At 42.2% G+C, this 103,704-nt stretch overlaps 4 protein-coding genes across 22 annotated transcripts; 1 reads left to right on the top strand and 3 right to left on the bottom strand.

Moving 5' to 3' along the window:
- Nucleotides 1-560: 560 nt before the first annotated feature.
- Nucleotides 561-13,532, bottom strand: akap17a (A kinase (PRKA) anchor protein 17A). 3 transcript variants are annotated; one of them, XM_030081111.1, is made up of 7 exons: nt 13,410-13,532; nt 11,323-11,669; nt 10,513-10,731; nt 9,337-9,549; nt 6,409-6,557; nt 4,734-4,974; nt 561-3,490 (listed from the first exon to the last, which is right to left on the bottom strand). In XM_030081111.1, exons 2-7 carry the CDS (start codon nt 11,647-11,649, stop codon nt 2,627-2,629), a joined length of 2,013 nt encoding a protein of 670 aa, XP_029936971.1. In that variant the 5' UTR covers nt 11,650-11,669; nt 13,410-13,532; the 3' UTR covers nt 561-2,626. The 3 variants fall into 3 exon arrangements, with proteins under 3 accessions (XP_029936971.1, XP_029936969.1, XP_029936970.1); XM_030081109.1 differs by having other exon boundaries at nt 561-3,493; XM_030081110.1 differs by lacking the exon at nt 13,410-13,532 and having other exon boundaries at nt 561-3,493; nt 11,323-11,780.
- A 4,291-nt stretch (nt 13,533-17,823) lies between these two features.
- Nucleotides 17,824-40,757, bottom strand: ttf2 (transcription termination factor, RNA polymerase II). Its single transcript, XM_030081693.1, has 23 exons — nt 40,681-40,757; nt 40,408-40,513; nt 39,784-39,870; nt 38,943-39,012; nt 37,303-38,241; nt 36,300-36,420; nt 35,378-35,557; nt 34,545-34,702; nt 34,212-34,293; nt 33,795-33,926; nt 32,613-32,763; nt 31,493-31,598; nt 30,418-30,602; nt 28,355-28,508; nt 28,163-28,254; nt 26,995-27,080; nt 26,566-26,711; nt 25,514-25,693; nt 24,610-24,668; nt 23,627-23,780; nt 20,038-20,120; nt 19,829-19,903; nt 17,824-18,389 (listed from the first exon to the last, which is right to left on the bottom strand). The coding sequence occupies exons 1-23, from the start codon at nt 40,706-40,708 to the stop codon at nt 18,245-18,247; spliced, it is 3,519 nt and encodes a 1,172-aa protein (XP_029937553.1). The 5' UTR covers nt 40,709-40,757; the 3' UTR covers nt 17,824-18,244.
- A 464-nt stretch (nt 40,758-41,221) lies between these two features.
- cpap (centrosome assembly and centriole elongation protein) lies at nt 41,222-56,904 on the top strand. 4 transcript variants are annotated; one of them, XM_030081647.1, is made up of 19 exons: nt 41,222-41,359; nt 43,366-43,779; nt 45,286-45,412; nt 45,818-46,024; nt 46,164-46,311; nt 47,211-47,304; nt 48,061-48,822; nt 49,526-50,378; nt 50,906-51,038; nt 51,164-51,329; nt 51,453-51,584; nt 52,316-52,453; nt 52,624-52,699; nt 52,926-53,086; nt 53,354-53,437; nt 54,134-54,274; nt 54,653-54,737; nt 55,479-55,599; nt 56,408-56,904. In XM_030081647.1, exons 2-19 carry the CDS (start codon nt 43,405-43,407, stop codon nt 56,610-56,612), a joined length of 4,008 nt encoding a protein of 1,335 aa, XP_029937507.1. In that variant the 5' UTR covers nt 41,222-41,359; nt 43,366-43,404; the 3' UTR covers nt 56,613-56,904. The 4 variants fall into 4 exon arrangements, with proteins under 4 accessions (XP_029937507.1, XP_029937509.1, XP_029937510.1 ...); XM_030081649.1 differs by having other exon boundaries at nt 52,929-53,086; XM_030081650.1 differs by having other exon boundaries at nt 48,067-48,822.
- A 411-nt stretch (nt 56,905-57,315) lies between these two features.
- On the bottom strand, nt 57,316-91,860 carry rnf17 (ring finger protein 17). 14 transcript variants are annotated; one of them, XM_030081596.1, is made up of 40 exons: nt 91,735-91,860; nt 89,690-89,802; nt 88,410-88,507; nt 85,914-85,928; nt 85,260-85,341; nt 85,083-85,172; nt 84,532-84,635; nt 84,173-84,341; nt 83,921-83,997; nt 83,539-83,613; nt 82,349-82,617; nt 81,767-81,802; nt 81,200-81,304; nt 79,925-80,089; nt 79,260-79,431; nt 76,734-76,875; nt 75,800-75,987; nt 75,398-75,527; nt 74,915-75,080; nt 74,651-74,766; nt 74,210-74,327; nt 72,088-72,205; nt 71,223-71,489; nt 70,262-70,409; nt 68,931-69,043; nt 68,653-68,743; nt 68,380-68,501; nt 67,560-67,833; nt 66,402-66,513; nt 65,861-66,024; nt 64,405-64,524; nt 63,713-63,793; nt 62,746-62,868; nt 62,443-62,499; nt 61,495-61,605; nt 60,278-60,401; nt 59,300-59,478; nt 58,900-59,092; nt 58,216-58,335; nt 57,316-57,662 (listed from the first exon to the last, which is right to left on the bottom strand). In XM_030081596.1, the coding sequence occupies exons 1-40, from the start codon at nt 91,844-91,846 to the stop codon at nt 57,337-57,339; spliced, it is 5,385 nt and encodes a 1,794-aa protein (XP_029937456.1). In that variant the 5' UTR covers nt 91,847-91,860; the 3' UTR covers nt 57,316-57,336. The 14 variants fall into 14 exon arrangements, with proteins under 14 accessions (XP_029937456.1, XP_029937455.1, XP_029937457.1 ...); XM_030081595.1 differs by having other exon boundaries at nt 62,746-62,862; nt 64,405-64,533; XM_030081597.1 differs by having other exon boundaries at nt 57,316-57,647; nt 64,405-64,533.
- Between the last annotated feature and the right edge of the window lie 11,844 nt (nt 91,861-103,704).

Below are 103,704 nucleotides of genomic sequence, written 5' to 3' on the forward strand. Positions count from 1 at the left end.
GAACAAAGCTCAAGAAATGTTTTTTGCTTCACTTTGTCACTTAAAAAAAAAAAAAAAATAATCAGTTGAGACCAGGGTTGAACAGTCTATCAAAATAATATTAAAATCAGAGTATAGCTATATATCCAGACAGCAGGAACTGTGATTTTCTGATAAAGGTGTGTGTGAGAAGCATAAATGAAGCATTGTGGCATTATAGAGATGCTGTGAATTGTATTTCCCAGAAGTAAGACACCATGTTTCTGTAGTGAAGAAGAAAATTGCCCTACAAAATGACCACATCCACTAAAATCATAAACCATATTGCAAAATCAGAATAATTGTAATATTTTTTAACCTTATCATTCAGCAGAAATGTCATGATTATCTCAAAATGCCCACGTCCACCTCATGTGATTCCAAAGAAAGACGATAAATTATAATATTAAATTATCACAAAGCCCCTCGGCAGACTTTGAAAACATCAAACATTCCAGTTTTTTGATTTTGAGCACTTGTGGAAACCATTACAGCGTTAAGGAGATCACAGAGGACAGAAAAAAAAACAAACACACAAAACCTTCCTTCAAGCAGTTTTCAATTTTGAACTTTATTTTAAGAAATTCAGATCAGCTTGCTGTGTGTCTGAGCCGTTCTCCAGCTGATGGAGAGCCAATTCAGAACAAACTGGCTCCGCTCAGACCATCACCTGAAAACAAACAAACAAACAAACAAACAAACATCGGGGATGTGTCTTTAGGCACCAGAAAAAAAAAAAGAAAAAAAGAAAAAAACAACTAAAACTCCCTTAAAGCTCAAACTCTGACCAACTAACGGCACAAATCCCAGTAAGGCGTGGAAAACGTGTCCGACTCTAAAGGTGGTGTGTGTGCAGTCTCTCACACTCTGACTTGCATCCCATAAGCTGGTAATGAGTCAGCAATAACTACAATGAATAATCAATAAAAGAAACCGCTGAGGCCACGTTCAGAGAGAGAAAGCAGCAGAGATCTGATTTTTTTCCCTCACGTGTGACACACATCTGACTTTTTATGCCAAAAAACTCAATCTTTTTCAATTCTGATTGGAGCCCCTCTCTTACGTGGTGCTAAATCAGATGTGCATTGTTTTCCTGCTGATATGATGTGTGACGTGTACTGCAGTTCAAGCCCTCTTTTGTCTTTTTTACCCTTAATCTGGCCTGAACAGCGGACAGACTGCCACCACGCCACTGTTACCACGGAAACTATTCAAGAAATGAATGCTTGCACCAGTATTTTATGAATTATGATGACGGACTGTTGTGCCAGTGACATTTTCTTTTGTTTAGCGGCGTGCTTGTTGTAAACGAGTGCATGCTGGGTTCATGGCAGCAATGTGTACGGATAAACATACAGAGAGGAATAGGAACCGTTACAGGCAAAAAGATCAGATCTGAGAAAAAAAAAAAAAATCAGAATTGGGTCACTTTCAGCCGCAGTGTGAACAAACAAAGGCTGTGAGATGTGTTTGGACTCCTGTCTGGGATGCAAAACTCACATTATTAAGACGACTTGGGGGGGACAGGCTGCAAAATATCACATATGGAGGCTATTCTCTGAGGTGCATTCACACTTTGGAGCATAAACCGTTCACACAATTCATCTCAATCAAACTTGTGTTCTTGTTATGGAAACTTGAAGAAAAGAAAATGTTTTCTGTTCTAAACAAAATCATCCAAACAGATTCAACAGTTCAAACCCTGTCACCACCAGTGAGTCGCTTCTGCAGAGCTCGGTCTGGAACAGCTCACAGGGGAGACCGAGTCCGTCGTCCTGCTTGCTGTTGTGTGCGTCGCAGAAACATAAAAAGGTACGTTGCTCACAGTTGGCAAAGAATCTTCACATTTCAAAACGGAGCAGCAGTCTTTCATTTTTCAAGTAGTCCACGTAAGACAGCATGAAGGAGGAGTTCAGCTGCGTGTGTGCGTCTGGGGGCTTCGTGCTGATGACGTGTGAGGAGCAGATGCTCGCCTCGTCTTCTGTCATGAAGCTACAAGTGTGCAAAGGACCAGAAACTGTCGCCGGCTCGCCGCTAAATGACAGAAAGGCCCGTCTGTGTGCCTGCTCTCTGTGCTGTGTCACTGCTGTTCATGCATAGAGAGAAAAAACGCTCAGACAAAACCAAACCTGTGGCTTTTTGTTTGGAGGTGGGTTACACTGATACGTCTATCTGTCAATATACTGCACAGATATTTGCCTTTTATTCAAAATTTATCATCGACCAGTCAATGTTGTGTGTGTCTGACATGGTAGCTGAGCATGTAAATGATTAAAACTACTTCTAATGCAATATTTGAAATCGCATCACCTTTGTGGGATTCCACACAGGTATACATGAATATGTTTATAATATTTATCCTAGATTTTAAAGCAGAGTTTTAGTGCCGCGTGGCCTTCATGCTGTTTTCCACACAGCAGGACTAACATTCTGGGGCAAATGGCGGACCATGTTTGAAAATATTTTATTTTTCAGTCCAACAGGGAAACTGCATATTGGAACAAAGTGACTATCAATCAGCTGCAGTCCCTGAACACCTCACACCGGCTGAACCTTTGAACAGGACGAGCAACGTGCGTCAGTCAGTAAACTGATGACACTGAGGAGTTTAGTGTCGTCTGGAGCGACTCCTGTCTCTGCTGCTCCTCTTGGATCTTCTGTTGTGGCGGCTGTGACTCCGCCTGTCTCTGCTCCTGTCGCTGCTCCTGGAGCTGCTTCTGCTGTGACTGCGGCGGCCGCGCCTGTGGCTCCTCCCCCTGCTGTAGCTCCTCCCGCTGCTGCTCCTGCTCCTGTCCCAGCTGGAGCTCGTGCTGCTGTGGCGATGGCTGTGGCTCCGCCTCCTGCTTCCGCGGCGACTGTAGCTCCTCCTGTGGCGGCTGGAGCTCCGCCTCCTGCTGCGAGAGCGGGTGTGGCCCCTCCTCCCTCGGCTGTGGGAGCTCCTGCCCCTGTGAGAGTGGCCTCGCTCCCTGCTGCGCCGGCTGCTCCTCACCACTCCCTCTCTCCTCTCCTTGTCCTTCTTCCTGTCTTCGCCTCCTCCTCTCCTCGGCTCCGCGGCTCTCTTCTTCTCTGAAACCTGCGGGCGGGCTCCTGCTTTGTGCGTCTGCCTTTCTTTGCCCTCAGCTGTCTTCTCTCCGTTCAGCGGGGCAAGGACCCCCAGCACCACCTCGCTGCCGCCCAGAACGGAGGCCTCCCCCCTGGCCGCGGGGTCCGCCTGGCCCTGGGCGCCCACGGAGCTCGTGGCTCCTCCGCTGCTCTTCTTCAGCAGGTTGCCCAGCAGTCGCTCCCTCAGCTCCCTCTCTCGGCGCTGGAGCTCCAGCGCTCGCTCCTTCTCCATCTCCACCCTCCGCAGCTCCTCCTCCTGCTTACGCCGGCAGGCCTCCAGCTGCTGGAGCCGGGCCAGCTCCTCTTTCTGCCGGGCCTCCTCCTGTCTCTGGAGCTCCTCGCGCTCTGCCCTCTCTTTCTCCTGCTGCTGCTGCTTCAGAGCACGGGGAGGAGAGGGGGGGTGGTGGGCAAAGAGGGAAAAGATAAAACACAGTAAAATATGAGCACGATGAGGAATGCTGCATGTGAACTGGAAAAGTACACAAATTTCACTATTTGGCTACTTCACCAGTAAACTTACACAATTAACAAATAATTTTATCAGCATAAGTTTAATAAGTCTCTAAGATCTAATTTCCTGGCGCTGGGAAAACTGCACTGTATTAACTAGGGGTGTAACAAATAACCGATTTGAATCAGAAATGTGGTTTTGATTTGAAGGGGTTAGATTTAGGGTTAGGGTGCATCAGAACACGGACCCCAGGATCGGTCTAAACGTAGCACGAACCGGCCGATGGCACGATTACAAAATTGTAAATGGGTTTATGTTGCTGATGCAGCTGCTGACACCTGTGTTGTCCTTGTCTGCATCTCCCACTTTCCCTCTCTGACTCGCTCAGGCGGCATCAGATGGCATCACACCCCACTGAACTGAACCGAATCGTATCGTAATCTTACCGAATCGTATCAATCCGAATCGTTCCATTCTAAAATGTATTGTTCTTGAATCGAACTGCACCTCATGTATCAGCATACGTATTGGATCGTCTTATACTGGAGAGATGCACCCCCCCCTAGTATTAACAAAGTGTTTTTAAGAGGTAAACAGCTGATTCCAAATTTTACTTTTGTAAGTATCCACTGGCATCTCCATTAAAGTTGGTGTGTGTAACCAACAGGAGGTGTGTGTGTGTAATACTGCTGTCACTCTAACAGAAAATTCAGTGGTGTGTAATTACTGCTGGGAAAGTTTCAGTTTGACATTTTAGCAATGTTCAGTGCTCTGACCAAATGTGCTCTGCAAGCTGAGATGCCATTTCAACATAACTTCTGGCATTCAGCACAAAATTTAATGTCAAACACCCACCAAGCAGGCGTGTCAAACAGAACACCGAGTCTTAAACTGAACAAGTTGACAAAACTGGTTCCAGGAGAAATTTTTATACAGAACTGCATGGAGTTAGTTGTTCTCATAAGAGTTGAATATTTATGTGAAGCTACTTAAGTTATTGCTACCAATACTCAAATTATTCAAAGTATAATACAATTAAGTTCAGTGATTTTTGTGTGTATACACTCATTGTGTGTATACCCAGTGTGACACCACAGTTAGGAGTGTGTTCCTGTGTGTGTGTGTGTGTGTGTGTGTGTGTGTGTGTGTGCGCGCGGCTCACCTTGGCCCGGGCCAGCAGCTCGGCGATGAGCCGTATGGACTCCAGGTTGCGCTGGGCCAGCAGCAGCCTCCGCTCCTCCATGGCGATCTTCATCTGCAGCTTCTTCTGCTCCTCCTCCTGCCGTCGCTTCACCCTCTTCAGGTTCCTCCTCTCCTCTCTCTCACGCAGCTTCTGCTCCCGCTTCCGCAGCCGCTCCTCCTTCCTCCGCTCCTTCTCCTCCTCCTCCTGCTCCTTCTGCTTCCTGACAAAAACACCAGGTTCACGTTTATGCAGTTGTTGTCAGTATTACTGATCATGCTCTGACCTTGAAAGTGCTGTAGAAAAGCATTCAAGTGATACTGCTATTTAAAATGCCAAAAATAACTTAAAATAAAAATGTAAGCACTAATCCACAAAAAAACATTGATCATCCCTTAAAATATCACACTTAAGTCGAATTATCTATTGATCGTGATGTTCCCAGTGTGTCCAGATAATTTTTCTTACAGTTAGTCGTCCTCTCACAAAGCTAGTTTGGATGAGAAATGGAAGAAAAGTTGACTTTCTCTGGGTGACAGTATTGGCACTTTACTGATGATGAATGACAGAAAACTTTACTTTCTGTCATTATAAGGTTTCTCTTCAGTGGTGGGTGATATAACCTTTAAAAAAAAATCACGATATTTTATTCTAATTTGTAGTAATGAGGGTCCTAGAAAATGACAGCCACAAAACAGACATCTCCTCCCCAACTGGACACACTCACTTATTTTAATTATTCACTCCAGCATTACCTTTGTCACTTCACCTTAAACACAGCAGCTCATGATAGCTGACTTAATATTTTCTTCAGTCAGTTAGAGTGAGTATCGTGATGATACTGGCTTTCTCATCACATGGTTTTAAAATGCTATATAAATGAAACTATCAAAAAGTTGAACTTTACTAAAATTTGACTGAACATTCCTGCTGACTAGAGGATAAAATCTGGCAATTTTGGTGACCCCATAACCTTTCTTCCGGCGCCACCAGCAGGCCCAGCAGGGCACGTACTTTCAAAAATAAAGTGCTCATTGTGGTTAGAAAGTGCTCCCCTTTGCCCAAAAAGGAGTATGTTTTTCAAAACCAACACTTTCCATCCACTTAGCTGCTGCTCCACATAAAGTTTAGAGTCAATACAGCTTGAAATATAAGCAGAGTCGCATAAACAATGCACACTGCTGCAGGAAAACACAGTCCAGCATTGAACAGCGGGCCCTGATATCGACCCAATACCAAGCAAAAACAACGCTACTGCATCAAATCAATACCAGTTTTTCACACATTTTGCATCCAGCTCTACAAAAATACCACTGCTGTACTGTTATGGATTTTCTCAATGAAACAATGCAAGCATTACTCAATAACAATCCCAAAGTGCTGACATTAATTAATATTGTTTCCATGCTATAACCCATAAAGTCTGTGGTCAAATAAAGTGCAGATTGTGCATGCTGCTCATACTGGTATTGCACTTTTTCATGATACTGAGGCCTGTAAGTCAGAGCTGTAAAAGAGCTCGATGTAAATGTGAAGGCAGACGGGAGCAGCTCGAGCCGACTCAGCCTCACGCTGCTCCTACAGAGTAAAGAATGAAGGAGGACGTCTGCAGCCACACTGAAATAAGCTGCAGCTTCCTGCCGCCGTGGCGTCGTACCTCTCCTCCTCCTTGCGTCGCTCCTCCTCCTCTCTCTCCCGGCGTTTCTGCTCCTCCCTCTGCCTCTCCAGCTCCTGCAGCTTCAGCCTCTCCTGGTTCCTCCTCTTCAGCGCCATATCACTCAGGTGCTTGCTGGTGTCAAAGGTCACCTGGGAAACACAGAGAGAGAGAGACAGACCAGACAGTTGTGAGATTAATCAGTAATCCCATTTAAATCCATTAATCAATTTGAAGAATCAGTCGGTGTAGGTTGTGATAAATCGCCGTACGGCATACAGACTGTGCTTACGCCTGTCTTTTCAGAACAACCTGGTTCATCTGATCACACCAGCTCACGTTAATCATCAGTTGTGTGTGATTTCAGATCGGATCTTGGCTGCTTCTCAAAATACACACATCCTGAGCTGGCCCTGGCTCACGCTCCGATCAGACTCCAGTTGTGTGCGGACAAAATTGTGGCCGCAGCCTGGATACTGCCTCAATCGAGGATCAGCAGAGAAAAAACAAAGCGTGGAGTGCAGTGGAGAACGAGAGAAAAAGGTACTGCTAGAATCTGTTTCGTCCTACAAAAATTATTCAGTCATCCTGTGTCTTAGAGCAGTGGTACGGGTACCCCTAGGGGTACAGTGGAGTACTGCAGGAGGTATGTGAGATTAAAATAATAATAATCTAAAAAATATCACTCAAGCATAATTCCTAAAATAATCTGCCTCTGCTATAAGTTCAATTAAAAATGTAGATGTAAGTTTGATAAAACACATTTTCTATTCAGTTTCTGTTCTGGATTTCCTGAAAGTCTCAGATGTGTGTGTTAGTGGTTTAAATCTGTTGCCGTGGTCGTCGAGCGAGGACGTTTATTCACTCTGAGCGGGAAGACAAGACAAAAAAATAATCCAGAAAATGGATCAGTGGTTGAAACGTAGCAGCGATGCAGCTGGAAACAAGGAGGAAGAGGAGACAGAAACAACAAAACAGCCTCAGTAAAGGGCGCTGGGTTGGACCTCTTTATGTAGGCCATTTTTTCTACACTGGTCAAAGGGTACTTGGCTGAAAAAACATTTCAAATGGTTAACATTGAAAAAAAGGTTGAGAACCACTGGCTTTGAGGACCTCAGAGGCACGGACTTCCCAGCGGTGTCGGCTGCATTCTCAGGACTCTATTTCTCTCTCTGCAGGGACGGTAACCGTGTTGAATAATATGATTTCTGCATAAAGCATAAGCCTGTGCTGCACTCTGCTCAGCTGCCGGCTGCTTCGGCTGCTTGAGATGATAAATAAAATCAACAACAAAAGGAGAGCTTGACATGCAAACAGGGCCATGTTACTCTTATCTGACCACAGAGCTCGCATACAAATCAGACATCTGATCTCTGGAGTCACATTGAAAAGACAGGTGTGTCCACGGAGGAAACAGGAACAACACTCCACAAACATATAAAGAATATTAAAAACACAGAGAGCCACTGCTTATAAAGCAACACGGCCTATTACTCAATTTCAGATTATGCTGTCCTACATTTAAAAAACGGAATTATACATATAGTGTGTAAGTATGAGTCAATATAAGCCAAACAGATGAAGAACCCAGTGTTCTTCCAGCGTGAGACATCATTAAAATTTTATTTACACATGAAAGAGGAGGAGGATTGTGGGAGTTGTGTGAAAAATCACAGCTAACATGTGAGGATTTATCATTAATTTTTCACAACAACAAAACTTGTATGTCCTCTTATTATTAATTAGATGCTGCTCGATAAAGAACAGGCGTGACTGGCAGAAAATGTTTTTCAACGCGATGTAGCGGGACAGAGTTCAGGTTTAGGCGGGTGATGTGGTTTTTTAAAGTGGACTGAAGATTTGCCTCCCGATGACCAGAACAGACACACAAACCGCTGAAGTCGCCCCACGCTGGCTGTGTTATGTGGGTCAGCGGCTCCAGTCATTATCTGGGACAGGTAGCATGTCAAGGGAAAGCTTGGGAGAGATTACAGGATACTTCCTCCGACTTTGTGTGTCTATATAATTAAACAATAGAGCCAACTCATCTCCTTCCCCTCCTCCTCTCTTTCATTCACAGCCTCCTCCCTTCATTTACACTCCACAATGAGACTTTATTCTGTGGATTAAAGCTGGGCTCCCACCTCCCCTCATGATCCTGGGAATGATGATGCTGCAGCCTCGATTCTCATTCCACTAAAAGGTCTTAAAGCTGCAACGCTGTGCTAAAGAAGTCGACCTCAGCGTTAAAACCAGCGGGGCCAACATATGCTTTCTCCTGGCTCTCACACAGGCCAGCTACAGCGGATCATGTCAGGTTGTCAAATGAAGAAATAAGACGTTCATTTATGATTCTGTTAAAGCAGCTTTGCTTTCCCACAGTTTGCTCAGTGAAGGCTCCTCCCTTTAGCGCTCGGCGTCTCTAATTCTGAGAGAGTTACACAGCAATTAAAAATTACACAATTTCCTCTTTGTTGAAAGCGGCGTTAATCAGACTCTTGGTTCGCACAGAATTACACAGCCGAGGCCAAAAGAGAGCGATATGACATGGCCAGATGCTCTGAAAAGAGATTTGTGTCAGACTTTATTTGGACTGCATGAATGTGAATTTGTTACGCTTCTCAAATATTGTATAATGCCACCTCACTTTGCTTTCTGGTGGGAAACTATTTGGGAGAAATTTACACTCGAAAAGCTGCAGACCTCAATAAAGTTTGTGTCCCAGTTCGGCCACTGATTCCTTACAGCTGAAAAAATGTTTGACAAACTCTGAATTATGTAATTATTATGAATAATTTATTATTATTGTTCAGTGCGTTTGCATCCATTAATGTACCTAAAGAGACATTTTTTTGGTGCATTTATGTTCACAGAATCCTAGAAATCAAATAAAAGAATCAATGATGGAGAGCAGCAGGCAGCGTGCGGTACCTTGATGTTGCAGGCCACGGCCTTGCCGTCCTCGCCCTTCAGCATCAGCTTCATGCCCCGCAGAGTGTCCATGGCCTTGGTGAAGCCGCAGTACTCCTGGTACTGGACGTACGCCTCAAAGTTCAGGTGGCCCCCGAAGCTGAACGTGCTGAAGTTCTTGTCCATCATCTCCTCCCTGTAGGGGTCCAGCATGGGAATGTCCACGTTTCGCACCTGGAACCAAGCAAGCCTGAGGTTACCTTCCTGTTTTGTTTTTGGATTTTTAAAGATGGGACAGACATGCAAACCCAGGGATGAATTCTGGAACTAACTTTCGATGATATTAAATTTTTAAAAATCTAACCCAGAAATGATTTGTTGATTTCATATTTACTAGCACTTTGATATTTGATGGTGATCGTACATGAGTACTGCTAATATTTTATGTCTCTTCCCTCAAACTGACTGCACCTCCTCCTGCTGGAGGTAACAGGTGTGTCAGAGAGAAAACCACACAGGCAATGAAGAGAAATCCTGCACAATGTCTCAACCTGCAGCTGGAAATTGATTGTAGAAGACAATGTTTTGAGGCTCAGTGAGATCCAACCCAGACTGAGTCATTCTCTACTACAAAAAAACTATAGCTGCAAGTTGAGACATTGTGCAAGATTTTCTTAATTTACTTATGAATAAAGCTCCAAAATTAAATCAGATATACATACATACATCGATAAAATCCCTGCTTTTGGATCACTTTTGATTTTTGCTTTGTCTTGCTTAAATTTGACCAACTAAAACAAACAAAAAAAAAACATAAAGAAATAAAATGATAAACAAGGAAATACAGATATGAGAGGCATAGGTACAAATAAATCTAATCAATGTACTTTTCCTTACCAAGGCTTCAGAATGTGGACGTTAAATAGTGACCGAAACTTGTGGGGAAACAGTGAAGCCAAACAGAGACAAGGTTTTACTGAAATGTGACATGTTTAGTGAACCCTAACTTAGGGCTGATCTCAGCAAATGAAAAAAGGTTTTGAGTGATAATCAGTGAGGTACGTAACGTTTGCCGATTAACATGGTCACATTGCAGGGGCAGCTTCTTCGACTGAGTCAGGCACGAAAAGAGCCGACTGAGCGCCTGGCCAAGAACCAACACATATGAATTCCCGCTCCTTGTCCTGTTTGTCCCACCTTGCCAAAGCCCTGGAAGACGGTGGTGAGGACTTCCTCGGAGGGTCGGTCTGGGTACGGGCTGTCCTTCTGGCTGAACCAGCGGCAGGGAAGCCCCTCCAGGTGGATGGTGTCGGGTCTTTCCCCCGGCAGAGTCTCATTCATGTCCTTCGCGTCACGGAAGAAGGAATCCCAGTCGTGACGGGTGGGGAAATCCACCTTGTTCTCCACGGCACGAACCTGGAAAACCGAAGGAGGGAAGGAGGTGATCATTTACTGTCCAGAAACTAATAAACAGTTCCAAGTATTGGTTATGTGTTAGCTGATTTTTTAACTGTGATTTATCAAGTAAAAGAACAGCAAGAAAACTGGACATTAGCACTTGATTCCCTGATCAGCAGCAGGAGGACAAACTTCTTGAAGGGGAGGACAGGATGCAAATGCCAATTTTGGCTGTCGAATAATGTGACAACTAAATAATAATTACTGCTTGCTTTTGAAAAAAATCTTAATACTAAATAGTATTAACAGTAAAAATAATGGTATTAAATAGTAAAACCTTCCTCTTTGACTGGTAGTTATAGTTTAAATAGGCTACCAGACATTGTGCCTCTAAAATGTGTCTATTTTCTTTACACTGTCTAAAGTCTTTATTGTTCATAAAGCATTTAGCACAATATAGTCTACTAGCTTAGAGCTATGCTGTTGAAGGGAGACAACAAAAGAGAAGCATTTCATTCCCCAGTGCTTTCTCTTCTGCACACAGGATGAGCTTGAGACTCGGAGGGACATAAAACATGAGCGGTGAGTCCACGAGGAGAGCAGGTGTACCTTCAGGATGTCGGTGAAGCCGCTCAGTTTGATGCTCTTCCCGTCCAGGCGGCTCAGCAGGCTCTTCACCACGCCCTTGTTCTCCACCTCTCCCTCGAAGCGGATGAAGTCCATGGTGCTCTTGGAGATGCGCAGCGCTGAGAACTGCTCCGGGGCCACCATGGCCTTCACCCTCTCCATCACCTCCCAGTTGGAGATGCTCTTGCCGGGCATCTTGAGCTGGGGGAGCGCCACGCTGATGGTCATCTTGGCGATGGGCTTGAGGTACAGGTTGAACTCGCCGCAGAGGCACACGGCCTCCGTGGTGTCGTGGACTATGGTGGTCATCGCTCTGCAGGCCCAGAAAGCTGAACCAAGAGAACAGAGACGGCGTCATATATCACCAAGACGAGAACAGCGGCTCCCAGATTTCAAGTTAGATCAATCTGACTCCATTTAATGTTTAACATAACATTGTTTTTTTTCCTTCATATTTCATGGCTGCTCCTTATTTAATGAGGTAAGTGGGTGAATATAGAATTGACATGATATGTTTTCAATGTCCTGGACTCATTTTATAGTCATCTGCAGTTTTAGGTGGTAGAAGAATATCACATATATCATCATTTTACAAAAAATTGCTTTAGTTGTTTTGGATGACACTGTGTAACTATAACATGCGATTAATAATCTTCCCTCTGCTGTAAGGCCTGAAAGGACCAGAACAGAAGCACAGCTGTGGTCGTGTGAGAACCACTGATAGGTAAAGTGACATTTGGAGGGGGTTATAATTCATTTAAAGGAACACTTAGGTAGCCAAAAAGACACAAAGTACCTGACACATACATTTGGGTAACAATTTTTATTATAACCATTTTATGGAGGTTTAAATTGCTGGGCTCAAATCGACCCCAAGTGATAAAAAAAAGAAAAAAAAAAAGTTTTGCCATTCTGAAGGCAACAGGAGGATTAAGTAAAATAACTTGACTTTTTACATACTGTGATTTATTTTATTTGGCACAGCATGAGGCACTTTGATAACCTGTTAACACCATGTTTATTGGCCCAACAAAGTGTGTATAACCACATGAACAAGATATATATATATATATCTATATATATATATATAGATAGATATATATATATATGTGTGTGTGTGTGTGTGTATATATATACGTATGTAAATCTCTCTCTCTCTCTCTCTCTCTCTCTCTCTCTCTCTCTCTCTCTATATATATATAAGCTTGGTGAACGATCTGTTGGCCAAATTTCCAATTTTGACCAACACTAATGCTAACACTGTTTGTTTATTGATCATTTATGAACACACACACACACACACACACACAATGCATCACAATATTGATGTTAATAAACTAAATGAAAAGAAAGACACATAAATAAATGAGGTGTGGGGGTTTTATACACAATATATCATATATACAGTAATGTAGAATTAACCAGTCACTTCTTAAATCGAAGGTAGAGACAAAAAAAACAAAAAAGTATACAGGAGTAGAGACTTCACATAAGAGGCTTGAATCAAGATCACAAGAAACGGGACAAAGCTCCATTTTTTTTTCTTACTTTATGAGAAACAGTACATTTTTAGGTGGTAAGAAAAAAAAACTTGGAGTCATTTACAAAACAAGCAAAGGAAAACTTGCTATTCATCCATTTACTGTAATGAATGACATGTTCCCATAAGAGGAATGATATTAATCATTTATTCAGGTTAAACCATAAAGAAACATCTGAGTAAAGAATGTGACTGCCATGCTAACTGCTAGCATCACCATTCATCCTCTGCCTGTACATTCAAACTAACACAACCTTTAATCCTGATAAAGGCAAACACGCTGAGTTTATGGAGGCCGACTCCTCACATGTTTTGTAGATAAATCAGCAGCTTGACTGTTGATTTATCTGAAATCTGTTGGTGTTTATCAGCTAACAGCGGCTAGCTAGCGTTAGCACAGCTGCTAGGTCCTGGCTAGCAGCTGAGCTCCGAGCGTAACTCATCTTTACCGTAGCAGCTGGTTACCTGCGCCGGGCTTTCTAACAGGTAACATCATTAAAACGTCAACCATCGCCGTAACGTCACCTACCTAACGCCGGTTAGCCTCCCGTTCAAAGTAAACGAGCTGTGTCACATTGGTTTGTTTCAGTTAGCACAAACACCGCTGCGGAAACCAACCACCTGTACGTCCTGCGTGTGACGTCACTTCCCCAGACAACGAGCTCTGACGTAACACAAAAACAAACCGGCGCGTTCAACCTAGAGCGCCCCCGAGTGGATTATTTTTAATTTGAGGGCGCTTTATCGGCACCATCAGTAAAATACACTATATTACCAGAAGTATTCGCTCACCCATTCAAATGATCAGAATCAGGTGTCCTAATCACTTGGCCTGGCCACAGGTGTATAAAATCAAGCACTCAGGCATGCAGACTGTGAAACAAGACATTTGTGAAAGAATGGGCCGCTCTCAGGAGCTCAGTGAATTCCAGCGTGGAACTGTCATAGGATGCCACCTGTGCAACAAATCCAGTCGTGAAATTTCCTCGCTCCTAAATATTCCACAGTCAACTGTCAGCTCTATTATAACAAAATGGAAGCGTTTGGGAACAACAGCAACTCAGCCACGAAGTGGTAGGCCACGTAAAGTGACGGAGAGGGGTCAGCGGATGCTGAAGCGCATAGTGCAAAGAGGTCGCCGACTTTCTGCACAGTCAATTGCTACAGAGCTACAAACTTCATGTGACCTTCAGATTAGCCCAAGTACAGTACGCAGAGAGCTTCATGGAATGGGTTTCCATGGCCGAGCAGCTGCAGCCAAGCCACACATCACCAAGTGCAATGCAAAGCGTCGGATGCAATGGTGTAAAGCACGCCGCCACTGGCCTCTAGAGCAGTGGAGACGCGTTCTCTGGAGTGATGAATCACGCTTTTCCATCTGGCAATCTGATGGACGAGTCTGGGTTTGGAGGTTGCCAGGAGAACGGTACATTTCAGACTGCATTGTGCCGACTGTGAAATTTGGTGGAGGAGGAATTATGGTGTGGGGTTGTTTTTCAGGAGCTGGGCTTGGCCCCTTAGTTCCAGTGAAAGGAACTTTGAATGCTTCAGGATACCAAAACATTTTGGACAATTCCATGCTCCCAACCTTGTGGGAACAGTTTGGAGCGGGCCCCTTCCTCTTCCAACATGACTGTGCACCAGTGCACAAAGCAAGGTCCATAAAGACATGGATGACAGAGTCTGGTGTGGATGAACTTGACTGGCCTGCACAGAGTCCTGACCTGAACCCGATAGAACACCTTTGGGATGAATTAGAGCGGAGACTGAGAGCCAGGCCTTCTCGACCAACATCAGTGTGTGACCTCACCAATGCGCTTTTGGAAGAATGGTCAAAAATTCCTAGAAACACTCTCCTCAACCTTGTGGACAGTCTTCCCAGAAGAGTTGAAGCTGTAATAGCTGCAAAAGGTGGACCGACATCATATTGAACTCTATGGGTTAGGAATGGGATGGCACTTCAGTTCATAGTATGAGTAAAGGCAGGTGAGCGAATACTTTTGGTAATATAGTGTATATACATTAAAATAAAATCTATTAAAATACATAAATAAATGAATAACATCCGTATTAAATAAACAAACAAAAATTATAAATCAGTACCAACCAGCGTTATTATAGTTTTGTATTTTTCATAATTTTATTTTGCTTTTAAGTTTTCAATTTCAATTGAGTTTACTTTCAATTTAAGTTTCCACTGTGGAACTGTTAGCTGCAGTTTAGTTTTTATTGTTTTTTTTTTTTTGTTTGTTTGTTTGTTTTTTTTGTTTTTTTTTTTAAAGATAGCATATAATTATAAACAGAGAGTTTTTTATTCATTTATTTATTGTAAGATAATTTTTCGTATTTCTGCTTTATTTGACAGTCACAGTAGAGAGAGACAGATGAGGCAGGGGAGAGAGAGGACAACATGCAGCAAATGGCCTGAGGTTCGACTGAAACTCTTCTTGTCTAACTTGTGAAATTTGGATTTTGGACAGTGTGGATTTGGCTTCAACGCCTCCACAGGTGTTCTGTTCAAATTGTGGCTGCTGAGAATAATTTTTGGCTGGATCCATTTCTTGTTGTTCCTCCAACAGGACTGACAGACACGGGAAGCCCGTGGGTCCTGCAGCATCTGGCTGTGTGACAGCGCACAGTTTAGTATTTTGACCACAGTTTGGTGGGAGACAGAGGAAACACCTCTGTGTGCACAGACTGCACAATCAATCCAACAGCTACACCTGAGCAAGAAAAAAACATTGGCACACTTTCCTGAAAAAATGTCAAAGGAATTTACATAATAGGCATTTTCCCTTTCAGTGTGAATGTAGGTCAATAGCAGCAGTCAGGCAGTCTGTTCATCAGAGACCCTGCCTGTGAGCTTATTGTAAAAAAACAAAAACAAAAACAAAAAACAAGTTGATCTATTTAAGGATCTCTGTATATCCTTCTTGATTGAAGTATAATTAGCAATAACAGAGATCAGAATAACAGAATAACAGAACCATCGGCAAAAACATTCCTCGGACACATGACAGCTCTATCTAACCTTATAGCGACACAGAAAAGCTACTACAGCCAAATTATAGGAAAATTATAACCTAAGATGTTTCTCCGTAAACAAATGGGTCTATACTGTCTGTCACCAAATAGTGTATTGTTCCCTTGTGGGTTTATGGGTTTGTATGCTTGGCTACAGGGAAACTGCATTATCAACATAACAATATATACAGCCTATACTGAAAATGTGCCTTTACTTACTTTTAACTATTTTGTTGGAAATATAGTCCAATAATTCCATGGGTTTCACTCCTCCTCAGTGTAGTACCACCAAACAGTGCCTTCAATATTGTTCCTTTTGGCTTCAAATTTGACATATAGCCCACATGTATGGTTTCTGCAGTCCTAGAATAAACTAGATGCTCTATTGAATTTAATACTAAAGTATAGCTGCAATCAGCAATGTGGGGGCCTATCCTGGATAACCTCCTGAAGCCCTTAAAGTCTCAAATTTGGGTTTACTACATCTAAGCAAATCAGAGCAATATCTCACAATGATCTGTACTTGTAGGATATTTAACTTTGGGTATTTTTTATATAAAAAAAAAAAAATTCAATGAAAGTCAATAGCTCTGCCAATTTTCATCCCTGAGCCGTAATATTGCCTCCATGCATGAAGGGTCTCTCCATGGTCCTACTACAGCCATTACTTTCAGAAAATTTGACTTTGGCTATTTTTGGTGAATTTTTATATCCAATAAAACTCAATATCACATAATTACTTTCTGTTTGAAATGAATATGCAGTTATATAGGTATTAAAGGAACTCAACTGGATCTGGTAGATTTTTGGGTGTACAGCTATAAACAGTAGTGTATTCTCTCCAGTTAATTTCAGAATTCATAAATCATCTCGGTTTCTGCTTTATTTTGACTGTACCACTTTAATATTCACTTGATTTGGACTGTTCAATAACACTGGACAGTCCAAATAAAATGTGTGACCCTAATTTCCGTGAGAAGAACTGTGCATGTATACAATGAGCACTGAAATGAATAATCTGCATTTATTTTTTAACCACATACACAGCAAGAAACATAAGAGGCATGTACATTATGCAAATGAAGACACATGAAAACACAACAAGGCATTTAACACCCTGAGGGGGTGGGGTGTGAGGGATCAGTACAAATAAATTCAAGTAGCATAAATACCTTTCTTATTGCGTCGAAAATTATCATCGAATCATACGAAAATTACAAAATAACAACCGCCATCAAATAATAATAATAATAATAATGATAAATAAAAATAAAAAATGAAAAAAGGACTCAAATGAATGAAATAAAACCTTTCAGAATAAAAGCTCAGCCACTGTCCATGGGCTCCTGGGATTCAAAGGGTTAAAAGGAAAAACTTTGATTGTAGTTACTTCTACACAAACCCTTTAATTGGCTTTGTGTGTGTGTGTGTGTGTGTGTGATCCATGGTTTAGAGAAACCAGAGCAGGAAAAGTGCTGAGACACATAATTCAGAAAATGTAAAAAGTAAAAATACAAACACTACAACAGCACACCCTGATTATATGAAAACCTAATTACCTGTGTCACACACTGTGTGATGAAGAGTGAAGATGAGTTAGTTCTGCATGTATGAGCATCTGCGGTTGCAGTCGTGGGTTTAATAAATCCCACCGCATCTTTGGTGCAAAATTATTTTTAAAAAGTTGCACAGCAGATCCAGATCTGTTATTTGTTAAATGCGACAAAGTCTGGATTCAGGTGTAGTGTGCTGCAGCAGAAACACTGATTCTTTCATTAAGCCACTTCATGAGCCTCAAAAAAAAAAAAAAAAAAAAATCGGACTGAGCACTAGAAAAAAAGGTTGTGAGTAAATGACCTGAAAATTCCGGAAAAAAATGACAACAAAAAAATATGACGAAATTAGCCTAAATAAAGAAAATAGAATAGAAAATAGAATAGAATAAAATAGAATAAAATAAAATACAAAGAAATGAAGTGAATTCTGTACATAGTCAAATAAACCCTTTCAAAATAAAACACAGGTTCTCAGGTTTCAAAGCGTCAGTGTTTGTGACAGTTCTGACATTATGAACAGGCAGAATAACAAAAAAGAGCAACAGGAAGTGGCCTGTTAAGGCAGATGAAATGAAGGCCTGGTGTGTTTAGTTTTAATTTAACAGTGAAGATGTAGCTCAACTTCAAGTAAAAACATGGATCACAGACGCTTTGAGGTTTCCAGTCTGGATCCATGTCGTTTAAGTTTGGGCCACAAGCGGCAGCTCCCTCTGTGGGCGGAGCCTGTGTTTTGCAGGACGTGCTGTGTTTTGCGGCCCGGAGGCTCTTCTCCCGGCGCGTCGCCTCAGACGCCGAAGATGAGCCGCAGGTCGGCCAGAGACAGTTTGGTGAAGGAGCTTCCTGTTCCTGACAGCACCTTCTGCGCCAGCTCCTTCTTCTTCTGCTGCAGCGTGGAGATCTTCTCCTCCACCGTGCCCTCACACACAAACCTACACACACACACACACACACACACACACACACACACACACACACACACACACACACACATCTGTTTAGTAAGACACCAGGATGTCAACAGACACAATTAAATTTAATGGTTTCTGGATGTGAGTAACTGATCAATATTAACACCACTGCTACTAGTAATCTTTATTTATTGACCACTTTTCAAAATCAGTGATACCAAGTGCTTCAAAGGCAGCAAAATATAAAATATAAAAAAATATAAACTCAGAAACGAAAAAAATCGATCCATATCTATAATCTATATCTATCTATCTATGCATCTATATCTACATATACATATACATATATCTATATCTATTTCTATTTAGAAACCATTCATAAACTCATCAGGTAAAAAAAAAACAAAAAACAAAAACAATTAAAGGTATAAAAGACAATAAAAGACGGTTCAAAGAAAATTAAAACTCGAGTAACTAGAGCACTTTTCAAAATCAAGGTTACAAAGAGCCTCACAAACCAAAATTAGAATGAGATTTCTAACATATAACATAATACGAGAAATAAACGAATAAAACAAAAAATAAATAAAACCATTCATAAACTTATCAGGTTGAAAAATAAATAAATAAATGAATAAATAAAACAGTAAATTAAAACTCAAGTGACTCAGTGACTCACAGGGGCATGCCTGATTAGTTTTAAATTCACTGGCAGGCTTGCTCCCATTTTGGTGAGTTCATTCTGTGTTTTTTAAATATTAAAATGTTATTATTTATTCGACTTGCTGCTTTTTTATTCTTGCAGTGTTTCCTGGTACCTCCTGCGTACATGATCTGTGTTCTGATCTTGCCACGTTCAATAGTTGATGCCTTTGTGTAATTAAGAGGCTGTTTGTTTGTTGACATTTTGTTAATTGTGAATAAATTCTTTCTATCAAACGGTAGTAATTGTGTGTTTTGACTGAAAATAAGCGCTACGCATCAGATGTATTGCTGTGTATTGTTATTGTTGCTGCCATAAGATGCGCTCTAAAAATAAATCAAGTAATTCATTAGTCATAACATAACATGATATACAACAGATTTTTGGACAAATCGTCTTTCTTCTTTAAATCAGCTCTGATGGTCGGTGTAGAGGTTAAGTGCTGCAGATTTAACTAAGTTATGTTTTCAAAATAATCTGTCTCTGTCATAGGTGAAAATCCCGGGGTGGTCAGGGGGACAAGACCCCTCCATCCATAAAGCTGTAAAACAGTGTGTTTTTTTTGTGTGTGTTCAGACCACAGGAGGAGCAAATACTGAGTTTTTTATTCTTTCAACAAGTCTGTCAGGATATTAATGTCAGAAATAGTTCATATTTTACTGATATTTTGAGTTTGTCTCTAGATGGATATCTATTTCTTTTTTTAATTTAAAAGTAGGCTATTTGTATTTTGTGTATACTGAATGTGTTTGGTCACCTGTGGATGGTGACGTCTCTGTGCTGTCCGACTCTGTAGATGCGGTCGCATGCCTGGTCCTCCAGCGCCGGGTTCCTGCCACACACAAGCAGCCCAGGGGTCAAAGGTCAAAATGTCACTGTCCTGCTTTATGTGTGTGTGTGTGTGTGTATATGTGTGGGTGTGCGCGCGTGTGTGTGCGCGTGTGTGTGCGCGTGTGTGTGTCTCACCAGTGCATGTCCATGAGGAAGAGGTGGTTCCCGCCGATGAGGTTGAGCCCCACTCCTCCGGCACAGAGAGAAACCAGCATCACCTTTAGCAGAAAAACAAAAACTTGACATTTAGACTCACAATATGCAATAACCTCAACACTTTACAACAGTGTGCTTCAGATCCACCTGAGCACATTAACTTTGCCATAAAATGTACAGTGATAATTCTAAGTAATCATAATTAATTCTAACTAAGTCATTCTGAGCATATTAAAGAAATTTGCATGTGTGTATGTTTCGACAACACATTTCCACAGGTTAATACACAGATTCAGAGGTATGAGCTCACAGGAAAATGTTGCCTAATGCTGGTAAATTAATTTGCATATAAAAAACAAAATCTTCTTAAATCTTTGTATGGCAAATCATTAATTAATTAGTATGTCTTGCATATGTCTTATTGTTTTAATTTATTATTATTATCATTACTATTAACATTGGTAGTAGTAGTAGTAGTAGTAGTACTAGCGGTAGTAGTATTTATTATTTATGTTTCTTTGCTTGTCTGTAACTTTAAAACTCCTAAACTGACACACTGCTCATTTAATGAAACACGCGGAATTATGTGTACATTTAAAGGATTACCAAAAAAAAAAAAAAAAAAAAAAAAAAAAAAAAAATATATATATATATATATATATATATATATATATATATATATATATATATATATTGCTGTCACCTGTCTCCTCATACAATTATTATGCTACAAAGATGTTGTATGTCCATATGTGAAACTGTGGAGAACTCATAGACTTCCATTATTTATAAGTCAGCTTCTGTGCACAGTAGGAGCTCCATTCAAATTTTCAAATGCTCAGTATGACGTGCTGATGAAACGTGCACACTCTCATACTGATGACACGTATGGTTTATGAGTAATAAACACAACGGGAGTGGATGGGGCTTCATTGACTTCCATGTATTTCATAAGTCAGCAGCTGTACACAGTAGGAACTCTGTGCATCTTGCAAATGCTCAGTATGACCTGCTGATCAAATGTGCACACTAGGGTGCATCAAAAAATAAAATTTTTGAATTTTGATATGGCTGGGTGCTAAAAGTGTTCCAATATATGTTTTAACAACACATGCAAAATATTTTTCCAATACATGAAGGTTTAGGGGTGCCAGCTCACATGTGTTTCTGTGGATAAAGGGGCAACAGTGCTAACCGGTCACCATAGAGCTCTGATGTAAAAAAAAAAAAAAAAAAAAGACTGCACCTCAAGAAAACTGAGGAGATATTTATATTTTTGTGTTGGGTATGTATACACCTATTACATGTAATTACCATATCTGCAGTTGTTTCTTTGTATATTGAAATACTTTGAGTGAAATGTAGTCATATTTAGAGGTATTTGGTGCTCATTACATCTAAGGTTAACTTGCTAGCCACAGTTAGCTAGCTATGTTAGCTAAGCTATTAAGCTTATCATCAACAGTATTTTAGAGTAGGCAATATCCTATTCAGAGTACTGATGTCTCATCTTTATTGAGTGTAGCATTGCAGCTGTTCAATTAACATTTTAAAGAAAGGTTTATTTGAGTGCAGCTAGTCACTCTGGTAGTGATGTTACTGTAAGTTCTCATTGTAATGATGAAGTTAGACGATGCAGAGCTTAGATTTGAGGCTTATGCATGCATGGTACATCATAATTGAGTGATATTAGGTATGCTACGATATGATTGTAAACCCTATCCTTGTCCTTCCTATCCTTTTCATTCTCAGGCACTGTACAACACAACAAACCCCAGGATCAGCTAAGATGCTGTCCTCACCAACTGTAGGGTTGCCAACTTTCACGCAGAAAAGAAAAAAAAAAGTCTGTCCTAGTTTGCTCAGAGGTTAATACTGAAATGAGGCCATATCACACTTCTTTGGAAAATTACAAAATAAACAGGCTTCAATCACAAAATGTTAACAGTGATAATGCACTGACTGTAACACTGCAATTGTTCATTATTCGTTTAAGGGGCTTTCACACAGCACGCCGTTTGGGCCGCACGCTATTAATTATTATTCCCTCCTATTGGATGCACCGAGGTGTTGTCACTGGGTGCTGCGCCCAAGTTAAAATATTTTCAATTTGGGCGCTGGCACCAGCCTCGCGCTGCGCTCAGCCCGGCGCAGACTGGTGCGCCTTTGTCTCCTGCCTCCCAGGTACCTGCTGCTGTTGCTATGGGCAGGCACTTTGTAGCTTAGCAACACTGAGTGACAGCGCTTTCACCAATGAATGGAGTGCACACTCACTGACGTGTGTGAATGAGCTCCGCTCATTGGTCAAACAGCGGGAGAGGGGGCAGACTCTCAAAAATAAGGGACAAAGTACGTCCCTTATTGGTTTAATACGGGACGTGTGTTTTGGTTGCCAAATATGGGACGATTCCGTATTTCAAGGGACGGTTGGCAACCTTAACCAACTGGTCCCCGCCAGACTAGCTGGAGACATTTCGGGTGGGATGCTCCAGCTAGGTTCAAGGTTCCATTTCCATTCCCTCTCTCTCCCTGGTGATGTTGCTCAGTGGGGCGGACTCTGGCACAGACTGAGCATTTACGTTTTGTCAGTTCTTATCATTAGGTTGTGTGAGTTTCCACTAGGGTTTGTTCTTTTAAGTGTCTCACTATTGCCCCTTGTGTGTAACAGTAAAGTCAGTTAAACTTTATATTTGTGTCTGACGTCCATCTCTGCTGCACAAACATAAAGAAAAAGGTGAAGCATCATCCAACTTAGCACCCATAAAATTTTGTCTTGGATCTGACATGTCGGTCCTTGATCTCCAGTCATTGTTTGGACCAGAATTACACAACCTATAAAACAGATTTTGAACAAACTTGATACAGGTGTGAAGCATTGGCCAACCTAGAAACCCTAAAATGTTGGTGTGGATCCAACCCGCAAGGCAGGTCCACAGGCCACGCGAAGTTGTCCTATTGCCCTCCATTCATTTGTCTATAAACTGTTGTAAATGAAGAATCTTGAAAGGTGAATTCTAAGAAATTCCCAAAGTTATCCAAAGGGCAAACAAACTAATTTTGCTTGAGTTACCCTATAGAACATGTTTCTGTATAAAAGTTCACCTTATTTAACCTTTTTGGGTCAACCATTTGGCAAATAGACTAAAAAATGCACATTTTTTGACATTTCACAGAAGTTCACGTGTTAGCTGGTACCCCTAAATCTCAATGGATTTCCACAAAACTTTGCAAAAGTCATTTATACATGAATAGGAACAAAATGCAATGCCAGCCAAATTGATATTTTGGAATTAAAATTTCACCATGTTAATTTGATGCACCCTAGTGCACACTCTTATAATAATAACATGTACACTTTATGAGTTATGAAATACATGCAAGTCAATGAAGCCCCATCCACTCCCACTGTATTTATAGGTCAGCAGCTGTATACAGTAGAAACGCCATTCAAATTTCTGAATGCTCAGTATGACCTGCTGATGAAATGTGCACACTCTCATAATGATAAACACATAAATGCAAAACCAATCTAACCAGCGCTGGATGCGTTAGTGCCTTGCTCGGTTACCTGCGGTCCTTTGGGGTTGGTGTTGAACTCCTCCACCAGGTCCATGCGGCGTTTGGGGTTGACCGTCCCGTCGATGACGGCGTACCTCAGGCCCATCCGCTGCAGGTGGACCGCCACGATGTGGAGCATGCTGGTCCACTGGGACACGATCACACTGGAGACACGGTGACAACAACATGTTTATGAGGCGTGTGGCGACACTGGGTCACAGGTAGGTCACAGGTAGGTCACAGGTAGGTCACAGGTAGGTGACAGACGAGAACAGTGAGAGGAGGGACATGCTCAGTGTTAAAGGAGACGAGGTGCTGGACCTCTGTACGTCCAGTGGTTCGGTTCCTGTAGGTAGCATTTCCTGTTAGCTTAGCAAAAAGCAAAAAAGCATAAAATTCCAAAACATTTTTCAAATCCACGTGATCCGCTGTGAGCATCAGAGCTGCTGTAAGGTTTATTTTTTCAATCTGACGGAGCTGGGCTAATGACTCCCATAGAATTCAAGTCTTTATGCTAAGCTAAGATGAAATGCTACCCATTAGAACTGAACCACTGGACGTACAGAGGTGGACATGGTGTCCAACATCTGGTCTCAGTCTGGGAACAAAACGTTGGAGTATTCCTTTAAAAATAAATATTTTTCAGCTCACTACAAACGTCCCGTCAGCCTCAAAGAGGTCTTCCTGAGTTCACTGCAAAACCCCTCCATCTCTACGAGTCATTTAGTCTTGGCTTTAGCGTTAAAATCTTAAAATCTCCTCAAGCACTCAAGTGCACAATATGAGAGCGAGGAGAAGCGTGTTGCTGATTATTTAAAAGCCTTCATTTTAACACGGCTGCATTCCTCACTCAGACCGACCCCACTGGTCCGACCCAGTGACTGCTGGTGATGACGACCTGCACACCAGCTGAGTACTGGGATAAATTTCAGGCTGTCACTTGTTCGACTAAAATCTGAATTTTCACTGTGAGCTCAGAGTGACGCTTTTTACCTTTTCTGATTGTCGCTCGTCTCTCTGATCGCCTTCAGCTCGGACACAATGGCAGAAATCTGGACGGAAAGACCGAGACAGAAGAGCGGTTTCATTTTTACTTTGGAAAATAAGAACCTGATAAGACAGGAAAAGTAATTCTAACATGAGGAGATCGCCACTGAAACGCAGCATTTTAGAAAGAGAGCAACATTAAACATAAAACAACATTAAAACATTTGGATAGCCATTGTAAAAAAAATGATATACATTATTAAAAAAAAGTTGCTTAACAGAACGATATGCATTTCTCCGCAGCTCCACCAGCAGCAGACGGGGACGTTGCTGCTTATCAGATCTGCAAACTCTGACACCCACAAGTTTCCTTACAGCGGCTTTTTTTTTTTCTTTATTAATATTTATATTCCAGTAGGAGTTTTTGTGGCACATCAAACAATTTTTGCAAAACCTGGGAAGTGTTTCGAAATGCCAACGGGTGGGAAAGTCAGTTTTTAAATTTCTGCTGCTGCAGAAATCGCTGAGTCACTGGTTTTGATCTGCAACCCCACTGAGCCCCTAAAGATATTTTAGTTCATTTTGTCCTGTGGGCGCTAAAATCCTGACTTACTGCTCTACAGAGAAAACCCGTAAAACTTTGATATCACCAATGAAAAGTTTGTTATCCAAAAAAAGACTCACAAATCACAATTTTCTTTTTGTTTAACAATTTTTATATTCCCACGCTGCCCCAGAATCTAAACTTTGCTCTTATTTTAGACTCTTATTTTGTTATTTAAGTTGGAAAAAATGTTGCTGATTCGAATGTGGCAGATGGCGATGTGACCTGTTCAAACAAACTATAGTGTAAACAAAACTATCTTCATCTGTGATGAAGGTGTGATGCGGGGTGATTTGGGGGGCGCACCTTGGTGCTCTGGCTGGCCTCCTCGAAGATCCTGGAGGGGAAGCGGCTGCCGTTGAGGGCCACGGTGTCCGTGGGGTCGGGGCCGGACGGCGAGGGGCCGCCGGACAGCGACAGAGCGCTGAGCTGCTCCTCCAGCGACAGGACGATCCCGTCAGCCTGCAGCTCCACCTGGTCCAGCGTCTGAGGGGACAGGGGGACAGGTGAGGATGCACAGCTGGAGACAATCATCTCCACAATATCACACTGCAAAAACTCTAAATCTTACCAAGATTATTTGTCTTTTTTCAAGTCAAAAATGTCTTATTACTAGTCAAAATATCTCATTACACTTAAAATAAGACATGATCACCTCAGAAGTAAATTGTTTTTACACAATTGTCTCTTGTTTCAAGTGAAAATTTGCTTGTTTCATTGGTGATCATGTCTTATTTTAAGTGTAATGAGATATTTTGACTAGAAATAAGACATTTTTGACTTGAAATAAGACAAATAATCTTGGTAAGATTTTGCGTTTTTGCAGTGCAGTGACATGAGCTGTGCTTCAATGAAGAGAACGAGGTGTCTTTATCAGCTGGGTGAATCATGAGGCTTCCTGATCGTCAGAAAGTAAATCAAGAATTCATTAGAACAGGACAAGTTGTTCTTGTTCGTTAGTATCTCTCATGCAAAGAAGAAAACACAGAAATGTATTTGGCAGACAGTCATGACGAGGCCTTTTACACCGAGAGACGGGACATTTCTCAAAGTTCGATGTTTCCAAAGCCACTGTTCAGCTGCTGTGCATTTCAAATTCAAGACAAACCCCTTTTGCTGAGCCGGTCATAATATCAAACTTTGTGCTTCTTTATCTGACAAAAGTGTTTCTACCACCGTTTATCACACAAAATGTTTAGCAGAAACACAAATGTGCATCAAATTCTGCTTTTTCTCTGCAGGAAAAGCTCCTCCCATCGCTGAGCTTGTTGTTTGCCCGGTAAGAGTCCATTTGAGGTGGAGGCAGCCCTGTGTGTGTGTGTGTGTGTGTGTGTGTGTGTGTGTGTGTGTGTGTGTACCTTCCTGAGCAGAGACAGGTGGCAGCAGCACTGTCGCAGGCGCAGCAGCAGAGACAGGATGTGGACGGTGCTGGACGCCTGCTGGGGCTGCTGGGAGCTCGACACAGACACGGAGCTCGACTGGGACATGCCGAACTCCTGGGCCACTGGCAGGACACACACACACACACACACACACACACACACACACACACACAAAATTACACACTGAAGAGGTCAAGTCAAGAAAACGAGTTTTTTTTTTTTATTTAAATGAGGTTCTTTCAAGGAAATTCATTCATTTTCAGATACTTTCGAGACCCTATTTCATTTTCTGAAATCCACAAAAATTCAAGGTTTTTCAAGGCCAGTGGGACGCCTGTGCGAGACTTTACACTTTTAACGCGGGTCGTCCCAGCCGCATCGCATAAAACAAAATCACTCTCTCACCTTTGTCGAATGGATTGCCAGCGGAGGCGTTTCCCTTGTCCAGATCTTTTCCCTCGTGTCTCTTCAGGTAGTTCTGCAGCGTCGACCTGGAAAACAGCAGCGGATCACACCACTGTCACTTTTAATTTTCATCTGTTCATCGAGAGTTTTTCACAGCACTGTACCTCAAACTGTTTACGCTCACACACACACATCCTGTCCAACCCCAGCCTCTGCCTGACAGCCTGCAGTTTTTTTTTTTTTTACTCTGCAAACACGACGAGCCTGTCCTCACGCCTTCTCCGGGTTAATGAAGGTCTGAGCGTTTTCTTGAAATGAAGGTGACAGCGTGTGGAGGCCTTCTGTTTGTCCCGATAATGAACCATTTCTCAGAGGCAGCTGTCCCTTTGTGAGCGGGTGTAAAAGCCTTTCTGTCAGCCAGAAACACGCGTGATGCAGGAAACCAACCGGCTTCCAGCCTCAGTCTCAAAATGAACGTCTGCAGCTCACTGAGGCGCTCAAAGCAGAAAAACAGCTTTACTATTCACCTGCATACACATGTGGGGGGAAGTGAGGCGGGTGGAGTGCTTTTTTTTTTTTTTCTCCCTACATAAAAAAAATAAATAAACAGGTATATGACAAGAAGAAGAAATGAAGAAATGACACCCAGAATTAGTCATTTCACTTTATTTATTTTTAAAATTTTTGGGAGATGTTTTTGGTCGTTCTGGCTTTATGGTAATTCTCCTGGAATATAATTTGAAATATGGATTTAAAATAATTCTTGAATTAGTTTTTTTTTTTTTTTTAAACTACAAATTTTTAAGGAATGTTTTACAAATTTTCTGGTCTTTTTTGGGGGCTAATTTTCTGATAGTTGTTTCTGTACATTTTTTTTTTTAAACTGACTTTTTTTATTCATTTTTTGTAAGGTGTTTAACTAGTTTCTGGGTAGTTTTTGCTAATTTGCACATCACATATTTTCTCAGGGTTCAAAAGGTTAAATGCTTGCGAAAACTAATTTAACCCCAAAATAAAAGCTGACAAAAAAAAAAAAAAAAAAAACAGTAACGCAACATGTAGACAGCCTGATCTCCCCTTAAACACCTGTACCGCCGGCTCAGAGGGGCGTCTAGTGCTGTGTAAAGTGAAACGGGACGGGGCGGGACGGGACGGGGCGCCGTGTTACCTGGACTGGGCGAACACCACGTCGTACACGGCCTGCTCGTCCTCGGACAGTTTCAGCCGATGCACCTCACAGGTACGATCAGGAAGAGACACCTGGAACAGTCAACCTCAGTCAGTACCGGGAGTGTATTTTAGTGTATGAGATCTGTGTGTGTGTGTGTGTGTGTGTGTGTGTGTGTGTGTGTGTGTGTACCAGTGGTTTCCCTGTGGAGTCCAGCTGGTCTTTGGTGCGCCGCAGCAGCAGAGTCCTGGTCAGGATGTTGAGCCGCTCTCCTCCTCTTTTGGAGCCGTTATCCACCTGAGCTTTCCACAGCTTGAACTCATCGAACGGAGAGCAACGCAGGAACCTGAGAGAGCGAGAGAGAGAGAGAGAGAGAGAGAGAGAGAGAGAGAGAGAGAGAGAGAAGATAGTATTTCACTTTAAATGAACCTTAATTACTTCTCATTAGCAGTTAGAAAGCTAAAGATCTAATGAGGAACATCCATCATGTGTTGTTGTCACAGATCCAAACGCAGTGAAAATCGTGTCTTCTGGCCAGAGATGTGAAAGTTAAAGCGCGTGCCACGGCATATTAGTTGGCTTTTTTTTTTTTTTTTTTTTTTATTTCAAAGGTTAAAGATTCTGCTTTATCAGACAGTCACAGTGCAGAGAGACAGGAAGGACAGGGCAGGGAGACGGGACGACACGCGGCAAAGCGCCTGAGCCGGATTCAAACCCAGGCTGCTGCTGCCGCCGCGCCTCAGCCTCGGTGTCACCTGGTACACGCTTTAGATGGCGAGCACTTTTCTTGACACACACACACACACACACACACACACACACACACACACACACTGGACCCACAGCCCGTCCTCACTTCCTGTTCACCGGCCTCAGAATCTGCACTCTGCTAGTTTACTGTGAGCTGCCACAGCCAAGCGTCTTCTGTCAATCCTGCTTCCAGGGCTGCATCTAACAATCCTTTTCAATGTCAGTAAACCCTCTGGCGCATAGCGGTCACTACAGTGGTCATTTTCAGTGGTAACAGGGATGCAAACAGCAAGACCTCAAAAAAGAGAGAAGTTTCCGAACCTCCATATTTAACAATATGTTAAATTATTATTTGTTTTAAAAATGTAAATTACTTATCAAACAGACCTAACAATTCAGCTACCAATGAATGAGCAGTAGTATGCCTGTGATAACACAGATTGAATATGAAAAATAAGCCGAAGTGATACCTCTTCTCTGAATAGACAAGCTAAGCCAGTGTGCTGCTGTTAGCCAGTGAAAATACAGTGGAGTGGCACCTCTTCACTTTGTTTCACAATCTATGTCAGTGCGCTGCTGTAGCTGGAAAGTTTCTCTGCTTGTTGGCTAGTGCCGTGCCGGTGCAGTTGTTATTATGTCAAATTCCGCGTTAAAAATAGATTGTTTTATTTGGCTAATTCCGCGATTCCGTCCGCAATTCTGTGATCGATAAGTTGACCCCCCCTAAAAAAACTCATTGGTTCTGCACGATTCACACAAGTCACCCAAATGGCCACGAAAAAAGCGAGTTGCGCTTTTTGGCGCGCTGTTTGCATCCCTGTAGTAAAGTCATTTTCTCCTAAATGCAGTGGTTTCTATGGTGGAATTGCATATCAGCTGTTAGAGTGCTCTCTGCTGCTCCCCTCCATTGAGCTTCATGCAGAGACTGTCAGTTCTTGTTGCTGAAAACATATTAATACCAGTATCATGACATGGTAACACCAGTCCTGCATCCTTAAAGAAGTATGGAGACTCACAAAGGTGTTCATGCCCTAAGAAGAGTAAAAACACATGAAAAAAATCTGGAGTCAGGCTTTCATAATTCATGCATCAAAGGGTTAATCTCCTGAACATTTTCTAGCAAGTCAATTAATCATTTCTTCTGTAAAAACAATGATGAATGCCAATCAGACGTCAGGAGAGCCTGAAGCGATGTCTTTAAATTAATTTTATAATGACAGAAAAAAGAAAGCAAGATTTTGTGTTTGTGTTATTGTAACCAACAAGTGTTTGGTATTTTAATTTGATAAATGGCCAGAATAATTAATTCGCAAAATAAATTATGCCTGATTAATGTATCAGCGAATCACTTCAGCACTGATTGTGATGACAAATGACGCCGAGAGATGAAACACAGAAGAAGCATTTAGCAAACAGTGTCTACAAAATAGATTTATATGCAAATATTAAGTGACCCAGTTCTGGTTAAGGTGTGTGTGTGTGTGTGTGTGTGTGTGTTTTCTTACTTGAGCAGTGAGTACATGTCCAGCAGGTTGTTCTGGATGGGCGTGCCCGTCACGGCCCAGCGTGCACGCGCCCTCAGCCGACACACGGCCATGGACGTCTGCACCTTGGGGTTCTTGATGTTGTGGGCTTCATCCAGGACGATGCGGGCCCAGGCCACCCGCATCAGGGGGCCCGAGTCAGGAGGCTGAGGAAACACACACACACACACACACACACACACACACACACACACACACACACACACACACACACCTGGCTGAGTGAGTGTGTGTTAGTGCAGCTTTCTTCCCCTCAGCCACAAAATCTGACTTTCCATGACCCACATAACAAGGCAACATGAGTTTTTTTTTCCCTTTGACATTTTATTTTCCAACACACTTCGTATTTAAAAAGGTGTTATTAAAGTTCATCGCTTCATCAAGGCTCATTTTGATTCCCTGCATCCGGAACACGTTTTTACTGGTCCACCTGTCAGAAAATAATTGAAACATCTTCCACATCGATGGTGAGATTAGTTTTAGCTCATATGTTGACTGTTTTTACAGGGCAAACCTTCTGGATCAGTACATTTATTCTAGTGCAATAACTGCATTTATCCAAGTACAACATTATATTTTATCTTGTGCGATGATTAAATTTATTATAGTGCAGTAATTACATTCTGGCTTGTCCAAAAATTACATTTATTCAAGTTTTTTTTTTTGTTTGTTTGTTTTTAACTTTATTTATTATTTAAGAGCCTGTGTTGTTTGTTTACTGAGGTTGTTTTTTTGTTTGGTTTTGTTTCCCTTTGTCTTTTACTGCACCGATCAGAAGAGGTTCTCCTAATTTCATTGTGTTTATTACAATAGAAATAAGGGCAGCCATTTCTATTCTATTCTGTTCCATTCGATTTGTTCAGCTGTTTCACGGTGAGAGAGTGAAATTAACGCCTCTTAACTTTGCAGTGTCTGAAACGAGTCCGAGTTTTGTAGTGCAAGTTATTTAAAGTTATTTAAACACTGGAAATGCTGCCGGACTTTATTTGCTTTCTGTAAAAACAAGAAAGAAAGAAAAAAAAAAAAAGCTGCGTACCAAATCATCTTTATCCTTGCTGGGTTTCTCTGCCTCGTCCTTCTGCACAGGGATTTCCTTGGACACCAGACTGTACGTGGTCACCACCACGTCGTAGTCCGCCAGCCTGCAGGACGGACAGACGGCGGGTTATTCATCGTGTCGGTCACTTTTCCTCCGGCTTTGACTGAAATTTTGAGGCACCATGTAAATCTAGGCTGCCTTAAAGTGGAAATGTGTAGCCAGGGTATATGCAGGAATCTTGAAGTTAATTTTAATACCTTTTTAAGACTTTTTCAAGACCTTCTCAATATTTTTTAATACCTCACCGCCACTTCAAGCTGTAACCATTTTTTACATAAGTGACTTAACAGTTTTAGTTTGTGATAAAGACTAAAGACAAGCCTTCTCTTCCGTTTTCGTGGGACTTCATGTAACATTTCGGTGCGTTCGTAATATGCACTGGGAGCGCCAGAGCGTACTTTGTGCTTCTGAATTTCCAACCGCCCGCTCGCTCTGGCGCTCTCAGAGACAATTTACGAACGCACCCACAATAGCCTAGTTTTTTATGTACCTGCTCATCTTTGTTTTTTAATAAAAATGAATAAATTCATACACTTTCACGATGTTTTTGGGACTCAAACTCTTGGACAGCTAATTCAGAAATAAATACTTTCAAAATTTAAGACTTAATAAAGTCGTGATAAGACTTTAATACTTTTTAAGGGTCTTAATTTTCCCAAAACTGATTTATCACCTTTTAATACTTTTCAAGACCCCGCGGATACCCTGGTAGCATAAGATCGAATATGAAAAACGGCCCTGCGCTCATTTCACAGCCAGGATCAGTATTTATCATCTATCATTTGCTCTAACAGGCCCTCCCTACATCCTGCTGCATCATATCTGCTAATGTGAGGCCCAGTGAGTGTGAAGCTCAGGGTCCTGTTGGCCTGGTGGTGGCGCTGTGCCGGGTCAATCGGGTTTACATTCAAAATCATTTCATCCAAAACAGGCAGCAGAGGCTCAGATCAGTGCATCATCCCTTCAGCAGCGGGTCAGGGTGAAAGTAAGTACAGCTTAAAGTGTACTGAGGCAGTGTGTGTGTGTGTGTGTGTGTGTGTGTGTGTGTGCGCCTCACGCTCTGGCGCTCCTCTGGCGGTTGGGGCCGTGGTACAGGTACACACTCAGCCTGCCGCTCTTGACGTGACGCTCGATCTCCTTCTTCCAGTGGTGAACCAGGGAGGCGGGACAGATGATCAGAGTGCCTTTAGAGAGCACCAGGCTGGAGTCTGGAGGAGCAGGAGCATGGATCCACACACACACACACACACACACACACACACACACACACACACACACACACACACACACACACACACACACACACACACTGATTAAGCTTACGTTGATATCTCATCATGTTATTATACCCCTGTGTATTTAGGTATGCTTTTTACAAATGCTCAGTTTATTATTTCTGTATTTATTGTTGGAATTTTTGTGGGATCAGTGCACGTATTTATACATAATGCACATGCGTACTTTTTAAAACAAATTTCTAACGCACATATTTTTATATTTCTTATTTCTTTTTCTATTTCTTTATAATTACACTAATTGTGTAATAGAGCAATAATTGTGCTGCTTCTATGTTGCTTTTATTATGTATTTTTATATTTATATATTTATTATTATATTTTATTTTTGAGCTGCTGCATACCTGAATTTCCCTGTGGGATGAATAAAGTATCTTCTATTCTATTCTAATGCTTAGGATATATTCTTCTCTTGAGACTTTGAGGAACTGCAGCCGGCCCAATTCTCAGCCCTCTGGGGTCAATAAAGTATTTCTGATTCTGATTATAATAATGCAATATGTGTGGATATTTGCAATATTTTCTGCAACAGCGGTTTTGAATCATTTTCATGCTCAGAACCGCCAAGTTGACTTTCACTTAGCTGAAAGGCCCTCATTTGAAATTAAAATATTCCTCTTTTTGCTGCGAGGCCCCCTGGGAGCCCCTCAGCGACACCAGTTTTAAAACCACCAATCTACCACTTTGGTCCCCTGCATGACAATTAATTAATGTGCAATTAAATGTACAGTTTTAGAGGAATCATTTGAAATGAAATGCCACTATTTGACACCCAGGTTTCTGTGTGCTAACAAATGTAGAAAGTCAAGTGTGGGGTCAAATTTCCAACACCATTACCAATAACCCGACTAATTCAAATATAAACTGCATTAATATTAACAAGAATGTCTTGTTAAATGCTATTTGACAGGTTTAAAAAAAAAAGTGAAAAGAGCTCTGCCTACCGCTCTTGGAGATCCAGCTCTCCAGCTTCTTGTTTTCCTCCTTCTCCTTCTCCTCCTCCTCCTTCACCTTCCTCCTCATGGCCAGAATGAGAGCGATCATGGTCAGGGTTTTCCCCAGACCCATGTCGTCCGCTGAGTCCAGACAGGACAATGAGAACAATCATCAACGACAATGTGATGCTTCATCGATGCATCCCATAAAAATGCATGAAAACAGCTTTTTCAAATGAGGACTGAGGGTTTCATTTCCAAGATGCTGTATATCCATTTCCAGGTAGAAAAAATTGCAATATTTAAGCAACTTCACTTTCCAAACATCCTTATGAATAAAATTAAATACAATCAATTAATACAGGAGAAATCTATGTAAAAGAAATACTACAGAATATAAAGCAGAAGACACATGGGTGAACTTACCCAGAATTCCTCCACAGGGCTTCTGCGTTTCCCTCCAGAGCAGCCAGGCCAAAGCTCTCCTCTGATGGGGCAGCAGAGACACCTGACCGACCAATCACAGCAAGAGAGCATGATCGGGGGAACGGGACCGACCAATCACAAGAGGACAACACAAAAGACAGTTGTAAGAGAGCAAAAATAGCATAAAAAGAACAGAAATAAGTAAAAATGTCGTCTGTCAAGAATGATGGAATCGCCCTCTGAGCCTTATTTTTACTTCACTGTGGGGGATTAAAGTGAAAGAGAGAGAGTCTTCGTCTATTTGGGAAACTAGCCGGTGGCTGAGGGACCAACCTTGAGGCCCTTGGGGTCGGGGGTCTCGGTTTCGGGGCCGGGGCACGACTCCAGGGATCGGTGCAGGTGGTCGATGGCCTCGCTGGTGGCGTTCCTCACCGCCTGCTGACGGTCGTCGGTCATCCTGCCGCCGTAGAACCCCTGGGCCTGAGGGTTGGCTGAGCACACAAAGATCTATTTAGCTGCAGTTTACATGCAGAAATAATATAAAAAGATGACCTATCTACTGAAAACAGAGAAAAAAAGCAGGGTGCAGGATGGAGACAGTCCGATGGAGGTGAAAAAAGAAACTCAAGGTCAAAAGCAAACATGCAGATGACATCGAGAGTGGAAAAAGAGGAGAACAGTGCTAAAACAGTAAAGAACATTAGACGACCAAATGTTGCAGGACATTTGCTGCATTACCGAGCTATGAAAACCCATCTTGCATTCTTTGTGCAATTACAATTGTTTGCTACTTTCCAATTCAAATAGAGGAATAACAACAAAAGAGATGTTTAATTTCCTCAAAAATGGGTACTGTACTTCATTTTTTAATTTTGGGTGACATTAATCCGCTGTGTTTGTGTTTGTTAATGTGCTTAAAGTGTTATTTTGTAAGTGAAGGGAGAGATACAAATCCAGTACTGTGCATCAGCAGCTCAGGGCAGCACAGAGCAGCTAATGAGGATATTTAACCACACAGGGGACTAAACAACACAACTCTACAGCAAAGTGCAGGTTTGCTTTAAAGACTAAGGGTCAAATTTAGACGTGTCTTTTCCATTGCATTGTAACAGACCAAAATTCAAAACCACAAGACGTCATCCCACCTTCGGTTCGCTCTGACCTACCTGCGTACATCTGGCTGTATCCCTGGCTGAGCTGCAGGCCCAGAGAGCTGCCTGAGGCCTGCTGGGGGGCCGGGGGAGGCGCTGGCAGGAGGACTGTCCCCCCCGGCCGGCTGAACGGGTTCATCTGGGCCTGAGATGGCGCCGCACCGACATCACCGCTGCTACGCCCGGCCTGAGACTCTGAAAATGATGCAACACCGAAGGAAGTAAACCACACGGCTGACAGAAAACAGCTTTCTGAGGTGCTAACCTGTCAAATACTAGGAAGAGAGCACAAAGAGGCTCTGTGATATAACATTTCATTACATTGGTAATAACAGGAGTGGGCAATGTGCTGCCTCTGAATAACAGCTGACTGACAGAAATGAGATTTATGCTACATAACACCCAGTGCACATCTTGGGATTTGGGATTTTGGGGAAATAAAACAAACAAACAAAGGAGAATGGTTTCAGGAGAAGTTAAATAGTGGTGGATCTTCCTGTTCCTTTTATCCAATATAAGTCAGAAAAAGGGGGATTTTGCCCAAAATGCTGGAGTGTAATCCTTTAAAAAGCAGGCTGTGCTGTCTGGAGGCTGTAATGGATTTCCTGTTTCACTTTTACTTCACTTCTGAAGAGGAACTGGCACCAGCAGTTAGATATTTTAGGGTAAACACACAACAATGAAGCCATTGTAGCAGCCATTGTGGGTAAAGCTTCACGTTTAAATGCTTGCATAACACGCAGTGACGAACTACAAATGCTGAGTTCATCGCTGTTGGAAAACGTGAATGCTGATAACTGACTGAGAGACAGGATTTGTATTATGGACGACTTTAGTTCACAGTTCAGGTGAGCGACAGAGACTACAGGGTTAGGAGAGTCTTGGACTGGAGTCGCATCGTCTCATTTTAGTCGTGTAGGAACAAGAAGTGTGTTACCTGGCTGAGAGGCGGCAGTGAGGCTCAGAGACTCCAGCGCATCCTCCAGCTCTTTGACCTGAGTCCTCAGCCTCTGTCCCTTGTCAGGCAGAGCCGACACATTCACCACCGACAGCGTGGTCTGCAGGAGCCGAGGCAACAGACAGAGTCAGATATACCAAAGGATACCTCTTGTTTTCTTGCAGCCACTCGGGGAAGCCAAACTGCAAAGTCTTCTTATACAGCTTTAAAGCAAACTTGTTCACTGCTGTAGTGTTGTGTTGTCTAGTTCCTTAGGTGTGATTTGAGTCCAAATGGTGGTGAAATATCCTCATTAGTTGCTCCCCTGAGCTGCTAATGCACAACACTGGATTCTAGATTAAACATCTCTCTTGTAGTTGTTTTCCTATTTGAATTGGAAAGTAGATCTGGAAGGTAATGTCTGTTTCCTACCAGACCTGCTGGATTAACCGGGCTGGGTGACACGGGCAAAATCTTCTGTCACGTTAGAAATAATTTCTTATCCTGATAATGACATATATCACGATAACACAGTCATTACATTATGACTACTTTTTTGCTAATTCTGTGAACTAAATACAAATGAAAGGCATTTCATCTTTTCTCTGTTTTATTTGGGAATGACACCGAACAGGAACTGAGGTTTGCAATTCAAACTGGAAATGAAAAAAGGTAAAAGGGGTAGTGGGAAAACACTCATGATGCCGAGCAGGAGCAGTGAACTTCCTTCAGACCCCAGAAAATGGGTACCTGGGCTATATTGTCATAATGTTCATTGTTGAGTTTATGTGTGAAAAGTGGAAGTGAATGGAGAGATAGGAGTCCAGTGCATTAGCAGCTGCGGGGGAGAGAGGAGCGCCTAATGAGGATATTTCACCACCATGTGGATACTAGTTCCTTTTTTCCCCCACCCTTACTAAATGATTTACCAAATAATCAATAAGTAATTAACAGCTTAGTTGACGGTGAAAGTGATCAGAAGCAGCAGCTCCGGGCCGCTCACCTTTTTCTGTTTGAGCTGGGCGGAGAGCAAGCTGCGCAGCCCCTGGGGGTCGTCCTGCTGACCTTTGACCTGGGAGGCCGGCTGGAATCCTGGGAAGGAGGTCAGGGTCTTTTGGACGGCGGTCACAGGCGGCGTCTTCTGAGCGGCCGGCTTCGCTGACACAAACTGTACATCATCATCATCACCGCCGTCGTCACTAAACTCCCCAAACTGAGTGGTGACTTTAGACCCTTTAGACCCTTTAGCGTCTGTGTTCTGCGGCTTGTCGTGTCGGCTGTCAGGTCTCGGTTTGTCTTGTCGATCTTTGGCGGGAGCGGCGTCTGGCTGTGCTGGGGTTTGGGTGGCGGCGGTGTCTCTGGGAGTTTTCTTCATTTCAGCGTCGGCCTCTTTCCCAGAGTTTATTTCAGCAGCTTTGGAGGCAGCAGTGGACTGAAGGGTTGAATCCTTGTGAGGATCCTTTGAGGTTTCACGTGTTTCATCGGCTTGAGGAGACTTGACGCTCGAGGTAGAATGTTTTTCCTCCCCGTCTCTCTCAGCTTTACGGCTTTCTTTACTCTTATCTTGCGTCTCAACCTCTGTTTTGCTCTCTCTGTTTCTCTCCTCGTCTGAAACTCTCTTCTTGATCTTCATCCCCGGCGGCAGCGGTTTACCTGCATATGTGTGTGACGGATTCAACTTGGACTTCTCCTCCTTCTCCTCTCCTGCATTTCTGCTCTCCACATCTGATTTCTGATCGCTCTCTCCTCCTTCGACTTTGCGACTCGCCCGGCTGTCGTCGTCCTCCTCTCCTCTTCTCTCCTTGTCTCCTCCGCTCTGCACCCTCCTCCACTCTGAGTCCTTGTCCGTCTTGCCGGGGGCCTTGAAGGGGTTTCGGACCGGCGGCAGGCAGGAGGGCTGCAGCTGTCGGCTGGACAGAGGGTTCCTCTTCTCCTTGTCGGGCTGCAGGGACAGCAAAAGTGCAAAACTCAAGACTTCAGGGATGTGAGCAAGACAACAACATACAGAAAATACTTGCAGCTTAAAAAATATTTTTTTATCCTCATGAAGAGTTGCCTCATTCACAACACCCCTGTGTATGTATCGTGTATGTAGGTATACTCTTTATATTTTCAAAGTTTCTTATTTCTGTATTTATTTTTGTCAGATTAAAGCACATATTTCTACATAATGCACACACTTTTTTTAAATTATTATTTATTCATTTTACAAATTTCTAAGGCATATACAGTATCTTTATATTCCTTATTTCTTTTTCTATTTTTTCATAATTTCACCTATGCTCATAATATACTTTTTCTTTGGAGAATTTGAGCAACTGCAACTGATCCAATCAAAGGCTAATTTGCAACAACAAGCACTGGTGAAAAAATGACTTGATATATCCATTCGTTTATTAACAGAAAATCGATCAATAAAACTTTGGGTTTCTTCTGCTGCTGGTCATACTAAGGAAGCGATCTGAAAACATCGCGTCCCATGTGACTTTGGCATTATTTCAGATGTTTTATAGACTAAATGATTTAAAAACAGAGTGCTCTGTCAGGTCATGCTGCTCAGGCACTTTTACTGAGGAAGGAATTTATTTATTCAAAAATAGGATGAATACAGTGAAATGTGTAAACGTGTGGGGGATTTCTTACTGCGGTCCAAGGAACATTTCCACACCACCTCTGCCCGGCCTTCTTGCCCACAATGCACCGGTAGAACAATCTGAATGAGAGAGGCGAGCGGTGAGACAGATCAGCATCACAGGTTGAATTACGGCATCGGCCAATCAAATGTGCCCATCAAAACCAGTTTTCCTGTTGAGGTGAGCTCAGGCAGGACGCTGAAGAGTTACCTGCTCGCTCACTGTCAGCTGCTCTTAAAGAGGGACTCAACACCTGCAGGAAACCTGTGTTGCGCTGCCCTCTAGGGGCTCCAGCAGGTATTCAAGCAGCTTAAAATACCTGCTGCTACTGAGAGTGTCATCCCCTAGAGGGCAGCGCAGCACAAGTTTTCTAGCATGAGATTTTGTGTTGAAGGTTATTAAAGTTTATTATAGTCTCCAAAAAAAAAAATAGCCTACAAAATCCACTGTGTAAATAAGACAGCTTTGATGCTGCTTTAAGGTTTATTTTTTCACTTTGACAGAGCCAGGCTAATGACTCCCATAGACTTCAAGTCTTTCTGCTAAGCTAACACGAAGTGCTACCCATAGGAACTGAACCACTGGACGTCCAGAGGTGAGAATGGTGTCCAAGGTCTGGTCTCAGTCTGGGGAAGTCGGGAAAAGGATATTTCACCCAAAACATTGGAGCTTTCCTTATAATGTTACATGTAGCACTTTAATTTTTTTTTTTAAATATTATTTTTTAGCATTTGTCTTTTTCATGTTTTTGATACTGATCAAAACATTGATGAATTAAGTTAAGTTACTAAATTTCCCCCAAAATGCATGTACAAATTTTCGCACACACACACAAACACACACCCACCCACCTGTGGCTCTGCTGCTGTTGATTGTAGGTGAGAGCTTGCAGTTCCACCATCGCGTCTTCATGATGGAGGCAGTGGGACGGTGGGGCGCTGCAGATGATAAAGATGGTGATGATGATTTAAGTCAAAAACAGTAATAATCTCTTTTCCTCTGGCCATAGTGGCCGACAGATTCAACAATTCACCTGCCAGTTTGGGGTGATACATATTGGGCTCTATATGAAAATCATATCACAATATTTCAGGGTAACTTGCGGTAACGATATTCAAGACGATATAAGAATAAAAAATGATAATAGCTTGTGTCAGTATCTTATGAAACCACCAACATTCGTCACTATAATATCGTTATCGAGGTATTTGGTCAAAGATATCCCGATCTTGGATTTTGTCCATATCACCCAGCCCTAATATCATATATAATATCAATATAGTGCCCAATCAGAATGATATTTTCCTAGGATTTTACAGTAAAATCTGAATTTATACAGCACACACCAGGTCTGTCTTATCAAGTATCATCCTCTCATACTCATTTAACTATATATATAGATATAGATATAGATATAGATATATAGGTAAACAGGTAAAAATGGTTAATATGTCAAAAAGTCAGTCTTCATTTACCTTGCCACTTGGCTGAAATCACAACCTTGCTTGTCAATGCAGACGTAGAAGCTTTTCCCTTTATTTGGTCCATCTTTCACGCCTGTCTTCAGCATGCACGGGGTGCCTGGAGACGAGAGGAAAACAAAACTAGTCTGGGATTCCTCACATGTCCTGAAAATCAAACTGCGCCGTCATGTGCTCCTGAGAGTGTCGCACAATAAAACTCTACACGTGAATTCAAGACTGCTAATCGCATTTTTACATCTTAAGACAAATAATTTAACTCCTTACCGTGGACAGAACATAAAACCTTTTCCATTATCGACACAGGAGAGCCTGTCTGGTTGTGCAGTTTCTTTTTTGCCAATACGAAATTTGTATCGACCAATGACAAGTGTGAGGAATCACTTCCGTTCCGGTAACATCAGTGTAAATTCACACCAATATTTTATTCAGTATCAGCAATGGATTACAACTAAGCTGTGATGAAAAACAGCTAACACCTTGAATATAATTTGTATTACATGGAGATTGGCGAAGTCAAACGGAAAACAGTCGTCAAATATTACGATTAATTCTAAATTCACCGCTACGTGACTTTTATTGTGAAACACTTGCTGAGGCATCGCTCAACCGGAAGTTATTTGAAGAAACGTTATATATATATTTTTAGAACACATTACAAAACCTGCGAAGTGAAGATGGATAGTATATATAATTTCTAAATACTGTGAAAATGAAATCGATAAAAAAAAAAAAAAAAAAAAAAAACGGTTAAACTGAAGTTCTAAAAGTGCACTGTGAACTACATTTCCCATGATGCAGCGGTGCTTTTTGTGGTCGTTTCTTCCTCTCGCGGGCTTTGCTCTGATATGGCGGCAGGCTTCGAAACTCCGGCTCGGTTCTCCTGTTTTAAACTTTAAAAACTGGATATAACTCAAGGAAATTAAATGCGTCAACTCTGTCACAGGTAACGACTGCATTTTTACAGCTTGTAGTAACTTTAAAAGTCGCCGTTTTGGTCGAATTCATGTACAAAAGAACTTGTTAACGTTACAGTAGCTAACTTTATAACGTTACGGTCCGACCGGAGTACAAGCTTCTCAAAATAAGGGCGTTTTCCACATTATTTAAACTGTCATACATGCATTTAAATACGTTTAAAATGTGAATAAGTGGGTCATAACGTTACTTTTTAATTTGACGAACTGCTGTGGCTTTGTTTGTGGTTACTAACAACAAACAACAGTGGCTTTTAAACCCCGGTAACAGCGGCTCTGCTGGATATTAACACTTTAACATCATAATACGTGAAATTGCGGCCTATAAAACTTGATGTCTTCATTTCTGCTGTCTTTTTATATTACTTTTTTTTCTTTTTCCTTGTGTGTATTTTTTAAGAAAGCAACCGAAACTGCTGTCACCTGTTATTTATTTATTTATTTATTTATTTTAAAGATAGATAGATAGATATGCTTTATTCCAGACTCAAGGTCCATACAAAAAAAATTAAAAATAAAAATAAAACACACACAGAATAATAATAATAATAATAATAATAATAATAATAATAAAATAGTCTAATGACTCATTTTAAAGACATTTATACCAGTGCCCCCAGAAGTTAGATGTGCAGCGTGTGTCACTGAACATAATATATATTTAAAAATATAAATGATAAATCTATTATAAATCAAAGGAATCTCCCTTATTCACATTTCACATCAAGCCCTGTTTTTTTCTGTTTATACCTTCACACTTCAGCCATATAAATCTGTTATAAATAAGTCCAAGGAAATGCCAAATATGGTAACAAGTCTTGAATGTAGTATACAAATATAGTGTAGGTGAAGACACTGCAATTGTAAAAGCCCTATTTGTAGGCCGCTGTTATGCATTAAGAGAGACTGCACATCAAATGACACTTCTTATATCATTTGATGTGCAGGGTGTTTGTATGTGAATAAGCATCCTTTGTGTGCTTCAAGAAAAAGGGAAAAAAAAAAAACAAATAATCAAACAGTAAAACAAGAAAAAAAAGAAAGACCCAAACAAATACAAAAACTGAAACAACTGATACGACTTACTCTTAAAAAATCTTAAATGTCAGGAGAGAGACCTGGCTGGCACCCCTTAGACCATAATCAAAAATAAATTTAAAAATTCCCTACTCAAACTGCCACAAGCTGAAATAGTTGCTCAAATAACTTATTAATTGCTTTACAGAAAATACATAACTATAATGTACATTATTGATTAATCATTTTTAATTATTTATCAAGTGAAAATGCCAGTCATTTGCTGGTTATGGCTTCACCAGTGATGAGAATCTGGTGTTTCTCATTTTCATTGAAATCACTGCAAACTTAACTTCTGCACACACCTGAGTCGCCTTTCTGCAGGTGTTGAAACAAAAAAACAAAACAAAACAAAAAAAAATGACAAAATTGAGAAAGGAGGTCTTCTGCACACAGATTTATATTCTGGAACTTTCCAGTTTTATTCCCAAAAGAACTGCGGCACTTCTGTCACACCTTTGTTAGGTATTCATAAATAAGACTGGCACAGTGATGTATAAAACATGGCACACACAACCAATTCAAAAAAGAAAAAAAAAAAAAAACCCCGATATGACAATATGACATCATTTACCACATAAATGATCAACTGTTTTAACATCAACACTTGAATGAAAGCAGTAGGTTTAGTCATTCGTTTTAACATTTTGTAGATAAAATTATTAATTGATAATATATTGTTAGTTGCAGGCTAGCGTGTGACTATCCAGCGTCAAACAAACCTAATCTGAATCACATGAGCTGATGTAGGTAATTAAGTAATTTAACCTTATATCCGTGTAAACGAGCTGCTAAAATTAGGTTTCCGAGATCTGGACATCTTCTATAAATACTTTACAAGGTGATTACTGGTGTCTGACCCTTAACCTGTCACTATAATCTGTCCACCTAATCCCAGATTAGCTGGGTAGCCTTGTGGGGCTGAGACGCCGTGGTCATGTCATCTCCAGGCGGGCTGCAGTTCTCCCAGCTGGACTTCCTGGCCCGCTGGATGCCGAGCAGCTCCAGAGCCGGGGTGATCCTCAACCCTTCCCCTGACCTGGCCGGCTCCCTGCGGCGCGTCTCGACCGCGAGCTCGCCTCCCCGAGACCCGGACGACTCCTTCAGCTCGGACTTCGCCCCCCTGCCCGCCTCCCCCAGCAGCAGCTGCCTCAGTTTGGATGGAGCAGGAGGAGGTGGAGGAGGAGGAGGAGGCAGGACTGTGAGCACGCCGTACTCTGCAGCTCAGAGACGCTCAGCCGGTCACCTGGACGGTTTGGAGTCGATGGAAAGCACATCCCAGGATCTGAGCCTGATCATGAAGCTGGAACAGGTAACGGATTCATGATTTAAACATTTTTCAACTTGGGACCTTTTTTTGTTTTCGTTTCAAAATCTACTGTCACACCTCAGTGGGGCTGGGCAATATGGACAAAATCAAATATCACAATTTTGATCAAATACCTCAATATTGATATTGTGACAGTATTGTGGGGATGACTTTCACTAAATATTTACACATGATATTTTTTGATAAATAATCATCAATAATGCCTATTTAATAATTAATTGGGTAAAAGCAAATAATAGACTGCCTAGAAGTAGGGCTGGGTGATATGGACAAAATGAAATATCATGATATTTTTGATCCAATGCCTTGATATCGATGTTGAAGGCACAACTATACCTTTCACAAGATATATAAACAATGAATTTTTTGATAAAGTTAGATTTTAGCTGAATTTTTACCAATGAGATTTTTGATAAATAGACATAAAATGAAATTGTAGTTCACACAAGAAAGGCCATTTTACTGACATTCTTCATTAGATATTTCTCGTTTGCTCTCTGATGCCAACAGGTAGCAATGAAATTCATATCAGTTCAAAAGAAAACCTCATTATTTTAAAGATGATGCGCTATACAACACTCAACACGTAGTGCTTACTATGTGTTTGGTGTTGTATAGTGCAAACTTTTGACTCTTTTCAGTGTTTTTTCTCCCGGGAATGGCAAAAATACATAGAAAAAGAGAGAAAAGACTCCTCATTATCTGTAATTACTGGTTGAAAGTCCATTATCAGAACTATAACATAATTCAATTTTCTCATTAATTGGAGGATAATATAATAATGTTTAACGCTGCCAGAATAAATGTTTTGATTTTTTTAAAATGATATTAAGCGAGACAATCAGGCAGCTCTTATTGTTTATGAAGCTCCTAAATGCGTGTATTTTTTCTAAAAGGGATCAAAAAAGGACCAGGTTGTTATTGATTAATTTTCTGTGAGGTGACAACTGGTGTTTTGTGAGAAGACTGGGATACTGGAGTACATTAAAACATATATGTCTTACCATGTCAAGCCTAACAATAGCATGCTTGTGCTGCATGTTAATCTGATGTTGTGCCAAGTTTTTGAGCTGAGGAAAGAGTGCCAAGTGCTGTGTTGTGACAGATGAGCAGGATCAGTGAATACTTCTCCAGCAGTACAGCTTTACTGGCTGTGTGGCAGCCCCACAGTCAGAGTAAAGAAACAGGAATGTGATTAATTATGTTCAGTTATGTTATTGGGATTTCTGGGTTGATTACAACACTGCTTCTGGTTTTCCCAGTACCTCTTTCAGACGTCGCACACACACATGCACACCCCCATAAACAAATATACACAGTCTCTCCTCCTTACCGCTCTTATTTTTTCCCCACGTGCTATTTGTGGTCAGGTGTCAATCAGTGGTGTGCATGCAAAGCAATTAGTCTATTAACATGTTACTCTGACAGTGTGTGCGACTTGCCTCTTTGTGTGTGTGTGTGTGTGTGTGTGTGTGTGTGTGTGTTCAGTTGAAGCAGTGGCAGCAGCACATGCAGGAGCAGCTTAAGGCCCATCAGCTGGAGGAGCTGCTTCAGCTCCAGGAGGAGCAGCAGAGGCTGCTGGGAATGATGAACCCGTCCCCACAATGCAGAAGAGGTAAGAGGTTAGTTGACGTAGTTAGTGTAAAAACAATAAAAATTTAGAATAAAATAATAAATTGTGAGAATTTTGAAAAATACCAAGATTTAGTGAAACGCTTTACAGAGTGAATTATCAGTATTGCGGTTTATTAATGGTGACGACTTTCTTAGCGTCAGAAGCAGAACATTATAAAAGTCAAATTTGAGAATCAAGGGATTTTGATTATATGTTGTGAAATTTTTAGTTCCCCCGCATGATTTACAAAATGGTTTGATGCCGTGTAAAATCTGGGTCGATCGTAGTAAATGGACCAAACATTCAAAATTACTGGTTTGCTCTGTTAGTCCTTAAAGGTTGTTTATTCCCCATTTAGCCCAGCACTATTCAGACAGATTGAGTAGCCTGTAATGTATCTTACAGATTACACAGAGAGATCAGGGCTGTCAGGAACAGAGTGGGCAGAGCACACTCTTCAGGAGGCGTGTCCTTACCCAGAGGGCCCACACAGCCCCACCACAAAGACCTGTGGAGTCCCTCAGGGCTCGTCCTGCGGCCCCCGACAGGAGCCGAGGTCCCCGCAGGCAAGGAGGCTGCTGGAGCTGCACAGAGATGAAAACCAGGCAGAGGGTGAGACTGTGGCTTTTTCTGCCTTATTTGACAGCAGACGTCCTCTCTGAGTTCTTCATCGATCACTGATGTGTTTGTTTTGTTTGCACTTTAGCCAGCAGGACTCACTCCCATAACATAAACCTCTGTTTTACTGCTGCAGGCATGTGGAACATCAGAGAAGACTGCCAGGATCAAAGTGACGATGACAGCCATCATGAGGAGCATGATGCCACATTATTGTCCCAGAATGGTTTGACTGTGAATGAAGATGTCAGCAGAGAAGAAGATAAAGACTTACAGGACAGGTAAATACACACCTGCACTGTGATAATAATTCTGTAAGATGGAACTCAGTTGATCCATGTGGGGAAATCAGGTTGCTGGCAGAGAAAAAGTGATAGGATTCAGCTGGGAAAAAGAAAATCAGAGTGTAAGTACACAAAAAGAATATAAAATTAGTAATATGAACAGCCTAATAAGAGCAGCAATAAACAGTATCAGCAATTATAAGGATAAACGCCAAAATGCCTGAGACAATTTAAATGTATGTGTAAGATAAGGAGAGTCTATGTATTACTTATATATGTGGATTTACAGTTGTTATCAACAGTCTTGATTGCTTAGTTAACGACTGATTATCAAAATGTACACTACATATATAGAATTTGGAAAAGTGAGGAAATGGATGTAATAATAATACTTGATTTATAGACTTTGCTAATCCGCTGTTGCAACACGCTTCCCAAGGCGCAAGAATAAAACAGTAAAGTAAGGAAAACAGATTTAGGCAAATGATCAGAAACAGAACAAAGTATTTAGAAATTGTGATAATGAAAATAGACATTTCAACAATAAATGAGGCTAAAATCAAACCACGAGCGCAGGCTTTGTGATAAAAGTGTATTTTAAGAGGAGATTTAAAAGTTAACCCTGACATAGCTAGCCTGATGTAGGTGTATATATAAATACAAGGATAGTGTAGTAAATATTAAGAGCATCATTGATTCATGGCTATTCTGTATGAGAATATACAGCATATCTCACAGCGTTGACAAACTGACGAGGAGAGGTGAAGTGTATTAATCCAGGAGGTTAAAACTGGACTATTAAAGAACATTATTGAGCCAAAAATTAAACAAATACAGTTATATGTGTGTGTGTGTGTGTGTTATGTGTGTTATGTGTGCTTTGTGTGTGTCTCCAGGCCCATCAAGCCAGGCATTGGGGGTCATACGCAGACGTTTGAGGAGCTGCTGGAGGAGCAGCTGAGGCTGGAGGAGCAGAGGCAGCAGCAGCAGGTGAAGAAAAAAAAAACAGTGCAATCTAAAGATCATCAGCTTGTGCAGCCATTATACAACTCAAGAGCTGATATCCCTTAAAATCTTCAAGAGGAGATGAACTAGTACAGTAACCAGTGTGCACATACATCCAGAAACACACACACATTCATGCATACGCTCACCAACAGAAATATTTGTAGTCCTTTTCTTTCCTTTTTTAAATAAATTTTCTCCAGTTTTATCTTTTCACTTGAGCAGCAGTATTACTCTGAGTAATTTGTGTGTTATCCCTTTCTTCCTATTTATGTTTGTATTTTGTTGCCTTTATTTCTTAGGCCTTAGGAAGCAGGTAGTTGTATTTTATGTGTGTTCCCAAGCAGTTTTAGGGTTACGGTTAGGTCTTTGACCAATTATCTCAATATTGATACTGTGAGGATTCTGAAGGCATTGCTACTGGTGCTTTCATAACATATTTACATGAGAGATTTTTATTAAACAGTCGTTAGTAATGTGAAAATGATAACCAACCAACATCCCAGACAGTATCTCATCTCATGTAAAGACATCAGTTTAATTTTTACATACCCAGCCCTGTTGAGCAATAGTATTAATACATCATTCATAACAGTGTAATCAAAACCAGCAACATACTGTCCTCATTCACCAAAGTTGAAATTTTATGTTGAAGAGATGTAATTGCACCTAAAAATGTCTTCAAGAAATTCATCTAGGTCCTTATATGTGATTCAAATGTAAATGTTCCTCTGTGCCTTCCAACAGAACAAAGATGTAGCTGAAGCGTTGAAAGCACCTCCAAAGAGAGCCTTCCTGAAGCGAGGTGAGGGCCTTTCCAGATTCACCAACAATCGCAAAGCCTTCTTACCGAAAAAGGAAGAGAAGAAGGAACCCAAGCCACTCCAGGCCCGGGGAATCTCCCGCAGCAACTCAGAGCCTGCAAATATCCAGAGAAGCAGCACAAACAGCGGCCAGCGGCTTGCAGTCCAGCGTAAAACTGCCGTTCTCAACAAGGAAAACCGTCGGAGAGGCTCTTATTCGCCGCCTCAGGACATCAGAGCCGACAGCAAGGCAGCGAGGCCGAAGGTTCTGGGTAGCCACCAAAGACAGAACACAGAGGGAACTGAGTCTGGTCGGATCAAACCGGTGAAGCTGCTCAATCTGAGGCAGCAGGTGATGGCACAGAGCAGGACGAGGCTGGGTCAGGTGGCACAGACCACCAAGAAACCCGGAGCTCATCACGTGATCAAACAGGCCAGCCAGGCTGAGAGCGCCACCGCCACGGAGCACAGGTGTGACTCAAGACTGGATTCAGCAGAAGGAAAAACAGGGTCAGAAGAGGGAGGAGGAGGCGGAGGAGAAGTAGCTCCAGAACATTCCTTTGAGTTGTCGTTCCAGGAGAAGCTCCAGCGCTGGGACTGCGACCGGCAGATGGAGAGCATGGAGCTGGGAGAGTTTGAGCTGCTGGAGCAGGCGGCGGAGGAGCTGTCCTTCTCCTCCAACTCCTCCTTTGTCATGAAGGTGCCTCGCTCAAACTGAATGTTGATTACTTTGCTTGACTGTCCTGTCTGCAAACTTAGAGATATTCTGATTCTCTGATTTGTAGTGTAGTCCTGCTCTTTTTTTTTTTTTTTTGTAAATTTCAGGTTCAAGGGAAATTTCCAGTTTATTTTTCTTTTGAATAGCTCAATGAATCATCTAATTTTCTGGATCATTGATTTATTTTAGAGAGTTACAAAAAGCTTCTCAAATAGTGCACTTTTATCCTCTTTTTATCCTCTCAAACATGTTTTGTCCTGTGTTATGGTCAGAAAACTGCGTCTCCTTACTGTAACGCAGCCTTTAACTAGGAGAAGACATCACTTATGGTATATCACGATATTACAATATCGTAAATCCCAGAAGATATCTAGTTTCATATCACAGTATCCATAAGATATCGATGTATTGCCCGTCCTATACTACAGTAGCCACTGACTTTGCAGACTTGATGTTTGTAAACCACATTATGCAAGTGTGTTTCCTCAGTTGCAAGATTAGGATTCCAGAAAACGAGTTTCATGCAGGTTAGACCAACATAAGTTGACCGATAAAACTTTATGCAACCTGACATTGCTTTGTAATGCTGCTCTGATCACAGTGTTGGTTGGGTGAGTTTGCTTTCTCTTGTATCTCTCATTGGTTGCTTGTGTTTTGAAAAGTGTGCCTTTCTGTCTGCTCTCAGGTTCTTCAGATGGACCAGCAGCACCGGCAGCTGTGGGCGGCTCAGGGGCTCCATCAGCGCCGGCTCTCATCCACACCCATCAAATCCCCCAATACCTTTCCTCCCACAGCGGCTCAGAGGAGCGGCGGCGGCGGTGGCGACGGCGGTGGTGTGACGTGTAAGAGCAGCTCCTCAGACTCAGATTTGTTGGCGGTGAAGGACGATAAGAACAAAGTTAGTGATAAAGGCCAGGAGGAAGACGATGGAAGTGAGATCTCTGAAGTCTGCTCCAGCACTGGCTCCGAATTCGGAGACCAGGAACTGGTGGCTGAGCAGCCAGCATTTCCCAGCACGCTCTGCTTCCCCGCACAGTCTAACCCACCGTACGACAAGCGGTCGTACCAGGACGGGGACGACTGTGGGGAGGCGGCTTCAGACGTGACGGGGAGGGACGACGGCAGCGAGAGCGACGGCGTCCTGAGCAACACCGAGGACTCCACTCTGATCGAGGAGAGAGGCGGCCAGCGGGGTCGACTGCTGTTCGACGACAACGACACATGGAACGACATGGAGGACGCCACCGGCGGCCTGGCCAATCACAGCACAGGAGCCAGCCCTGTTTCCAAGGTGACAGCCAGTGTGTTCTCTCCACCTGAAAGGGCGCTAACAAGGAAGGTAGCGGCGAGCAAAGGGGTGGAGCTTGATAAGGTCTGTGCAGCCAATCAGCAGCCAGAAGCCACTCCGACCACCTCCCAGCTCTTGGTGAGGCTGTTTCCTTCACTGAAGCCAAATACCCAGAATGCACCTGCACCTCCTCCTGCTCCTGCACCTCCTCCTGCCGCTCCTGAGCCCAGAAGGACCGAGGAGGCGCCAGGTGAGATGAACAAGAAGTGTAATCATGATCCTGTTTCAGTGATGTTGTTTTTACCTCCTCATTCTCCACCTCTTGCAAATAAATTATGTTTTGTCATGGAGCTCATCATCAATTTAAAAAGAAATCAACGCACACTGATGTCGAGTTACCATGTGGTCAAATTCTCCTAAATTGGTCTAAAATTTCAAGAGCACATTCATTCATCCAATATTTTTTCCCTGTTCATGTGAAATTACTCATCTGATGGAGTTAGATGCATTTGTTACCAATACAGGTTACAGGATTTGAGCCCTGGTGCCATAGGAACATATTTTCATGACAAAAGCAAAGGTTTGACATTGTGAAGAGAGAAACCTGGTTACAGATCAGCAGTGGGAATCTGTCTTCATTGTGATTTCATTTTTTGTGATTTCATTTTCTTTAAAAAACAACAACAAAAAAACAGGTAGACAGCAATAATGCTTTGTATGATTTTTGATTTCCTCTGTGTGTGTGTGTGTGTGTGTGTGTGTGCGCGCACGCATCAGGCCAGCAGGTGCAGTCCAGGCAGCTGAGGGAGAGGCTGGTCGAGCTGGAGATCGAGATCGAGCGTTTCAAGAAGGAGAACGCTGCCCTGACCAAACTGAGGCAGGAGAACGAGAGGAACCAGGAGAACCTCAGGTTGGTGTTTTCCTCTCATCTCTTTCCTTTTTTTTTTTTGCCTCTTTGGCTCATTTCTGATAGAGTCCAGATTTCCTGCCCTTTGCCTCTGTGATGTGTCACATCTCATCTTTGTTTCTGTGCAGGAGGGAGCGCGTGGAGTTTGAGAGGATGAAGGAGGAGGAGCTGGCCCGGCTGGAGGAGCACAAGAAGGAGGAGAGCAGGAAGCTGCAGAAGGAGCGCAAAGTGTTCGAGAAGCACGCCTCGGCCGCCAGAGCCATGCCCGACAAGAAGGAGCGAGAGGAGATTCAGGTGACACACACACACACATACACACACACACACACACACAGAACTGTATTGACTGAACTGTGTGGAAGCACAGAAATGACAGGATGTGAATTGTAAAAAAATGGGTGTCGCTCCCCTTTAAAGGCTCTCCGGCAGCAGCTGAGCTCCCTGCAGGAGGAGCTGAGGAGGCGCGAGGCTCGCTGGTCCTCCACACACGGTCGCCTACGGCAACAGATCAACACGCTGAGCCAGGAGAACAGCGCCCTGCGGGACGAGGTGCACCCCCGACCTTTGACCCCAACACATTAAATTGATGAGGGGAAAAAAAATCATCAGGAAATGTTTCTTTTATGTTGGCGCTGCACAGTGGCAGTTCATGATTATTTAGTTTTTATTTGACTTTCACTTTTTGTATTTACATCAATAATTTGAATATTTCACAGCCTCCTTTTTAAATGAAAGGTTTCCACATCGTGTTCTACATCTACATTTATATTTATTTATTTATTCATTCATTTTCTCAAGCTACACAGCTGAGCACAGACCCTGATTTTCTCATTTTTCTACATATGATGTTCTTTGCATGTTCTGGACTTTAAACTGTCTGTGTCATGTGATTATATTCCCCTATTTGCTGTTTCATTTATATTCTGTTGTTCTTTGTTAACAGCTGCAACACACATTTATTTATTAGTTTCATCTAATTTTATCTTATTTCTCAGAACTGAAATGCTGACATGATTGCACACGATTAATTGTGCAGCTTTACAAGATCATTCAGGTTTAAATTATTGCCTTTTATAGTTAAATTTTATTCTGTTACCAAAGTTAACCCTTTCTTTCTTCACATTATAATCCTATATGAATTGGTTTTATATTTTTGACCTCATGTTGTGTTCTGTCTTATAACCCCACTCTGCCTCCTTCCATTTTCTGCTCTTTTAAGTTCTCACTCATGAATTTGTCCAAAATTCATTATTATTGTTGGCTTTGACTTTAATTTGTAGGTCAGTACATTAGAAAAGCTGCGTCTCAGTTCCTGGAAGAAAATGCAGACCGACTCGGAGAGGGACAAAGAGAAGAAAGAAGGGCCCAAAATGTTTGACAGTGGAGTGTCGGCCACGACCAAAGGAGTTAAATTTGCTGTGAGTTTGTTTAAATCGTAACTAATCAGTTTTGTGCTTGTATTAATCAGTTTTTCAGCAGTGAATGAGCTTTTCCAGATATTTGTAGGAATTATGCATATTTCTGTAAATCAGTTTGTTTCTTTGCCACATTTTTATTTTATTTTATTTTGTGATGTCTGTGTTTGTAGAGTCCCCTGGACTCGGGCAGCAGCAGCACTGCGGCCACTAGAGGGAGCTCTAAGGAGAGCAACATGGGAGCTGCAGGTACAATCTATCCAAACTTCATTTTCCACAGTTTGGGGGTCAAATCTTGCAGAATTGGGTCTGCAAAATATCACTATGAAAACCAGACTAATATAATGTATGTATGTAATTGTACTCCCCATATCTGGCAAAGTAATAAAACTTTAATTATGTAACATGTCAAAAAGCAGTTTGTAAAGTTTTTTACAGCAGGGTTAAGAAAAAAGTGTTTCCTGTTGTTTCACAGCAGGGATGAAAAGCAGCCTGAGGAAGCCCACAGGACCAAGACCAGCTTCATCGTCGTCCTCCTCCTCCTCTTCCCCCCCGAGCCCTGGCAGGAGGACTGAGGAGAGGCCAGCCTCCGCCGGCAGGAGCCAGACGAACTCACACAGCAACACAACTTCTCCTGTAAGAGTCTGTCCTCAGACTTCACAGATCAGAAACCGAGTCCTTACAGCAGCAGAGACAGAAAACAAATTAAAACAGATTAAATGTGTGGTCAAATTATTATGAATGAAATGTATAATAGAATAATAGAAGTTTTCAGGTCCGTCTCCAGACGCTGTCAGAATGCCAGGTTTCATCCTTCTTCATCCTGTTGTGTATGAAAGTAGTGTTTTCTTTCACTTAATATCTTTGACAATGTACTTTTTTTTTTTTTTTTTTTTGATGCAGAGAAGCAGCCCCTTCCAGACAGAACCGGAGTCAAGTGAGCCCACCGAGTCCGATCAGGAGGTCGTCACCCACCCCGACGGGAAGGTGAGCAGTGAGGTGAAAATGGGATGGACCATCAGATCTCCATAACATGTTACGCTGAAGCTGAACTGCACCATGGACAGTTTCTGGCCATGAACATGTTCGTCAAGTCAAAGTTTTCTGTCCCACTAAACCCATTAATAACCACTAAATTCATTATGTCAGAAAATGCTTCAGATTGCTTTCTGTTAAAGGCAGAAAATTCTGCGAGAACTCTCAAGATTTATGCTCAGCCCAGCTGGACTTGTGTTTGGAAGGAAAGTTAAAATTTCCAGCACAGACAAGAAAGGGTTGAAAAAGTATATACCTGACCAATGTGGCATTGAAGGAACACTCAGTATTGGGCAAAATCCCCTTTTTCTGACTCCCCCAGACTGACAAAAGATGTTGGATACTATTTTCACCTCTTGATGTCCAGCTCAGTGTATTTCAAATCCACATGATCCACTGGGTAAATCAGACGGCTTCAGAGTCGCTCTGATGTTTATTTTTTTGACTTTGACAGAGCCAGGCTAACGACTCCCATAGACTTCAACTCTTTATGCTAAGCTAACAGGAAATGCTGGACTTGGAGAGATGCTCAGAGTTTGATGGCTTCAGTTTGTCCTCCATATCTGCTGTGGTCGGTCATCAGCTGGTGTGTGACTCCCAGCAGAGCGGCCTGACTGTGATCTGGTGTGTGTGTGTGTGTGTGTGCAGGTGGAGACGGCGCTGCCCGGCGGCGGGCGCCTCATCGTCTTCCCAAACGGGACGAGGAAGGAGGTTTCAGCAGACGGACTGACGGCCAAGGTCACCTTCTTCAACGGAGACACCAAGCAGGTCATGGCCGACCAGAGAGTGGTGAGCACCGGGAACCACCAGTCTGCTCTGTGAGGGCGGGTCATCACCGCCTTGCTCAAGGGCACTACACACAATTTTTCAGCCACCTATCCCATGCATTTTTTTTTCACTCACTTCTCTTCACCATGCAGCTGCTGCTCAGACCCTTAAAACAACATACGGGGAAAGAAAGTTCAATCTGCCTTTGCCAACTGACTGACAACAAAATCTTAAAAAATTATGTTGAACTGTTTAATGGACAGCACACAAAGGCTGGATGACTGATTTTTAAATTTTAAAGTTTTAAATTCCCAGTTAAGATTTGGTCTTGTGGCCCTGCACCAGTGTGTCTCCATGTGATTTTAATACAGTTCCCCTGACTCTGCTCCTGTCTGCCAGATCTACTTCTACGCCGAGGCCCAGACGACACACACCACCTACCCCGACGGCATGGAGGTCCTGCACTTCCCCAACAACCAGACCGGTGAGCCTCACCACACGTCACTGTTCAGGCTGTACTGGAGCCAAACTGGGCTGGAAAACACTGGAACACCTGGGCTGTGGTTCCTCTGGCAGGGAACTTTGGTTTGGAGGGTTCAAGACCAGAGAAGGGACTAGAAACTGGATAAACTGGAGTGGAGTTTGACATTCTGCATAGTATTGGAGTTTACAGGATGGCGCTGAAGGCAACACGTAGGCTTTTTTAGGCGGTAAACGTAAGAAGATATTCCTTTATTAGTCCCACGGTGGGGAAATTTCACGCATTACAGCAGCAAAGTGGATAGCAAGATATGAAGCATAATTTACATTATAAACAGTATAAACAGATAATAAATAGCAAGCAGTAACCTAGAGGACACACAAAAATCTGGCCTGCAGGTTTTCCAGCAGATGGAGGAATCTGCTGCTGGTAGATGAAGTAAATTTAGTTAACTAGACATTTTTTTTGTCCCAAAAAATCAATGTAAATGGACATGAAGACAAAGTGGTGAGTCCAGTTTGGAGGCGATGAGACACTCAGTTCATTTCTGTGGACGTGCATGCTAGCTGAGGATGTTTTTATCAGGGAAACATTGAAGTAAACAAAAGTCAAACAAAAAAGAAATTGGTGTCAGTAAAATTTACTACCTGAGACTGTATTTGTATGTCAGCACAAACAGCCATCATGTCGCGAGGCAGACGTTACAGCTGACTTTTTTTTTTTTTTTTTTTTTGTTCTTTCCAGAAAAACATTTCCCAGACGGCCGTAAGGAGATTGTGTTCCCGGACCAGACAGTGAAGAACCTGTATCCTGACGGCCGGGAGGAGAGCGTGCTGACAGACGGCACCATTATACAGGTCAACCCGTAAGTGTCTCTCTCTCACACACACACACACACACACTGATCAAGAGATCTGTATGAATCCTGACTGGAATCTGTCTGGCAGCAGACAGTTTGGTCTAATTAAATCAGACATCCATGATGGGAGGAGTAATATTTAATAACTTAAATTTTATGATGTCCCTTTTCTAAATCATCAGATGTCTGTGGTGGCCGAGGTTAAAATGTGAATATTCTTTGTTGACAAATAACTCATCGAGCTGACATACAGTACAGTAATTTTCATATGCAACATTCAACAAAGATAATTTATACATGTGTCCAGTCTGTCCTGTTGCTGTTGCCTGTTTTACTGGTAAAAAAGCAAAAAGGAAGTGGTCAATTTGCTTTTTCTATTTTACTGGCCCACAGAAGTAAATAGTTACACAGATCCAAATTTACAAGCAATATTTTTGATAACCAGTTTTTGGTGATCAGATCTCTTGTAGCAGGAATTTCCCAGAACATCAAAGTGCAGCAGGCAGGTTTTCACTTTGTGGCAGAGAGACAGCGCTTTAAACTTTTTCAAGTCAGAAGAACAAATTCATGTTTCCCAACCCAGTGAATGTTTTTCTTTTTGTAACCAAAGACATAAGCGAGGGAAAATCAGATGAAATGTCCTCCTTTGAGGTCAGCTGACAGCACCCTGTGTCATTGAAGACGGTGTTGAAATCTGGATTTTCCCATCTGCATCCTCCAGAATGGACTTGGTCCAAACTGACAATCTGTAAAAAGAGGCTCGACTTTGAGAGGTTTCTGGAGTCTGGATGTGTGTTTCCTGTCTCCTCTGCAGGGACGGCACCAAGGAGATCCAGTTCAACACGGGACAAAAGGAGATCCACACCGCCGACTACAAGAGGAGGGAGTATCCGGACGGGACGGTGAAGACCGTTTACACCGACGGCCGGCAGGAGACGCACTACCCCACCGGGCGAGTCAGGGTCAAAGATAAAGAGGGAAACGTCGTTTTGGACAGCAGAGCGTCGCCGACAAACTGAGACCGGCTGAGGTCCTCACACTCGTTTCAGCAGAGCAGGAAACACTGAACACACACACACACACACACACGGCACTCTGCTGATCCCTGAGGGAGAAGTCGGTCAGTTCGTCTTGCTGCCTCTCCACTGGAAGGTCAAAGGTCACAATGAAAGAGCCTGACGTGGTCCTAAGCCTCTTAAATTGGATTTTAAGTTGAATTTATATTTTATATTTTTATTTTCTCCCCCCGACAGCTTCACATCATCTGCTGTTTGTAGAGAAACGTTTTAAATAAAATAACACATGAGGATATTTTAACACTAACCTGTGCTGGAAAACACCGTCAGGCTTCTGTTTCCACGGTGACGATTTTACCAAACCAAGTGTCGTCTGGGCAGCTGCTTCAGCTTTCATGCTGTGTTTTTGTGTGTGTGTGTGTGTGTGTGTGGTCTACTTGTGTTACCTTGTAGCATGTTTGAGTTTGTTTGCACAGTGCGTAGTGATTTTAATTTAAGTTGATATATATTTATTTTCTTAACATGACTACATTTTTTGTAAAAATAAATTTTGGACATGAACTCTTTCACTGTCGGGCTTGTTTCAGAGCGCACGTTCCTCCTGAAATGAAACAGAATTTCTCTCTGATTCGCAGGAGGTGAGCTCTTTCTGATGATACTAACATAATGTTGTTAGTGGTAGCAATGAAAAAAAAAGGACGTCACACCGCAGCTCAGTTGGAAGTCTTTAATCTGCATCCTTCATACAGACGACACTAAAACAATGTGTAGAAATAAAAGCTCTGAGTGAAAAGGCTGGCTCACAGAAACAGCACAAAAACGAACCAAACTTAAAACCAAGCGTTGCTTTTACAAGAAAACAGTTTTTTTTTTTTTTAATCTCAAAAGAACAGATATTTTCTTCTAAACCTGAGAGGAGCAGATAAGCAGCAAACATGAAGAAAATGCGTCCGCCTGGTTCACAGCGACGCGTCGATCTGGAGACGAGATGAGACGGGTCAGAGGCAGGCGGCGTCGACTTCTCTTTACGTGCAAAACCTGAGCAGTTTAAAGCTGGAATGAACGTGGCAGGGGACCACGGACACACACGTTTCAACATCACCAGTCATGAGACGGGTGGAGATACTAATCACTCTGATTGATAATCTGATAAGGAGGCTGTCAGACTCATCTTCAGAGCTCAGCCTGAACACATCCCACTTTCAGACAGACAGATGGATGCAATACGATAAATACACTCCATCCAAATTAGAAACTAGATATGCAAACCATCATTTGTAGCCTGAGCATGAATCAACAGCCCGATACATTAACCTGAAGCTACTGTTGAGCCTGAGATCCTGGAAAAACAGCCTGCACAGGAGAGCAAACAAAACACACAAAAATCAAACAGGCTGGAGCGGTGGCTGCTGTGTGTACATAAACACAGCGTGAGGCGGTGATGATGTGGTGACTGTCAGTAAAGTGATCAAGTGATGGGCTCTCCTCAGGTCTCATCTTCAGTGTCAGGTTTAAAAAATAATAATAATAAAATAAAATCAGTCCATTAGCGATAACTCTCTGTCTTGTGTCTTGTCAGTAATGTTGAAGCAGTGTGTGAATGTACCCGGCCTGTTGAGTCTCGTGTGGTTCAGTCGAACTCGGCCAGGCCCTCTCTCACCAGAGGAAGGTAGACCAGCTCGCCCTCGGCGTCCAGCAGCAGCACCGTCAGCTGCGGCTCTCTGGCCTGCACACACACACACACACACACACACACACACACGGAGGGATCGGTCACAGCGCTCCGTCATGTTCAGGCTCCTGTCTGCACTTGTAGTTTGCACAGTTCACCAATAGTGAAAGATTTCCATTTGAATGTCCACTCCGAGTTCAGGTCAGGGAGTGTTTTTGTTTTCTGTGACAGCCCTCACAGACTGTCACTGGGCTACAGTTACAATTAAAAAAAAAAAAAAAACTTTAACTGCAGAAGACTTGAAATCTGCAGTTTGAAACTTCACAGTTAGAACTGATTTGCTTGTTGTGACAGTAAATTAAACGCTGCCTGAAAAACACTTCAAGCTGCTTAGGAAAAAAATGTCTTTCATGTCTTCACAGGCAAAGCGAAGCGAAGCAGGAGAAAAACAAATACAGTCATCAGAGGAAGAGCTAATTAGCCACACGCCAACAGAAGATTATTAAAAGGTTGGAGAAAAATGAAAAAATAAGGTGTCGTTTCTACTCGACGTCGGCACTCTGGCTCTCTCAGTCTCTGGTTTATATAAAATTGTGTGTGTGTGTGTGTGTGTGTTACCACGATGGAGGCGGTGAAGCTGCTGGAGGTGTGCAGCAGGTCCATGGTGTACAGCAGAGCCTTGACGCTCCACTTGGGGCAGTACGGCAGCATGTCTCCGTCCTGGCTGCCTCTGGGAGGCTTGAAGCCGCCGACTTGAACCTTCAGCGCCTGGACGGGGAAACGCAGCAGCTCCTCCGGCAGCTGACGCAGCCTGACGGGACACACACACACACACACACACACATCAGAGCGCAGGCTTCACAAAGACGCACTAAATTCATTAAATTCAAAATGAAACAGCTTTGTGACTCGGGGTGTAACGGCATCACTTCAGCGGCGGCTCACATTTCTGCATCTCAGAGGTCACTACTGGTACAACACCTGTCACTGTGTGTGTGTGTGTGTGTGTGTCTCCTACTTGCTGGGCGGCACTGTGTCGTGCGAGCCGAAGTCGACGTGCTGCACCAGGATCATGGTGGGGTTCATGCTGGTGAAGTCCAGCAGCTTGGCCCGGTAGAACTTGCCGTCGCTGTACTCGGCCAGACACGGCCCCTCTGCCGACACAGCACACAGCGACAGCAGCTTCACTGAGGCATGCTGGGAAATGTGTGGCACACGCTGTCTCATTTTAGGCCAAAACAATGCAATAGAAACCATTTGAAGCTGATGTTTCACAGCTTTTTTGTTTTTTTTTCCCACTCAGATTTCGTCATTTAACATATTTTTGTTTTTTTACTATCAGAAAATTAAATAAACAGCTTAAGACCTAAAGAGGGATCACATCAGTTTTCTCCTAAAACTTTTTCTTGCACTGATGGTAGTATTCCAGGAAAAAAATCTGAATTTTCGAGATTAAAGTGGTAAATTTATGAGAAAAAAAAAACAAAAAACTTTTCTTCCACTCTGGGATTTAATAAGATTTGAGTCCAGAACCCCAACCTCCTCCTCAGCATCTGGACTCTGAAGAGACGTTGCTGTGACTTGGGCCGATTCAGAAGAAAACAATCTGCTGATTCTGGGCTCAGATCAGCAGGATCTCCTTGTTCCTGAATCCCATGTCAGAGTAGAATCTGCTGAGGGGATCAGCTGCAGGCCTGAGACACGGCCAGCAGGGGGCAGCACATGAGGAGACTTTATAAGAGTGTTTTTTTTTGTTGGTTTTTTTTTAACTTTAATCTTGAAAATTCTGAGTTTTTTTTCCATCAGTCCACGGCTGTGTATTTTTTGTTCTAAAGTGACTCTAGCACACCGTTGTATACAATGACATAAAAGACATTAAAAAAAACAATCAAATAAAAAATAATGCGATTTCTGTCCACAAGTCGTGTCAAAACCAGATTAAATTAGCGACGGGGTTGAGAAATGAAGTGAATCCTGTGCAGTTTTCAGGTTTTACCACGAGGGAAGTTGGTGAGCTGCTGCAGATCAGACACGTTCTTATTGATTCTGGCCAGAGCCTCGTCCAGAGTTTCACCATCACTACAACAAGCTGCAGTGCCCTCCAGAGGCCACAGGAACAACTGCAGGACACACACACACACACACACACACACACACACACACACAACCAGATTATAGTGAATAACCTGGAGGATATTCCGTGAAATACTCCTCTGGTTATGGCAGGATAATCATATTGGTAACACTTTACAATAAGAGTATAACAATTATCGTTAGTTAATGCCGTAATAAACATGAAGTAACAGGTAATAAACATGAAGTAACAGGTAATAAACATGAAGTAACAGGTAATAAACGTTAAGTAACAGGTAATAAACATGAAGTAACAGGTAATAAACATTAAGTAACAGGTAATAAACATGAAGTAACAGGTAATAAACGTTAAGTAACAGGTAATAAACGTTAAGTAACAGGTAATAAACATGAAGTAACAGGTAATAAACATGAAGTAACAGGTAATAAACATTAAGTAACAGGTAATAAACGTTAAGTAACAGGTAATAAACATGAAGTAAAAGGTAATAAACATTAAGTAACAGGTAATAAACATTAAGTAACAGGTAATAAACATGAAGTAACAGGTAATGAACATGAAGTAACAGGTAATAAACATAAAGTAACAGGTAATAAACGTTAAGTAACAGGTAACTAATCGTTAACTAATGTGTCTAAGAATCATGCACTAATGCTGTTCATGCTAAGGTATTAATTTATATGTTATTTAAGGGTTATTGTAGATATTATTAACATTAGTAAATGCCATGATAATCATTAACTAACAGTTAATTAACCATTACGGCATTAACTAACATTAACTAACGTTGTTGTAAAGTGTTACCATGATATTTGCATGTGGTGTGTTACTGAGAGGGTGGCAGACTTGTGCTTAATTTCCTTGTATTTTAATGGGAGTTGAGATAAAATTATTCCAGCAGCAACAAAACAGGAACAAACAACAACAAACAGTCATCAAAATGTCAGATTCCAACCTCAGTTGACTGCAGGGGGTCTACGACAGACGACGTTCATTTTCTGCTGTTTATGTGCTGTATCGCCTTGTGGTTTACATCCTGCAGATGCAGCACACAGCTTCACACCCGGTTGGCTCTTATTTAGTAAAGCACAGACTGGGTGTCTCTCTGATCAGTTTACCTCATTGGGGGTCCACAGGTGTTTGATCCTGACCTTGAAGTGCTGTCCCTCCTGGGGCAGGTTGGGGTTGGTGAAGTGCTCCAGCACCGGCCCCTCTGGACACTCCAGGCCCTGGAAACCAAGCAGCAGCCTCAGTAACGAGATCAAAACACAAACACCTGCAGCACAAAACCACAGAAGAGCACAGGAGCCTCTGACTGACGTTTTGACACAGGGTTTAATATCAGTGTACATAACCTCTTGGAGTTGTGGATGTTCACGGCTCCATATGGCAGCAATGAGAAAATTGTTGTGTTTTATAAAAAAGGACACACAAACTTTTCCATTCCATGGTATATCATGGTCTATCATAGGACAGAGAGAAACCGAACAGTGAAGCCCTGCTGGTTGCTGCTTAAACCAGGAAATGCAAAAAGTGACACTGGAGAAACTTGTGTCCTGGTTGATCATCTATCCACAGAATTTTTTCAGCCAATCTCTGAGTTACACTAATATTGTTCATGTGAGGCAAACATTTCCCGTTTGTTTTGTTGATCTGTTTTAAAAATCAAACATTTGTGCGGGCTTCTGGTAGAGTTGGGATGAAAAACCTGTCGATGTGCCCGCATGCAACCAGCTGGGCTTCACTATGAGGAGGTTCAAATACCAGAGGAGTAACTGGTACCAACAGCCGGTAGAGCCAATAGGTAGGCGATCAGAATCAATATTGGGGAAAAAATCTTACTAACCTGACAGCAGGAATCCATTCTTCTAGTTTATGCTGATAAAATCTAGATTTTTACAAACAATTCTTGTCTACTCACAGCTTTAAGTGTTTAGGTCGGTTGTTCGGGAAGGAATGCAGGTTAAATATGGAGATACACATGTAAAATATGTCTGTGTTTGTGACTGTGTGTTATACAGGCTCTTTATAGATCTATGTTCTCATTGGGCTCATAAACTGAGTACCTCAGCGTCGATGTCCCAGGAATCCAGGAAGGGGGCCGGAGGCACCGCCGTGTTTCCCTGCAGAGACACGGACACACAGTTTGCTGAGTCAGCGGCTGTGCTGCTGCTTCATCTGACAAGGGGACAGGCAGCAGGGGGCGCTACCTACCTAAAATACTGACTGGCTTCATTTTCACTGGACAGTTTCAGTGACTCCTGCTGCAGACTACAGGACTTTCTGTTTCGTTAGAGGGTACAAATTTGTGGCTAGGTTCTGGAGTAACACACACACACACACACACACACACTGACACACACACTGACCTCCAGCTGGGAGGCTGATGGGTCCATGGAGGCGTGTTGGTGGTGACACAGGATCCTGTTCAGGTTCATCCCATCCAGACAGATTTGAACCATCAGAGATCCTCGTGGCTCCATCGGCTGCTCCTGACAAACAAACAAACAAACAAACAAACAAACAAAAACACACACACACACACACACACACACACACACACACACACACACACACACACACAGGCTTCATCAGAAGAGTCCAGTGGTTGGCTAATCTGTTAACAGCTGTGTTTTATCACGCTGACATTATTAATAACATGTTGTGTTACAAGTAAAGTTCAAATCAAGGTCAACTGGACCTCGAAGAGATTCTCGAAGAGGTTTCGCCTCTCCTCCAAGAGGCTTCTACTGAAGAAGACGCTTCCTGTCCAGTTGACCTTGATTTGAACTTTACTTGGATGCCATGACCTGGATGACTGTGAATCTCCACAGACGTGTTGTGTTACAGTTTCTTTATCTGTTGAGTGGCAGCATCAAAGCTGCAACGTCGCCTTGACTGCTGGTTTTGTTGCAAATCTGCAGAAAATAATCGCTGCTCTGCTAAATCCTGACCGACTCAGTTAATCATCTTTTAGCTAAGTACTTTAAATCAAATTTTAATTCACTTGCTTTAATGTTTATGGTTTTGGCCGCTTCTTGTTTTAGTTTGTTGTCATTTATAATTATTCTTAACATGTATTCCCTTTTTCTATACAGATTACCGTTCCTTATATTTTTCATCATTTTTTCAAACATCCTTATTTGTATGTCTTTTATAATGCACATTACAAACTAAAAATATGTTTTTTCATTGTTAGTACATCATATTATTAACAGTGCAGCCACTTTGGAAATCAAAGGCTAATAGGTTGTTTCATCTTCTAAATATTCATGTTGGCTGGTAGAACAGTGGCAGCAGTTTTCTGGTCTTTAAGTGAGTTGATGTTGACGTTACCGTGACCTGCAGGTCGACGCTGCGGCTCTGCAGCAGCTCCTTCAGGAGAGCCACCGCATCCCACTGCCACGTCCCACCAACCTGACAGACAGAGAGAGAGAGAGGCAGCACCCTGAGATTAATAACTTAGAGAAGATGATGTGAGCATCTGTGCAGTTATCCAAACAGGGTTTATCATGCAGCAGAGAGAGACACGTAGATGCAGATTAGGATGTGCAGACAGACAAATTAATGCAAGAAAAGACATTTAAGTTTGTCTGTCAGTGACTTTGATCAGTAAAAACTCTGCAGGAAAATGTAATATATAAATACATAAATAAATTAATTAATGAACTGAAAAATAAATGAAACATTTTAAGAGAAAATGAAGAATCGAGACTGTTCTCTGACTGAACACAACTAATTAAAATCCGATGGGTAGGATAAGATGTGTTAAGGGGCACAGTGAATGTTGTACTGCTGTCCCTGCAGCTTAATGAACGTGAGACGTGTCGGCAGGCGTCTTATGAAGCGCATCGGACAGCAAGGAAGCTTTCAGCTTAAACAAAACATCAGACGTGTGCACTCTTTAAAATAACCACCCTAACTTTTACAGTCTGAGGGGAAGTCCACCTGAATGACAGGTTTCTAAAACACACACACACACACACACACACACACACACACACACACACACACACACACAGTCTTACAGGATTGACTCCATGCAGCTGGCAGGGCATGCAGAGCTGAGGGACGTCTTCACACAGCAGGATGGGGTAAACATGGACCACAGGGATGTTCTCCACCTGGCCGTAATCCACATAACGCACCTGGTAAAACTCAAATAAACACACACACAAACACACACACACACTCATTATGGTCATGTCAAGGTGACATGTGTTACATCCTAACCCTGAACATAATGGGAAACAAAACTACTAAGAGATCAGCCGGTTCTGCATGTTCTTTACCAGCTGCTGACTGACGCTGCCATCTGTCAATAAAGCTCACAGATGATTTAAATGATTTAAGTTAGATGATATAAGATTGATATTTTTCAGCCCATCTTAAAGCACTGATATCCAACATTTTTAACCATGCAGGTAAGGGCTCTGTGATATGACAATTTATATCATCAGACAAGAGTAAAATATTCTGCCATCATTTCTATTGCTGTTGCTGAAAAAGCCACAGTAGGGCACTTTTTTACATCACTGAGTCGAAGCTCCTCGTTGTCTTGAATGCACCATGATTACACATGGTCTCCAATAACAAATACAATGAGGGAGTGTGACACAGAATGAAACTCCCCACAACGCCCTGACACAGAACAGGACTCAGACCGGCTGGGACGAAAGGAGGACTCTCTACCTAAAAAGGAGGGTGCTTCTTCTTCCATATAAAAAGGAGAAAAGAGAACGTGTCTTTCATTTGTATCTAGGACAAACGGTCATTCTGCAACTGGAACAGCAGCAAACGTGATGACTTCTCCATCTCAACTGTCTTGACAATATTTAATATAATCAGATATCTTGTAGTGTTTATAATAAAAAAGGAAAATGATATAAACACTACTCTGCCTCCTCTGTTTACATAAATAAATTCCATTTAGCTAATTTAATTTAAATAAATTACAGCCTACAGCTCAGAGAGATACTATTGATATTATAATAATTACTACAACTCCGCCTCGTTCTCGTTTTAATGGGCTCGTTTATCAGTTTTACAGTTATGAGTTCTCTCCTCCGGTGTTGTCGTCATTGCCGCTGGTTGGTGTGAAATGCATGTTGGGATACCTGGCTGTTCCAAGTCCACACAAGTCACCGACTGATGCATCCTCGCTAGAAGGGCGGAGCAAGAACGCATCCGGGAATTTGAACCGAACGTGGTCAGATGCAAACTTTGAATTGGAACAGGACTCGGGTGGAGAACACATGCACAGACAAGAACGCCAACTGAGAAACGCCCACAGGCTCTTTTCTTTGGTATTCCCAGTGAAGAAAATGTCAAGTTTCCTCTGATTGGGAGTGTTCATTTGAATATGTGGACAATCTGGAACAGTGTTGGATATCAACAAAGCAATGTATTTTCATGAAGTGACTGAAAACCTCAGTTGGATTTGTGTGTGTGTGTGTGTGTGTGTGTGTGTGTGTCTGTGCTGACCTTGACCGTCCCTCCCAGCACCTCCAGCAGCTGGCCTCGGTACCACAGCATGTCGGGGCCGATGACGGCGCAGCCCTGCACCGTCCTCCAGGTGTAGGGCTTCTGTCTGGGCAGCGTCTTCATGCTCTGCTGGATTCGCTCCCTCAGCTGGTCCAACTGGCAGTCTGACACACACACACACACACACACACACACACACACACACACACACACACACACACACACACAGTCAGCCGGCTTTTGCTTCCATTTGTCCCTGATCTCTTCGTCTCTCTTTTTTTAAACAACACAAGATTAAAATTCAAATAATTAAGAGAGAAATGACTCCAAATCTACAGACTAAAACATCTTTAGTTGTTCTTCAAACAAGGCAGCAGCAGCAAATGTTGAGCTCCATTTCCACCCTTGGACATCAAACACTTCTCCTTCTCGGGCCCTTCTTCAGGATCTGATAAATAATTACACTCAGAGCTGAAGCAGACCTAAAAATCCGGAAAAAAAAACAAATCTGCCCGTTGTGTCAGAATGTGCTGATGTGAACCTGCGTGGTGTGTCCTGACGTAGATGAGCCCGTCTTCTCCGATGGCAGAAACAGTCACCTCGGTGTGACCGTGACAGGGCAGCTCTGGAGGCTCGTAAGGTAGAGTCTTCACCTGTACACACACACACACACACACACACATTTCAAAATTTCAAAGCAAGCAGCTGCGTAGACATTTTAACTGCCATTTTAAATACTTGTTGGAATAGTGAGACAACACACAGGTATGTCCGAGGCTCTTGGACATCTATATTTTTTAAAAATTGTAAACGAATGTAAATTCATCACCTATTGCACAACTTAGGCTTAAGCATCCTCAGTCCTGAATTCTCAGACCTGTAAATGTTTTCCTGATTTTTTTTTTTTTCTCATAGCAATGTACATCATGCATGCAGCATCCACAGCCCTATTTTTTCTATTTATTCTACATATTTGACACTGAAGGTTTCATTGTATATTATTCTGGATGTGAGCAGCAGCTAATTACATGAAGTATGAATTTTGCATTACATTGAAATTCAAGCGTATCAGTGATACTGGACAGCTGATACATGAAATATCATTTTGACATATAGTGAAATGATTTCGATGATTTAAAAGATTAACAAACCAGAAGATAATTGGTTGTTAAAGAGTTGTTAAACTTGCTGAATATGTAAAGAGTTGCTGGTGTGCAGATGAATGTTGATCATGGGTCCATGGTGCAGTGGAAAAAAAGCAGAACTCTTCTAAGCTCTCAACCCTACGGATCATTTCATCAATAATAAACTGGTATTAAAAATTAAAAATTAAAACATGCTGTCTTGTTTCATCTGGCACTGAATGGTTCTGCTTTTGTATTCTGGAGAGTCATGTAGTGTATTTACCATAGTAATCATGTATGGCAAAATGACATTATTTATGTATTATTATCATGACAATCATACTGTGATAATTTTAATTTATGATGTGAGATACGGAAATTAGACTACTCCGTTTTAACACCATCTAGTGGACATGTACTGCAACTGTAATTACCTGTTTTTTTTCCCCTTATCCTTTCATGAGCACACTAATTTGTCTATACATTCACACTTTCATTATACATTCACATCCCTTGTGTGTGTGTGTGTGTGTGTGTGTGTGTGTGTGTGTGTGTGTGTGTGTGTGTGCCCTCACCAGCTCAGCAGATGCATAGGTGCGGAGTGCTGGTTTTGGAGGGGCTGAGGTGGGTTTGGATGAGCTCAATGAACGGGGCAATGGAGTAGGAGCACGAGAAGCTGGAGGTGGAGGAGGAGGTGGAGGTGGTGGAGGAGGAGGAGGAGTAGGAGGAGGAGATGGAAGAGGAGTACAAAGAGGAATAGGAGAGGTGCACTTGTCCATGTCAGGGTCTGTTTGTTCGCTGACTTGAGGCTCTTCGACACTTTCCTCTGGTTTTGGTACAACCACCTCTCTGGAAGAGAAGAGAAACCAGCTAATGGAAAAACACAAGACAAACGGAGGGACATCGGGCAGCTGATGTTCTCCATGTACAAAGTGATGAAGCTCCTTTTTTTTTTTTACTTAACAGGACTGCACCGATTGCAGTAGCTGCAACTGGTGAAAGCAGAGTTTAAAATCTGTTTTGATGGAGAGCCCTTAGTGTCACATGATGCTCTGAAAGCTCTTTCAGAGGCTATTCCGTCTTGACAAAAACACAACACACAGTGAAGTCTGTAAAATATATTTTTTGTTGCCATTTTTCTGACAAAACTGTTTAAGGATACTGCATCAGTTACTGGCTGCTTCACTACAAAAAATACAGGCATCTGCATTCAGATCTCATACCTATCGAAACTTAATGGCCACATGATTGGTTAGTAAAGGAAATTGATAAAGACAAATAAATTAAAAGATATTCAGCACTTGGTGACATGTATTTACAAGTTTTCAGTTAAGTTCTTCTCTTAGACCTATAGTTTACAAATCAACATCTGTCAGCGTGCACACGCAATCTGACCTGGGTTTCCTCTCCCGCAGGGCAAGGCCTTCGCTGACCAGGAAGTCTGCGACACTGACATACTGTCCCACTTTGTTGGGGCAGGACAGGATGACGGGAACGGGACACTCGTCTGTCAACTCCTGGCAAGAAGAGAGGAGAGGAGGGGGTGAGGTGCAGGAAAAGACATTAAGGGGATACTTTGACATTTTATATGAATGCCTTAAAGGTGCAATAAATTCAACTCTACTGATCCCCAAAGGGCAACACAGCCCTTACACACTTAAGACAGACCTTGATGGTCATCACAGCCGAGGCTCCGGTCAGGTAGTAGGAGATGAAGTCACAGGCTGTGGCCGTCCAGGTGGACCGACCTCCAGCTGGCCTGCGGGACAAGGAGACAGAGGACAAAAATGTCAAGAGTGAGAGAAACATTATTTTTCCACAACTCCACCTTTTGAGATGGATGTGTGGTGACATCAGACTAGAGTGAAAAAGACTAAAGTAAAAGAATGTTAAGTGTGTGTGTGTGTGTGTGTGTGTGTGTGTGTGTGTGTGTGTGTGTGTAAGACCTGATGTCGCTCAGCGTGCACTCCATCATCAGAGAGCCCTCTAGTGAGGCCTGCAGCGGTCGCAAGTTGCTGATGTGCAGCTTCACTGTGTTCCCAAAGTCACAGCGCAGCACCTGAGACAGCCACCAGAGGGAGACAGAGACACTCCATTTCACACCTGCAGCTGGGAGTTAAGGCCGATTTATGGTTCTGGTGAAACTACACACAACGTGCACGCAGTTGCTACGCAGATGGTGTGTGCCTCTCATGCTTCTGCATAGTACCCTAAGCAATTCTCCGCCAAAACGGTAGGAGGCGCGGCTTTTTTCTGCAGACCTACGTGGACCCTGTGACGTATGGTTGCTGCTCTATTTGTTTACCTTCCGCCTTTGTACTAGTCACAGTGAAAACATGACCACCGAGAGAGAGAGATTGATGCTGGAGCTGATTAATATCGAACAACAGATGCTCATATTGCAAATGTTACAACAAAAGGCCGATTCATGGTTCTGCAGACACTCGATCAGTTGCTACGCAGATGGTGTGTGCCTCTCATGTTTCTGCGGCCTGTCAGTACCTACACTGACAAGCCTTTTCAAAAACCTTATTTGTGGCATTATAAACAGTCATGTTTTTACAAAACTTACTTGTTTTATTTTCTCAAACAAAAAGTGCAAAATAAGGTGCAAAATTATTGAAATGTGCATGTTAAGTAAAAATGGTGAAAAAGAATTGAAATGCGCACATCAATACAAATAAATGGTGCAAAGTAGTGAGGTGAAAACTACTGGAATGTGGTACTACAGCAGGCTGTGAAGCCAGAGGGACGAAATGCCAGACATGATGTAGTTCGGCGGACCAATCATAGCTGATGTTTGTCTGCGTCGGGTCCGCGTAGCAGGCACGGCAAGTCTCTGCGGCGGTCACAGAGGGCCTGCAACGACGCATTTACTATGCAAACCCTCCGTAAGCTACGCGGACGCAGAACCATAAATCTAACCCTTTAAGATGTACTGAAGTTCTGTAACTCTCCCCTCTGATGGGGGAAGAAGCTGGACGTCTGAGTTTAACGGGTGACAAAAATTAACTAAAACATTTTTACCTCGTTTATGTGCAGGGTAAAAAAAAAAACATCTTTACTGATTCCATATTTAAAATAGTTATGTATATTAGAGGATGTACTGTGGAAAATGCATCTGTTCTGAACTATCATTTATCAACTCAAGTTAAACTTAACTGAATCCAAAACAAAAAGCCACAATAACCCTGGTTGACTGTCTGACAATGAAAACGTAAATAAATAAATAAAAATAAAATAAAATAATATAAACGGAGCGGAGGCTGAACCAAACCTCTGCAATGCTGGTCGATGTTGAGATGCTGCTGATGCGTCCTCGCTCCCAGACCCCGTTGACCAGAGCGGCGCAGTACATGCCTGCCTGCCACACCTCGTCCTGGGGCTTGGTGCCCACCCACTGCTCCTTCAGCAGCTCACACAGCCTGAAAACACCAAAAACACCGACAGCACATTCAAAAAGTCATTCTTGAAGCAATGTGGGGAAAAAAGTTCTAGCCTCCAGTGAAATGCAGGTATCCTGTCTGACTCCACCAGCCACTGTGACAGGTAACCAGGATCCTGTTCTAATCTAAAAACAAAGCTGGTTATTAAAGTCCATAAAGTGTAGGTAAAATTTAAATTTAATAACTGGCCTATGGACAAAACAAGCTATCCGCCACACTGTAAATGTGGTTCCTGAACATTTTCAGTTTCAAAATTACAGTCCTTTTCCACATTTGAATGTATTTATTATTTAAAGAGCTCTTGGCATTTGGTTTAGAGACAGGGTTAGACTGATTTGGGTGTCTGTAGGTTGACATCAATACTGACATGAACAGCAGCTGAATCTGCTGATATTCATTACTTTTAAATTTCAGCATTTTCAAGTGTTTCAGTTTTCCTGAGAATTTTATTTGTGTCAGGATGGAAAAGCCTCTGAACCAACATCAAGACCATCACGAGAGACTAAAATGCTCCACTGACACCAGAGTGATGAAAATGTTTTAGTGCCACCTCGCCGATTCAGTAGCAAAGGAATTCTGGGATATTATAAATAAAGAATTTTTTAAAAGAAAAATCCACAACTGAACAATTTTTTGAACACATAAAATGTGCAAAGAAAATAAGAATTCATTGTAAATTTGACTTTATGCAGCTGCTGTCAGGAAGGATCATCCACATCAGAGGTAAATGACATGACTGGCTGACACCTGATATTTAAAAGGACAGTTCTGTTTTCCTTTCATACCGCTGACCTTTTGAGGCATGAGTCGCTCTGGGTGAGCCGGACACAGAAGCTGCCTGGTGAGCAGACGTGGGTGACTCTGACCTTCAGGTCCTTCAGACAGGCAGGAAGATGCAGCTGGAAGCCCAGCGAATCCTGATGCTGGTCTGCAGCGGTTTTCTGGTCTGATCCATCACTGCCTGAAGAGAAAGCTCTCCTAGAGGGATAAATCTCCTCAAGAGGAGGATCCCACACAGGAGACTCATCTGGAAGATGCTCCACATCTCTGGGCTGAAGTCTGCAGGAGGGAAAGAGGTAAGGAGAGAGAGAGAGAGGGAGAGAGAGAGAGAGAAATTAGGGGCGAGAAGGAATGAAAGGGGGGAGAAAGGGGAGAGACGGTGCAACAAAAACAATGAAGGGGTGGAGGGAAAGAATAAACTTTATTTAAAATAGTGCAGAAACAATTACATGTCTGCGTTGCCAGATAAAGCAGAGAAACAGAAAAAAAGTGTGAAGAGAGAGGAGATGACATTCAGCAAAGGCCATCGACCCTGGGCTGCTGCAACGTCACCCGTTCCTGACTGGACAAGCCACAAGTGAGTCAATGGAGGGACAGCAAAAAAAAAAAAAAAAAAATAGCAGCCAGTATTTTAATGCCATGCAGTCTAGTGACCCAATGGGGCGCCTCCCAATGACAGAAATTAATCAATTAAATCTGATGTAACTGATTAGGCTTTAGTCTCAATATTTAGAATGCATTTACGTATAACACCAAGACAATTCCATGCTGAACATAAACCAAAATATCTGTTCATATCAGAAAATAACTTCAAGTGGGGGCTCGTGTGAAACTGAATTGAGGAGCAGAGGCAGAAGAAGGTACAGACAAATCTCACCCCTGTTTGAAGCAGGCCAGCTCCTCAGTGACCAGCACCTGAGCCAAGTCGGCCAGCGACCCGTCCAGGCTGCTCTCAAACAGCCTGACCGGCAGAGGCATGTTCTTTGGTACATTCTCTGCACAGGACAAGGAGCGAATAATATTACACACACACACACACAAACAGGTCTGCAACAAAATGAGGGTGAATATGATGACAGATGGAGTAATGAGCAAGGACACACTGCTACAAATGAATGAACGAACACCTGCTGATGTGCTGAAACAATCAATGGGTTAATCATTCGACAGAAAATTGATTAAATTCAAGAAAAGATAGTTTTAGCTGCTGCTTTAGCACAGTACAGGCGTTCATGCACGAGCAAATGCACGGTCACGCACGCAGCATGTGAACGTGGATATGACGTAAATCGTTCGTCCGTCCTTCCCCGTTTCCTCCTGCCGCCGCAAAATCGTTTTATGCTCGCAGCGCAATTAACTGCGCATCGCCACCTCACGCAATCAATAATCAACCATGTTGTCTGTGACACTGTCCGTCGTGCTGCTGCAACCGCATATAAACCAAAGTCGATTAATAATGATGTCGAGCCATGCGTGTGTCGTATTTCAACGTCATGACGTGCGTACCGGAGGAAATCGCGCTTGAGCACGGTTGGGCTTTGGGTAATGTGAGCGCAGGCCAGCAGGGGACTGGGGAGGGGGGACATTTTTGCCCTTAGACCCATTTTATTGGGGGGTCTAAGGGCAAAAAAGGGACAAGTGCAAACCAAAAGGATCTCAGTTTGGGAGAGAAACAGTTTTATTTAGAAGGGATGAGGTGGATGAGAGAAGATGTTTAACTATTTGTGAAGGTTTTATTGGTTGAAATTTTAATTCACATCCACTAGGAGGGATGGATGATGTCACCTCTTAACATGGTCTGTTTTACAGGAAGTAGAGGTCATTTGAGGTCATTTTATGGGGACTTTAAATTATAAAGCTGTTCATGATCAGACACTGCTGTTATTTAACTCTCCTGTGACATTTTGTCAGAGAAACACAAAAAGCAAGACGTGATGCAAGGAAAAAGACATCCATCTGGCTCTGTCCATATTCTGGAATTCAATGTGAATCCCAGAATACAGTTGGCCCTCGCTATAACGCGGTTCACCTTTCGCGGCCTCACAGTTTCGCGGATTTTTTTTTAGTGCAATTTTGCATGTTTTTTTTTTTTACTGGACTTATTTTTCTATGAAGGTTTGAACTTTGAGTGTTTAAACAAGAGAGAAAAGTGAGAAAATGTTAATGCCTGTCTGAGAAAAGTGTATAAAGCGTGTAGTGAGGGGTTTTACAGCCTTAAAACATCTAGAATAATTGTAAAAAATAAAGCTGACCACTGTGGATTTCACCTATTGTAGGTTATTTTTAGAACGTAACTCCCACGATTAACGAGGGACCACTGTACTCCTACACGTTTATTACATGTCACTACATGTTTTATTGTGCTTTTATTGAAAGTGTCTTGTGCTTTTGTATTATCTGCTGGTTTGGAAATGCTTCCGAGGCTCAGAAAAATGCTACAAGGAAAATTTTAACAACAGCCAGTAAACTTTTAGGTACATCTCTTCCAAGCCTTGATGGCACTTATAAAGACCGCGTTTTGAGGAAGGCAAATTCAATTATGAGTGATGACAGTCATCCATTTACTGTTTTAAACTTCTGCCATCTGCACGATGCTACTGCGCCCCCATTTACGAAAAACCGGGCCAAACACTCGTTTATTCCACAAGCCATCAAATTCTTAAACACAACCAGGTAACAGGGTGTCCAGCTGCTCTGGCCCAAGTGTTTTTTATTCCAGGATAAAGTGTTTACAAACATTATGTATTTCCTTTTTGTAATGTATAGCTGGTGTGCTTGTATGGCTGTTGATGTGTTCAATTGTTGTTCTATGTAATGAAATGTCATGAGATCAATTTCCCCAAGGGGACAAATAAATGCATAGTAATATCATTATAAAAAGTGATTCGATTTGATTTTTATTATTCTTATTAGACCAGATGTGGTAACATCTCTGGGCGAGAAAATACAATAACACACACACACTCACACACACACACACACACACTCACACTTAGTACCTGTGGCCACTATGGTGACCAGTTTGTGCTCAGCGAGGCTGATAAATCTGTGGGTGCAGGCGTCACTCCAGCTCTCTCCATGCAGAGGAGCCACGTCTGACAGGCAGCACTGGATGGCCTGCAGGGGGAAGGGGGACACAGTCGGTCTCTACCACTGATCTGTACAGGGCCGTCCCGACATATCTGGGGGCCCTTGTGTTTTACCATCAATAGAGCAACGAAGGTCCAAAAGATGAACAACCTGTCTCATGCAAACCCGTGCGACTTGGCAGCAGTCTGTTTTGAACTGTATTATTTTTAAGTTTTCATGCATTTTTCTTGCAGTATCATTTAAAATATATTAACAAAAAATTTAAAATGTAGTTTTCGGGATGTATATTTTTTAGTTTCTCATAAAATAAAAATCAATGAATCAATGAAGTCATTATACTGTATTCTCACCATAGCAGGGAGGGCAAAGAACTCATCCTTGATCTTCCTCAGGTCATTGACAGAAAGGATGTTTATATTACCAAAGTCCACATTACGAACCTCCACCATCCTGGCCCCAGGATGTCCTGCACACACACAAACACAAGCGCACACACACTGCAGCACTTCTTATAGTTTGGAATTTATCAACATTTTGAGGTGAGATAGGTTTCTATATTTGTACCAGGATTTATTTGGTTTAGATTATTATTTTACATAGAAACGCTCTCTCACTTAAGACCTGGGCTCTGTGCCAGACGTTGTCCTCGAAGCAGGCGACACAGGCCTGTCCGATCACAGGACAGTACAGGTTGAGGTCACTGTCTCCTGTTCCCACTGAAGTCGCATTGTAGCACTCCTGCAGCTTGGCTGTGAGCAACATGAACTCCATGTTGTCAACCTGGTGTGTGTGTGTGCGTGGAGAGGAGGACATTACATTGAGTTGTGCTTGTTTCTGGCGCTGTGTTGTTGTTTTGGGATGTAATTCTGTTTTTCAGATGCGATACACACTTGGAGAGAATCTGCTGGATTTCTCTCTGTATGTTGGTTTAACATCGCTGCAAATCACTGGAACTTTTTTTTATTAGTGGGTCGCATTAAAAACTGATTTCTGTTTTAGCTTAGCTGACTAGATCTCCTCGTGTGTGTATTTCTAAAATATCTTGCCAGCAGGGCAGACAGGGACAGAAGGTGTGTGTGTGTGTGTGTGCTCTTCACCAGCTTGATGTAGAAGTCATCGAGCCTGTTGATGTGGGATACCACAGCGTTCATCTCGGTGTTGATCCTGGGGTAGACAGGAGGGTAATACTGCAGCAGCTTCCTGCCAACTGTCACTGGAGAGTAAAACCTGGGACACAAAACAACTTTAATTACAACCTTCACCAAACCAAGTAGGCCTGCTGAAATGAGAGAAAGAGTGAGCGTTTCAGCCAAACAAGCCACATTTGAGACAGAGACTTTATACTTTATTCATTTAAACACAATTTTAGGCTGTAAAAAGTCTGCTACACATCCTCAAACATCCAGCACTCAGTAACAATGAAAAGGACAGCATCACTATCATCCTACATAATGGCTAGGTGAACAATCTGTTTTATATGACACATGTTTGTCGATTACTTGGCCACTTCAATGAAGACCAGGTATTCTCGGATGGAGATGGGCATGTTGGCGGCGCCTTCAGTGGAGGCCTTCTTCAGATCCACTAGCAGGGCGTCTCCGTCCTTACCAAACAGCTGCATCTTCACTGCTGCAGAGCCGACTATACCCCGAAATTCAACCTGCGCCTCCTTGCTCCAGCCCTTCATCTGAACACACATCCGCAAACAATTATAAACATTCATACACAATGATAAATACAAATATAAATTATTATTACAGAGTTGTGTCTGTTTTTCCACGTGCAACCTCCACAATAAAGTGTTTCCCACACAAACAGTATATCATACCTGGGTGGCGTGCCAAGCTATATTAATAGCCGAGTAAAATTCACCTAGTTCAGGGTTTCCCATTAGTCCCAGTTTCACATCATCGATGCCATGTTTCTTTTGATTATTTTCATACGTCTTTAACAACAAGGTGCCTCCAACATGGCTTACCTGGTGTTGTTAAAACTGAATAAAATGTGAAAAGACTTGTGTTGTTTGTGCGAGTTTATGAAACAGACTACTGATAGAGAGTCAAATGGGCAGACACACACACACACACACACACACACACACACACACAAACACAGGGAAAGACAAAGAGGGAGGGCAGGGAAACCAGCACTGCAAAAACGCAAAATCTTACCAAGATTATTTGTCTTATTTGCCAGTGGAAAAAGTGAAAATTCACTTGAAATAAGTGAAATTAGCTAGAAACAAGTTACTTCTGAGGTGATCATGTCTTATTTTAAGTGTAATGAGATATTTTGACTAGAAATAAGACATTTTTGCCTTGAAATAAGACAAATAATCTTGCAGTGAGGGGCTTGAACACAACTGGACAAAATAATTAGTTTCAGGTTGCATACAGCAGAGTTCCCCATCTGCATAAATACCGTCTCTCTTACCGGGTCAGTGGGGACAAGATCCTTCAGGGAACATCTGACAGCCTGCGGAGCAAAGCGACTCATTTCTGCCTGCAGCGACACGTCCGCCCGCCTCAGATGCTCGTTCACAACTTCTATTACAGACTCAGTGGTCCCCCCAGCACTGTGAGAAGTGGATGTCGATACAAATAAACACCCCTAATATGAAAACAGCGTTTGAGACAAATAATTCACTATCATTAATAAACCTCATTAAGGCATCCCAAATAGTAAACATACAGTACAGGCCAAAAGTTTGGACACACCTTCTCATTCAATGCGTTTTCTTTATTTTCATGACTATTTACATTGTAGATTCTCACTGAAGGAATCAAAACTATGAATGAACACATGTGGAGTTATGTACTTAACAAAAAAAGGTGAAATAACTGAAAACATGTTTTATATTCTAGTTTCTTCAAAATAGCCACCCTTTGCTCTGATTACTTTGCACACTCTTGGCATTCTCTCCATGAGCTTCAAGAGGTAGTCACCTGAAATGGTTTTCACTTCACAGGTGTGCCTTATCAGGGTTAATTAGTGGAATTTCTTGCTTTATCAATGGGGTTGGGACCATCAGTTGTGTTGTGCAGAAGTCAGGTTACTACACAGCCGACAGCCCTATTGGACAACTGTTAAAATTCATATTATGGCAAGAACCAATCAGCTAACTAAAGAAAAACGAGTGGCCATCATTACTTTAAGAAATGAAGGTCAGTCAGTCCGGAAAATTGCAAAAACTTTAAATGTGTCCCCAAGTGGAGTCGCAAAAACCATCAAGTGCTACAACGAAACTGGCACACATGAGGACCGACCCAGGAAAGGAAGACCAAGAGTCACCTCTGCTTCTGAGGACAAGTTCATCCGAGTCACCAGCCTCAGAAATCACAAGTTAACAGCAGCTCAGATCAGAGACCAGATAAATGCCACACAGAGTTCTAGCAGCAGACCCATCTCTAGAACAACTGTTAAGAGGAGACTGCGCCAATCAGGCCTTCATGGTCAAATAGCTGCTAGGAAACCACTGCTAAGGAGAGGCAACAAGCAGAAGAGATTTGTTTGGGCCAAGAAACACAAGGAATGGACATTAGACCAGTGGAAATCTGTGCTTTGGTCTGATGAGTCCAAATTTGAGATCTTTGGTTCCAACCGCCGTGTCTTTGTGAGACGCAGAAAAGGTGAACGGATGGATTCCACATGCCTGGTTCCCTCTGTGAAGCATGGAGGAGGAGGCGTGATGGTGTGGGGGTGTTTTGCTGGTGACACTGTTGGGGATTTATTCAAAATTGAAGGCACACTGAACCAGCATGGCTACCACAGCATCCTGCAGCGACATGCCATCCCATCCGGTTTGCGTTTAGTTGGACCATCATTTATTTTTCAACAGGACAATGAGCCCAAACACACCTCCAGGCTGTGTAAGGGCTATTTGACCAAGAAGGAGAGTGATGGAATGCTGCGGCAGATGACCTGGCCTCCACAGTCACCGGACCTGAACCCAATCCAGATGGTTTGGGCTGAGCTGGACCGCAGAGTGAAGGCAAAGGGGCCAACAAGTGCTAAACACCTCTGGGAACTCCTTCAAGACTGTTGGAAAACCATTTCAGGTGACTACCTCTTGAAGCTCATGGAGAGAATGCCAAGAGTGTGCAAAGCAGTAATCAGAGCAAAGGGTGGCTATTTTGAAGAAACTAGAATATAAAACATGTTTTCAGTTATTTCACCGTTTTTTGTTAAGTACATAACTCCACATGTGTTCATTCATAGTTTTGATTCCTTCAGTGAGAATCTACAAAGTAAATAGTCATGAAAATAAAGAAAACGCATTGAATGAGAAGGTGTGTCCAAACTTTTGGCCTGTACTGTACATCAACCTGCCACAGCCGTGGGGGTGAGATCATAAATCAGCTGAACTTCACAAAAAGCATCTTGCCTACATAGGTCTAATGTGGGCGTTGCATCAGAATTTTACTACCGGGGCAGGACTTCAAAATGATCTCCAGACTACATCAGGACGACGCAAGACATCAAAAAAGATATCAGTCCAATGTCATGCCGATGAAAAAACTATGCAGGTGCAAAATAAATACAATCTAATCATAAATCAGTTTGACATTGGGCAGATGCAAGGCCAATGTGAGTGAGCTAGTAGGGATTACGTCTGTTAACTATTTCAGCTCAGAAAGGTCATGAATACAAAAACATGCAAAAACTAGTGGAAAACATACTCCAATGTAAAGTCATACGCACACAGCTCTCAGAGAACAGCGTTTTTTCCATTTTTACCATAAAGACGCATATTTGGTGCACGTCTCTCTTCAACGTACAGTATTTCCCTGGTTGGGATCAATAAAGTATATCTATCTATCTATCTATTATTTTGTGATCAGTAATGTCCAGATATTTTGGGAGAAAGTCATTTTTGCACTGTGTACTTTTCACGTTTGCCTCCACATGGTGCTGAGCTCACAGAAGCCTCAGAGGTGTGTGTATGTGTGATGTATGCACCTCTGCAGGGTGAGGCCCTTGACGAAGCCGAAGTCGAGGAAGATGACTCTGATTCGGGTCAGCCGCGTGATTGGACAAGTCTGCACCGGCCCGACTGTGTTGTCCTGGTAGATTTCGACCACAGAGGCTCGACACCAAGACTCCCGCTTCCACTTCACAAAGATCATGGAGCCTGGGCAGAGAAACACAAACGGGGATGTGTGAGCATTCGAAGGGTTAGCGTTTTTCAGGGTTTTCCATAAGCAACAGCTGCTGAAGTTAATATGCTCCTCACCTGTGGAACAGCTCCCTGAACACCTGAGGACTGCTACAACAGTTAACTCATTTAAATCAGGGATTAAAACAGTATTGTTTGTTGCAGTTTACCTATAAAACACATAGGCAGCCACCTTTTAATCAGCAAGTATTGCTTTGCTTGTGGTGTTTTCTTGCTTTTTCTTTTGTTTTTAAACATGTTTTAATTTATTTTAAACTTTTCTTGAAATTGAATTTTGCTTATTGTATTTACATGTAACACACTTTACTGCTTTGTGTGTGAACTTGCCTTGCCTTGCCTACTTATTTGTGTGTAGGCTGGTCACAGGAGCAGTAGGCAGGAGAGGTAAGCCACAAATTTACCACACACACACACACACACACACACACACACACACACACACACACACCTGTCTCCAGACTGTCCTTAGGACTGAAGAGACTCTTTTCTCTGGCACAGAACAGGTTGATCTTCCTGGACAGCATCATGGCGTCTTTATTCTCAGCCACGTAGCGAACGTAGAAGTGGCTGGGATTCACGACATGGGTGACCACCACCATCACCCACTTACTGACTGGGAGGGGTAAGGAGGAGGAGAGGACAGAGGAAAGAAGGCCGGAGGGCAGAGAGGGGGCGGGTAATGTGAAGAGAGATGGACAAGAGGAATGAGAAAGGGAGCAAAAGGGTGAGACAGGAGGAAGGCACACTGAAAAACTCTAAGCCCTCTAAGTAAGTCATATAGTCACATATTAAGCCTTAAAAATCGTAATTTCTTCAAACAATATAGCAAACTGTTGAACGGCAGGTGCTGGGAAAATGGCAGTGATTTGCAAATCAACGGGTTAACTCCCACACACCATCAGCACTACAACATATATTTTATTTATGCGACAGTTCAATGCACTGTACCAAAACACTGCGTAAATAAAAGCTGTAGTTCAGATGGTGAGCAGGAGTTGAACCTACAGTAGCAGCAACATCACCAATGCAGTCCCACTTGTTTCAGGAATATTTCTGCGAACCAGTACAAATATCTTGAATCAAGGCAAAAGAAGGCCCACTAGGATCACAAAAATGACACCTGATACAAGAAAAATTTGGAAAGAAGTTGATTAATGTTTGAAATAAGTGGGATTATCTCATCCCAATAGCAGATTTTTTACCTTGTTGGAAGGAAAAGAAGATCTGAACACTTAAGATTACACTAAATGAGTTGTTATCACTATGTTTGCTGGATGAGCTAAAAAAAAAAAAAAAAACGGCAACATATTTTGGGGGATCTGTGATTTTGAGTTTAAACAAAAGTGATGAAAAAAAATGTTCATACATATTGTTTTGGCAAGTGTCTTTTATTTCTAAATTTGTATTGCTACATGTGCTCAAAGATGTTTTGACATGTGGTTCTGCCACTTGGTTCTTGGTTTCGTGGTTTCATACTAACTCTCCTTATCTATGCAATCATGTATATACTTAATTCCATCTGTATATTTCATTTCATATTCATTCATGTATATTTTTAGTCTTTATAGTCTTTATTGTATATATTTAGCCTTTATTCTATTTTATTTAACTTTATTATATATTTCTACTGTTGCTGCTGGAACACCACAATTTCCCTGGTTGGGATCAATAAAGTATATCTATCTATCTATCTATCTATCTTATAGCAGTCTTTGTCTCCTACCTTTGTCCTGCTGATGCTGGGCAGGTGTGGCGTTCACCTGAAGCTTCTTTCTCCTGTGGATCCGCCATTTGTCACTGGCCAGCTCAGGGCCGGTAGGTGGGAGAGCTTTAAAACAAGAAAAAAAAAAAAAAAAAAAAAAAAAGATCTTCTGTTCCTCTCCAGTTTAATCCAAAGTGATTTGGTGTTGATCATTTTTCTATGTGCATCTTCTTTTTTGTTTACACTTCTAAAGCATCTGGCTGTATAGACACCCGATGCTCAACATTTAAATTTCTATTCAAACCTACTGCACTGCATTTTTTATCCATCTATGTGATGAACAAAAAACATGATGAAAAAAAAATGCATGTACAAGTAAGCTTAAAAATAACAGAGGAAAGTATTAATCAGAAGACTTATTTCCAATGAGGTCACTGGTGCATACAAACAGCACAACAAACAGACAAACTCTTAAAGGCCTGTGAACATAATAAGAGATGCATGTGTGGTCCTACTGCCCTTTTGCTATTTGTTGTACATTTGCATTGTATGGATTTTGTGGTTTGTCACTCACGTTTCTGCACTCACCTTTGAAATCACCGTGTCCGGCCACAAGAGCAGAATCTAGGAGGCAGAAATGCAGCACAGTACTTTGAGAAACGGCTGGGTAAAAATATCTCATTTCCATTTAATTCCAATCTTCATTATAATTCTGATTCTTAAAATTCCAAGACCAATCTATTAACGTATATTTTCAGTGGTTGTGTGAAGATGTTTGCTAGATGTTACTTGTCGCTCACCTCCTGTTTTTCAGGTTGTCTGCTAAGCAACAAGTGTAGCAAAAATTCCCTGATATTTCCATGACTTCAGATATTGAATGCCCATGACCTTTATAAACAGAATAAAGCTTTTTTTCCCCTTAACCAACATTTTACACACACTTCAACTTCATGAATGTCATTAAAGGTTAAGATTTTGTTTTATTCTGCAGGGGAAATTGACATAATATGAGCACCACAGAAAAATAAATATTGCATGAGTAACTAACCAATCTTCTAATTTTTGAGGCGAACAAGATTCCATGATATTCCATGGCTTGCTGCAAACATAATAAATTTCTTGTCTTTCCCTGTCTGGAAACCACTTCCATTCAATGTCATTTCATCCCACCTTGTTTTTCCTCCTCCTCTATGAGCTCCTCGATGATGACGTCTGGAGTTCCCGGGTCTGAGGCAGAGCTGTGGTGGGAGAGGCTGCGCCGATGCTGACGTCTTGGGCTCGGAGGGGAGCGTCGCGGCGATCGGCCGGATCTCGGGCTCTCCTGGTTCCACTGCTGGCCGGCTGAGGGCTTGGCATGCCTGGGCGGGGTGCGGCTGCTGCTCCTGTGCTCGCCGTGACGCCAGGAGGGTTTTCTGCTAGAGCCGGCCTGATCGGACAAGCTGAGGAGGAACGGCAAAAGGACTCTGTTTCACACATGATCCAAGGCTGTCCACACTTTCAATATTTTGAGAGTTATTCTCAAAAGAACAGAATCAGTATTGGTAAAAACTATAGTGCAAATAAACAGGACTTGATAATAGCTATAGAAGTGAACACCACCTAGCTGGGGGCACAGCACTGTATAGCTGACTGGTGTCATTAAACAACGTTGTTTTGCTGACGAAAAAAGAAAACAAGCAGGGGAGAAGGATCTGCTTGAGGTTTTCTGCTGGATTCTCTTTGTATTTGCATTAAATGATCGGCAAAGTCCAAAGACTGATGCCATCCTTTTGAATATGGAAACATGAAATCTGGATTGTTGCCCTTGGCAGTATGCCTTCATTTCAAACTTGATTTTTTCTCCATGTGTCACTGTGAAGCTCCTCTGACAAACAGAACAAAAAAGACGCCTTAACAGGAAATGCAGTTTCCAGACCCAGATGCACATTAGCTTTTTCACACTGGGAGCCCTAATCATGTAAATGTAAAATGACTCCTATCATGTAGGGTCTCACACCTCTATGTAATTTAGGAGTGAACAGGATGAGGTTCCCACCACTTGAAAATAACACTGCTTTGGACATCATCTCAAAGCACAAACAAAATTTCCCATTACTTTCTTCTTGAGGAAATTAAGATTCCGTAGCTTCTAACAAGACTCTTCAGAAACACCGAACAAGTGAAGAGTTTCATTTGAAAATCAGATAGCCAGCAATTAGGATAAAATATGCTTTCCTTCACACACTAACTGCTAGCATTACAGCACAACATGGTACACAAAACAGGTATTTTTTAGGACTCAATCTTCTTAACATTATTTTCCCCCCAAACGGATATGAACTTTTTTTTGGAATAAAAGTGGAATCTGTGCCAAGACTCACGGCTCAGGGCTCCCGGCCTTCATCTTCATACACACTGACAGACTGTGGCTCAGACTGTCTGACAGGAAATCACATCTGAAACACACACAGACACACAAGATTTCAACCTAAACAGTGTAAGCCATATCCGTGATAACCTCAGCAGTGCAAGTTTATCTTATTCAAATTAACATTAAAATAAATAATGTTCACAGGGCTCCTGTTTTACTTGCCCAACCACAAAGAATATTGCAGGACAAGAAAATGAACACTGCACACAGTAGACAGCGGAAGTCAGGCTGATTGACCAGCAAACAGCAGCCTCGGCCTGAACTCGTCAGAAAAGTGGCTGCTGTTTCTTTCCCATGTTGTAGTTTTGCACCAGGTTTACAAAGTGACTGACCTGAGTCCAGAGCCCAGAGTGATGCATTTCATATCAAAGGAATCTGGATCCACAGGAGCACACAAAGTCTCCAGCACCTGTCTCAGACACATATGCACACATTTAAAGACTTTTTTACAGATGCAGAAAAAAAATGGGAAAACGTACAGAAAGGTGGTTGGTTCATCCCCGTAATTCACGTGTAGCTTGTGTCTCCTGGTAGTCTTTTCTATGTGAGACTGGCTCTTTGTGTCTGGGTGGCACATGCGTCACCTTGTCCAGGGTGCAGTACTGCTCCAGGGACGGGACACGGCGGACTTCTCTGGCCGTCTGCATGGCAATCTCCAGGGCCTTCATCCTGTCCTGGACGCGTCTCACCTCCTTCTGGCTGGAGGAGAAATGTGTCTCCATGTTGGCCAACTCAGTCAACAGCATCTCCTTCCTGTCGACAAAGGAGGGGCTGGTTCATAACCGTCATTATTTAGGAAATTATAAGACATTTTTATCTGAAGTATCCTGGGTCCTCCAAGACAGGAGTCCATTCTCTGGGTAGCATTAACTTCAGTTGTCACAGTATGGATTGTTTCTTACCACGGAGAAACATTTGCATTTTCTGTGGTTTGATTTTATACCTCTTATACAGAAGGTGTACAGCTCGGTCCACAGCCCTGTCGATCTCAGCCACCAGACGAGCTCTGTCTTTCTTCATCTGAACTGCAAGACCTGCCGCCAGAGTCTGGACACAGGCCACACATGAAGGCAACACACACACAGATACACAGACAGAAAGACAGACTCACACAGATAAACACACACTGTAGCAGCAGATACATCTTCATTTGTGGTTTGCTTCTTTTGAGGTGTCACCTTTTTTGTTTCTTATCTGCACAATGTGCATTTTTTAATTCTGTTTTCTTAAGTGGGGCTGAATTATCATTAAAATTAGAGCTGCGCGATAATGTTTTGCAATATTTTGATAGAGACTGTGATCGTAATCACTAAGAAACAATTAGTCTTGAATATAAATGCAATAATAGCACCGGTAGTATTGAAAGCATTCCAATGTTCAAGTTTAAGTTGAGTGGAAGACAACCGTAGGAGTGACTGGTCCCAGCGATACTGAATTTAAGAGCTGAAATGAAGCCATAATGTGTATGTATGTTGGCTGTGCTGATTCTTTCACCTGGTGAATGTGATCCAGCTGGGCACTATTCTCTGCTGCCTGGGCCAACGCCTCATCCAGCACCTGCTTCATCTTCTCTCTGTCTACAGGCTAAAGCAAAGACATGTCAAATCATTTACCCTTTCTCTCTCACTCCTCCCCCAACTGGCACCAATCTGACCGTTTTCTATGTCCTACCTGCTCCTCTTCCTCTGCGGTGGCACTGTCCTCCATTGATAATTTGCTCTTTCTGCGTTGCTTCGATCTGTTGACCCGGCAGCTTCAGGAGTTACAACACGAAACAAAAGACAGGTCAGGCCTATGGTCACTTAACTCTAAACATCAACAGTTTACACCACTAAAGATGGCCTACTGTTTGCCACATTGGCAAGTAACGAACAGCCTGGGGGTCCTGTTCTCTTCAGTTAATGCTCATCTAAGGTGAAAAACATCAGAGCATGTTAGAAGCTGCTCTGTGCTAAAAAGCCACTCATCTGATGATCACTCCTTATCTTATCGTGGCATGTTTGTGCCTCAGTAGCCCGGTAGCCCATTCAAACTTTAGCATTCTGTCAGCCAGTTAGTTTTTACTGGAGTGTGGCAGACTGTCCACCTACATTAACACAGCACCGACACTTACACACGACTCCTGGTGGTCAGGTAAAGGACTAACACAGTGGGTGCACACACTGGGCCTTGTCACATCTGTCAAATCTTCTGTGCTATTCTCAATCAAACACACATAGCAAGCACAATGAAAGCCATACAACAGGAATCTTGGGGTTGCAGTAACATTTTTATTAATTTTCCTCGCATAGACGTCACTGGATTCCAATCGGTGTCTGCTCTTACCATCTGTAGCACCTCCTGGTTAGGACAAAGGACCCGTGTGTTGTGTCAGGCTCACTTATATATGCATGAGTGCGCAGGCACATCCACCTGTGCCACATCAACCTAATTGATGAGTGACATCCCAAAATAATATTATAGTTTTTCTATAGTTATTGTTATTTTGACTATTATCATGGGTTTTGTTTGTTTGTTTTCCAGTTTACTTTCTTGTGTTACTCACACATGTTCGAAATAAAACATTCATTCATAGTTTGTGATTTTTTAGGTTCAGTACAATATGGGCTCATTTTCTAGTATTATGTATTTTTCATCCTATTGGAAATATGAGTGGATGTCCTCTTGCCTTACAGTGATAGGTTAACTGATTGTGCTGGTCCACTTGGAGGGTCCAAAATATAAAAGGAAAGTTTCTGACACACCAACATCTCAGTTGGTGCAGGGCTGCAATGCTGTGAAGAGCCTCTACTACAATGTCTGCTTGCTGGGTTTCTGTGTATGCATTTTATTATAACTTCTTCTGTTATGCACATGTGTAGATAATATAGCAATTGAATAGGTAGAGCCGGCATGAGCCATTGGTTCAGAGGAAATCAGATTAAACAACAGTTTGTTTATGTCAGGAGAACTGCTGCAAACTAACGGAAACATGTTCTGTTTTCACAAAGTGAGGAAAAAAAAGAACTGTGAAATTAACATTGTGGCTCTTGATTTTGATTCATATTTAAAAACAAAGGAAAAAATACTTTTGGGAGACGTTGAATCTTGCATGGTAGGCTGCTGGTGGCTTTTCCATAACATTATTCAATAATTTTGTTTCCAACAATGCAGTTAATTATGATTAACTTAGCCCACATCTAAATCAGCTAATAGTCACATTAGCCTGACAGAGGCTGTGACTTAGCTTTGAATCGTTTTTAAATAACTTTAATACTACGGTAATGGAGCTTAGCGTAAGTTCAATCAAGAAGACCATCTTTTGCCTGCTTTCATCAATAATTCTATTCCTCTGTTATTATGCCATTCACTCTTCTCTCGCATGCGCACTCATAATTTCCCGGCTGTCACTGTGGGGCTGTCAACTGAGCTCGATCAGCTGTTCTCGTCAGCTGTTCTCATCTTCCAATGGCCTAGCGCCTCACCTTCCTCGTTAGCCTATCAGCTTACCGTGGCTTTTTTAAATATGCCTCTCTCCGTGCCTCTAGATTCACGCTGCTGTCGTGCGCCCCTCCACCTCCCCATCGCCTCCTGGTCTTCCCAGATTCATCAGTTCAGCTCATCTTCAGCCCCATTAGTCGCCACCCCACCACCACCACCACCAGTGTCTGGACTCCATGGGGGGATTTATTTAGATGCTGCTCAGGGCTGTCGCCCTTCGATTAAATCTCCCTGTAGAGTCTAAGCGCCAAAGTCTTGTCATTTAATAATTGCTCATCCGTTATAATAAACCACTTTCATTCTTGATTCGTCTATGTGTCTCTTGATTGAACTGATTTTAACTGATTTTGTGCGTTAACTTTGACTTCCCCCTTTGCTGCTGCTGCGACACCACGACAGAAAGATCCACCCGACAGCCAGGTGCTTGTTTTGTCACGACGGTTTCAATAAACTTATTCAAACAAACTCTTCAGCTGACACAGTGACGGAAATACTCTGCTCGGCCGTGAACTGAAGGCCCAAAAAAGCCCGGCAGGCTCTACTCATTTGGTTTCTATGGTAGATGACAATAACTGCACCCTGTGGACTTTCTCTGATGTTATTTTACCACTGCCGGAGTATTTTCCAGTTTGTTTCCCAGCAACCTAACCTCACCCCTTAGGTTCGGTGAGATGTTTGGTGGCAGTGAGGGGACGGCGAGCCAAATGGGTTCCACAAACAGATGAAGAGTGACACTAGGTGGGTTTTGACTGCAGCAACTTTTCCCCAGGAACTTTTTGAGAAACTTTTGATCACAGAGATCAGTGTTTAAAAGTTAATCCAATCTATATACTTTTTTTTTCGCCCACAAGAAGTCCCTGCTCAGAGGATAGTACTTTCCAAAAGTACAGGAACTCCTTCAGTAACGCTTCAATATTCATAACACAAAGAGGCACTCTAGTATCTATTTAGGACAAAGGGAAGGATGTTTCTCCTAGTCTGATAACATTAAAATAAAGTTAGGCTTTCAAGTTGGCTTCCTGACTCATTTTAAAAAAAGACAAGAGAAAAAGAGATGGCAGGATCCAGCTGAAAGCAGGATGGCAAGAAAGAGAGACACTGTGGTGCTGTGGACGAGAAACATTTTGATTGCTTCACAGCTGTGACATTTTATGACACAAAAACAAATCAACACTCAACAGACACTATGTTTTATTTCCCTGCTGTGTTTCTCTTTATTCTCGCTGTTCATCTGACTCTGTTTAGCCCAGTTTTTGTGCTCTGTGTTGCCCCCTGGATATGGCCTCACATATGCTCGGAGGTGGAATATCTCTATCCAGAAAATCTCTGATTACACTGTACCTTTTCATCTTGTTCATCCTGGCTGTGTAGATGCAGCCTATAATTCTGCTGTCCTCCTGCAGCCCAAACACGCCGGCCTCAGGAAGGGGAGACTCAGCCTGCAGGAAAACACCTTGTGTCTTTCATCCTTTTCATCGTATTTAACATTTTCAGCCTGGGACCATGTTGGTGCATCTTTTTTTTTTTTTTTTTTTTTTTTTTTTTTAAAATCACATCAAGAAAATGACTTGTCCATCAAGTTACCACTGTGGCTTGAGAGTCACAGGCAAAACATGTGCTTTCCCATCAGTGACTGGGGTGCAGCCAGAAATGCAGCATGCTTGGCAATGTTGTAGGGATGACTGTTTGCCCTTGGATAAGATATTTTCACTAAACAATCATTAGTAATGTACAAATGACGACCAAGCAGGTGGAGCCTTTACAAGCAGGAAAAGACATCACAACTTTATAATATCTGATATCCCAGATGGTATCTAGATTCATATCACAATAGCAATCAGATAACAATAGCAATTCATATCACAATAGCAATCAGATATCAATATGGCAGGGCAACAAAAAGTTTCTACTATGTGTGACTTGGTGTTGCTCAGATCATAAAAGCTTTTACAGGTTCTTGTAATGCAAATAAAACCTTAGCTCAGCTGCCTGCTTTCATGTGAGGTGTTTACAATGTGAGATATTTATTATGCCGACAAAACATACAAGATGATCAGTGATGTCGAAAACCATTCTCCATGTCTCTGTGTAGGAGAGAATTTAGCACAATACATGCAGATAATCTATAACATTGGGCTTGAGAAATATTCTACGAGATACTGTATTTATCGTATAATAAAAGGCCAGAGTTCACATGTGAGTCTGGTGAGGCATTTTCTTTTCTCATACAGAGACAGACACAGGGAATGACAAACAGGCCGACTCAGACCAAAAACCACTCAGTGTGAACATGAGGAAAAGCCTTCATTTGGTTAAAAACTAATAATAATTAAAAAAAACTTCATTCATACAGGCAGGCAACAATCAAAAAACAGAGTTTGCTAAGTCCTTAAGTCAGTGAGAACAAATAAAACAAAATTAGGAAAAACAAAATACAACCAGGAAAAGCAGGGCAGTGAATAAAGACACATACGCACACAATAAAAGGTTTGCAATAAAGAGTACAAAGTCATAAAATTAGAAGCAAGCCTGCACCTTAACCAAATTCATACTAGGCCACATATGAAAATGTGAATTTAGACTCACTCTAGGTCCAAGACTTTTCTCAGCGGTAACTTTACCTTGCACTCGGGACACGTGACGACACCGTCAACGTCGAGTGAGCTCAGGCAGCTGGTGCAGTAGATGTGGCCGCAGACAAGCACACGAGGCAGGTTGCCTTCAACGTCATCCTCTGCAACACAGAAATACGAAAAACAACAGAGACAAGCAGGAACAATGCAGTGTCAGTGCTCCTGTACAACAGAGGAAAAACAAATGAATCTGACCACATCATACAGGAGCAAAATGAAGGAAAATACACAAAAATGCCCACACGTGACAAGAAGCAGCGTTTCATTTAAAGGCTGAGGTCCAGTTTCAACATCAGACATCTTGCTGTGATTAATCTGCGTGTTTCTAACAGCTGTGTTACATGTAAATCTGGAATAATACCCCGTGAACCAGAGAGAACATTATTGATAACCACAGTTCTTGTCATCCTATTGATCAACAGATCTAATTAGGTGGAATGCTTCTTATGCTTGCTAATATTTTCTGACTTTTCTCATTTGGTCTGGTGCAGTGCTGGAGCCAGACAACTTATCACTAAAAAAGGTTCCACATTTAGTAATCTGACAATGTGGTAAAGTTTTTAGTTACACCTAAATCAATTTCAATGACATTTAGGAGGTCATAATACAAAAAAACTATATAAATATATAGTTATGATTTTCTGTAACTAACGTTAACTTTACTACAGTAAATTACCATCAGCTAATTACAGACAGACTGATGAAATGGCTTCATTACAGTCATACAAATCAGAATGAAAATAATAATAGTGAAATTTTCTTTATATAACACCTTTCATACAGGGAGTGAAGCTAAAAGTTCTCAAAGAGGAGTTTTTTTTTTTTTTAAAGGGGTAATTTAAAACGTGCAAATACTGCATGATGGAACCAGGCAACCAGTTGAAAAAGAGAGAAAAAAAAAAAAAAAGAAGAAGAAGCCATTAAGACACATAAAAAAAAGGAGATAAAAACAGGAAGGGGAAATGATGGAGGACATAAAAACAACAAAATGTGTAAAATATCAGAATAAAAATTTAAAAAGAAAGGTGTTGACAGTTAGTTAAAAGCAATGTTCAATAAACAAGTTTTCAACCGTGGTTAAAAAATGTTCACAGAGCATCTCTCATGGCTCTTGGCTCTTGCCAATGAAGTAAAGATGAAAATATTGGAAAAAAGTGAGAAAACGCCTAATTTGTTTGCATTGAATTGATGCAAAATAATTAAGAAATGTGTTTTAAGAGTTATTCTTTCAGTGGATGTTGTCAGCACGTGTTCTGTGTATCTGGGAATGTATTTATTGACAGTCTACCCAACCCACTGAGGATTTGAGGAAAAAAATCGTTTTTAACATTTTTCTGATAAAAAAAAAAATACAGGGTGCATACACTAAAATGGCCACAATTTTTTTTCGCGATATTTCCAGCAGAGCAGACCCTCCAATTATTGGTCCTTAGGGTCAAAGTTAACAGAAAAAACACAAATAAAAAGTATGGCAGACCATGTCAGGTTCAACCCATTTTTGAGACTTTGGCTCCCCGACTAGTAAAAAGGCTGGGCTGCCGATACTCTTATTCTTATTCATAAGTTTCTAGTTGAAAAAAAAAAAAAAAAAAAAGTACACCAGTTCACATTGTAAGGGCAGTTGCGTAAATAACAGTTTACTTTGCGGTGTCGGTGTTTAAAACAGACGCTAGGTTACCTGAGCTGCTGAACACCTGCGTCAAAATAAACTGCGCAGTTCCGACGTCGAATGAAACCCTACAGGTGGGAAAGTGGCGCAAATACAAACCACGATATTTCCACATTTATGACTGAACTCATGACTTAAAAATCAGCTTATCATAACCTTTAATGACTTTGGGTGTAGAAAATATGAAGACACTTTTATACCCGAAAGAAACCACGCTAGCGAGCCACTGTTAGCTAGCTAGCGGATAGCTGTTAGCTAGCTAGCGCGGGCCAGCCTAGCTTTTAATTTTAACTTGTTTTTTTTAACGTGAAGCGAGTTGATAAAAGTTCCTTAAACAGACAGAAATGTGATGTTAAAGTCCCACCGGGTAAAGTGTAGGCAGTTCCGCAGATGGTGCAGATTACCGAGCTGCGGTGAGAGCCTCCGTTCAGCATCATAACTGCGGGAAAAATTATCCGCTCTCCGCAAACTGTCATTAGCGATGCGCGGTGTCACGTGACATGGCGGGACGCAATCAGGGTTGCCAGGTCTGTGAGACAAAAGCAGCCAAACAGCAACTCAAAACCAGCCCAAAACCCGCCCAACCTGGTTGGTATAAAAAGGGCCCAAAAACCAGCCCAATACCAGAACTCAAAATATGCCCATAAAAATCCATATATGTTGCTTTTAAAGTCCAACAGCATTGCTATAATTGCAAAATGCACTATAATATCTATAAAATAACACCATAAACATTAAAGGCAATTTCCCGAAACAGTTCTTTCACCTATTTAATTTACAGTATATCAGAACTTAAAATATAATATAGATAGATAGATAGATAGATATACTTTATTGATCCCAACCAGGGAAATTCTGGAAATATAGGATACCTTACTTCAGCTCAGACATTCACAATGTTTTAGACATATAGGCTACTTACAGCAAATACATATGTAATAGGATATGTATTTACTGTTATACCTTATTTCAACTTGAACACTGTATCCTGTTAATTTAGAACATTTTAATAATTTACTTACAATATATATGTGTCTGTAGGTAGGACATTTAAATATGTGTAAATTGGCTATGTTATGAATGAAAATCATTTCAGCTCACCTGTTAAACTGCTGGCTGTCTCCAACATAAAAAAAGAACGGGAAAAAACTCCATGAACTTGAACTATTTACAGCGTTTCTATATCTATGGTGCTGATGATGTGATTGGTCATGTGCTGAGTGGCCTCTCACAGCATTGGCATATTATTTGTCTGTGGAGCAGGTGACATATGTGGATAGTTTATATGCTGATCTGACCCGGAGTCAGTTTGACAGGATTTGGGTATAAACATTGGTCATTCAAAATATGAATCTTTATTCATGTCTGCCCAAGCCCAACCCGCGGACAAAATTTGTTACCCGCGGCAACACTTAAAAAGTAGCCCAATTTGGCGGAAAAAACGCGGACTTGGCAACCCTGGACGCAATGCGGGTGGGTTCATCAGGCGCTAAACCTGACGCTATAACTGGCAACACCTGTAATATTGCAACGTAGCCTGAATATTATTCTATTACGCATGGTTTAACAATGGCATTATAATAGTAATTTAGCTGTTTAACTCTCCTAATATTTATATTATATTTTATTTAAAAAGGCATTAAGGTCGTCCACGTGGCAGGAAACAAAGACAACTTGACACATAAACTCTGGTAACATTTTTATTGTAATAGTTTTCTGGAGGTTTAAGTCACTGGGGTCAAATTCATTCAATTACTAGAAAATGTTCGTCAATTTGAATGTAACTGGAGGGTTAAGAAGACAACGAAATAGTAATATCACAACAATAAAGTCTGTAATGAAAATGAAGTCGTAAGGTTGTGGTGAGAAAGTTGTAATATTACATGAATAAATGTTAGATTAAAGCAACTTGAGGATATATAAAACATAAGAAGGAGGTATGCGGAACATTTGGTCCAGTTGTAGGTTTCATAAACAATGAAATACTTGTTCTTTTATTATAGTATGATAAAACACGGACACACTGAGACACTGAACAATTGTGCAAAAACTGCTTTTGGATAGAAGAAAGGAAGAAATCACCTCTTAATTGAAGCAGTCGTCATGGACAAGGAAATGGGTGGTTAGTCTCCATCTGAAATGTCACAGGAGAGAGTCAGGACATCCTGCCCAGCTGTTAACAAAAACTAAATAAATAAAATAAAAATAAATAAATAAGCAATACATAAATAATTACGTAAATAAATCTATTGCTAATACATTGTTTTGTATATTTGTATAGAAAAAGACAAATGCATGAAAAAAAAATATAAATCTTAAAAATGACTAGCAGATGCTGAAGGCCTTTGTGACCACTAGGGGGCGCCAGACGATAAGCAAACTGCACTGGTCCCATTTGTGGTGAACTCATAACAGCCAGGTTAAAATATTGATATTTCTACTTTACAGATATTAACCTTTATGGTTTCTGGTAAATTCTTTGTGAAACGGACTGAATGTGGGAAATAAGCGTCTTTGGTGTCACAGCTGATCATTTTGAGCACCCTCACCTTTAGTGGAGGGGTTGCAGCTTCTTATCCTTTTGTTTTTGGGCTTCCCAGATAAAGAGCTACTCCCACCAGTGAGGGTGGTACATACACTGAGGAGGTTTTGCATGTAACACTAGGAAACACGATAACCTAATTTAACTAAATTTTTGAAAAAATGAAGGAGTTTTGTGTACTGATTTAGAAAATCTGAGGTGCAGAACAGGCTTTTCCTGCTCAGTTATCAAAATCAATATCTGAATTTGATCCTGACAGAACACCGTGATTTTAGTTTTATAATATATTTCAATTTTAAGAGATCAACATCTGAAAAGATCAAGGGGATTTGTGCATGGATTAAGAAATTTTGCAACTTAATTTTAACATTATCATTAAGGAGAGCAGTGTGTGTTCAGGGTAAATGTAAGGTAAAACTCACATTCACAATCTATCTATCTATCTATCTATCTATCTATCTATCTATCTGCCTGAATCTCTGTCTGTCTGTTTGTCTGTCTGTCTGTCTATCTATATGTCTCTGTCTTATTCCTTTCCTCAGTATTTACATTCTTCCTGTAAAATCCATGTTATTTGCTCTGTCCTTTTGTTTGGTTTTTAACCAATAGGAGGGCTGCTCTTCCTCTCCATCTGAGCACCGCCGCCGCCGCCGTCGCCCGAGGACAGCAGCCCGCCGCCCGGTGAGGCAGCAGTAACCCGGACCGACAGCCGATGGAGGGCAGAGGCACACACACATCAGACGTAAAGGTAATACATGTAGCATGTAACACAGCCCAAACAAACTTTAACCTTGAGAGAGAGAGAGAGAGAGAGAGGGAGGAGAGAGAGAGAGAGAGAGAGAGAGAGAGAGAGAGAGAGAGAGAGAGGGCCTCCAGATGCCCAGAGGGGGGAATGAAACGACTGCACATCAAGGGGGGTCTCTCCACGTCGAGCTGGCAGGATGTAGCCCTGAAGATCAAGTTGAAATACACACGCTTTAACAGCACACCTCCCACCTCTGGCTGCGTGTCACACTGCATACGGCTCACGGTGTCAACCTGAACTGAAAGGAGACCACCTTGTCAAAAACCCCTGCAGGTACAAAGTACACCTGCCTGCTAACAGGAGGCTGCAAAACAACCACGATCAGTTAACACACTGGCCCAAGGAGGTCCAACACTGTAACTGCAGCTGCACATCCTGATATCTTATTAAAGGTATCAGTCATGCATAATTAGCCCATGCTATAATAAGTTATTTAAACCTGCTGCCGTGGCTGTCGAGCGAGCATGTTTGTTCTCGATGAGCGGAAATCCAAGACAAAGAAATAATCCAGAAAATGGATTTGTGTTTGAATCATAGCAGTGAAACAACTGAAAACAAGGAGATGAAAGTAAAAAGGAAACAGAAACAGATCATCTGTATCTCTTTATACTGGCTTTTGTACTACATTTTTTTTTTTTTTTTTTTGCACAGGTCAGGGGATACTTGGCTGCAAAAATATTTAAAAGGGGGAACATCACTGGAAAAAAGTTTGAGAACTACTGATATACTGAATCCCAACCCAATCACCCATGTACCTTCAAATCAGTCACATTTCAGTGTTTACATGCACTTTAATAATCAGGTTATTCGCCACATGATTTCCCAAATGCTGTGTAAACCGGAAAGCCAGTTTCCAAAATCAAGGTAAAGGATTAAGAGAAATCGGGTTAAGGCAGCTAGATTTTTCCCAGGAAAACCAAACCTGACTCAGGTTTCCAAACGGCTTTTTCAAGTGTGTGCATGTGCAGGAGGAGGGAGAGCGGCGGAAACTGACAACGATAAACACAAGAAACACACACCATACAACACTCGGGGACTAAGAATTTGTACTATTCTCTGTGGATGTTGAAGAACACGTCATAATTTTAAGCCGTTACCTCTGATTGAATAATGGTAACAGGCCAAGGAATGATGCAGGTGTGTGTTTGTGTGTGTGTGGGAGGTGATTATCAGGAGAACACAAGTATACAGAGGTTTTGAGTAATTATAGTAAGGTAACACACATTGCCATAATTCCTGCCAGAACCCGGTTGCACACAATAATCCGGTTTCCTATGTGCATGTAAAAGTGATAATTGTGTGTCTGAAGGTGAGTCCTCGTTGCACATCACGTGGGAAACAGAGTCCGACCTCCTGTGCTGTTCACACAGATGGACAGAATCAAGTGTACGTGTGAGGTTATGAGCGCTGATGTGGCCGTGAAGGTATTCGGCGGTCCCGCATCGCTGTGTGAGTACGGCACGGCACCGTCAGGCTCCACGGTTTCAGCACCTCTGGGCCCACCCGTGCTAAAAACACATGCACTGCTATCTGTTCTGGATAAAAAAAAAAAGCAACAGCAAAAACACAATGTCTGTTATGGATTTGCTGCTCGGTATTTGCCAAGGTTTTAGCGCTGCCCCATCGAGCCTCTGGAACCATTTGTGCTCATGTCCCCCCCTGGATTTAGTTTTATATTTTACTAGGGCAAGCCGGTGAAAAACAACTTGTTACACGAGCAGGCTTGTAATTATGGCACCTTTGGATCAAATCCCCTTGTATTTAGTTATTAAGCGCAGCTCTGACACAGTCCTCCCAGCTATGAAATCATTTTTCCATCGTTTTTACACGCAAAAGTCTGTTTATGAAACTTAACTGCTCTTTTAAGGTCATAAAAACATGTTCTGCATTGATTAGTTGGTTCCAGAGGGAGGTTGCCTCTTTTCAAAACTTCAGGGAAAATAAAGGACTCTTTTTTTTTTTTTTTTAATGATTTTTTTTTTTAATGCTGTGGTTCACATTCCAGCAGATGGACAGAGTGTGGAGGAATCTGGTTTGAGCGCTGAAGGAATCTAGTCAGGCGTCTTTACCAGGGCGAGATGATTATAGACAGGCTGGCAGTGGGGGCGGGGAGGGCTCTGTGTGTGTGTGTGTGTGTGTGTGTCTATCAGTGTGGGGGATGGTAGGCATGTTTACTATGGGTAATGAACCAAGCGGTGGGCCGCCCACAGGGGGTTTAAGGGGTGCCAGTTGGGGGAGGATGGGGTCTGCCCCCCATTTTTCCTCTCCAAAATATGGGTCACTACCCATCCTCGGGTGATTTCGCTCATGTTTCTGTAAGGGAACAATACCCCCCCCCATCCCTTTGCCCCCCGCGCCTCCCCCAAATACACCCTTATCAAATCACTTCCTCATTAATGATGCTCTTAATTGAGCCGTGTTGTCTCGTTAGCCCTGTCCTGATGTCTCGCTCAGGCCTCGTACAGCCATCCATCCATTTCCTCGTTATTATCCAGCTATTTCCTGAATCACTCGCCGTGGGTCATCACATCTGACAGGAGGTCGGCCTGCATGGGAAGCCATCTATTTGTGTGTTCCTCAACACAAAAAAAAAAAAAAAAAAAAAAAAACAACCCCCTCCCGTCTCTTTGCTCCCCCCCTCCCTCCTCCTCCAGGTCTAAGAGCAGAAATATTGATGTTATTAGATTGACAGCGTGCGCTCTGTGGAGAGTGAAAAGGGCTTGCCACTGTAGGGGGACTCTGTGGGATTCCTCGAAGCCCCTCATGAAAGGTTTGATGGTGCGTCTGCCAAGCTCCAACATATCAGAGGGTTTTTTTTTTTCGAGTTAAGGAAGCCCCAAGGATGTTTTTTTTTTCTACAAGGAACTCTGCCGCTGACTTTGGATTTTATATATATAAAAAAAAACCTCGTCAACTTTGAGAGAGCGGTGTGCCAACAGCTCCCTCCCTCCTCCCTTCTCAGGAAATAAACAGGGAAAGGTCAACAGACATGCAGGACCCGGGAGACTCATGGATTGGCTTTCAGCGGCCCCCCGCCCCCCCCACCTCAGGCCTCTGGGTCACAGCGTGAAAAGAGCAGGCGCGGCGGCGGATGGCGGTTGCTTTTTTACCTCCTATGACCTCTTTGTTCGGTCAAAGAAAGACCCGCCGTCGCACAAAAGGAGCATCTTAATCCACGGGCAAGTGCATCATGGCGTTTTAATTATGACAGCTGGTTTTGTGGATATTTCATCGCACATCGTCTTTCATGATTTTTAACCCCTGTCATGTGATGCAGGTCTGTCTCTGCAAAGTAAAGCCTTATATTTTGTTGTTGTTGTTGTTTTTTTTTTTGTTTGATCGGCTGTTATGTGGCTGGAAGCGGTGGAGGTGATTAGATCCAGGTCAGCTGATGCAAACAGACACAGGATGGCTCTTTTTTTGTGTGCGTGTGTGTGAAATAGCTGCATCAGTAAACACGATGCATAAATGGGATCGGGGGTGGGGTGTATCATCAGCTGTTTTTTTTTTTTTTTTTTTTTTTTTTTGCACTCTATTTAAAATGGCCTCATTACTTCCATCGCTCTCACATTCCAGTCAGAGAGTCTTGAGTGATTCCCGAGTCTCGAGGTCGTTCCAGTCCCGGACTTCCTAACCCAGAAACCGCCACCTCACATACTTTTGATTTCCCTGTCTCTCTGCTTGTAGATACTGATGGATGGATTTGGCCAATTTCCCCACGATATGTCAACTCAAGCCCGGGAAGCACAACAGTACATCAAAGTCCCCGGTATTAAACAAACCGGTGCCAGCAGCGCTCATCCCACATGAAAGGGGGGCACCAGGCCAGGCAGGAGGACCGATGAAGCTCATTAAAAACAACCCGATGTCGGGGATACTGCCTGTAAACCCTCCGTGCCCTCAGTCACCCTCCCTCCCACTGTCTTTTCCCTTTCCTCACATCCACACATACCTACACACACATTCACATGTGCTTAATCACACACACACACACTCACTCACACTTAGTCATGCTTCCTTGCACCCTCAGTCCTTCATCCCTTATGTTCAAAGGCAGGGGAGCAACTCAGTTCTCAGAAGTGGAGGGGACGGCGACGAGTGTCAGCACCGGCCAGTCCGCAGGAACATTTAAAAAAATTAACACTGTAAGGAAGCAGATTCAAATGAGATTGATTATGACAAGGCAAAGGAAATTATTCAAAAGAAAACCAAATGATTCAACTGTTGGAAAGCTGGACAAATTCACTGGAATTTCTTAAAAAAAAAAACAAAACAAAAAAAAAAACATGGGGGAAAAAAGGTCATTGGCAAACTACCAAGAACTGGTGAAAGATATGCAAAACAGAAGAAGAAAAAAAATTAGCTAGCCTAAATGAATGAATGAATAAATAAATAAAGCAGAAAAATGTGTAAAATTTGTACATTAGACCACAAAAAGTAAAAACATTACAAGACAACTAATTACATTTTTTAAAATTATTTATAATATTTCTTAAATCACATTATAAGGAAATTGCCACCAAATAAATAAATAAATAAATAAATATTTTATTTATATTTTATTTTATTCTGTTCCAGCCATACAAGCATGGCAAACAATTACCGTTCTACTTTAATCAAGCTCTGTGGTCATGTCCCTTCTGGCACCCCCACATACACACATACACACACACACACACACACACACACACATAAGCGGCGGCTGAGTTCAAAGGTAGGTGGTCGAGACGGAGGTGCCGCGCCGCCGCTGTGACCTAAAACCCGCTGAACATCACACACATCCACATCAAGGGGCGATGACCGATCAGGTTCAGGCTCGTTAGCTCGGGCCTCTGGTCGCTGTGTCGCCGGGCATTTCACGACCTGTCCATCTTCAAAAAAAAAAAAAAAAAACAGCAACGATCAGCGCCCCCCTCCACTGCCCACCACCCACGCCACCACTCACCCCGTTTACAGTTTCAGCACAAAAACGGGGGCTGTTTGGGTGTTTTGTGCTGGCCGGGCGGAGGGGGCGGAGTCTAAAAGGGAGGGGTCGGGGGGTGGGGGGGTGTTTTAATAGTAAGCCAAGAGCCGTCTGTGTTGCAATTATCTCACTTTGCTGCACTCACAGAATGCTTGACCTGCTTCTCAGCATTGATACGCCACATTCTCTGGACGAGGCGGGGGTCGGCACCGAGGGCTCGGTTCAAATCTGTGTGGGAGTGTGTGTGAGAGACAGTGTGTGTGTGTGTGTGTGTGTGTGGTGGAGAAAGAGGGAGTTTGAGCGTGTGTGTGAGAAAGAACATGTGTATGTGCATCTGTGTGTGTGTTTTTACCTGTCAGCTGCCCTGTGGTGGGCTTCTGGCCGTGAGAGCCGGGCTCTTCCTGGGTGGGCGATAGCGGAGGTGAAGAGGTTGGGAGGAAGGCAGCGTCGGCGTTGGCTGATTTACCTTATCACATGACCCAAATACACAACCACCACCTCATTTTTTCACAAGGCACATCTTTAAGAACATACGTCATATCCCTATGAGACAATCAGAGTCATACTGCAGCTCAGACGGTGAATAATGAGGTAGTGCTGTGTGTAAATACACTCCTAAAACCCCGATTTTCCCTTAAATTTCCTCTTAAGTATCTTCGAAGTTGGAAAAAAAAACATCCATATTGTGTCTCCACTGGTTGTAGCGCTTCATTTAAGCTACATCATGCTTATATTTTTATATAATCTACCAAACAGATGTCACTTGGCGGCTTCTTTAATCTAAATTTAGATTTGAACATCCACTCTTGTTAACCTCTTGAACTCTGACGTTCCTTTAAAAACTTCTGCTTAATTTGCTTAAACGTTAGTACCTCCATCACTCTGATACTGAGGGAAATATTCAAAACCAAGGTCCCGTTGTTTTACGGCTGCAGAATCACATCAAACAGAAAAGATCTGCATGTCTCCTGCATCATTTTATTCACATTTCCCTGGAATCCAGCAGCTCATGTTTGGGATCTTTGGAAATTTTGGGATCTCCACTAGAATTTAAAATAAAGTTCTGTGGGTTTGAGCAAATTTTGGCCATGTGGCGCGCATTTGTAACGATGAAACCACAGATGGGACCAGCAGAGTCAAAGCGGCTGATTACTGAACCATGTGCAGAAGATTTGCATTTTTCTACATCATTTCTCGGCATAATTAATCTTTTTTAGGGCATCTGTGGGCCTAATAAGCACTTAAGAAGTCTAAATAAATCTTCATTATGAATCATCTAAATTTAAAGCCTTAAAATGTCTGAAATCCAGTTAATACGGGTTGTGCAGTGTTTCAACAGCAACGGCCAATGAGGATTGATCAACTGAGGATGAATCCAGAACAGGATCAGCAGCACAATCTGCAGCCTCTCTGATTTTTTCAGATCAGAGAGGATGCAGAATCACATCAAACAGAAAAGATCTACATGTCTCGTGCATCATTTTATTCATATTTCCCTGGAATTCAGCAGCTCATGTTTGGGATCTTTGGAAACCTCGGGATCTCCACTAGAATTTAAAATATTAAAAATCTCTATGGGTTTGAACAAAGCTCGGCAGGGATGATGAACTCACTGAGGGGTCAGCTAGGTTTGAATAGTGTGTTTTCTGTCATCAGTTTGTCTTGCAGCAGTGTTTCACGGCAAGAATATCAATATGTCTCTTTTCAATTACCTACAGTAATCAAAAGAAAGAAAAAACAAGGTGTAGGTTCCTGCAGGTAGACTCAAATTGTGGCAGTCCTGCAAAGAAGAGATCCTCTAGTCCAGTGGTTCCTGAATGCAGGCACACATAACCCTAGGTAGTTAGGTAGGGGAGCGGCGGGGCGGATGACGCAGTTTTCAGTCTGATCCCATTTTCTCCGAAAATTATTGAGACAGAGCTCCCAAAAATTCACATACCCAACTTACACATGTCCTTTACAAATAACAACTGGGTTTTTCGTTGAACGATACTTGAGTCTAACACAAACAGGCTGAGAAGAGACTGAGCGCCAATCCGTCATTCGTCCCTCCCGGCGGGACAGTTGACGCACACAAGAGGGACAATTGCTGCACAGCACAAAGTGTGCCATATTTCAGGTTTTTGTGCTTGTTATTCTGTTTAGACTTTAAACACTTGTATTTCTAGACCTTATTCCATATTTGTACCAAAGCATTACACGCTGTACGTTCAGAATCCGTTAAAAAGAACCACAGCAATGTTGCCTGTTTGGCGATATGACCTTAATCAACAGGAAAATGCATTTAAAATACACTAGTCAGAATTTCCTTGTCTCATTTTCATTGGAATTTAACAGCCCATGAGCTGTCTTTCTCACAGGAACTCAACCAGAGATAGGTTTCATAACCTAATTAAATCCGAGTTTGACACTGCACGAGCTCTATGACTTATAATAATAATAACAATAATAATTTGTCTTGACTGCGTTTCAGGTTAAAATTGGCAAATAACTAATAGCTTTAGAAAGATATCTTTGTAAGATATCTTCGGAAGCCTTCGTAACCTATTATGTCACTCATTCTGCCCAAAATCGTCTCGTGCACCCCTCTGGTTCCAGCCAATCTCAATGCATCAATCGTCCCACCGCGCTGTGCGTCAACTGCCCCGCCGGTGTCTTCTGTCATTACAGCCTGGATAGCGTGCACGGCGTGCGTGCACGAAACTTGAAACCTATGCTGTTGTGTAGCCAGGAGATGTGGTAAGAGACTGATATATGTTTGCTAACTGGGGCAGGTGAACACAGTTTCTTATTCAAATTATGGCGGATTGAAAATAATTAACTTACATGGCTGAAAAAAGGATTTCCTCGCTAGCTTGTCGAAAAATGCATCAATCCCGCTCAAATTTTGAATGAAGCTCGTTCACTCTCATGTGCACGAGCATGTGTAATCACGTGACTGCAGGTCAAACAGTTTTCAAGAAATCGTGAACACGTCAATCATCCCGCACGTCATCCGCCCCACCGCTCCCCTACTGCAGGGGTTATGTGAGATTTTTGTTTAAAAAGTCTCAGTCATACATAACTCCTAAAATAATTAGCCTTTGCTATAATAAGTCCAATAAAAATGTAAAAGTTTGATGAAGCACATGTTATCTTCAGTTTTCCCTCCGGGGTTCCTGAAGGTGTCAGGTGTGTGTGTTTGTGGTTTCAATCTGACGCCGTGGTCGTCGAGCGAGGACGTTTGTTCACTAAGACCGAAAAGAAAAATCCAGGAAATGGATCAGTGGTTGAAGCGTAGTGGCGATACAGCTGGAAACAAGGAGGAAGAGGAGACAGAAACAAGAGAATGTCCTCAGTGTCAGGTTGTTGTTTCACACTGATGGAGCTGCACTGACCCTCTTTATGTGGGATCTTTTTTTTCTGCACAGGTCAGGGGCGACTTGGCTGAAAAAAATATTTCAAATAACGTTTGAAATCTACAGTTTCGCCAGAGTTTCTTTTTTTTTTTTTTTAATCAGGAAGGTTGTTTCCACCCGGGCCTCGCCGTCTGATGGTTGTTCAAATGCACCGCTGACAGATTTCTGCTCGTCAGCGGGGGACATCTGTCAGGAGACGTGAGTCGACTGGGAGACGGTCCACCATCGGGTCTTTGTCATCCGCTGAAAAACCTCCCTCCCTCCTGATCGGTGTGAATCAGACGGAGGAGCAGCTGCTTGAGGAGTTTAACAACCTGGAGAGTGAGAGCCGCTGGCTTTACCTCCAGCAGCGTGCACAGCAGAGCTCCTGTCTGTCTGATGGACACGCAGCATCGCCCCGTATCGCTCAGGTTTCAGGATTTCGGTTTTAAAACACACAGTGGCTTTGTACAGTGGTGCCCAAAGTGAGGTTCTGGGAGCCCGGGGATGAGAGGTAGTTTGAAATAGTTTAGATTTCCTTTACTAGGAATTGCTAAAAAAAAAAATGTGCATGGTTGTTTTATGAATTTGTCACTGTTTGAGTATGACATTTAATTACTTTAACACTTAACACCAATCAAATTATG

This window comes from Myripristis murdjan, chromosome 21 (genome assembly GCF_902150065.1).
Source record: "Myripristis murdjan chromosome 21, fMyrMur1.1, whole genome shotgun sequence".
Taxonomy (NCBI): Eukaryota; Metazoa; Chordata; class Actinopteri; order Holocentriformes; family Holocentridae; genus Myripristis; species Myripristis murdjan.

Coding starts and splice junctions, on each gene's coding strand:
- akap17a (XM_030081109.1), bottom strand. CDS start 11,649: ATGACCACCATAGTCCACGACACCACGGAGGCCGTGTGCCTCTGCGGC. Junction 10,732..11,322: donor GCTTCACCGACATCCTGAAG/GTACACCTGCTC, acceptor TCGGTTTTCCAG/GTTCGTGCCGTGGAGAACAA. Junction 4,975..6,408: donor CGACGCAAGGAGGAGGAGAG/GTACGACGCCAC, acceptor TGTTTTTGTCAG/GAAGCAGAAGGAGCAGGAGG.
- ttf2 (XM_030081693.1), bottom strand. CDS start 40,708: ATGGAAAAGGTTTTATGTTCTGTCCACG. Junction 30,603..31,492: donor GCAAGGATAAAGATGATTTG/GTACGCAGCTTT, acceptor GTGTTTCCTCAG/CCTCCTGACTCGGGCCCCCT. Junction 18,390..19,828: donor AGAGACGTCACCATCCACAG/GTGACCAAACAC, acceptor GTGTGTGTGTAG/GTTTGTGTGTGAGGGCACGG.
- cpap (XM_030081647.1), top strand. CDS start 43,405: ATGTCATCTCCAGGCGGGCTGCAGTTCTCCCAGCTGGACTTCCTGGCC. Junction 47,305..48,060: donor AGCAGAGGCAGCAGCAGCAG/GTGAAGAAAAAA, acceptor CTCTGTGCCTTC/CAACAGAACAAAGATGTAGC. Junction 53,087..53,353: donor ACAGCAACACAACTTCTCCT/GTAAGAGTCTGT, acceptor TTTTTGATGCAG/AGAAGCAGCCCCTTCCAGAC.
- rnf17 (XM_030081594.1), bottom strand. CDS start 91,846: ATGACAGTTTGCGGAGAGCGGATAATTTTTCCCGCAGTTATGATGCTG. Junction 83,614..83,920: donor ACTCTGGGCTCTGGACTCAG/GTCAGTCACTTT, acceptor TGTGTGTTTCAG/ATGTGATTTCCTGTCAGACA. Junction 70,410..71,222: donor AGCGACTCATGCCTCAAAAG/GTCAGCGGTATG, acceptor TGGTGTTTTCAG/GCTGTGTGAGCTGCTGAAGG.